The sequence below is a fragment of the Ovis aries genome, chromosome 22 (genome assembly GCF_016772045.2).
Source record: "Ovis aries strain OAR_USU_Benz2616 breed Rambouillet chromosome 22, ARS-UI_Ramb_v3.0, whole genome shotgun sequence".
Classification (NCBI taxonomy): domain Eukaryota; kingdom Metazoa; phylum Chordata; class Mammalia; order Artiodactyla; family Bovidae; genus Ovis; species Ovis aries.
Genome location: NC_056075.1, coordinates 8,185,206 through 8,329,384, shown reverse-complemented (window position 1 = coordinate 8,329,384; position 144,179 = coordinate 8,185,206). Strand labels below are relative to the sequence as shown.

At 39.4% G+C, this 144,179-nt stretch overlaps 1 protein-coding gene across 4 annotated transcripts; it reads right to left on the bottom strand.

Annotated features, from left to right (window-relative positions):
* Nucleotides 1-28,554: 28,554 nt before the first annotated feature.
* A1CF (APOBEC1 complementation factor) lies at nucleotides 28,555-119,758 on the bottom strand. 4 transcript variants are annotated; one of them, XM_060404884.1, is made up of 13 exons: nucleotides 119,712-119,758; nucleotides 97,052-97,248; nucleotides 87,089-87,232; nucleotides 70,680-70,814; nucleotides 68,326-68,456; nucleotides 62,907-63,145; nucleotides 56,158-56,322; nucleotides 50,149-50,246; nucleotides 44,672-44,945; nucleotides 42,500-42,705; nucleotides 39,468-39,604; nucleotides 38,611-38,762; nucleotides 28,555-35,721 (listed from the first exon to the last, which is right to left on the bottom strand). In XM_060404884.1, the coding sequence occupies exons 3-13, from the start codon at nucleotides 87,185-87,187 to the stop codon at nucleotides 35,570-35,572; spliced, it is 1,788 nt and encodes a 595-aa protein (XP_060260867.1). In that variant the 5' UTR covers nucleotides 87,188-87,232; nucleotides 97,052-97,248; nucleotides 119,712-119,758; the 3' UTR covers nucleotides 28,555-35,569. The 4 variants fall into 4 exon arrangements, with proteins under 4 accessions (XP_060260867.1, XP_060260868.1, XP_004020057.2 ...); XM_060404885.1 differs by having other exon boundaries at nucleotides 42,500-42,681; XM_004020008.5 differs by lacking the exon at nucleotides 97,052-97,248.
* Nucleotides 119,759-144,179: the final 24,421 nt, after the last annotated feature.

Below are 144,179 nucleotides of genomic sequence, written 5' to 3'. Positions count from 1 at the left end.
TGGAGTAGGAAATGGAAACCCTCTCCAGTGTTCTTGCCTGGAAATTTCCATGGACAGAGGAGACTTTTGGGATACATTTCATGGGGCCATGAAGAGTCAGACGTGACTGAGTGACTGAGTTTCCCTTGATTTTCTCTCTCTTGTTTTATTTATCAATCTAAAAGCTAAACACATCAAAAATTTTTAAATGTATTGAAAAACCACACCCTAGTAAGAATCAAATAGCAACAGCTATTAAATGTTATTGCCTGATACTGTTTTGCTGAAATCAAATGCCGCTCGTAATGTGGTGATGGTTCTGGCTGGTTTGTATGGGCTCTTTTGAGCCTTTCTGTGTCTGCTGTAGTGAACAGTGATGACTTCTAATCATCACCCTTCTCTGTTTGTTCTATGGCAAAGTTTGTATTTGAGTAAATGCTGTGGCATCAGTTGGTCTTCACATGGCACAAAGCACCAATCACATTTAAGCTCATCTTCTTCTCTTAGTATCTGGTGACAAAGTAATGCCATTGTAGTAATATTTCAAGGAGTAGCGTGAACTATAGATTATAAGATGAACCTGTGAGCTACATGGTTTGGGTTTTAATCTCAAGGTCATTAGGTATCAGCTGTGCATTTGGGGGCAAGTTAGTAGGGGTTTTATGCTTTTTCTTCATCTCTAATAAGAGTGAATACTTTATCTCATGGCTGTTGTGAGGATGAATGAGGTATGTATGTTAAACACTTACCAGAGTGCCTCCCATATAGCAAGCACTCAATATAGTCCTTTGAGGCTTGTGTAAATATTGTAAGGCTTGGCTTGGCATCAAAATGTGAAATATAAAATTCTTAAAGGTAATTATCGAACTCCTGGAAAGACCTCAGTTTGAAAGATACTGACCTATGGTAAAAACAGACAAAATAGCCATTTGGCTCATTTTTCTCCCTACAGCCTAATATGAGCTTTTAGGATTGCGGCTTCTACTCTTTCAAGGTTCACAGTGTATTTAGGATACTAAAAGCAATACATGTGAAGTGATTAAAAAGTAATTACTGTATAGATAAAGAGCAAATTTCAGGGTGAAAAAAAATACAAGTTCTTGTATTTATTCCAAGAGATTAGACAATCCTTCGTACTTTGGTAAAGGAGTGCAATTTATTTTTTGCTACTGACAAGAATGTTAAGCCATAATAATAACACTTGTTGGGTAGAACACTGAGTTGAGTGAGAACTTCTGTGACACATTGTAGAGCAGTAAAGGGCATTTAACTTTCTGCAGGCAGGAGGTATTCACAACATTCAGCCAATGCCAAAGAAATACATCGTCAGTAGAACCTGGAAGGACTTAGCTTTGGGGTTGTATAAGCACACAGTCGTTATCTTGGGCTCCAAAATCACTGCAGATGGTGACTGCAGCCATGAAATTAAAAGATGCTTGCTCCTTGAAAGAAAATCTATGACCAACCTAGATAGCATATTAAAAAGCAGAAATATTACTTTGCTGACAAGGGTCCATCTAGTCAAAGCTATGGTTTTTCCAATAGTCATGTATGGATGTGAGAACTGGATCATAAAGAAAGCTGAGCACTGAAGAATTGATGCTTTTGAACTGTGGTGTTGGAGAAGACTCTTGAGAGTCCTTTGGACTGGAGGGAGATCAAACCAGTCCATCCTAAAGCAAATCAGTCCTGAATATTCATTGGAAGGACTGACGCTGAAGCTCCAATACTTTGGCCACGTGATGCAAAGAACTGAGTTCTTGGAAAAGACCCTGATGCTGGGAAAGATTGAAGGCAGGAGGAGAAGAGGACGACAGAGGATGAGATGGTTGGATGTCATCACTGACTCGATGGACATGAGTTTGAGCAAGCTCTGGGAGTTGGTGATGGACAGGGAAGCCTGGTGTGCTGCAGTCCATGGGGTTGCAGAGTCGGACACGACTGAGGGACTGAACTGAACTGAACTGAAGCACACAGTCAAGGCAGTAAATGTTTCTACACAGATAACAATAGACTGCTCAGGGTGACCAGTTAGAATATAAAAACAATAAGTATTTTTACCTGGAGCCCAAACAACTGTGCGCATTGAACACACTGGCAGAGAGTTCAGCCCTGCAGTGCCTCATGACCCGCAGTATGAGGCTCACCACTGCCCTCAGTGGTTCTCAGCCCTGTGGCTTTCACCATTGCTTTGAGGTTCTCAACCTTTTCCGTACATCAGAAATACCCAAGGAATACTTTCAAAATATACTGATGCCTTGAACCCACTGCTGACATTTTCCTTTTATTGTGGGGATAAGAGTCCCAGAGTCAGTGGGCTTTTAAATATCCGCCAGAGTCAATTCCTGGTGGTCTATTGGCTAAGACTCTGTGCTCCCAGTGGAGGGGGCCAGGGTTTCATCTCTGGTCAGGAAACTAGATCCCACATGCCACAACTAAAGATCCTGTATGAAAATCCAGTACCACCAAATAAATTAAATAAACAAATCTTAGAATCTCCCAGGTACTTTGAATGGGTAGCCAGAATTGAGATGCACTGTTAAAGATACAGGACTGTTACTACGTTGTAAGAATAAAGGAGCAATGGACTCAAGGGAGCTTGTGTCAGTGGTAACAAGCAATATCTTGCAATTCACCTTATTTACACTTCTTCCAATACAATCCCATCTTTTAGTAATGGGGCACAATTTTAATTTTAATTTTATCCTTGAAGCTATCCAGGGGATCTGGAACTCCTCCTAGAAGCTAGAAGTGTCCACTAATGAATTTCTGATAGACCCTAGAAAACTCTGGAGAATTCAAGAGAGCACATATTGGCTGAGCTCCTAGGAACAAGGCATTGTACCAAGTATGGCGATTAGGAAAAAAGCCACCTGAATAAGATGCTGGGGAGAAAGGATATTGATTACAGTATAGTTTTTAATTTTGAAAAATTGCAAAATAACCTGTCTTTCAACAGAATAAATGGATTACTAACCTATGGTATTCCATACAAGGAGATGCTATAAAAATGTTAACATGTGTGAATGAGGGTGGCCTGTCTCAAGTTAATTTATCAAGATATGAGGAAAAATATGGTAAGTTGCAGATCATATGTACTAAATACCATTTAGATAGTTCTAGAATGTGCAAAAGAACAGTGTATACTATTTTTGGATATATACAATGTGATAAATGAGAAAAAATAAGAGAAAAAAATTGGAATGATACTTCTGTGTGTAAGCTCTGAAAGCAGAGGGTTTTATTTCATTTATTGATGTTCTTTCATTTCTAGACCAGGGCTTGGCATTTAGTAGTGCTTGAAAATTTTTTGTTGACTAGAACAGTGGGCAAAGGGGAGGGAAATGAAGTCAGGAATGAATTTACAAGGTCTTCAGCTATAAATGGTACTTTTCTTTCTTAGAAGACATTCTACGAATAATAGCAAAACACAAATATTTGATAGAGCTTAAAGGTGGATACATGGGTGTCCATTATGTTATTTTTAAAAATTTTTAAAAATATGCTTAAAATACTGCATTGATAATTTTGAAAATACCACAGATGCAGAACAGACAGGGATGAATATAATTGATGAGAATGGGGTGAGGGGGCTTCCCTGGTGGTCCAATGGCTAAGAATTCGCCTGCCTAGACAGAGGACACAGGTTCAGTCCCTGCTCCAGGAAGATACCTCATGCCGCGGATCCACTAAGCCCATGTCACAGCTACTGAGCCAGGGCTCTAGAGCCCTCAAGCCTCAGCTACTGAAGTGCGCATGCCTGGAGCCCGTCTGTGCTCAGCAGCAAGAGAAGCCGCCACAATGAGGAGCCTGCGCACCACAACTAGCAAGTAGCCCCTGCTCTCTGCAACTAGAGAAAGAGCGTGTGGCAGCAACAAAAATCCAGCACAGCCAAAAATAAACAAATGGATAAATCTAAAAAAAAAAAAAAAAAAAAAAAAAAACTGGAGTGAAAAAAAGTGGGAGTTGAAAATGATTGGGATTTCAAATCTGGGTGACTGCAGAGTAGCAATGCCTCTCAGTTGCCATTGCTAAATGGAATGAAACAGAGGATGAAAGCACCACTTTGGGATGTATAATCCTTAAAATTCAGGCTGCATTTCATCTAGAGATGCCCCCAGACCTCCTGGAAATGTTCATTCTGATACTATCAGTTTTGAGAAGAAAAGTACCAGGATGTCATTTAAGGGCTACATACTCAGCTTTTCCTGATGTACTTTCAGAGCAACACAATTAGAAGTTGAAAACTGTGGAAAGTTAGTGAAAAGCAGTATTAATAAAGGGACCTGCCATTGGGCTCAAAATTAATACCTGATCACCTTAAGTGCCAAGGGATTAAAAGCCTTGGCATATGGAGGTGGTGAACTCTGGGGAAAGAGCGACTAGAAGGCAACAGAAAAGAATTTTGTTGGATCAAGATAAAATTGGCCTGCCAGGCTGGTTGCGCAAACAATACTAGGCCCCCACAGGCAGCTTTTGGGTTTAACTTCTCCCTATTTTTGCCCACCTCATTCTCTCCAAGTGCGTAATTGGTTCGTGTGAGAACAGAAAGACCCCTAGTACTTAAATTATCTGGACTTGGTTCTTAGGACTTATACTTAAATAGCCTGGCTCTTAGCAGGAGAAAATGAAGACTGGGTGGAATGAAAACTCTTCAGTGAGAGTCAAAAGGCCTGGATTCTTGTCCTGGTCCTGTCATAAACCAGCTGGTAAGTTTCGGATAAGTTTCTTTGTGGCTCACCAAGCATTTGGTCCTTGAAGTCTCTGAACTCTATGGCTGGTATTATAAGTAGATTTCGTCTTTAGTGCTCTTGTAGACTGAAAGTAGCTACTTGGAGAAGTGTACAGAAGAGAATTGAGAGGTGGTGTGTGGGTCCAGTGGGAAATTATGATCTCATTGATTTGCACTCTCTAACATGTGTGGGGGCTAGATTGTGTGTGCTTGTGTTCAGTCATGTTTGACTCTTTGGACACCATGGACTGTCTCCTGTCTCCACCAGGCTCCTCTGTCCATATAGGATTCTCCAGGCAAGAGGAGATTCACCAGGCTTCCTGGTGGCACCTAGGAAGCCCCAGGGTGTAGATTAGTGATCAAATAATGGTCTTTGCTCTTCCTAATCTACAGAATTCTATAAATGAACCTTTTCAGGGAGAACATATGTGTGTATGTATATATATCTATATCTATATAGTTTCCAGAAGGGGAAGAAAAACATTTCTTATCCAATTTCAACCTTCTTCCCCTCCAGCAAAATACACCGCTGATTGATAATAGCCTCTCCTAGAGAGAGGAAGGGTGCATCTACATTTACTCTGTGGGATTTTTCTCTATGTTAAATCTACAGTGCCATCTACTGAAACAGGTAGGGAATAACATAAAGACTGTTAAAGCATTTTACAGTCAAAGGATAGGATGGCCGGATGGCATCACCGATGCAATTGACATGAACTTGGGCAAACTTAGGGAGATGGTGACGGACAGGGAGACCTGGTGTGCTGCAGTCCGTGGGGTTGCAAAGAGTCAGACATGACTGGGCAACTGAACAACAAAAAAGCATTGCAAATGACAATGAAAGGAAACCTGCTTTTCATTTAAGACCATATATTTTAATCTTATAATTTAGCTGCAATTTCATTATAATATTTTGACAGGAGAACACTTTTGAAAAACTCACAGCATTTTTAAATCCATGTAGACAATCATTAGTATGTTGTTGATACATGTTGAATCACCTGTTTCCTTTTCTTGAATTAGTTTTTAAAATCATAGAGTCGAAGATTAAAAACTCAAAACCCCGAAGTATATTTCTAATGTCTTTGTGGCCACAGTAAGGTTTGTTTGAGTCTACTAGGTTTTGCTCCAAATTAGTATTGGCAGAACTGTCTACGCTAGTGTCATGAAAACAGTTTCATGATCCAGTAAATTTGGGAACTACTGTATGCTCAACCCCAATCTCACAGATTCACAAGATACATTATAATCATAGAGGTTTTCAGACACTCTGAAGGCCAAAAATTTATTTAACCTAATTCAGTGCTTCCTAAAATTAGTTGAAGCATTTCAAATATTAGACTTCACTAGTGGCTCAGTGGTAAAGAATTCTGCCAATGCAGGAGTTGAGTTCAGTTCAGTTCAGTTCAGTCGTTCAGTCGTGACCGACTCTTTGCAACCCCATGAATTACAGCACGCCAGGCCTCCCTGTCTATCACCAACTCCCGGAGTTCACTCAGACTCGCGTTCATCGAGTCAGTGATGCCATCCAGCCATCTCATCCTCTGTCATCCCCTTCTCCTCCTGCCCCCAATCCCTCCCAGTGTCAGAGTCTTTTCCAATGAGTCAACTCTTTGCATGAGGTGGCCAAAGTACTGGAGTTTCAGCTTTAGCATCATTCCTTCCTAAGAAATCCTGGGGCTGATCTCCTTCAGAATGGACTGGTCAGATCTCCTTGCAGTCCAAGGGACTCTCAAGAGTCTTCTCCAACACCACACTTCAAAAGCATCAATTCTTCGGTGCTCAGCCTTCTTCACAGTCCAACTCTCACATCCATACTTGACCACAGGAAAAACCACAGCCTTGCCTAGATGGACCTTAGTTGGCAAAGCAGTCTCTGCTTTTGAATATGCTATCTAGGTTGGCCATAACTTTTCTTCCAAGGAGTAAGCGTCTTTTAATTTCATGGCTGCAGTCACCATCTGCAGTGATTCTAGAGCCCCCAAAAATAAAGTCTGACACTGTTTCCACTGTTTCCCCAGCTATTTCCCATGAAGTGATGGGACCAGATGCCATGATCTTCGTTTTCTGAATGTTGAGCTTTAAGCCAACCTTTTCACTCTCCTCTTTCACTTTCATCAAGTGGCTTTTGAGTTCCTCTTCACTTTCTGCCATAAGGGTGGTGTCATCTCCATATCTGAGGTTATTAATATTTCTCCCGGCAATCTTGATTCCAGCTTGTATTTCTTCCAGCCCAGCATTTCTCATGATGTACTCTGCATAGAAGTTAAATAAGCAGGGTGACAGTATACAGCCTTGACACACTCCTTTTCCTATCTGGAACCAGTCTGTTGTTCCATGTCCAGTTCTAACTGTTGCTTCCTGACCTGCGTAAAGATTTCTCAAGAGGCAGGTCAGGTGGTCTGTATTCCCATCTCTCTCAGAATTTTCCACAGTTGATTGTGATCCACACAGTCAAAGGCTTTGGCATAGTCAATAAAGCAGAAAGAGATGTTTTTCTGGAACTCTCTTGCTTTTTCCATGATCCAGCAGATGTTGGCAATTTGATCTCCGGTTCCTGTGCCCCAGTGCAGGAGACTTGGGTTTAATCCCAGATTGGGAAGATCCCCTGGAGAAGGAAAACGGCACCCCACTCCAGTATTCTTGCCTGGGAAATCTCATGGACAGAGGAGCTTGGGAGGCCACAGTCTATGGGATCACAAAAGAGTCTGACATGATTTAGTAACTAGATGGCAATGATTTCAAATATTGGTCTTTCGTATGCCAGACACGGTGTTGGGTACTTCACATATGTTAACTGATTTATGCTTCATTACAGTCATTTGATTCTAAATCGTTGAAATGGTTTGTGGAGCAAACCAAACGAAACGTGTGGAGCAGATGATTAGAACGTGGCAGTGTTAGACCTGAAACCCAGGCCTGCCTGCTTCCTCAGAAGCTGCTGTTTCTAACTGTATCACAGGATCTCTCAACAAGGCCTTTCAGGTACCAAACAGCTGAGGACAGAATCTTCTGCTTGACAAGGGGGTGGGAGTCACAGGAGCCCTGCTTTCAGTTGGCTTTTCCCTGGGGTGGAGACTCTTTCAACCTGCTATTGTAGAAGCAGCTGATTCTCTTCTCCAGGAGGTAAGAGACCCTGGCCTGCTGAGCTAGCTGGTCTTTGTGTGTTACCCCTCAGAACCTTCACCGTCTGCTTCCACAGCTGCCCTTATTTGGAGAATACCCAGGGAGGAACAGTGTCCCTAGGGGATTCTTAATTTGCATGAGATGTTTTGCCTCTAGTCTCTTTCCACGTCTGTACTAGGCACTGGTTTTGTTAGCTGTGAAAGCAGAGTTTCTAGTCTAATTCTCTGAGATTCAAAGTCACTTCCCTGAAGAGATCATGGCTTTTGTACCTTTCTAGTAAAGAACAGCTATTAAAGAACAGATAACTTCAGAAGGTCACTTGTCAAGAAGCTATTTTTAGGGAGACTATTTTGGATACTTTTGGTAGGAAAGTTGGGTGAGAGCAGGCCTTTAGGACAGAGGACAGGAAAAGATGGGCTCTTTAAAACCCGGCTGAAACTCTTGCTTTCTGTGTGATTCTCTCGGTTTCCTCAGGTGTTGAAAGGAAGTGAATGTACCTAGTACTTGAGGCTGAATTCAGTACCAGATGAGATCCTGAAGATCTGCATTCTCACACTCCAAGCTGTTATAAGTCTATAAAATCCAGCAAAGACAACGTGGAAAACAGTTGCCAAGGTTTATTAATACGGCGAAGGAAACTTGCGTGTCTGACCCATGATGTAGAAACTATTTGGGATTCCCTCACCTCTTCAAATGGTAGATTTAAAGGAAAGTGAATTTTAACAGTTTGATCTGGAGAGAGGCAGCCAAGATGGTGAAATAGGAAGACCCTGAACTCGTCTCCTCCCATGGGTGCACCAAAATTACAAATACTTGCCGAGCAACCATCTATGAGGATGACCTGAAGACTAGCAGAAAAGACTTTTCCACAACTAGACACACAGAACGGAATCACAATGAGACAGGTAGGAGGGATGGAGACACGGTATGGTCAGGACACTCCCCAGGGTTGCTGCCCCACAGACAGAGGAGTGTGACAATTGTGGAAGTCCTCCTCCTCAAGGAATGAGGGGTCCAAGTCCCCCGTCAGACTCCGCACCCTGGGAGTCCTGCACCGGGAAGGCAAGTTCCTAGGATGTCTGGATTTGAAACAAACATCAGGGCTTATGTTTGGGAGAGCCAGAGAGTTATAGGAAATAGACTCTACTCTTAGAGGGTACGAGCGAAATCTCAAACTCTTGAAGTCCAGGTAGAGAGGTAGTAGATTGAAAGAAACCTGGGTCAGACCCATTTGCTGATCCAGGAGGCAACAGGGACTGCCCCTGGGGATGGAGATGCTAGTGGCAGGCCTATTTGGAAGCTCATTCTACCATAATAACATTGATTCTGGCAAGCAGTATTTTAGAATTCTCTCTTTAGACTATTAACCCTAGAAGTCCAGTCCCAGCTTCCAGAAGACTGACGTCAGTTCCTTGTCTCCCCATGCCCGGGTCATACAGCCAACCATGCAGGAAACCTACCTTTATTTCCAGCAGTCCTGCAGCCACTGCGCAAGGCTCAGCCATGCAACCAACCAGACTGGAAGCCATCCTTGCCTTGCACACCCAGAGGAGTCAGCCCACTGCAACAGAAAGGCTCACGCAGCCCACATAGAGGGCACACCTACAGCAATCAGCTCTGGTGGCCATAGCGGACAAAGCTACTGAGCCACATAGGACATCTATATGAGGCCACTTGTCCCAAACTGGGAAATATAACCAGCCTATTACCTAACACAGAGACACAGAATTGGGCAAAATGAGGACATAGAGAAATATATTTCCGATAAAGGAATAAGACATAATCTCAGACAAAGAACTAAAAAGTAGAGCTATTCTATCCAATAAAGAGTTAAAGGTTGTGATCATAAAGATGCTAACTGACGCAGTAGAAAAATAGATGAACACTGAGAATCTCAACAAGAAGATGCTATAAAGAACCAAAGTAGAGGGTTCCCTGGTGCCTCAGATGGTAAAGAATCTCATCTACCTGCAATGTGGGAGACCCAGGTTCAGTCTCTGAGTTGGGAAGATACCCTGGAGAAGGGAATGGGTACCCAGCCCAGTATTTTTGCCTGGAGGATTCCGAGCACAGAAGAGTCTGGCGGGCTTAAGTCCACGGAGTCACAAAGAGTCACACGTGACTGACGAACAGTAAACAGAGCAGAAGAATATAATGACTGAAATAAAAATTACGGTAGAAGGAATCAACGATAGACTAGATGATAAAGAGGCATGGGCCAGTGAACTGGAAGGCAGAGCTGGGGGAATCATCCAAGCCAAAAAGGAAAAAAGAACTTTAAAAAATTACTATAGTCTGAGACTGCTTGGACAACATTGAGTGTACTAACATTGGCATTTTAGGAATCCCAGAAAGAGAAGAGAGTAAGTGGTATTTCTTCTTATTTGAAGAAATAATAGCAGAAAATTTCCCTAATCTGGGAAAAGAAATAGACATCCAGGTCCAGGAAATACAGACAGTCCCAAACAAGATGAAGCCAAAGAAGTCCACATCAAGACACATTATAATTTTAAAAATTAATTAATTAACTTTATTTGGAGTATAATTACTTTATAATATTGTGATGGTTTTTGCCATCAGTTCAGTTCAGTCTCTCAGTCATGTCTGACTCTTTGTGACCCCATGAACTGTAGTACACCAGGCCTCCCTGTCCATCACCAACTGTCCCTGTCCAAACCGTGGGTTTGAAGTCCACCCAAACCCATGTCCATTAAGTCAGTGATGCCATCCAACCATTTCATCCTCTGTTGTCCCCTTCTCCTCCTGCCCTCAATCTTTCCCAGCATCAGGGTCTTTTCAAATGAGTCAGCTCTTCGCATAAGGTGGCCAAAGTATTGGAGTTTCAGCTTCATCAGTCCTACCAATGAAAACCCAGGACTGATCTCCCTTAGGATGGACTGGTTGGATCTCTTTGCAATCCACGTGAAGTGAAAGTGAAGTCACTCAGCCATGTCCGACTCTTAGCAACCCCATGGACTGCAGCCCACCAGGCTCCTCTGTACATGGGATTTTCCAGGCAAGAGTAGTGGAGTGGGGTGCCATTGCCTTCAATCAGCCATGTGTCCCCCCCATCCTGAAACCTCCCACTCCCCTCCCCGCCCTATCTCTCTAGGTTGTCCCAGAGCACCAGTTTTGGGTACCCCGCTTCACGCATCGAATTTGCACTGGTCATCTGTTTCATATATGGTAATGTACATGTTTCAATGCGATGCTCTCAAATCATCCCACCCTCAGTTTCTCCCACTGAGTCCAAAAGTCTGTTCTTTACATCTGTGTCTCTCTTGCTGCCTTATATGTAAGACTGTCAGTACCGTCTTTTTAAATTCCATATATATGCGATAATATATGGTATTTGTCTTTCTCTTTCTGACTTACTTCACTCTGTATAAAATGGCAAAAGTTAGAGATAAACAGAGAATCTTAAAAGCAGCAAGAGGAAAGCAACTAGTTACACACAAGGGAAGTCCCGTAAGTCGTGTGTGACTCTTTGCAACCCCGTGGACTTAAGCCTGCCAGACTTTTGCTGACTTTTCAGCAGAAGCATTGCAGGCCAAAAGGGAGTGGCATGATATATTCAAGGTGATGAAATGAGAAAAACCTATAATCAAGAATATTTAGCAAGACTATCATTCAGAGACAAGATAAAGAATTCAGACAAGCAAAAGCTAAAAGAGTTCAGAACCACTAAACAAGCTTTACAAGAAATGCTAACATGACTTCTCTAAGTGGAAAAGAAAAGGCCACAACTAGAAATATAAAAATTAGGAAAGGAAAAATCTCACTGGTAAAGCAAACATATGCTGAAGATAGCGGATCAACCACTTATGAAGATAGCAGGATGTTAAAAAGACACAAGTAGCAAAATCATCTGTATCTATAATAAGTAGTTAACAGATATACAAAGCAAAAGAATGTAATATATGTAATAGAAAATGTGGTTGAGGAAGGAATTAAAATGCAGGGTAGCTAGAGTGCATATGAATTAGATAAGTTTAAAATAGTTATATGTAGGTTGTTACATATGGACCTCATGGTAACCACAAACCAAAAACTCATAATAGATACACAAATGAAAAAGAGAAAGGAATCCAAACATAACACTAAAGATAGTCATCAAATCCTAAGGGAAAGGAGTAAAAGAAGAAAGAACAACCAAGAACTATAAAAACAACCAGAAAACAAGCTACAAAATGGCAATGTGTTTAAAACTCCGGAGATTCAAGGTCAAACCTGCCAGAGGTCTAGTTGCCTGAGAAATCCAGGTGTCTGTGGTGAGAGAAAAGTGACCCTTGCAGCTCAGCTCATCTGCAAAACTACTCTTGGTTCTGGGGAAATCATTTAAACATCACAACCTGTGCTTGATGGGGAAGGAGTTCAGTCTGTTAGGGGGTTGCTGTGCATCTTCTTCTTGGAGAGATGAGAGCAGCTGCAAGGGCGGGGTTAAGGAATGTCTCAAAGTGTGGGGGTCCTCAGCTTGGCTTCTAGCCTAGCTTCCTGCAGAGCAACTCTTTGTCCTTGGAGGAGGGGAGCTGTAACACAAGATTTAATCTAACAGAGTGGTTGTGTTAGCTTGGAGTGGATGAGAAGCAGCTACCAGGTATTTTGCCTTTACAAGAGCCCAGTTATAAGCCCAGAGCTGATTCTTAATTTGCAGTTCTTATTAGTGAAAGATGGAGGCAGGATGGTCAGATGCTTTACCACTGATTTTTAAGATAGAGGAAAGGCCTTGAGCCAAAGAATGCTGGCAGCTTCTAGAAGCTGGAGAAGATAAGGAAACACATTTCCCTTTGGTTTCCGGAAGGAATACAGTCTTGCCAACACCTTGATTTTAGCTGGTGAGATCCATCTTGAACATCTGATTATACTGATAAAATACTAAATTTGAGTTTGTTTTAAGCTATTAAATTATAGAAGCGCTAGGAAACAAAACTGATATCCTGAGTTTGGCCCTTCTCTAGGGATTTTTCTCAAAATGTTACATTTTATGTTTCAAAAATGCTTTTGAATCAGTTCTTTCTTTTTTAAAAAATATGTACTTGGCTGTGCTGGGTATTAGTTGTGGCTTGCAAAAGCTTGGTTGTAGCATGTGGGATCTAGTTTCCTGACCAGGTATGAAACCTGGGGCCCCCTGCCTTGGGAACATGGAGTGTTAGCCATTGGACCATCAAGAAGTCCTCAGTTAATTCTTTCTTATCCACTCTCACACTTTTGCCCCTGGGTCAAGCACACTTACAATCGAACCCCAGGGTCTGCTTGTACCTACGAGATGATTCTTGCTATCCATTCTGGGGATATACTTTCTTTTCTCTCTTATTGAGCCCAGCATGGTCCAAACTGAATTATGCTGGATTTAACCCTATCTATCATCCTGGCAGTTAGGAGAGGAGGTGGGAGCATCACTTTGGGAGTTACCTGTTGGAGTAGGAAGGAGCAGCCTTGGTAGTGTCTTCTCACACAGGAGAAGTACTAGTTCTTATTATGGATGGCAAACTGGAAACTCTTGGGGGAAGGTCTATGGAGTGAAATCCTTGAGGGAATCCACTCAGATGTCTCCATCCCACGTTTCTAGGGTCCCGTGCTTTCCCAACCAGAGCCCTGGCTTTAGCTTAACTGACATATTTTGGCTGAGTCTTGAAATGTGAGTACTATAAATCCAAGGACAGCACTGCAAGAGTCAGACAAGTTACATACTGTGCACAGTAGACAATCAGTATGAATGAAACAAAGAGGAATCGAGTGCACACCCTCCGATACTTCCGAGAGTAATATGTGGACTTGAATAAAAGATGAGAACAGGTGCTAGAGCCACCGATGATGTTTTGTTTCTTACTGAAATATCTTTGGAGTTCTGCAACACTGTTAACTTCTAAACATGCTCTTCAGCTGTGTTTGCTTTTCTCCTGCAAGAAATCAGCTTCCAAAGAGGCCCTCTGCTTCTCTCAGTCAGCCAGCAACCACCACACCTGTTTCACATTACTCCTCTGTGACGCACTAGAACAACTTGGTAACTAACTCAAGAGATGAATTCTCCTGTCTTTGTAGGAATCATTCCCCAATATCTTTCAAATACCTGAGTCATTGTACGGCCAAGAGCGTTTCCTTCCCACAGAGCGTTTTCCAGATCAGCACCGGTGAAATCTTCAGCAGCTGGACTGCCCCCTGTGCCAGGGACTGTCTGTGCCCTGCAGTCTCTTCAGAATGGACTCATCCCTGGCATTCGGTTAGTGAGTGAGCCAGTCCCGACCCTGTAATACTGCCTGTTTTTCTTGGACCACTTCTGGTATCACCTGTGTCATCCAGGAAGCAGATGCCAAGATGAGATCACACATCCAAGAGATTTATTGGGGAAAATACGCATTTAGGGAAGGGAACAGAAGCAGGTTAGAAAGCCTATAGGCTGTGGTGCAGACCTGGCATTTGTAAGAGGAGAGAGGGAGGGAAGGAATGATTGCATAGGAAACTCCCCAGACCACAGTGCAGTCCCGGGAAAGTCTTGGTTAGGCTGATAGGGAATCTCTGAGCAAAGTCTGATTGATAGAGGAATCCTGTGCTGGGCGATGATGGCCCAGTTCTAATATCTCTGCTGTGCTCATTGTCTGGGAGCAGCCTGGGGTAAGTGCAGCCTTGCCATGAATGACGTGGTAGATCCAACCATGCTTCCTGTTCTCTTAAAGAAGGTCTGAGTGGTGGCCTTCCATGGCTATGACAGTGCTCAGGGTTTGAAATTTGTTTGTGCCACTTATTTGCTCTTTGGTTATTCATTTCTCTGCTGCTGCTGCTAAGTCGCTTCAGTCGTGTCCAACTCTGTGCGACCCAATAGACAGCAGCCCACCAGGCTCCCCCGTCCCTGGGATTCTCCAGGCAAGAACACTGGAGTGGGTTGCCATTTCCTTCTCCAATGCAGGAAAATGAAAAGTGAAAGTGAAGTCGCTCAGTCGTGTCCGACTCTTAGCGACCCCATGGACTGCAGCCTTCCAGGCTCCTCTGTCCACGGGATTTTCCAGGCAAGAGTACTGGAGTGGGGTGCCATTGCCTTCTCTGATTCATTTCTCTAAGCCCTAGTTATCACGTCTAAAGTTGTGAGGTTTATAGTAAACACAGGCAAGCTGTGAGGTTTAAAGGCTTAATACATATGAAATGCATAGAAGACAGATTTTCACATGGAATCATCAATGATAGGAGACAAAATAGAACTGGTGACTCTGGAACCTATTCTCTTCTTTGAGTCTACTTATTGCTCTTGTGAATATTGTAGGCTGTCCACTCTATTCTTCTTTAGTTATTTTACAAATACTAAAAGTATCCTAGGCACAATATAGAATGTTGCTGACTCTTGTAGTACTATTTTAGGATTTGTGCAGCTCAGGCGTGAATTCTCTGAAATCCTCATCAACTTGAACTGTGTGGCTTCCACACAGGGTCCCTTTCTAGTTCTTACCTAGATTCTTTCCTCCTGTGGTGTTTATACCCTGGAGAAGGAAATGACAAACCCACTCCACTACTCTTGCCTGGAGAATCCCATGGAGGGAAGGGCCTGGTAGGCTACAGTCCATGGGGTCGCAAAGAGTCGGACACGACTGGTGGTGTTTATATGGTAGAGAAGAATCTCATTTGTGCACATCAACATCTCAAGTAGTTTTTCCCAGGAATTTGAAGTTTAAAGCTGTTCCTATCTCCTCATACTGTGCAACACCAAATTAGTTCACGTATATTTTCTTTCTTTCTTTCTTTGGCTGAGCCAGGTCTTCAGTCTTTAGTTGCAGCATGAGGCCTCTTTGTTGCAGCGTGCAAGATCTAGGTCCATGACCAGGGATCGAACCCAGGCCCCATGCATTGGAAGTTCAGAGTCTCAGCCAGTGGGCCATCAGGGAAACCCTATTCCTCAAATGTTTATTGAGTATAGTCAGTGGTCAGGCATGAAGATGAAATATTAGTAAGATGACTGAAATACTCAGAAACTTTAGTCTCCAGGCAAAGATAGATAAGGACGCTACTCTGAATTTAACGTGAAAAGCCCAATTAGAAGAAAAGCCATGAAAAAGACAAAAAGATATAGTGAAATGATTCCCAGGAGCCTTCAAGGAAAAGATGGCAGCAGGGACAAATCCAGAATCATATGTAGAGAATGTCAGGAGATTTTGCCTGACTGCAGTTCAAGCATCTCAGAAGACTTTATAGCAATATCACATTCTTCTTCATATGTTTCTTCCAAAGCCCTTTTGCAGATAGTATCTTGAGAACAGTGCTGGGGATACTATAGCTTACAATGAGTATGCAAAGTGACTCTGATAAGAGTTTAGGGCCCTGTGTATATATGTATGTAATGTGATTTAGCAATATAAGTAATACGTGCTTTCCATGTTTGCTGGTGATACCTACAGTGGTTCCTTGAGCACCATTTTAGCTCTAAAGTATTAGCTAGTCAACCTGCTGTTGGGCTTCCTAGCAGCAGTAAAGAATCTGCCTGCTAATGCAGGAGACTTGGGTTCAATCCCTGGGTCAGGAAGATCCCCTGGAGAAGGAAATGGCAACCCATTCCAGTATTCTTGCTGGGAATTCCCATGGACAGAGGAGCTTGGAGGGCTATAGTCCATGGGGTCGCAAAAGAGTCAGACACGACTTAGTGACTAACTACAATCGCAACCTGCTATCACTTTTGCAGAGGTGGAGCAAGAATCCCTGGTTAACAGGAAATGAATAAGAGCAGTCTTATATCCAAAGCCAACATGGAGCAGCAGTTGTGAAATTATTACTCCAATAGATGAATAATAAAATCCCTGGAAAGAACCAATTTTTGTGCTAGAAATACCCTTTTCACCTCTGGCCCAACACAGTGTAATCCTTCAATTAAACTATAAAAAAGCAGCCTGTGTGGGGCATTTCTTCCCATCAGAGGAAATTTTAGGTGGACGTAATTTTTTCCTTTTTGGCCACGCTGTAGGGCTTGCAGGAAACCAGGGGTTGAACCCACATCCTTGGCAGTGAAAACACCAAGTCCTAACCACTGGTCCACTAGGGGAGTCCCTAGATACGCATTTCTTTGGAGAAAGGAACACATGAGGACAGGACTCTGAGCAAAATTACTGAATTCATGTGGGATTATTTTCATTCTCCTAGATGACCAGATTTTTCTTGACTTAAATTACAGGTGTTAAAAGATAGATCGAAGCATATTAAAACTTTTCAGAGTTTATTTGAGCAAAAGTCAATTGGAATTGGGCAGCACCAGATTGGAAGTGGGCTCTGGGTCCACAGGAACCAAGAGAAAGACATATATAGAAAGTGCCAAAGCAAATTATTTGATTGACTACCTCTTGGCTAGGATCAGTTATCTGTAGATTTCTACTTCATATCTAGACATTTACAGGCTTAGTTATGTCTCTTTATGTAGGCCCTCATAGCATTAGAGCCACCTCAGTCCAATGGCCTCCTTGTTTAACAGAAATAAATTTTACTTCCAAGGATTTTCCTATTGGAGATTTTGAATTTGAGAGGCAGCAGTTTTCAGGAAAGAAACAGTTTTATACTGATCATGGTCTGGATTGCCTGTGGAACCTGAAGAACCAACTCATTGGAAAAGACCCTGATGCTGGGAAAAATTGAAGGCAGGAGGAGAAGGGACAGCAGAGGATGAGATGGTTGGATTACATCCCCAACTCAATGGGTGTGAGTTTGTGCAAACTCTGGGGGATGGTGAAGGACAGGGAAGCCTGGTGTGCTGCAGTCCATGGGGTCATAGAGAGTAGGACGTGACTTAGCTACTGAACAACACAGAGCGTTGTAATATGCAAATGAAATAGTTTAAGTAAACTCATTTAGTAAATAATCTAAGTAAAAAGATGCTCCAGAAGTGCTAGCTCTGTTCCATTTGATAACATATATGGCAAAACTTGGCCAACTGGAAACTAGCTTTCCAGAAAACTCCATTAAACACAACCTTTCATCTGCATTTCACAAAAGAAAAGCTGGTATATGGTGTAAATATTAGTTTATAATCTTCAAACCCAACTTCATACATTCTAAACTTGTATAGTTACCAAGAGAAAGAGAAAGGGAGAGAGGGAGAAAGAGAAAGAAAGGAAGAGAGCAAGAGAAAGAGAATTTTTGTTTACCATGGAACCTTTAGCACTTAGAATTACCTGGCACATGGTAGGCACTCAATAAATATCTGTTGAATGAATAAGGACCCAGAAATCCTTAAGGAGCTTCTTTCTTTTTTGAACTTTTTACTTTGTATTGCTGTATGGCTGATTAATAATATTGTGATAGGTTCAGGTGAATGTGAAGAGACTCAGCCAAATGTATGTATGTATCCAATCTCCCCAAACCCCTCTGCAGTCCAGGCTGCCATATCACATTGAGCAGAGTTCTGTGTGTTATGCAATAGGTCCTTGTTGGTTATCCATTTTAGATACATCAGTATGTACATGACCATCCCAAACTCCCTCACTATCCCTTCCTCCCAGCAATCATAAGTTTGTTTCCTAAGAAAGAGCATTCTTTATTAGGAGTTCAATGATGCTCTAAGTCAGAAAAGGAGATAAACTATTTTACCGAGGTCTTCAGTGAAAAATGTTGCAAGTGAAATACTTAACTGGAGATTTCTCTGAGTTTCTCTGAAATGTTCTGTTTAATCAGCAACTTATAAGTATTCAAAAATTCATTAGTATTTATTTTTTGGTTACTATATGCAAAACAGCAAGATATAGAGTCACTTTTTTCAAGGAACTCAGATTCTAATAGGAAGATAGGGAACGTCAGGCCTAATTGAAAGAATGAAGAAGCATGAACTGAAATTGAAGCTGTGCTGCAGTAGAATAAGGAATTCCCTCTCAGGGAGGGGCGCAGGGAATTCTGTGAAGGGGAAATTTTACTGTATTTGAGTCAAACCCTAAAGTGGGAGTTGATTCGTTACAAGTGGGAGGGACTAAACTGATAAAGAAGACTAGAAGGGAGATGGTTATGAGGGGAGAAATTCCAGGCATAAGACAAGACATGGCTGGTAAAGAAGCAGAGAAAGCTTTTCCTGGGGATTTTGAAGGGACAGGTCCCAGAGAAGACACAATATGTGAGAACAGTAGAGAGGACAGGTGATAAGTTTTACCACGTTTACTGCAGAGTTTGTACTTGAATGCCCTTCAGAGTCACTTGGAAAATATAAAGAGTAAAATTCCTTATAAATTATTTCCTGAATGTGAGTCTGAGACCGATTTGAAAGAGACTAGATTTTTATCTGGGAAAAATAGGCAAGGGGTATTAAAACATAGTTCCTTATATGGGAATGGCGCCCCCATCGTTGTAGCCTAAACCAAAGACTAATGGCAGAAGAATTTCTGGCCAGACGATGGATGTCATCTGACTACTCCTGCAGGCTGCTCTCAAGGGTTTAGAATGTGGCAAACTAAAGCCAGTCTTCGAGATAAGCTATTTAACTGCAGAGAAATGTCCACTCTCATTATTTTGGATGTTAAATCTTCCTCAATTAGATTACATATTTCCTTACTTGATTAAACTTAGAACTCTAAGAATAATTTAATTGCTTTAATGACTCAGGGGTCATCATTGTGGACATTAACTATTATGCCAGGTTGTACGGAGTGAGACCTTTGGAACTTAGAGTGTGTCAGACTTCTTGCCTCCGTATCCACGGTACTACCATCACATTCAAGTTATTTGTTTTTTTTTTTATTTTTAAATTATTGTTCACTCCTTTCTCTCCTTTCTGCTGCCTATGGTTGGTATGAAGCAGAAGTTCATTTCTAACCTTCCAGTGCTCAGAGTGGGAGCTTTTCTCTGAAACAAAGCAAAGGGTCTTTGTATTTCAGGGGCCCTGGTGGAGATAAAAGATGTTTCAGTTTAGTGGAGTTTATAATGAAAATATTAATTGGTGGGTCTTCTGTAAGACTTGAGTTTTAGCCTCAGCCTTTTCCCTCGTTGCGATTAACTGTTTGGCATCACTTAACCTTCCTCAGACTAATTTCTACATTAAAAATAGAAATTTGAAGACATGTACCCCAGAAGGATGGATGCAGCATGGATTCAGGAGTCAGACAGTATTTGCAATTTCTTTTTTCCTTTTTCCCCCTGCATTGTATTTTTAAATTGGTGGGTAATTGCTTTACAATGTCACGTTGGTGTCTGCCATCAACAATGTGAATCAGCCATAAGTATACACGTGTCTCCTCTCTCTCCAGCTTCCGTCCCAGCCCCCACCCCATCCCAGCCCTGTATTTACGATTTCTTCCATGCAAGCTTCACAAGTTACTTGGATAAGTTAGCTCATCTCTATGCCTCCTTCTGTTCCCTTTTCCATTTTGGTGGATGATCATAGTTTTTTCATTGTGGAGTGTGGGTAGGCTAAATGGGGAAAGTTCTCACAGTGCCTACAACCCAGGAGGGAATACTTGTTAGTTCCAGTTCCCTTTCTTCCACTGGAATCTTTTCAGCAAAACTGAGTGCCTGAAAGATCAGAATTCCCCAAGCTATTGAAAGTCTCTAAGTGTCATTAGCAAATGGGCCACTGGATGTCACACTTGATCTAAGCTGGTGCACCTGCCTTGTCCAGTACACTCGGGCTCCGGACAGTCTTGGGCTTCTAGCGCTCAAGTGGACCTTAGTGACTTTGAATCAGAGTTTGAGCTGGAGTTTGAAAACTGAAATTTGTTTTGCGTGTGTTCCGTTTTGTTCCGTTTTAATGGAACATAAATGCACCCAGGCAGAGGGTGCCCTATTCTAATCTGTAGAGCCCTACTTGGGCCTTTCATTCATCTGGGTTACCCACCTGGTTCCTCGAGGCAATGGGGTGGAGAGCACCTGATCTCATTTTACAGAGGAGGAGACTGACCACCCAGACACCTTATATGGTTTGACTGAGGACATGGGTTGAATTGGTGGTAAATCAGGCCACTTGCCTCCCTGATGTTTAGCCAGGTACCCTAGATTCCATCAAGATTATGCACCTTTAGAAACTTTCCACTGTGCAAAAGCAGCTGAGAGGGCTCATTATCTGACTCTCTCTCCTAAGCTCTGTTCAACCACAAGCCTCAGAATATTTTGACTTTCACCGCAGCACTAGATGGGCAGTTTTATCTCATGAATGTTTTATCTCATGAACTTGGTTGGGGGGTTGGGACTGTGTTTGGACATTGGAACATGTTTCCCAAAGCACTTAGCAGAGAGACATTAGGCTAACAATAAAGTCCACAACCTCTAACAGGAAATCAGTAAGACAAGCCAAGGGTCATGATTTATACTGACTCTTATCAGAAAAAACATGCCAACAGAGCTCACTCTGAGTATTAATAAGTTATAATGTAACCATACACAACTTCACAGGAGTTTAAATTTTCATGACTACCAGACAGAGGATAAACACTAATATTGCTCACACTCTACCCACCATGTTTGGAAAAACCAGATCAGAGAGGGTAATTATCTCTCAAATTTAGATTTCCCTGGTTGTGTTCTCTTTAGAAGAGAAGAAGGTTCTTTCTGGGACAGGGTTGGCAGAATCATAGGCCTATAGGAATTAACAAGATAAGAGTAAATCAGGCTTCCATTGAGAACATTTTACTGCCTAGGTCGGGGGTCCCCAGCCTCTGGGATCTAGTGCCTGATGATCTTAGGTGGAACTGATGTAATAATAACAGAAATAAAGTGCACAATAAATGTAATGTGCTTGAATCATCCTGACACCATCCTCCTGCCATCCTCTGGTCCATGGAACAGTTGTCTTCCATGAAACTAGTCCCCAGTGGCAAAAATGCTGGGAACCACTGGCTTAGGGCACTTGTTGGGATATTCTGCACAATTTGGGAAGGCTGTGATCCCTTCCCTGGCAGCGAGGAGTGTGGAGAGTGAAGCAAGCCTATCTCTTTAGTTGATAAGGATTCTGAAGGTTCTAAAAGGGAGCTTGCTGGCAGTCTCTTTAAAGTCTAATTTGAAGAACTCTTATGTCAGTGATCAGAAATGGTAGCGTAGTCTGTTAAAAGAGGAACAAATGTTAAAGAGCATGAAGTCTAACAATTTTCACATCGCACAGTCAAAGATAGGGGTCCAGAGGAGAGAGGCCCTGGGTTCCACAGCAATTTAGCCGAGCCCATACTTTTTCCTTTTGTCAATACTTTCTTGCACCCATATCATCAGAATTCTCATCTCTTGATTTCTCGAATTACCCTGATACTTTTACTATTCCATACTCATTTTTAAATATTGAAGTCTTACTGACATAAGACCTATACAAATATACATAATAAACTATACAAAATAAAACTATACAATTTGGCAACTTACTCCAGGATTCTTGCCTGGAGAATCCCATGGACAGAGAAGAGTGGTGGGCTACAGTTCATAGGGTCACAAAGAGTCAGGCAGGACTGACTGAGGATGCAGGCCTGACATTTACATACTCACTAAAGCTGTCATTGCTGTCTGGATGATGAGCGTATTCACCACACTCCAAAGTTTCCGGCTGCTGCCTGGTAATCCATCCTTCCTTCTCTCCCCACCCCCCACCCCAGGCAAACACTGACATGTTTTCTCTCACTATAGGAGAGTGTGCATCTTCTAGAATTTTATATACGTGAATCTCTCTTGTCTGAGTTCTTTCACTTAGCATACTTACTTTGAGCTTTAGTCATGTTGTAGTGTGTATCAGTTGTTCATTCTACTTATTGCTGAGCAGCAGACATTACTTTGCCAACAAAGGTCCGTCTAGTCAAGGCTATGGTTTTTCCAGTGGTCATGTATGGATGTGAGAGTTGGACTATAAAGAAAGCTGAGCGCCAAAGAATTGCTGCTTTTGAACTGTGGTGTTGGAGAAGACACTTGAGAGTCCCTTGGGCTGTAAGGAGATCCAGCCAGTCCATCCTAAAGGAGATCAGTCCTGGGTGTTCATTGGAAGGACTGATTTTGAAGCTGAAACTCCAATACTTTGGCCACTTGATGCAAAGAGCTGACTCATTTGAAAAGACTCCGATGCTGGGAAAGATTGAAGGTGGGAGGAGAAGGGGACGACAGAGGATGAGATGGTTGGATAGCATCATCGACTCAATGGACTTGGGTTTGGATGGACTCCGGGAGTTGGTGATGGACAGGGAGGCCTGGTGTGCTGTGGTTCATGGGGTCGCAAAGAGTTGGACACGACTGAGTGACTGAACTGAACATTCATCTGCTGATGGACCTCTGGACTTTTTCCAGTTGTTGCAAATAAAGCTTCTATGAATGTTCATGTACAGGTCTTTGTATGTGCATGCCTGGATGTGTGCTCAGTTGCTTCAATCATGTCCGACTCTGGGAAACCCTATTGACTGTAGCCTGCCAGGCTCCTCTGTCCAGGCAAGAATACTGGAATGGGTTACCGTGCCCTACTACAGGGAATCTTCCTGATCCAGGGGTTGAACCCACATCATGTCTCCTGCATTGGCAGGCAGGTTCTTTGCCACTAGCACCATCTGGGAAGCCCTGGTCTTTGCATGCATCCAAGGAGATGGCAACCCACTCCAGCATTCTTGCCTGGAGAATTCCAGGGATGGGGGAGCCCGGTGGGCTGCCGTCTATGGGGTCGCACAGAGTCGGACACGACTGAGGTGACTTAGCAGCAGCATACTTTTGACTGAGCGACTGAACTGAACTGATACTTTTGATTGGATCAAGACTCAGTAAAAGAATGGCTAGATAATAGAATAGGTATGTATTTAACTTTTTTAGATGAAGCTTAACTGAGTTACATTTGATCTATAACACATAGTACATATTTAAATTACACAATTTGATGTTTTGACACATTTATACACCTGTGAAAACATTACCATATTCATAATAGTAAACATATTCATCAGAAATATTTCCTCAGGATCCTTAACTGCCACTCTGCCCTTCTCAGCCTCAAGCTCAGGCAACCACTGTTTTTCCTCAGTATAGATTAGCTTGTGTTTTCTAGAATTTTAGAAAATGTAGTCATACAGTATGAGTTATTTGATGTTTATTTTCTTTCACCCAGCATAGTTATTTTAGAAGTCATCCATGCTGCAGAATATCAATACTTCATTTCCTTATTTTAAAGAGTAGTATTCCATTATATGGGTGTATTTTTATTTATTACAGATAAAGCTGGTGGGAACAGTCATGTATAAACTAATACTTTGGCCACAACTCATTGGAAAAGACCCTGATGCTGGGAAAGATTGAAGGCAAAGGGAGAAGGGGGCCGCAGAGGATGAGATGATTACAGAGCATCACTGACTCATTTGATACGAGTTTGAGCAAACTCTGAGAGATTGTGAAAGACAGAGAAGCCTGGTGTACTGCAGTCCATGGGGTCACAAAGAGTCAGACATGACTTAGTGACTGAACAACAAAATTCTTAGATTTTTCTTGGGCTGGATCATATAGTGCATGTACATTTAACTTTCTAAGGAGGAGTTTTCCAGAGCGATTGTATCATTTTACCTTCCAAACAGTAGTGTGTAAGGGTTCTGGTTCTTCCACATTCTTGCCAGTGTTTGGTAGGTCTATCTCTTTAAGTTTTGGTTACTCTCATAAATGTATAGGGACATTTTCTATGGTGTTAATTTGCATTTCCCTTAGGACTAATAATGTTGAACATCTTTTTATGTATTTGACACTTCACTAAAATGTCCAGCCACATTCTTTGAACATTTTTTTATTAGGCTGTTTGTTTTCTTCGTGTTAAGTTTTGAGAGTTCTTTAGATAGACTGTGGTGTTGGAGAAGACTCTTGAGAGTCCCTTGGACTGCAAGGCGATCCAACCAGTCCATCCTAAAGGAAATCAGTCCTGAATATTCATTGGAAGGACTGCTGCTGAAGCTGAAATGCTAATATTTTGGTCACCTAATGCGAAGAACTAACTCATTTGAAAAGTCCCTGATGCTGGGAAAGATTGAAGGCAGGAGGAGAAGGGGACGACAGAGGATGAGATGGTTGGACGGCATCGCTGACTCAATGGACATGAGTTTGAGTAAACTCCAGGAGTTGGTGGTGGACAGGGAGGCCTGGCATGTTGCAGTCCATGGGGTCACAAAGAGTCGGATATGACTGAGCAACTGACTTTACAGTCTGGATACACGTCCTTAATAAGATACATGCTTTGCAAAGATTTGTTCATTGTCTGTGTCTTGTTTCATTCTCTATTGAACGCCAGAAGTTCTAAATTTTGATGAAGCTCAATTTATCAGTTTGTCTTGTATAGGCGATGTTTTTGATATTATATCTAAATAATCTTTGTCTGAGGGTCACAAATTTTTCTCTTATTTTTTTATCCTATAAGTTTTATGTTAGGTTTTAAATTTTGTTCTATCATCCAATTGGAGTTAGTAGTTATGTTCAGTGTGAGGTAGGGATCAAAATTTGCTGATTTACATATAAACATCCGATTGTTCCATCACAGGTTGTTGAAAAGAGTAGCCCTTATTCACTGACCTGACTTTGAAATTCTGTCAAAAATCAGTTGTGTGTGTGTGTGTGTGTGTGTATTTAAACTGTTTCACTCCATTGATCTATTTCACTATTCTGATGCCAGGACCACAAGAGCTGGGTTCCTTTAGCTTTATAATAAGTCTAGAAGTCAGGTAGGGTAAGACCTCAGGCTTCTTTGTTTTCAAAGTTGTGTTAGCATATTGCATTTGCATTCTATATAAATTTTGGAATCATCTTGTCAATATCTAAAACATCTTCTGGGATTGAGATTTTGATTGGGATTGCACTGAAACTATAGACCATTTTGGGGGGAATTGACATTTTTAGGAACATTGAGTCTTCTGACTCATGAACATGGTGTATCTATCTACTCATTTAGACTTTCTTTAGCTTTTTTTACTTTGTTTAATCTCAGAAGTGTTCTGTAGGTTTCACTGTATAGGCCTCACATCTTTTGCCAAATTTAAGTCTTTGTATTTCACATCTTTTGATGATGTTGCAAATTGTATTTCTTCTTAAATTTCAACTTTGAATTCTTTGTTGCTAGTACACAGAAATATAATTGATTTTTGTATTGATCTTATATCCTGCAACCTTGCTAACTAAATTATTAGTTCTAGTAGCTTTTTTTAGAGTCCTTCAGATTTTCGGTATAGAGTATCATGTTGTCTCTGAATAAAGACAGTGTTACTTCTCCCTTTTCCATCTAGATTTTTAAATTTTCCTTTTCTTATTGCACTGGCAAGAACCTCCAGCACACTGCTGAATAGAAGTGGTAGAATCGGCCATCAGTGTTCCTGCCCTGCTGTTACAGCCTTTCTCCTTTGAGAAGTCCCTGCTGAGGCTGGGGGCATGGGTGTCTATTCAAGCCTGCCTGAACTTGCTCTGCAGCCATTCTTCTCCAAGATCTTATTACCATCTGGTGGGTGCGGCTTGGATGCAGAAGCCAAGTTCCCCATATTCTTGGCTTTTCAGATCTCACTGTCCTCTCTCTCCCCATCCCCATCCTCTTTCTTCTCTATGACAGTCTGTCTATACTATGATTCACTGTCTCCTACGCTTTCACTCCCTGTAAATTCTTTGAATGGATAAAGCTTTTGGAAACACAGTCAGATATCCTTCCATGGACTCTCCAGTGTTTGGCCACATACCTTTACTGAAGCAAATGGGCCTGCTGCGAAAGGGGGACAATACGGTGAGAGCCAAGTGAGTTCATGTCGTCCCTTCTTTTCCTTCTCTCTTTCCCTTTGTCTCTGTCTCTATACCTCCATCTCTTTCTCCCTTTCTGCTTTCCTCCATCTTTCACTCTCTCCCTTCATCCATCCCTCCCTTCCTTTCTTCTTTCTATTCAACCAGCAATTCTGAGCACCTCCTGTCAGGTACAGCCAACCTCCTTAGCTTCAATCCTCTGCAGTAGTGGGCACATGCTCCTGCATATGGGCAACAGCGAAGTAATTCACAAACGCAAAAACGGAGTTGGGTTCTCTGATTTTGCTAACAGCTTCAGTGCCTCTCAGATAATAAGCGCAATTTACATTCACTCTAACTTGATAACTTTTCTTATTATCTATTTCTTCCCAATGAATTATCCTGAAGCTTGGCAACTTAGACTTAAAACCTCCTATAAGTGATCCAGGGATCCAGGTGCAGTTTAGCTGGGTCCTGTGCTTCAGAACCTCTCATGATCTGCCATTAACCTTGTTAGCCTGGGCTATGGTCCTGTCAAGGCTCTGCTGGGGAAGAATCTGCTTCTGAGTCCAGTCATGCGGTTCTTTGCCTGATTCAGTTCCTCACAGGCTATTCCTTGCCATATGGTCCTTTCCATAGCACAGCTCACAAAAGGGCAGTTGGCTTCAGCAGAATGAGCAAACAAGATGAACTAGCAAGATGCCAGTGAATGGAAATTGTAATCTTTTATAACCTTATCTCAAAAGTGATATTCTATATTCTCTTCATTAGAAGTGAGCCACTTGGTCCACGTTGCATTCAAGGAGAAGAGATTATTTAATGGTATAAATACCAGGAGGTGAGATCAGTGGAACCATCCCTACCATAACCATACTTTGAATGGGTGCCAATATCTAAAGAATTGAGGTAAACTGGCAGTTTCCTTTATTTGGGGAAGGGGAAGGAGCCAAGGTTTATATGCATCTCCCCTGTGTCAAGCCCAGTGTTGAATGAGCTGATGTGCCTTCCTTATTTCACTCCCACTTCTTTCCTGTGATATATTTGTGGCAGATGTATTGAGGCTTTCCCTCGATATTCATTCTTCCGTTCTTTCCTGGTGTTGTTCCGTCGCTAAATCATGTCCAACTCTTTGCAACCCCATGGACTGCAAAATTTCTGATGGTTGCCCAGGTGAAGACTACACTTCCCACTCATTTTCTGCAGCTAGGGGTGGCCGTGGGCCTAAGTTCCAGCGGATGGGTTGGAAGCTGAAGTGTTGTGTGGCAGCTTCCAATAACCCCCTTGTGGGACAGCTAGTAGGTATCCCTTCCTCTGCTTTGTCCTTCCTCCGTCCTCCTATTTGGAATGCCTAAGTGCCATAATTTTAGGTCACGAGATTGACACCTTGCAGGGAAAACAGCTAGCAGAGAGACCTCCTGTTCATGACATTGCGAAGCACAATATCAGCATTGTATTGCCTTTTGGGACTTTAGGGGAGGGACAGTGAATTGCTATCTTATTTAAGCTGCTGTTTTGGGTGCTGTCAAAATGTCTGGTTTTGGTTTAGCGCAGGGTTGGCAAACTTTTTGTAAAGAGCCAGATAGTAGTCTTTAGTCTGTGTGGGCCACCTATGGTCCTTGTCACAAATTCTTCCTTTCTTTTTTTCAAAACAAATTTTTAAAATGTAAAAATAGTTCAGTCCTTGAAACAACAGCAACCATCCATAGCTCAAGGTCCAACAAAGCACAGGCAGCTGGATTTGGTCTCCAGGGATGGTGTGCTGACCTCTCTGCTCTTGTCTTTTAAGGGAACAGTAGGAACCCCAGGGTAAATGTTGACTTTAGGGTCCACTTACCTTTCTGGAGCCATGTTTTCTCATTATTTTTTGTTTCTGAGTATTCTTGTTTTCTTTATTGATTGGAAAATAATGCATTCAATCATTAAAAGTTACATTTACTCTCAGAAGTTGCACCAGAGGAAACTTTTATAAAAGATGTGGATGCAAAGAAGTCACCAAAGGAAATATTGCAACTATGGATCATTAATATTTAGGTATTTACTCAAAGAGGGAAAATTTTAATTTTCAGGAAAGGAAAATGAATCAGCAACACATGTTGACACTTTTAAAAATTTTATAATGGTACTTGAAAATTCAATTAAAATCATTTTACCATCCTGGAATTACATTAATCATTACAATATCACATTATTGATTATCTTATGAGCTTTATGCTTCTATAGTGCACATTATGTCTTCCAAACCAATGATTACTTTCCCGATGAACGAATGTTGTAATTTTACTCAGTATATTTAGATAGATCACAGAGTTTTATAAAACATTGTACGCAAAGTACAAAAATAAGTGCCTCATGCACACTCTTTAATACTGTTTTCGTTTCTTTCTTTGGTACCTCAGCTAACTAACTTCACATAAATAATGTCAATAATAACAAGAAGGAAAAGAAGCAAGAAATTGCTTAACATCTAGAAACTAGAGATGCATTTTGCAGACAGCATGCTTTTTATCAAGAGTAGAGATAATATCTGGCTATACTGTAGTCAGAAAAGTAGGGGAAAAAAAAGAACTCATGAAGAAATAGGGATAAAATGCCAATAATTACATCACATCTTTAAACCACTGATAATAACAAATTGATTTAAACAGACTGATCTTCAGCCTAGGAGCTCAAATCTCTCTTATGAATTATTGCAGAAAATGCAAAGTTTTAAAATTTACGTTTGGAAAAAGTATGTATACTTCATTGTAAATCATCTACTGGAAAGAAATAAAAGGTATAGACAAGGATTGTTAAACTTTGTTAAATTTTATAAACACAGGTATACTTAGAAAATAGAAATCGTTAATAACCAAAATGTTCTCAAGTAAATAAAAAGCATGGATCCCTGCTCATTAAGATCATAAGTCAATAAGTGAATTTGTCAACTCCATGTTTTAAAGCTCCCCTGGATCTCTAACTATATTTTTTCTTCTTTTAAAATTTTTGGATAGTCTGTTATGTTTCTCCTGGGGAAAATATTTGAAAACTAATTTTTACTTACTTGTCTTTAAAAAGGCCTACTGTACCTACCTAGTGTTTGGCTGGAAATAAAGTTTAGAGCAGAGTTGATTTATTCTGGGGATTCTGACTAAATGATAAAACCTACCAGCTGATGCACTTAAATATGTGCAATTATATTAATTTTTAAAAACTGCATAATGGATCACTAGACTGTGTACCCCACTGAGGGAAAAAACTTCTTAAAAAATTTGTATTCACAGTTTCTGGCATAAGAGTAAGTGCATAGTAAAACAGACTGATCATACATTCTATGAATATTTTTGTGGGCTAATAGCAATAGAGATTAATAACACTCAGTAAAGAGAATAAAGGAAGAGTGAAAAACTTTCCTTTTTAACAGGAATTTCTATCTATTAATATTATTTTCCATTGCAAATAATAAAATCTTTATATGGGATTATATGAGGATGAGGGGTGAAGAATAGTTGATGAATAACCATAATGGTGAATTAAATGCAAGGGAGTTAGTGTTTGAGCAAATCTGTAAGACACAGAAGGAGGGGAAAAGGCAACATGCCTCTTACTGTGAAGCTTTATATAGGAAATCCTTTCTGTTTGAGGTGCAGGTAACTTGGTTCAAGAAAGAAAGAAACCAGCAAGTGCTCGAAGACCTTGCAAATGCCCTCCAGATTTTGACAGACCAACCACATGCCTCTAAGGGCTATTTTTCATCTTTTCTGCTGCACTCTTTGGCCAAGTGGCTGCGAGCTCAGTGAATGACAGGCACCCAGGGGCAGTGGGAAGAAAGCAAGGGCCAGAATGGGGTCATAGAGACTCAGCTAGACAGACAGTGGATCGAGGGTAACGCTGGAGGAGAAGACGATGCATTCTTATGTTCACATGCTCCTACCCCAGTCAGCAAGAAGTGGTCAGGTCTCTTAGTTTAAGCTATATCTACGCTGGAGACAATAAAGCCACACTGACAGCATCAAGAAAACAAAAAGAGCCGCAAAGATGGAGTCACTGTATAATTTGTTGTCTAAACTGAGACATGTTTGAGAGTAAGGGGGACAATTGTTTGTTTTAATTGTTGATAGTTAATATTTATAATGGGACAACAGATGTAAGCCTACACTGTCCTGGCAAACCAGGATGTACAGTCACTCCAGAGAGATGCTATTAAACAATGAGTGGCGGGGATGCTCGCTGTCTCTAAGAAATTCCTGCTGGCAGCTTACTTTCTTTAAAGAGCTATTTCTTGCTATTTCTCCTCCCTTTTAGGCAAAGTAACATATGTGAAGAGAGAGTGGAGGCATCTTCTTTTCTTGGTTTCTCCCTCAAAATAGGAGAGATGTCCATAAGAGAGAGGTAGATACGGAAGTATTCTATATTTTATTCCAGGCATTTTTGAATGAACGCAGCCTTCTGGTTTCATATTGTTTTTTTCTTTTTACTTCCAAGATTGGTTATGAACTTCTCTTCACTACTAGCTAAAGTATAAGGTATTGTTTTATCTTTCCTACAAAACTGAGGGCAATGGGGCATGTGTAAAGCCTGCTATCTTCCATAAATGAGTCTCTGTGTTCAAGGTATACATTGCTGTCCCTATTATACCTGTTCATTCTATATTCTGTATAACATTGGAAGAAAAAGCTGGCTTTTAAAATGTTGGCATTTGCGGGGCAATAGAATATTCTATACCCATTTTTTATTGAGTAAAAAAAATGTTAATGTTTTACCCCATAAGTAAAGAGATAGGTATGGGGGGAGTCAGAAAAAAAAATCTTATTTTCCTAGTAGTTTCACTAATTATAGCAGGATACATTTGGCTTTGTTCTAATGTTGGCAAATACAAATATATAGCCTGGTGAATACTTGACATGTTTTATGACTATGTCCTCATTTAACTGAGAGTATTTTCAAGATATTGCTAGAATGAAGTGAAATATCAACATCAGATTTGACAAATTAACAAAACCAGTAGACAGCTGTTGCTTGTCAGGTAGGAACGTCAATTGTCTTCTCTTTCAATAAATATATTAAAATTCCTAAGTTGTGCTATTAATATTTTCTCTTAAAAGTGTTTATCACTAAAGTTCACTTATGGTATCGTATTTGAAACTTAGTTTGTCTCTAATAGATGTCTTTACAATATTTAAAAATGTATCTACAAAATATGAAAAGTAAGGATTCTCTAGTTTAAACTGCAGCTTTGTTTTTGCCTCCTGGAAACATCTATATGAGTTCAAGGGTGAAGGGGATACATGACTATGGACTTGTATTGTTCCCTTTTAGTTGTAAGTTCCTTTTGGGAAATCTGGGATAGGGCTGGAGTTGTACAATAATAACAAACTTTATCAAACTTTGTAGCTTTGAATACAAGACAATTTACTGACAAATCCTAGCTTTCTGTATTGACCCTTATTCTGCCAAGGCACCCTGGAAAATCTCCCTATCCCCATGAATTCAAATTGTGACCCAGTTGCCCGAGAAAGAACTATAAAATAGTCATTTAAAAATGCAGTGAAAAAGAACATAAGTTAAAAATTAACATCGAGGTAATATTTCTGAAAAGCTAATCTATATGACTGGAAGAATATTTTGTTTTATATTTTAAAAAAACTTTTAACTTTAAGACTGAAAGTAATTTCCTGCATATCTGTTACCAATACATAGCTATAATTTAATTTCCATCCACCATTAAGAAGTTAAATATCTGTGGTTTGGAAATATGTTCTCATTTGTTAGATATTTCTTGAAGTTTATGTTTTCTTAACATGAGGTAGCTTCCTAGCAGCGTTTTGGGTGCTGTCACCCGAATACAGTGTGGTTTGGCATGATACTAGCTTTGAGCAGGGTTGGCTGGGTATGGATAGTCATCTAGGAAAATTATATTTTGTGGCAGTTAAGGGCAGTTCTAGCTATATTCATGGGGTGGGAGAGAAATTCAACAATTTAAGAAAAGGAGCATTTTTACAGAGAAAAAAATTGACATCTAATCTCACTGCTATTGCATCTCCTCCTAAGAACTATAGGACTGATTTTAATTCTCACTAAGCTATTAATACCTAAATTTAGAAACCCAGTTCTAACTTACTAGATGTTTCTAGGTTATTGGCTTGGGTATTTTGTTTTTATCACTTGGTAGGTTGATTTTAAATTTTTCTATGGAGATTTTTTTTCTACTAAGCAATAAATTAAGAAATAGGAAAATATCAATACACAAAGAATGATAGGTGTTAGATAAGCGCTAATTTCTGAAGTCCAAAAACATGAACATGTGAAAAGAAACTGTGGTTCTACATTTGCTTTTATATTTAAATCTCAAGTTTTAAAGTTTCAAATTCATCACAGTGGGACTTATTCTACATTATTTAATTTGGGCAAAGGAAATGAAAACATATGGTATGGTGAACACACTGAAATTTTCATGATTTATGTTCTAAATGGGATTCCCTAAATTTTACTAGAATAAAGTTTTAGCAAAAAAATAAAACTATATCTACTCACTTGAATAAAACTAGCACTCAGGAAGTAAATGTCATGAATGCTTGTTTGCCTTTGAGCAAGAATGAGCTGATATTCCAGTGGAAATTTTCTTTACACTTTGGTATTATTGTATATTTATGTTTCTGCTCTTAACCTTTAAAAAAGTGATTATGGTTTTATTTGGAATAATAATTTTTTTCTCATAAAGAGATTCTTATATTAACTAATTGTTCTTTTTGATTACGTTTTAAACTACTCTGGATTGGACCTTCTATTGTACATATACTAGCCATGCAGAGTGACTTTTTTTCTGTTTATTTTCAATGATTTTAAAGAGCATTAAAACTTTTGTCCTTGGAATTTGAAATGCTTCTTTGGACTGAGTAGAAATTTGCCTGCCTTCACTGTAATTATTCTCCTTGAGTATGAAAGCAGGTCCATGGGGGAGTATAAATTTAAACCTAAGAATTGCTTAAGGAAATATTTTTCACTTTCTTCTGTTTAGAATTGGTTTGGCCCAAGAGTGAGTTTGAAGCCAGTATGAATTACAGTCACATCTATACTTCTCATGAGATGAATATATTTAAAACTAAGATCTGGCTATTTGTTTTCATTTATTAGGCTTTTTTTTTTTCATGCATCTTTCTACTTAATAAAAGTGAAATTTAAAACAAAATTTTTTTTTAAACAGAGTGGAAATACAAAGAATACAGCAGTTCCCAAATTTAGCTGCATACTTGAATCACCTAAGGATCTTAAAAAAAAAAAAAAACAAAACAAACTACTGATGTCAGGCTCTGATCCCAGGACATTCTGATGTAATTGGTATGAGGTGTGACCTTGGCTTTGGTGGGCTAAAAAGCTCTCCAGGTGTTTCTAATGTGCATTCAAGTCTGGGAAACACTGTCCTTGGAAATAAGAAAAGTAAAACAGAAAATTGAAAGCACCAGGCCTTTCAGTGTTTCAGCTGTAGCCTTGAAGCCTTCGATACCTGATTGGAGTTAACAGAACTGAAAGGTTACAAGGACTCGTAATTGTTGTTGGAATTTACCTGATTTTGACTGGAATCTGGACCGATCATTTGGATCATAGCATTCCATTCAAGAGTTAACACATTTTTCTGCACTTTGGTGTTTATGTTTGCCCTTTAGTCTTGCAGAATTTTACAAAGGCCAAGGGATTTTTGAAATGGAAATTGAGTACTGAATGTCTTTCACCACTAATGAGACTGCAGTGGTTCATAATAGGTATTCTGTGTGTGGACTTTGCTTATGTTTGTTTTGAACAAAAAGCCATCATTTACAAGTACAAAAAGAAAGCAGCGCCTTCTACTCCCGTCTCCATCCCAGTTTCTGTAGCACTCTCACCTCGAATGTTCTAGAGAAGAGGCCTCAAACTCTGGAGATTTTGATAAATAGCACCTTTGCTGAATATCTGAAGACTCAGCTTCTAATATTCAGTGATGGACATGAGGTTCTCCTGTGATAATTTTCAAGACCAAAGGACTCAGATATGGTAAACTGGTCTGATACTTACTGAAAGTAAAAGGAAGAAAAGGCAGTGGATTTCTCAGCAGATTTAGTACAGGTGGGTTAGAGAGTCCATGGCTGAACGTAAGATGATATAACTGTCTCTGAATGCTGGATGGTGGGCTAGGTACTGCAAAAACATCAAAGAAATATGAGTAAATCTTCGCTCCCCTCTTAGTTTGAAGTGACTTTTCAGCCAATGTGAATAGGGAAAAGTATCATAAATGGTATTCTGTAGATTTGATTTAATTTTTACAATATTGGAGATGAGCAAAATGAGACTGAGAGGAAAATAAATCACTATGAACAAGTCAGGATGTTTAAAATGAGAAAAAGTCATTTCATGTTGGTACGACAATTATCTTCTGGGGATCCTTGGGATTGGTAGGAGTTCTAGGGAAAAAGAGGTGTGGGCTAATGAGTTAACAAACGAAGGGCCTGGATTTGTTTTAACAATAGCTATGACAGATCACATCAATTACCAAGTCCCCAGGGGATGCAGGGGATGAGAAGATCCTGACCCACAACAAAATGACTGGATGGAATTTTTCAGACTGACATGATGCTGATGCCCTTAAACCTTGGACAATCTCTCACAAGCTTCAGCCTATGAACATGCCCCCATGCAGTGGGCAATGGGAAATGGACTTGGAAACACATCTCCTACCTTCCCGCTGTCTTTTGTGACTGTGTATTAAAGCTGTAAGCCAGGGCCTAAGACTGGAACTACTTGGCTCCTTTGGTTATTACTGGTTGCCCAAGTCTGTTTAGCTCCTGAATTCTTGCTGGCTAAAAGGTCTCTCTCTACTTTGTCAAGGTTTGTAAACATGCTTCCCAAACCCTCAGGAACCCTGAAAGAAAAACTTTTGGGGACAATAACTCTCTAGCTATCTGTTTAGATAAATGGCTCCTTAACATTGCATTTAGTTAGGAATAAAGTCCTCTTAGCATAATTTTACAATAGTATAAGCTGTACAGTCTCAGGACAGGCATCACTTGGGACAAGTATTGTGATCATTGGGAGACTGAGTTAGAGGTTTATTTCTTCTGGACTGAGTTTGTGTGTTTTATTCTTAAGACAAAGATGTCTTCAGAAGGTTCCGTATCCATCCCCTCGGGCAGTCACTGCAAAAGTGGGGTAGACCTCGTATGCTGCATACGCTGCTAAGTCTTGTCCCAGGGTCACCGCTTGCTTGAGCTGGGCTGCAGACACAGACGCAGTGGGACTGGGGACAGCGTAGCCTGGAGGAGGAGGCAGAGAAAACTTCATGAAGGGGGTTTAGATTTGCTTCCTTTTAGCTTGTTGTCTTCTTTCTGAAAGATGACAATTTAGCATGGTTGCTTAAAGCCCCAAATTAATATGTACATTTTAAGAGGTGCCCTCTGAAGACATAATATCTGGACTCATGCATTAGGGAACAGTGTTTCTCAGAATAGGGTCAACCACCTATGTCAGAATCATTTCACTTTTAGAAAAATAGAAACATTGCTGGTAGATCCCAAGAAACAGACACTTCACAGGATGCTGAGTTGAGAAAAGCTTGAGGTTCAGAACTTTTTCAGAGGGTCTCAAAACTTATAAAGGAGGGTTGGCAATTGATGGGTTGGCAAGGCATGGAGGGTGGGCTCTGTGGGTCCGGTACTGCTGCACCCCCACCTCACCTAAACAGAATATTAAAAACCATTGCTGTACTCAGGATTGTAAGGACTGCGCAGACCGGTAGGATAAATATTTAACATGTTAGCACATTTCTAGGTAGCAGCATAAAAGCAAATACCTAGTGTGGCCATATTTTGACCTAACTGGACAGGGCCAAAAATACCTAACCCCCCGATCAGTCTGTCTTTGGTGTATGTGGAGGCCTTGATGCTCATCCTGTCAGAGAACCAAGGGATTTGAGTAATAAGGACAAAATCATGTACTTTCATATTAGTGTTTTTCTAGCTGATCAATATTCCCTTTTGAAGAAAAGAGTATAATAGCTGTTATCTACAAGCAATATTTCCCTGTTAATGTTTCAGATAAAAACCTGGTTCTCTCTGAGATGATCCCCAAATTGTGAAAGGTAACAAGAAAAAGGGAAAAGTATGCTTAAGCAACGAATGGGGAACTGATTTTTTTATTTTTTAAAAAGCCCATTGGTTTCTGTGTTGTGGAAGTCTGCCCAACCCCAGACACATTGATTTCTTTCCGGTGGCTTCTCGGGAAGTGGTGGCAGGAAGCTGGCTGGACTAGTTTTTAAAAAATTGAATCCGCTCCTTGGCTCGCGCCCTTGGGGCAGTAATGCTGACTCATGCACGAGTGGGGTTAGGTACATTTTCCACGGATATAAGAAATGTGTTAAGAATTACTTTCATAACTTTGGAAACAGTATTTCTAAAGTAAGTAAAATCTGTGTGTGTGTGTGTGCGCACGTGCATGGGGCATAGATTTTATCTTCAGGGATTTTGAGTCTTCTTTTTCAGTTTGGCTAATTTCTAAAGCGCAAGAGTATTTGTGTTCCAAAGAGAATCTTCCCTTGGAGCCTGTTATTCTTTACTTGACTTCATAGTGAGTTATAAAAGATCATCTCAAATTCTTCAGCATTCCCAAGATGATTCTCCTGCTCTAAATAATTTTTTATTTCTTGTAGGGGCACATAAAAGTGAGGATAAGATAAAACGTTTTTGAGTAAGAAGCAAATCCTTTCCAGTGTGAAAGCAAACTTTAAAATTCTTCTGGCAGGGGCTCATTTATTTTTACAGTACGTGAATTAGATGTCTTTGGGGTACAGCTCACTGTAAGGCAGGGGTTTAACTTGCTGCAGGAACTGAGAAGCCTGACACAAGTCCCCAGAAGATGGATGAGTCAACACCCTGTTGTAGGGAGAGTGAGCACAAAGCTTATGGCCCCAGCACAACCCAAGAGGGACCTGGCCCTTGGCAGTGGCTGCCGTTGGCTTGGAAACCTTGAAGGCATGCATCACACATCTTCTCCACATTCTACAGAACAAAGCTGGAATTGAGATCATACTCGTGTGTGGAGTGTGATTAGTTTTAGCTTCACTTGCCAGAATGGAAGACATATTGGCAAGTTTTGAGAAATAAAAGGAAATGAGAGCAGGCTCTCATTTGCTATGGATGTGAGGAATATGGCAGTTCTCGAACCCACATGTGATCCGTATAGAAGTTAATCAGTTGATAGGAATGTCCTATTTCTAGGTCTAGTCTGATTTGGGTTTATGGGAAGTATGCCAACAGTGACAAGCCGGAATGATAGATTGCTTTGAAAGATACAAACTTTTATTATTAAGAGTGTAGTTGCTCAGACTAACTGCTGAAGGAAAATTTCCAAAAGACATTTCTTGTCTGGTCCTCTCTAGAGGATTCATTTTAATTATTAGCATTTGTTGTGGGTACATAATAAATGGGGGAAAGTCTTTTAAATGTGACCCTGAAGGCATGTTGATCTACAGATAGGCTTTGCTTTAAGTGATCAGCCCCAGACCTAAATTATACAACAGATAAAATGAGCCTGATTAGCCCCTTATTGAAAGGGTCTCTCTCTTTTCTCTCCCTCTCACATACAGAATTTACTTCAAATAATTTTTAAAAACTGCTCCACACATTTCTTTCAGAAAGCAAATTAATAGTAGGATTGAGTAGAACTGAAGATTAGAACTGGGGAGGGAGTCCAAGGATTGCTTCAAAGCTGATTGACCTTGACCAATGGCTTAATCTTTCCAGTACTTGGTTTGTTCATCTGTACAATGGGCATGATGGTAGAGTCTGTCTCTTGTGGTGCCCTGAGCATTGCTGAGATAGGTGAGTGCCTGGCACATAGTTAGAGTTCAAATAAATATCAGCTATTCATAGGCAGTTCTGAACTCTCTTACTAAAAGTAAAAACCAAAACAAAACCTGAGGCAGAGTGACTGCTTCATTCTCAATCACATAGATGCTCATAGCTGAGCTAAGACTAGGTGCCCCTACCCCTGCCGCCCAACTCTATTCTCTCGCCCATACATTAATGGGTCACTACTCAGATTTAGAGTAGATTTGTTCACAGACAACTCTGTGAGTCCATGGTACCCAAGAGGGTTTCCCAAACACTCTCTGTAGGGTGTCATTTCTGGCGCTATTTTTTCCAAACCTGGAAACGCAGTAGCAGCAGCGGCGGCAGCAGCGGCGGTCTGGGCGTCGGCTCCATCAGTGGGGATGCCCAGGGCCTGCAGGGTGTACTCGGCCGCGTATGTCTTTGCTTCATCCACATAGGCACTTAGCTTCGGAGGTGTGAAAGGATGGCTGGAAAGCAGAGTCAGTCAGGGTGCACATTTTATTAACAAATGTGTGCTGCTGAGACAGATGAAAAGCTAAGGCGCTGTATGCTTTTTAAGATGATCGGATAACGGAATTTTGTGTGGGTACTTATCTTTCTTTTTGCTTTTAAACCTTTTAAATATCTATGCATGTCGGAATATTTGTGAACTTATTTAGAACATGGGTGGGATGACACTCCTGGAACGTACTTGCAACTCATTATAAACCTTTTCTAATATATATGTGAAACATGACGGTTCCTAAAATGTGTAGAAATAGGTAAAATTCTGAAGGTAATAACGTCTAACAGAGAGGTTATGTCTTTCGTCCAAGATTTAAATGGCAGAGGATGGTGTTATTAGGTATAAAACGGTAATTTCATATAGTTCAACCCAAATACTACACAGATAAAAACATGGGCTATAGTTTTCATTTCTATTACACTTCATATCTGCAGTTTTCCATTGGTTGATGAGAGTACCCAGTCTTCATTGTCTCTGAAATTTAGCGGCTTTGAGATGCTAGTCTCATAGCTGGCACAAATATCCCAAATACACATCTCAACGTATGCTTTGAATAAAATGGGTCGGTAGTAAGCTTGAATATTTATCTTCTTTAGACAGTGATAAACATACACTACATTTACAAGAGACTCTTATTCTAAAATCTAAATGATGAGAAGTTACGCACATGGCAGGATTCTGGCTGGCCAGGGCAGGAATGGTTATTTTGTATAAGAAGAGTTGTCTTTGATCTTGTCCGATGGCAGAATGAAGTTGATACACAGGTTGTCCCCAGTTATTTTTCTGACAAATTTCTTCCAGTATCTACAAGAGCGGGAAAATAAAAGTGACTTTTCTTTCAAATGTCACATTTGCATTATTTCTCCAGCTTTCAGGTTTTTAAATGGAATCTTCAGAGTTTAAGCAAATATAAGAAGATATAAAATGCCACATGGTTTAATGACTCATAAAATTTAAGATGAACTCAATTTGAACTCCATTTAAAATGTTATGTCTATTAATTCATAAAAATCATTTTCACACCATTTATTCTAATATGCTTTTAGTTTAGTCCATTAGCTCTAACTTTTTACCAATACTTTACTTTTACGATTTGTTTGATATACTCTTTTTTTTAAATTGCTATTCCAGCACCGTGTAGCTGGATTTACTCATCATTACTGTGAATCCTTCTGTTTATAGTGGGTTAGAGAAAATAACCTAAGGATTCATTCCTATTTCATGGCATTTGTCGAGGGTTTTAACTTTACATTTTCACAAAAGAAGAGTTAAAAGGTTTGATGGACATGAATAGATGGGTGTTGATAGTTGCCATGTTTTTGTCTGGCAAAACACCACTTCTGGCTATTTTTACAGTGATCCGATTTTTAGAAGCTGCCTTCTGTCGTTACTCCAAACCAAATCTTTCCTAACGGCACATATTTTCTTCATCCTGAAACCATTTTTTGTTGGCCCACAAGCCTTGATGCTCCCACTGGGCAGCAGATTCAGTACACTGTGCAACATAAGGCATAAATCTGAAAAAATAACTCCCGGGGTAGAACTGTTCCCTAGACTGAGTCCATGGATCTTATCTCATTCGTGCAAACGCTCGTTCAGCAGCAATGGCACAGTTTCTTGTTTATTAAACCTGTAGGTTGTTTCTATTTCCTCTACCAACTTTTGCTTTTTAGCACTCTTAGCTTGGTAGCATCTTTTTTCATCTGTAAAGTGTTCTCTACGGTTCCAGGGCAATAGTCAGTTACTTGAGCGAGTAGATATCTCGCCTGCTTGTTCATGCCCGTTGTGCAGACACGTGTAAAGGATTTTAACTCCAACTCCTGACTTGCGGGGCAGCCCTAGTACCTCTGCTCCTCCTGTTGGAAGTTCATAACCCCTCCAAGAATTTGTCAAGGCTCCATCTAGGCTGGTTGGTGGTGGCCTGACCCTTAATTTCTAAGCCATAGTTGCAGAAATTCAGAGAGATTAATTTTTAAAACTTTCATTAGTTCATAGAGATGGTTACTGATGGTTCTATAAAGCATGTCCAATTTCTCACCTGGGTTAATATAAAAGCAGAGGTCATTACACACTCTATAGTAGCTCCTAGAACTATTACGTAGAATTTATGACAATGATGGGGCTTCCTGAGTAGTGCTAGTGGTAAAGAACCCGCTTGCCAAGCAGAAGACATATGAGACATGGGTTCAGTTTCTGGGTCAGGAAGATCCCCCGAAGGAGGGCATGGCAACACATTCTAGTATTCTTGCCTGGAGAATCCCATGAACAGTGGAGCCGAGAGGGCTACCATCCATGGTGTCACAAAAAGTCGGACATGATTGAAGTGACTTGGCGTGCAGCATGCACATAACAATGACTCTTTTTTTTCCCTTAAAATGTTTCTGGATACCCCAGTACTTTAATTAGATTGCTTATTTTAGGTTTTAACGCAAGATATATTGGATGACTAGCTTTTGTGTTTTCTGACCAAAGCTCCATCGTTGTACTTAACTAGATTTTATTGTAGTTATTTATGTGTCAGGATCCTCTCATTGGATTGCCATATGATTTTTGATGGCAAGAATTATGTTATATTTGCTTTTCCATCTTTAGCTCCTAGCGTAATACTTGCTGCATAATGCTGGTCCCCCAAATGGTTTTAAACAGACACATTAATACTGTTTACTACTCTAATTGGCATCCTTAAAAAAAAAAATTACCTGGGGAGGGTTGCAGAAACTATAGATGAGCTCCTTTATATGTATAAGAAAGCTATTAATCCTACCAAAAATAATCAACCAAAAAAAAAAAAAAGAAACCATTCAACATGAGCTTTTAGAAAATCAAGTTTTCTACTCAGTTGTAATCATAAGGCTACTTCCATAAATTTGGGGCTTATACCTTTGGGGTGGGAGTCAGAAAGATTCCTTTAGGATGTGTAAACTGTCAACTCGATATTGATTATTCAGCCAAAGTATCTTTGCAGAGTCCAACACATAATGCACATCCAGAGGGAACAGTCTGAGGGTTAACACAGATCCTGTTTTGTTTTATTTTTAACCCTGTGATTCAGTTTCCATACTGGAATAACTTTTATAGCTTTAAATTTTCCAATAATAAAAATCATACCCTCATGCAGGAATATGGAAACTTAGAACTGTGAAATGAACGCAAAAAAATTTACTGTAAAGCCACTGCCCAGATATAATCACTGTAGAAGACTTGATTTGATATGACTGATGGTGTATCATAGTTAATATGAGTAATGATACACCGCAGATTGCACGGTGTTTTTACTTTAATAGTGTTTCCAAGAAAAAATGTTCTAATGAATCTATTCATTCCCTGTTGTGAGTGCTCTTCATTTGCTAACCAACCTTGCTTTATTTTGTTTTCTTTTAAAGTACTGGTTGATAATTCTTAGTAGTCCTCAGGATTTTTGCATTTCAGTGGATGATTATTTAAGATGTCAAATTTTATAATTAAGAAAAACGAAAAAGAAAGAGTCTGAAGTAGACCAATGGTATTCAGTGCCCACTGTTGTCTCACAATATGTTATGTTGATTGGTCACTTTATCTATGTAATAAAACAAATGAAAACAAAGCAAGACTACAGCCCCAAGTAGGGATCAAGTCAAACCCATTGATGAATGGTGAATGAAGGTCTTTGATCCAATTTACACAAACTATCCAAGCTGCCTCTGGAATAACATTACATACCTGGGGAGCAAGTTTAATTCCTTGGGGCTTTAAAGTGGCAGGATTCATTGGGGTGAGCTCCATCCCAGGTAAAAGGTCATAGAGTCTGTCTTCTCTCTTGTCTCCTTTGACCTGGTATCCCCGGCCCAGGCCTGTGTAAGCCAAATAGCCACGGCCGCCCAGTCCTCTCACTCCCGCAGCCCCTACAGGTACATTCATGTAAATTTCTAGGAATGTAAGAAGGCATTAAACTGAATCAAACCACCAGAAAATCACCCTGAATCTTACTGTAATGGAAAAGTTAGCCCAAGTCACATTGATTATTGCCCTGAAGATGGATAGAAAACTCCAGCATTCTAATGTAATGAAACTCAACATAATACAGCATTTACCATAGGCATCTATTTTTTTTTAAACTGTACATAAAAGAAAGCAATACTATCAAAGCTATAGATAAGTACACATGCCACTTTAAAACTTGGGTATAGAGAAAATTTTTGCAATTTCTCTCTTCAGTTAATTTGCGTTGACATTTTTTTTTGTAGACTAGTAAATGTTGGGAGGTATATCTTTTCACATTTTACAGTGTAATATGACCACATGTGTTAAATTAAGTCTTGCCTTTTTGTCTTTGACCAGCAAATTAGAAATGAATTCTAGTTTCCCTAATGTTAACATTCCTGATGATCTGTTGGAAAACCAATGTTTAGAAAATGTGTTTTAAAATACACCATTTTCTTATATTCTATTAATGTGAGGCTTAAATTTCCGTTGAGTTTCATTAATAGATTACTTTTGATTTTTTGTTTTGCCACATTGCTGCTTTGATTTCCTATTAGTGCTGTAAAGAGATAAAAAGTTGATTACCCTTCATCCATGAATATCATTCATTGATTTCTTTCTTGTTATAAGACAGGTATTTTTCCCCTTGGAGTACAGTTTGTTTTTTTCCTACATTACAACTGGTTGACAACTTATACTTATTGGAGGGATTGTTTAATGATGTGATTTTAGATGATAAATGTACAATGGTTTAATGACATAATTTGTCATCAAACATATAAATAGATTGTCCTGAATGGATTTCCTTCAGGAAAAGGTTCCTAAAGGTTTCTTTTATATTACAACTTTGGGTGAAGTGACTGTATTATGAGTATGGAACTTTCAAGGCAGTTGAAGCTAGAACTCCTAGGATGGCCAATTCAGTTCTCCTGAAAAATAGTAAAACACAGTAAGATAATTGTTTCCGCAGTAATCTGGATAGGCCCCTTGCTTCTAGTCAAACCCAAGAATAGATTTAAGTATACAGTTTGTCGTTGAATTGCCCAGACTGTTGTCATATTTGGAAGACAGAATTGAGATTCTGTTGGCATTGATTCCTAGCAGAACCATTCTGAAGGATCCCATTAGGCAAAATCAAGACAGTTTCTTGAAAAAGTGCTTTCCTTATCTTTGACATTTTTTGAAATAACTGAGGTCATAGAACTGCTTGAACATTTGGAATTCTCATAGGATTCAGTAGGAAAGATTTGTTTGGCAATGAGATTGAGAGTTGTTTATTTATTTATTTTTTCTATTTGGACTTTTACTATTTAGTTCCCCGTATCCTGGAGGAACAAGTTGATTTCCCTAGTAATGTGGCTTTTTGGAAGGCATGTACATATTTCTCAGGGGAGGTCAGATGAGAGCATCTCATGCATCTGTTAGAATATATTTATGATAATTTGTGATTTATATATGGACATGATGGCACTGAGTCACCATCCAATACACATGTCTTGACATTTGAGGTAGTTGGTTTCCACTGAACCATACTGCTCCCATTTGAAAGTTTTGTAATGAGTCACATATGTTTGTAATATGGTAGTACAATGATAAGGAAGAAACTAGTAATTGTGGATTTGAATTTTAGTGTGTGTATATTTTATGGGCCTATGCAGAGATCAAATGCATACCTTAAATTCATTTACACTGTATTCTGACCAAGTTTTTCAATAACCAGTTGTAATGTGAAAAAAGATTCCTATGAAAGGACAAATATTAATGTAATATTTGATTTTCAATGAGCAATTTTCCAGTTCTCTTCTCCCAGTAGACTCATCCAATTAGACATAACTTAGACACAAGTCTATTGCAATACACATAGTTTGAAATTGCAGAGCTTCATCCAAGACAAGAGCTGGTTAATGTTACCTCTAACAGAAGGGGCCCGGATAATGGCCCTGCTGCCAAGATGTCCTTTGGTGGCTGGGAAATGAAGGCTGGGAATCGCTGTGTAGGCCTGGGGGGCATAGAAGACAGGGGCTCCAAGGTAGGTGGTGGTGGGGTCGTAAATGTGGCCCAAAGAGTAGGTGTACTCTCCCTGCAACATGGCGCCCCTTCCGCCTGTTCCTCGGGTGTACCGAACATAACTGTCCTTGTCCACTGGTTTGGCTAGGGTCACTTCAATGGGCGACCCGTCCAGCACCTGTTGTAGACAGTAAGGAAAAAGCATGTGAGAAGATATGAAGACAGCCAGGTGTGGCTGAGTCCTAGTAACACGTCTCCTTCTAAGGGTTAGTCTATTTGCTGCCGTGTTTACTATTTCACTTATCTGTTTGAATGGAAAATGTTGCCTGTCATGTCAGTAAACAAAGGCTGTTGCAACCAACAAGCCATCACATTACAGCTGCCCCCAGTGGTGACCTCGAAGGATGGGAAAGAACAGGACACTGGCCCTAGATAGCTGAGGTGCATATCACAGGAATGATTTCAAAGAGCCCAGACTCTTGCATCTTCCCATATACCGAAAAGTGCTAAATTCCTTAACTTGAGATATCAGGTTTTCTTTACCAGTTATCTCTTGTTCTAACTATCTGATCTTTGTCGCAAAACCCCTATATATCTGGCTCTTCTCTTACCTCTTCAGAGTAGTCCTTTATAACTATTGAGAGGCTGTCTCCCAGGCTTCAAGTCCTCAGAATGTCCTCAGAATGAAACAGTTCTCAACTTTTAGGTTGTGTAGTTTTTCCAGTCAACGTATGCATCATCTTTTCTTAGGTTCTTGTTTTGTGCGCCAGTTGGGTTTTCCCTGAATGGTTTGTTGGTAAATTGCATATAATCTGTCAACAGGCCAATAATTGGCCACTGCCTATTGACATATTAGTTATAAATCTATTAACTGAATACAGTCGCTGAGACAGAATTATATAATATCTTTATGGGATGTATTTTAAAATACATACTTATATAATTACATAATTCTAAGAGATTTTAGGTTAATTATGGGTGGAATATAATCTCCAGTACCTAGCACAACGCAACGAAGATGAAAGATCAATAAAAGATCTTATCAATTGTTCACACTTTGTTATGGGCAGCCTGCTGCTGCTGCTGCTAAGTCACTTCAGTCGTGTCCGACTCTGTGCAACCCCATAGACGGCAGCCCACCAGGCTCCCCCATCCCTGGGATTCTCCAGGCAAGAACGCTGGAGGTGGGTTGCCATTTCCTTCTCCAATGCATGAAAGTGAAAAGTGAGAATGAAGTCGCCGAGTCGTATCCGACTCTAAGCGACCCCATGGACTGCAGCCTACCAGGCTCCTCCATCCATGGGATTTTCCAGGCAGGAGTACTGGAGTGGGGTGCCATTGCCTAGTCAGGCCTTTCCAGTTGCCAGCCAGCTAAGTGTCTTACTCTTTGGAGCTACATAATAGCTGAGTTTTTACTGGAAAAGAAGAGAGGCTTAAAAGTAGGACCCTACTTAAGGAAGTGAAATCATTGAGGGTTCTGCATTTGTCTTCTAGAGATACTTCCTTAAGAAGCAAACTTTTGATCTGCTAAACAAACAGGAATAGCAGGTCAGGACTAATGTTTCTCAAGTCAGGTGCTACTTAAAACTTGCCTTCAAAAATTTTTGAAGTGGTTCTTTTCTGATACAAGTTTTTTTACATTTTGCAAACAGATCTGGATATTGAAAATAATGGCCATGTGTGGTTCTACAAGTGTGATTTGCTTTTTTATGTGTTGTTTGCATACGTAAGAGACAAAGATGGCTCTCAACAATTACTTGATACATTGATATATTTACTATCAAAGAGACAAGGTGTTTTGAGGAGGCATTTGTAGCTTCTTTCAAATAAGAATATAATTTAATAAAGAAAAGAAATATTAAGTGTTCTTGCAAATATTCCCTTTCACAGCAGCTGATGGTTTCATGGGTGATTCAGTGGCTCCTGGATCACTGATATCTGCTGGACAAAATTCATACTTTATGATCATCCTGATCATTTGGGCTCAGCCTTTTGTTCCTAGTTACATGTATATACCCTACTTTTTAGTATCAGGAATCAGTATCAAATATCTTAGGTCAAACACACACACACAGAGAATTCAGCTCATATTCTACCATATTATATTGATGTTGATATAATTAGAAGAAACAGACTTAGAGTATTAAAGAAATACCTTGGATGTAATTCTTTGTCTTTGTTCCTATCTTAAGAAAGATAAGATATCTAAATAGGTCTGTACTTACAGGAACTTCTATATCAAGAGATGTTTTTAGTGAAATGATTCCTTACTGAAAAGTTGGATTTCTTACTGAAATATGCCTCTGCTCCTTTACAGTGTTCTAAACATCACTGACTCAATGGGCGCGAGTCTGAGTGAACTCTGGGAGTTGGTGATGGACAGGGAGGCCTGGCGTGCTGCGATTCATGGGGTCGCAAAGAGTCAAACATGACTGAGTGAACTGAACTGAACTGAAACCAACTATTGCATTTTACTTATTTTGTTTAGGTGTTTCCAGGTCTAGAACAATATCATATTAACCTGTATAGGCCCCGAGCCCAGCGAGATTTCTTTCTCATTGTGGACATTCACAGGTATTTGTAGAATAAGTGAATAGTCACGTGCAAAGCTCAGTTCATCACCTTTCTGTCCAAATAGGTTCCCCGCCTGACTTCCCTAACATCATTATCCTGGTTCTCTATATTGAAAACCTAAAATGGCTCATCCTTCTTTCCCACTGCTCTATCCAATCAGTTCCTGGATCCTTTGAATTCACCCTGCATAGTTCTGTGTAGAGCTTTCTCCTTCTTTCCATTCTCGCCCTCATTCAAGCCCTTATTTCTTCCCATTTGAGTGACTTTAATAGTTACTTAACTAGTTCCAATTCATCTCTCTCCCTAGTCTATGAAACTTCAGTTCTTAATAGGTTGATTTCCCTAAACTGTTAATGGGATCATTACTTCACTGCACAAAAAACTTCAGAGCCTCACCTTGTCTAATAGATTAAATATAAATATCTGTATGGATACTTAAAAACTTTCATAGTTCTAGGCAAACTTACTTTTGCTTTTCCCATATCACATTACAGTTAAGTATTATTATAATATTTAATATATGTATTTAATAATAAGATTGAATATGTATTTAACTATATAATACATGTATACGTTGTTATAAAAATATCTAGCCATGGGTTTCCCTGAGAGCTCAGTCGGTGAAGAATCTGCCTGCAGTGCAGGAGACTCAGGTTCGATCCCTGGATCAAGAAGATCCCCTAGAGAAGGAAATGTCAACCCACTCCAGTATTCTTGCCTGGAAAGTCCTATGGACAGAGGAGCCTGGCAGGCTACAGTCCATGGGATAGCAAGAGTCGGACACAACTTAGTGTCTAAACCACTATAAATATGCCAGCTGTAAAAACTGGAAACAGTTTGGATACTTTTTCACTGTGATGATTCCAATGCAATTATTTAGCATTTAATTTACGATGGTCCCTTCTTTGCAAGCATCATGTGTCCTCAGAAATGTTTTCAAAGTGAGAAACTCACATTTTTTCAAAGAAATATTACTATGACACTAAATGTAATTATCAATGAAGAAGAAATAATATTTTGCTTCCTAGATATATTTAAATATGCATTAATATTTTGCTTTCAAGTTTTCTTTTTGTATTTTGGAGTCAGTAGTCTGCAGCCCCCACAGCAGGATGCACACACTCTGTAGACCAGGAATAGCTCATAAACCCCATTGTGTCTGAAGGCCTTGTGCGGAGACCCTCTATTTGCCCTGCAGATCCACTCCCCATTGGCTGCCAGCCTCCAAGCTCCCACAGGGAGTTCTGCATGGCTCCCCTTCAGGGCTCCTGGGCCTTCCAGATTATGATTGAATTAAGTCAATGGGGACGTCTGGCCAGAGGTTGGTGGGAGAGAGAGCAGCAAGTGTGAGCTATTTCTTCTCTTGGCTCCCTCTCTACGAGGTGACCTTGGCCTGAATATGTCCATTGGCCAAAGTTCATTACTTTTCTGAACAAGATCTGCTCTTTACACTCCTCTCTCCTTTAGGTTTCCTGTTACTTCTCTAGTCCTTTGTCTCCTTGGCTCCAGGACTGCATGAGCCCCAGGCTCCTGCACAATCTCTTTTAATTCTCCTGCCCCAGGCTCATATCTTTATAGTTAGTCCCTTTGCCAACTGTCTCCTATTAGGATTGACCAGTGCAAAGCCTGGCAGGTGAAACAATCCTATGCTCATTCGATTCATAGCAAGGCAATCCATCTTTACGCTTCTCCAATTATACTTTGCTCTTTACAAATTCTATGCCTCTGTCTGAAATTACTTCACCTTTGCTCTGATGTTGGGAGGGATTGGGGGCAGGAGGAGAAGGGGACGACAGAGGATGAGATGGCTGGATGGCATCACTGACTCGATGGACGTGAGTCTGAGTGAATTCCGGGAGATGGTGATGGACAGGGAGGCCTGGCGTGCTGAGATTCATGGGGTCGCAGAGTCCGACACGACTGAGCGACTGAACTGAACTGAACTGAACTGAACTGAACTGAACTTACCATGTTTTGTGTTTTTTTCCTTTTGGAATTCTTCCCAAGTGTCAGGGCTTCTCTTAAATATTATCTTTTCACGTCTATGAAGATTTTCTGATTCTTAATAACCCACTCCTCTTTGAACATTGTCACCACTTATCCATTTTTTTTAAAAAACAAAATTTATCTGACTGGCCTTTGCAAAGGTATGTGAGTACTTGTCTTAATCCTCAGTTGACTTTTAGCCCTTTGATAAGCATCTTTGGTTTGATCCTTTAAGTATTCCAAATAATACTTAGCATGATAAATGGTTTACAGAAGATTTTCAATATTATGGGATTAATAAGTAAATATTATACTGGTTTCTATATATAAATCATAAGTTAGAATATAATATCACTAGTTGTTTTCCCCAGAGCTTACTCTTGGCAATGTGAAGAGATTCTAAGCTTTCCAGACTTGGAATATCAAACTATAAGGGCAGAATGATAACCTTGACATCTTGTCAGATCATCAGTCTCCAAAATACTGTACTACAAAGGTCATCATTTCTTTGAAATAATGAGAGAAAACTGAAATTGGGAAAATCACCTTGGGATACTCCATTCCAACTCTCTATTTCTAAAAAAATTGAGGACCAGTGACTTGTCCAAATCAGCCAAAATTAGAGATAGAATTGGACGTATAAGCCACATCTCGGTTGAATTTTCTATCACCCTTTTGTTCATCTTAGATGGATTAAGGCAGCCATGTCAGAGATGGAGGAAGCCTGAGTGGGATGGGCTTGTAGGTCTGTTCTCCTGAATAAAACCTCCACAACAAACTTCGGTGGAATCTGTACATAGTTTTTCTTTGTCCTACATTACCTTCCCATTTAAAGCTTTCATAGCCTCCACTGCATCTTCTCGGTTAGTGAAGTGCACAAAAGCATAGTCTCGGATTTTCTTCACCCTTTCCACAGCACCTGGAAGCAGAGTGAAAGGAGCTCCATAGCAAGCCTGAGATAGCTGAACATGGTGTACTGAAACATTTAGCTTGCAAGAATCTTTTTTAATCTTTTATTTTGGAGATTCAGTATTGAAAGAGCCCGTTGAGAATATTTCCTGTGTTCAGGTTTAAAATTCTGCACATTCAACAAAAGATTTTGTTTGTAATTCTTTAATAACACTTATGTTCTGCCTTATTATTTATATATTTATTTATGGATTTGTTTTTCCACTTCCTAGATTATTATCTTTGAGGATAGAAGGGTATCTTTCTCAGTATATTATATAAAGGATATTAATGTATACATGGTAAAATATTTGATGAGTTGAACTCAATTACTGGTCATCTTATATATTTAGGTAATTACCTTTTTAAATTTTGTGGCTCTTTCCTCAGAAAGACATCTTGACTCCTTTGATTTGTACAATAAAATTTTAGAGTTAGAAGAGACTTAGCAATAATTTAAATTTTAATTCATTTAACCTTTATTTGTTTTCAACTTAAAGATTCTGAATCTAAATCTCTGACAAAGTAAGTGAAATTTATGAACTCACATAGCTAGGAACTAGAACTCAGATCTCTCATCTGCTTATCTCATTTGATCAAAACAAACAAACAAAAATTCTGAAAGTACCTCTGAGAACCAAGATAGTTTCTTACCATGCTGGCTTAAAATATCAAAGGTTGGAAGCAATGTACATATCCACTAATGTACAGAATGTGCATAATGAAGCATAATGTACATATCCACTAATCCTACTAGAGGAATCTCTTTAATAGAAGTATTCACACATGTGCAAAAGGATCATGTGTAAGAATATTAATAACACTAGTCAGTTGAAATAGCAAAATAAAACAACTTAATGTCCTTTTTCATGAGAGTGATTAAATCTGGTACACTTGTATTAAATAATACTAAGAAGTCTTTAAAGAGAACAAATAGGCTCTTCATGTATACTTACATGGAAACCTTCAGGACCTGTTGTTAAATCTAAAAAGTTACAATATAGTAAGTGTAATATTATAGCATTTATATTTATAAAATCCCAACCCACATATATATTGCACAAAAATATAAATATACACACAGAAAGAGAACTGAAACGATCAAGATTGAATTGTTAATAGGGGTTAGTTCAGCAGAAGATCCTGATGCAGGGAAAGACTGAAGGCAAAAGGAGAAGAGGGCAGCAGAGAATGAAACGGTTGCAAAGCATCACCAACTCAGAGGACATGAACTTGGACAAACTGCGGGAGATGGTGAGGGACAGAAAGGCCTGGAGTGCTGCAGTCCACGGGATTGCAAAGAATCAGACACACTTAGTGACAGAACGACAGCAGGAATGGGGAAAAAAGTTGGGGAGAATAAAGGGGACTTTCATATTTTAATTTGCATTCTGTGGTGTTTTTACAAACATTTGCAATATTGATATATATTCTTTGTGTAATAAAAAAATAACAAATCAACCCAACCTATTACTATGTAGAGGGATTGTTGTACATGTTGATGGGCATGTGTAAAAATAAAGTTCTACCAAGATGGTTGAACTTTAGATTTTACATTTGATTATTAAAATGTCCTTGCTTACTCAATTTTAAAAATAGAACTTTTGCCTAAAGATAAAAACTTGTTTAATATTAACCTGTTAGTTTACCACGCAAATTATCCTTTTTCAGTTAGTCACCTGGGTATATTTTTGAGTACTCAGGTTTTCTTCCATCCTTAGTTTCCAGGGCCAACCGAGGATGGGACCCTATGCCAGGGAGGACCAGAAAAGGATATGTCTTTTCCTTTTTCCCTCTCACTGTCAACGTTCAGTTATCTCCCCTCTTAGATTCAAGGTCATGAAGACAATTTGAGTTTCTGCTCCGCCACATGTTTCAATGGCTATAATCTGTCTTCCTTTGGAATAATGATAGGGTGCTAATGTAAAAATAATTTAAAAACATTGCGATGCTTCTTTTTCCCCTCAGTATTTGCTTCTTTACTTCTTATGATAGTGGTTGTACAGAACGAAATTATATGGCGAAGTTGAGAAAATAAAGGTATTTGAGACCATGAACCATGCAGACATGTAATTAACTGCATTGCAAACGTGGTCTCTGTATTCCTTCAGTATCAGGTTAGAGTAATTATTGTGACTTAACCTCATGCTTTTCTTGGGTATTAACAGGTAAAAGATGGGCCAGTCTTCCCGGTCTTCGCCCCATTCACTCTGCAGTGCCATCTTCCAGCTAGTCTGTTAGCTCCCAGAGGCAGCTACAACATTTCCATTTCCACTGGAAAAGGGCCCTGGTATTGTCCTTACCTAGTTCTTGCATAGTATTTTGTGCACAGGGGCTATTCAATGAATATTCCTGGAATGAGCAAGTATTTTAGTCAATTTATATTCTGTTATCATTCACATTAGTTAGGTGGCATTTCAGATGATAATAGATTTTGGTGTACTCAAATTCTACTTGCAGATATTGAAATCAGCTTGGGTTTTTTGAACAAAAATGTTTAGCCACACATGCTTTTAGAAATCATGGAATGCATGTAAGAATTAAAGATTTTAAAATTTAAAAAATAAAAAACTGAAAAAAAAAATAGAAATCATGGTATGTGAAAATGTAACCTCATTAAAAATGCAGATAGATTAGAAAGTGAGAGTTTTTAAAATCCTAAATGGTGTTTACCATGTGGCTTATTTTAATATGTTTCTTCTTGTTTATTGATCAATCATCATTTTGCAGAGGGTGAGGCAATAAAATATCAATGGTCCTCCGTAAGACTCTAAAACAGGGAATCAGAAAACAGTGACTCTGTTCACTATCAACTTGTCAGCAGCAGTTGAATTACCGGAAGACAAACACATGTGCAGTCCCAAGGGGAGACTTTCAGAAGGTCATGTTTCCCAAAGTATGGTCCTTAGACCAGCAGTATCAGCTTCCTCAGAACTTAATGGAAATGCGCATGCCTGGGACCCATCCCAGACCTATTGTTGTTCAGTCGCTCAGTCCTGTCCTGCTCTTTGCAACCCCATGGACTGCAGGCTTCCCTGGCCTTCACTGTCTCCTGGAGTTTGCTCAGGTTCATATCCACTGAGTCAGTGATGCTACTGAAGATGAAATTCAGGTGGGCAGGGCCAGTAATCTTTTAACAAGCCCTTCAGGTGATTCTGAAGGTAAACTGTTTTAAGAAAATCAGATTTTATAAAATGATTATAATTGGAATTTCAGCAGATACTCTTCAGCAGATACTCAGGCTACACTGAGGAAGAATATACATTTTCTGGCTCTAGTTTTTTTTTTTTTTTTAATTATCATTATTTCTCTGAATAGCAATATAATATTTTCAGTTTAATAAGGGTTAAAATAATATATTGATAATTATTTGCGAGAATACTCAGGGTCCTTTGAGGGATCCAACTTTCAATAGAATTTTTTTAAAGTTATTTTTTTGTTTCTCAAATTTTTCTAGGTTAAGTATAAACTTATCATTTCCACTGGAAAAGAAACTGGTTAGCTCTTTTTTCCCCCAATACAGCAGATGTCTGCTAGTCAACAACCCTCTGCAATTCATTTTTCCTTTTTTTTTTTTCTTTTTTGCAGAGTGCCAAGAAGCAGCAGCCACATATCCTTATGGAGTCCTAAGAGTTGTGCCACCAGCCTCAGAGAGAGAGAAACAGACCTGGCGTTTATTACTTTCACTGCAATTAAAAGGGCCTAGACACTTGTCTCTCTTCAACATGCAGACTAGAAAGCTGATAGCCAGTGACTATGAAAGGAAGCAGCCTTTTAGTAGTTTCTCATTCCAGCCTTTCTGCACCCCCTCCATCCCAGAGAGTAATGTTTTAATTACACAAAATAAGTGTTATTCATTATGGGAAGGAAGAAAGTCAGTGCTAAGTCACGGTGAAACAATGTTTATACAGGCATGTATCAGTTTCTATGCTCACAGTTGCATCAACTTCCAGATCTCCAGTTACCTGTCACTTCTCCTAAACGACCTAACCCCAGGAGTTAGGTTGCCGTTGCTGTTAAACTCCTTCCACACACACACTTCCTACCTGTTCTTTCTTCCCACCGTGGGGCACCGAGGAGCTACTGAAAAAATGACAGGTGAGTAATGAGTGGGTGAATGGAATATGTGTAGGTCAGGGGGTGCTTGAGTTGTTAAGAACAAGCTCTTAACCAGACCTGGATTTAAGTCCGGACCCTGCCACTTTCTGGTTGTATGACCCTGGACAAGCAACTTATCTGCTCTGGGTCCTGGAAAATAATGGAAGCAGTAAGGTACCCTACATCACAGAGTTGTTGAATATACCATTTTACTCAAGTAGCAAGGAAGGCAGAGCTCCTGAAGTGTGGAAAAAGACAAGTCTCTGGTGAATCTTCAAAAAGGGAGAAGAGGGATCCTTACTAATTACCTTTAGAATAAATCATCAATTGATGCTATTACACTTGAGAGAGCAGTCAGAGTTGGAAACAGGCAACATCACTATGTGAAGTGGATATTCTCTGGCAGTTTTAAGGTGATGGTGTCATGGCCCATGCTTATCAACAACTTGGAAAGTTCTCATTTTTGGAAAGATGTCACCAGAGTGATAAACTTAGACTAACATGTTCTAAGGCATGCGAATCCCACAAGATGGTCTGCCAAAAATGGGATCCATGGCCCTCAAATTGAGAAGCGAATCATTCTGCTGCTGCTGCTGCTGCTAAGTCGCTTCAGTCATGTCCGACTCTGTGCGACCCCATAGCCAGCAGCTCACCAGGCTCCCCCGTCCCTGGGATTCTCCAGGCAAGAACACTGGAGTGGCTTGCCATTTCCTTCTCCAATGCATGAAAGTGAAAAGTGAAAGTGAAGTCGCTCAGTCATGTCTGACCCTCAGCGACCCCATGGACTGCAGCCTTCCAGGCTCCTCCGTCCCAGCTCCTCTTTTGGAGGCTTTCAAAGCAAATTAGAAGGTTAAGAACTATGATAAGTCCCACAGACAAACAAATTTTTAATTTTACTGAATTTGGTGTTAGCAAACTTATTTGACCATGGATCTCTTTTAAGAGCAACATCTACTATAGTTTATAGAATTAGTGTTCTGCAGAACTGGCTTTGAGAAATACTTGTTTGGACATCATTTCTTAAAATGCTTTACCTGTCTCAGTGTTGCCATTCCTCTATGAGGAAAAAGAGATAGGGAGTCAATCTCATGGCTTAAAACTGACAATGAAAAATACTGACAAAATGAAGAGTAATAAATTCTCCTCCGCCATCCTTTTTCTTTTCTAGTCACTCAAATTAGTGTTCTAGGACAAACTGTTACTTCCTTTCCTATGCATCTAAAGTCATAAGCATATTCCATTAGACCAGTGGTTCTCAACTGGGGGCAATTTGCTCTCCCAGGCACAAAAAATTCTAGAGACATTTTTGGTGATGAAAACTACAAAACATTACATTCTGGAATGCACAGGACAGACCCCCACAGCCAAGAATTATTGGCCCAAAATGTCACAAATACTGAGGTTTAGAAACCTGCACCAGATCTTTAGTTATGGCCACGCATTCATTACCACAGTAAATATTTAGTGAACATCAACTAAGTCCCAGGAGCAGAAATAGGAGCTGAGGAGACATCAGAAAAAGAGCTCATGGAATTTATAGTTCAGTGAAGGAGACATGTATTAAGTAATCACACAGAAACATGTAACATTATAATATTGATAAATGTTGTAGAACCTTACATCCACATTTTCTAATCCAAAGGTAGAAATATGGTTTTAATAGTCTGTATTTGATTATGAGAATGATAAGTGAAAGCTATCTTATTTAAAGTTACGGGAAGTCAGCTCAAGCGTAAGTGTTTTAAATATATTTTGAACCAGTGATCTTGTCTGGTATGTCCTACCTGGTTTAATGTTATTGAATTCTTTCTCAATCATCTCTTCTGAGGTAGACAGCATTAGGTTTCTTACGTACAGGATTTTCACTGAGGACATTGTGTCTTCATCAACTTCTACTTCTGGTTCTGCCCAGTCTACTGCAATAGGATGTCCCCATAACTGAATTCTTCCTGTTGACAAAGATCAGATATGATTAATTATATAGAAATTAGGACATCATCGCAGTTCCTACTAAAATGGCCTTTTAAATTGAACCTTGAGATGTTGATTGAGCAAGAACACTAATATTAAAAAAGGTGATGGTTGGTCTTGAAAGGTATTTCAAATAAGAGCTAGTTAGAAGCAAGTTCCGGGCTTCCCAGGTGGCGCTAGTGGTAAAGAAACCCACCTGCAGGAGACATGGGATATGGGTTCAGTCCCTGGGTCAAGAAGATATCCTGGAGGAGGAAATGGCAAGCCACTCCCATATTCTTGCCTGGAAAAACCCCATGCACAGGAGAGCCTGGCAGGTTACAGTCCAGAAGGTCACAAAGAGTTGGACACAACTTAGCAACTGAGCACGCACGCACAGAAATGAGTTCTGAATGACAAGCGGCTTATTATAATGGTTGGGTATAAAGGGAGCTCGAACATGACTTGCAGTGGAACAGGAAGGAGGCAGCAGATGTCATGTCTGGACCTTAGAACAGTTCTCTCAGGGTGAAGGTAGTCACTGAAGACGGCAAAAAGGGGAGAAAGGGAAAGAATGAGTTTAGGGCTCAGACATAGTCTGGCTTCATGAAGCATTAGAAAGGTCACTAGAATCTTCGTGATCAAGTACCACCAGAAAACTGTCCAAAAAAATGGTGCGTGTGAAAGCTGTGTAGGGCTCAGGCACATTCTCTGTCCCTTGGAGCTCTGCTCAACAGGATTCTCTCCTAGTTCTCTGCCAGAATATAGAAAGAGTTATCATGTTTCCAAATCAAGATAAAGAGCCTCGGTAGAGTCTATGATGGGAAACTGAACTCATCTTAAAAAGGTAGCTGTTATCTTACATATATTTTTGTGTCTCTATAATTGTAATTAATTGAGTCTCTTGCACTCTACTGTATGTTTCCCATATTCTGCCTCAAAGTGACTTCTCATAGTAACTCTGTGGGGAGGGGTATGACTTTCTCAGTTTTACAGAAAAGGAAATGAACTTTTGAGAGGATAGGTTGCCTAGATCCACTTTACTTCTCCACTGCTCCCTTTTGCTTTTTATTACTCCATCTTGTACCCCCTATACAGTGAAGATCCACGTTGAAGTGATAAGAGGAGGGTGAGGGTCAACTCAGTTTCTAAGTTTGACTGGAAGTATGTTTATTTTTTATTAGTTTTGGAACAAGTTATATCCTGGAAGCAATAAAAAGTGTGAGAAAATAAGATCAGAAATCCTCAGTATTGGTAAGAGTTTAGTAGTTTAAGTATTGCATGTTCGAGGCAATTCTTGTCCATCAAAATGTATCTTTTTATCCTTTAAAAAGCAGTCAATGAAAGCACCTGTGGCATTGACATTCTAATATCCAAACAAAAGACAGACGCAGCCTGATGAGTCAGCGGATCCTGGGGAGGCTGTTTCCTACTCTTCCAGTCCTTCCTTGCATCCTAGAGGACAGTTTTGTCCATCCCTCTTTCCCCCCTCCCTTCCAATCCCCTTCTATACCTCCCTCCCTTTTCATACCATTCCCTTCCTTTTCTCTGCTTTACATAGACTGTGCTAAAGGTCTTACCCCAAGATCCCTAAGGCTCCCAAGTGACTCTGGTTTCTGTAGCTCAGTGGTTCTTAGTCTTGACCCCACAGTAGAAGAGCTTAAAAAAACATGGGTTCTACTGAATCTGCTGGACCGAGCTCCTTTCTACCTGCAGGGATAGACTCTTCAATTTTCAGAATTTTTTGAATCAACTGATGTCACCTTGGTAGCTTGAAATGAGCCACAGTGGGAGTGTTACACTAAGGAAATCCCAAAATGCTACAACCAAGGCGTTTGGTTTTCCCCTAGAAATTGCCTCATCTCTGATCCCGGGATCCTTCTTCCAAATTCTGAGCTAAGTGGCCTAGTCTTCAGGATTTTGGAAAGCATCTCAGTTAATTCATCCAAGATTGAGAACACTATTCTAGCTCATTGACTTTTGCCAACCAAGACTGAGACCACATTAAGTCATTCACAAGCCTGAAGATGTGGAAAAGGTTAAAATGGATAGAAGTGAGAGGGGATGCAGGAAACAGCGATTTCCATAAACATCCCTGTGAAAGTCAGTGTTGGAAAGTGATTTGCGAATGTGAGCTTTGAAGTCAGACAGGTTCCGTAATCAGATCAGTGATCTTGGCTAGGAAACAACCCTTCTAGCTTCACTTTCCTCTTCTGTAAAATTGGGATAATAAAAACACCTACTCATTAGGGTTGTTGTGAAGACAAAGAAGATGACGCATGGAAGGGAGAATTTTCACTTTTAAATGATAATTCAATAATGTACTTTCCTCTGGCTACTTTTTGGTCAATTTTGGAGATGTATAGTTTATAAAGGATATGCGTTCTTTCAGTCTAATGTAAATGGTGTCAAATTACAAATGATTTTTTTTAAGAGTCTCCCTTGTCCTTTAGAAGAAAACAATGTACATTGTAGATACTTAATAAATGTTTCTATCCTGAGTCATTCCCCGGGTTTTCCTATATCTCCCATGCGATTAAATGGCTGATATCATTAGACTTCCCTGGTGGCTCAGACGGTAAAGCATCTGTCTACAATGTGAGAGACCTGGGTTCGATCCCTGGGTTGGGAAGATTCCCTGGAGAAGGAAATGGCAACACACTCCCAGTACTCTTGCCTTGAAAATCCCATGGAGGGAGGAGCTTGGTGCAGGCTACCATCCATGGAGTCGCAGAGAGTCGGGCACGACTGAGCAACTTCAGTTTCACTTAGTTGATGGATATAGCGGTGGATCACAGAATTTGGCACCACAATAGAATTAACCTTGAAAACTTATAAATATCAGTGCCTCAATGCTACTCTCTGCTTCCAGAGAATCTCTGATTAGTGATTGATTTGGATACTGGCATTGTTTAAACACCTCCTCAAGGATTTCCCTGGTGACTCAGTGGTAAAGAACTCACCAACCAAAGCAGGGGCACGGGTTTGATCCCTGGTCCAGGAAGATCCCACATACCACAGAACTAACCCTGTGTGCCACAGCTACTGACTGGCCCAGCACTCAAGAGCCTGTGTTTTGCAGCTACTCAAGCCTGCATGCCTGGAGCCCATGCTCTGCAACAGGAGAAACTACCGCAATGAGAAGCCCAGGCATCGCAACTGGAGAGCAGATCCTGCTCGCCGCCACTGGAGAAGGCCATCATGCAGCAGTGAAAACCCAGCACAGTCATAAATAAAATACAGAAGTCTTAAAGCCTTGGGTGATTCACATTTGTAGCCCACCATGGACAATCCTTGATTTAAATGACCAAATCTCAAGCTTGAGGTCTCAGGGGCAATTGCATCCTGGCAACTTGTTATAAATGCAAATGATCAGACCCCACACCAAACCTGGGGTCACAAAGAGTCTGACACAACTTAGCAACTAAACAACAACAACAAACCACACCAGGCCTACTGAATCGGGAGCTCTGTGGGGAGCGGGGGGCCTCCAGCACTGTCCTTTAGTAAGCCCTCCAAGTGATTCTGATGGAGACTAACATGGAAAAAGCACTCTTGGAACTCTTTTTCAGAGCGTCCTTAGAATGCTTCGATAAACTCTGTGCTGGATGCATCATCTTTTGCTCCATATATGCCTCAGCAAAGATGCACTGTCAGGAGAGAGTTGCTACTGTTGATAAGGTAGGTGGGGGAGAGGGAGACTCAATACATCACTTCAGACCAGAGTTTTCTCTGTGTCTCAAGTCTGGATCAATTAAGAAGGAAAAGCTTCTTGTGGTCCTTGCTTATCACATTTCTGAAAGATCTCCTTATCCTTTCAAACCAGGCTCTCCAGAGGATTGCCCATTACTGAAATCCTGTTTTGTCATTTAACTGGTGAGGTCCAAATGGGTAATAGGTTTTACTCTCAGGCTTTTGTAGAAATAAAATAGTTTGCTCTGACTGGCTTATTTGCTGCATCTTGTTAGTCTGAGGCACTCTGACTTAAATCCAACCTGACTGAAACTCCAACAGCTGAGGCCAATTAAAGGGTCAGGCAAGGAGGGCAGCCTCAGATAATGAGGAAATGAGGAACACCTGGAGAGAGGGGCTGCCTCCATGTTGCTGCTTCCTGGCCAGAGACTCCTAGGGAAGGGTCAGGATCTTGCGTGGAAGCTGAACAGAGTGCTCGAGAATTCTTGCAGCCTAGGTGCTCAGCCCTGACCCGACCAGAAGGCTCAACTCAGGTAAAGACAGAGGCTTTTTGTGTGACTCAGTGTGCTGTTTTCTTTGAAGAAAGGAAGCTGGTGGGAAGTTTTAATTCCCCAGGAACTCTGGTTGACTTCTGAAAACCCTTTCTCCTATTTGGATTCTCTTTCACTGCCATTCTCCCGCTACCCCTCCCAAATGATTGTATGTATCTGCACAGGTAATAAAGAGGAAAATAATTAGTGTGGGCTGAAACAGTATAAGGCTGGTTTCTTCACAAAGTGATGGCTAAGCTGGGCCTTAGAATCAGTGAGTCAGGAGAGGGGAAAGCGTAACTCTTTCTAGTAGGAGATACAGCATTGGGAATAAAGGATATGAAATGAGCAGGTGTTGTCTAGGACATTGAGTTTGTCCTGAGAGAAAGGAGGGTTGTTTTTTTTTTTTTTTTTTAATCAGAAAACAATGTACAACGTATATTTGAAAAGAACTGGAACCCTGAGTGAAAGGCCTTGAATGACAGGCTCAGAGGTTTATGGTCTATCTCATATGCAGCAACAAGACAGTTCAAATAATATTTTTAAATAATTTTTAACTAATAGTATTTTAAACTAATTTTTTCACTGAGTGAAAACATTCAGCCTCTTAACATTCACTGAGTGAGTGACAACATTCAGCCTCTTAACAAAGAGAGGCTGAATTTCTGCTCTGTAAAAGAACCTGTAGAAAGGATGATGGGATATTTTAGGAACACTACTCTGGTGGTAAAGTTCAGGATGGAGTCACTTGAAGGTGTGACCCATTGAAGAGAAAGCAGAGCTGAGAGAGTAATTAGAAGACCTTGATAAAAAAAAAATCCAAGGTTGGGCATATATGTGTTAAGCCTACAATGATGGCCCAAGAACACGATGGAAATGAGGGGCTTTTCGATAGAATTGTTAGTGTTGAAGAGGACCAGTTAATTCTGGTCACTGAGAGGCTAGGTAAGAAGTGTGAGGAGTTTTAGTGATTCTATGCCCCTATGAGTCAGGCACCTTGACCAGTGGGTAGTGAATTTATGTTCACTTCTTTTCTTTTGACTATTCACTTTTTAATGGACGCCTCCATGTTGAACCTATTCACCTCTCAGGACAAAACATTTTTACTGTTAAATTTTAAATTTTGATTTCATCTTCCCTCATCTTTGTAAAATTTCCCTTTCCTATGTTTTCTAATACTAATGTTCAGTCACCCAGTTGTGTCCAACTGTTTGCGACCCCATGGACTGCATGTACAGATTTTATGAATATTACTTTAGATATAAAAATATCCACCTCAATAGGCTCAGCAATTTTGGGGGCTAGCTCATATTTTTCACTTTAAGCTGCCTTCATAGTATTAAAAAATATTCCTCAAGATCAGAAGCCATATTTCAATTTTGAAAAATTTTAGAGGGCTAATCCTGTTAGTATTTTTTAAGAATGTGTATAGGGCAGCATACATCTAGGTATTGTTGCTGTTTTGCTTTGTTTCAAATTAAGGTAGGTCTTCCACAGTGCTTAAGAGAGACATTAATTCCATTGTGTTCAATCAGTTATTCTTGAAATCCTTATCATTTTAATGTTAATTCATTTCAATACCTTTGTGTAAGTTTTGGCAAATATTTTAAAATAAGCACAAGACTTTCAATAATTTTTCCTAAGTTGATCTGACTGAGACAGTGTCTTGGTGGAACTTTCTAAACCTAGGAATTTATGGTTGTTGCCCAGACAGGACCTACCTTGTGTTCATAGCACCTAACTAAGGTGTCCTTTTGTGGAAAGCTATTATTTCTAATTTCTGAAAATACAAATTATTAGACACTTAGTTCAGTTCAGCTGCTCAGTTGTGTCCAACTCTTTGCGACCGCATGGACTGCAGCATGCCAGGCCTCCCTGTCCATCACCAACTCCAGCAGTTTACTCAAGCTCATGTCCATTGAGTTGGTGATGCTACTAGGGAGTTATAATAAAAGTATGCCACCTAATTGTCATTGGGATAATGTTTCACTTGCATATTTATTATTTCTTCATTATGATGAATAATGTACCTTATTTCTAATAAGTCTGATAATGAAAATGATACATAAAGCGTTGGTTGATAAATTTAAGGAGATTCTTCAGTTTAAAGATTCAGTACGGGGTTGCTATAGGTGTATTGGATTTAAGGCACAGAGTGAATAGTTTCCAGAACCTAATCTGTGAAAACTCTAGGGAACAGAATTAACTGAGAATAGAAAGACAGAGAGTTTAAAATGTTGCATAATGAGAGATAAAGAGCAAAGAAACAGCCTGCAGGGTTTTGCTTCCTTTGCTAAGGAGCACAGCAGCCTGAAGCAGGCAGGAGGGAGTGGCGCCGCCTCTCTGAGGATGGTCCTAACCTGGGAGAAGCTTCCTCCGAGCCATGGCAGCTGCGCGGTGATTCTCATACTCCACGAAGGCAAAGCCACGGTTTTTGGTTTTATCTGCAGCACTTGGGTAGACGATGACATCCACGACTCCTTCGGTGACCTTTTTCATCTCTGATAAGATTTCTTCTCTCTTTTTGGTTTTTGGGATTCCCCCGACAAATAATCGGCAGTTGTCCACACTGGCACAAACCCCTAAGAGACGCCCATTTCTGCCAAAAGAGCAGGTGTTTTGATTGGTGAGAATCCTTGTGTGGTTAAGGTTTAAGACAGAAGTTGAGCATGTCTGGCCTTGAAACTTTTATGGTCTGTGGATGGGTGATGTTTGGCTACCTTTAGGGTTTAGATTGCTTTTGGGAAATTCTGCTTTAAAAAAAATTATTTTTTAATTGGAGTACAATTGCTTTATAATATTGTGTTAGTTTCTGCTGTACAACAAATCAAATTAGGTATATGTATACACATATCCCCTCCCTCTTGCGCCTTCCGCACACCCTTCCATGCCCCCCTTCTAGGTCATCACAGAGCCTGGAGCTGAGCTCCCTGTTCTGTATAGCAGCTTCCCATTGCTATCTTGAAAACAAACTGAAGCTTAGTACCTGCTGTCTTTAGACTCATTGTTAATTCCCTAGCTATTGCCAATCCTTAACCCTCCCAAATATTAATATATCACCAATCCTGAGGCCTTTACACCTGGCCTAACCTACACATGTAACTTGCCTGGCTTCCCTGAAGGTATCTGAGGTTGCAACCCCTGGTGCTTCCTTTCTTTTCCAACCAAATAGAAGCTATTCTGACATCTCTATTCAAGATAGGCCATATACAGAACTGATTTTCACTTATTATCTTATTTGACTGACACAAGGAGAATGTGAGATGGGCAAAAGAGGTATTGTTTCCATTTTTCAGTTGAAGAACTTGAGACTCCAAGAAATGAAATGACTTGCTTACAACTTTGCAGGTTTTAAGATATAAAATTGGCCTTTGGGCTCAATTCAATCTCCGTTTCTCACACTGTACATGTTGCTTATTAGCAAGTTGATGGGTACGTTTGCCAAGATGAGATCGGTTCAACTTTTCCAGGAGCATTTGGCAAAATGCATAAAAAGGATCTTCACTGTGGGAAACCTTTGGCCATATAATGGCCCTCTGGGGTGAGTATCCTTAGAAACAGAGATGAGTACTAGAATTTTGTGTAGTTATTCACTGTTACTATTTAAAATCTCTCCCAAATTGGAAATGAGCACAACATTCCATCATAGAGAGCTGGTTTAATGTATCTCAGCTGAGATGACACTGATTCTAGGGCTGGATATGTCCTCATTGTATACTGTGGTGTGTTTGCCCTCCCTAGTTTTCACCCACTCAGTGCCAGCAGCCACCCATTAGGTCATCCAGGAAAGCCTCCTCACCATCTCATGTCCCTCAGGGGAGACAATACTGCTCCTCGCTGAGATGCACTGGTAAATAAAAGATGAGCATTCGTAACATAGAATGCCCTGTAGTCAATAGACACAGTAATATAGGAGAGGATTTGATAGTTGAAAACACCAGTTCAGTCTGTGCTGTTGGCTTAAAAAAAAGAAGACTGTAAAATGAGTATATGAGAAAGCCACTTTGATTAAAACTGTATAGAAAGTCTAGAAAGACTATAAAAATTCAACATAGGGCAATGAAGAATGGTTGAAACTTTTGTTACTTTTTTTTTTTTTTGGCTGTTTTTGTGTGTTGTGTATTAGGCTATGTGACTTTTGTAATAACACAAAGTTATTAAAAATGGGTAAATTTCCCTTAATAGAAACTACTCATTCATTAGGAATAAAAAGTGCTTAAGGGGGAGATTGCTCTCAATTCTTGCTTCTAGTGGTTCTCAGTTGTGTGGCAGATGTTTGACCAGGGTCTATGCTTTGCTGAAGAATCAATAACTGCATATCAGACCTGTGACAGGTCTGTCTCTATTTGGTGAACATTGTCCTAGGAATGTGGTTTTTCTGGAGGGGTGAAAGGGTTGATAAAATGAACTTTCAGTTTTTTTTTTTTAAACAACTTAAACCTTTTGCTTCAAGATATTATTTATTTAGAAAATAGATTATTGATCATTAAGGGGCTTGTCTTATCAGTTACCAGTAGGGGGAGCCTGGAGTCTCCATATCCTGTTTTCAGAGCTGTGTCGTTTCTCAGGCAAACCACTCCAGTACTCTTGCCTGGAAAATCCCATGAACAGAGGAGCCTGCTGGGCTGCAGTCCATGGGGTCACAAAGAGTCCAGCATGACTGAGCGACTAACACTTTCACTTTTCCAAAAATTGGAGATGAAAAACTATGTCTCAAAAGCTGAGGGCATGACTTTAATGTCGCCAGAAGCCAGGCATTTAGAAGATACTCAGTGGCTATTTGATGAGGGGGAGGATGACATGACAATTGTGAGCCTTTTCCAGATAAGAACCTTATCTGTCTACTGAGAGAGAGTGGCCTTTATCCTACTCATTAAAGTCTCTCTGTGCCTTCACCTTGCTTCTGGCATCCAACCTGAACTTCGGAATTTTGGCCACCACTTTTCTCTTTCCAAATACTTCGTCATATTTCTCCTCTTCCTTCTCACCCTCCTCCTGTCATCACCAAACCATCAGCAGACATTTATAGAGCAGCTGACATGTCAGGCGCTGACTTTCCCATGCATTATCTCTCTTTTATTTATTATGCCCCCCATGAGGTACAGGTACTTTTATTTCTATTTTAAAGATGAAGACATTGAAATTCACAGAGGAGAGTGTTATTTTTCAGTGGATTGTGTTTATTGTTCATACCCTATCTATTTTCAAAAAGTATTGATAGGCTTTAGTGTGTAACAGCGGAGAAGGCAATGCCTGGAAAATCCCATGGACGGAGGAGCCTGGTGGGCTGCAGTCCATGGGGTCGCTAAGAGTCGGACACGACTGAGCGACTTCACTTCCACTTTTCACTTTCATGCATTGGAGAAGGAGATGGCAGCCCACTCCAGTGTTCTTGCCTGGAGAATCCCAGGGACCGGGGAGCCCGGTGGGCTGCTGTCTGTGGGGTCGCACAGAGTCAGACACGACTGAAGTAATTTAGCAGCAGCAGCAGCAGCAGCAGTGTATAACAGTATGCTAAGAAGATCCAGCAAACACCACTGATTCCCTATAGAGCCAATTCTATATCCATCTCAATTTAAAAGCTCTTTTGGCAATAATCCTTACCACCAAGATATCCAGATACCATGAGAGATCAAGGAATGGAGAATCCTCTAATTCCTGAGAACATATAACTGATATTAAAAGCTATACTAGGATATAGCTTTTTATAGCCCTTTCTGAAACAATTTGGTAGGTGTTATTTCATGTGATGGATGCCCAGAATAACTCGGTGTGATCATATGATAGTATAACAATGATGCCGAAAGAGGTCAAAGGATTTGCTCCGAAGAATCTGGACTAGACCTCAGATCTCCTGATTCTCATCCCCCCAAATTCTGCACATAGCAGAACTCTTTTGGATGCGTAGAGCCATATGTTGGGGGAGCCTCCTTTATGTTTTTTCTAAGACTGTGTTCTAGAATCCAACCTTGAGACTGAATGGCTAGACTACTAGCAGTTGCCAAGTCCAGTCAATGTCCTTGTGGCCAAGGGGTTTAAGGAAAATGATCCAGTAGTTGACTGACTTACAGAATTACAGGGATAATGTGGAACTTATTTGGGGCCTATAGGAAGTGAGAGGAAAATAATGGTAGGAAATCTACTGTCTTTGTACTCATCAAATTTCGGCTTCCATCACTTTTAAGGTGTGACTCTGTTACAGGAGGGAATGTCTTCCTTCCTTCCTGTGAAAAACAGCAGCTCAGAATTAATGTTGCTAATATGTGACTTCTATCATTTATTGGCCTGTTCTGAATACTGGGCTAAACATTGGAAAATCTGGATAACTTCCCCATAATAAATCTATGAAATAGTATGATTATTATTCCCACTTTGTAGATGAGGAAACTGAGGCTCAGAGAGGTCAAGTCACCTTTTGACACTCAGCTGAAACCTGTCTGACCCTAAGCTATTCCTTTTTCACTTGGTACACTAATCTTTGCTCTGGGTGACCCTGGGCTTCCTTAAGAAAGGGATTATGGCAGTTCCCTTTGGAACTCAAACATTTTCATGAAGTTTAGTCCCATTGCCAATTTATTGATTGACACGCCTTATGGTCAGGTGTGTCCACCTGGAACCTTCTGCTAATTTCATGTCTTCAAATATTACCTTTATTTGGCTGATCCCCAGGTTTATACTCCAATCGCGACCATTCTCCTGACTCCAGTATCACACAGTCATCTCCTTATATCTCCCCTGGGACATGTAATGTTCATCTCAGGTGTTGCCTGTCCACCACATAGCACTTCATGTTTTCCTGCTCTTCTCCCAGCCTGTTCCATCTCAATGACACTATCACATCCACAGAGACTTGAACCAAAATCCAATTTTCTTCTAAATCCAACACTTAGCCAGTCTTGTCTATTCAACCTCCAAACTATCCCCCACATCTGACTTTTTACCACCTACACCACTAACCAACCCCTTTGTCTAAACACCACCATTTTCTGCCTAGTTCTAGACACAGTGGCAGCCTTGGAACTGATTTTCCCTCTTTTAATCCTTACCCTGGCACTTAATAGCTAGAGGAATATTTTTTTAAAGTATGACTCTAGTTGAACTCTTCTGTGATTTCCCCTTTTATTAGACTAAAATCCAGATTCTTAAAGATGAAATATGACTCTCCAACTAACTGTATTGTCCTCAACCCTCCTCTCCTTACTCTGTTCCGAACATTGGCTTTTTTTCTGTTCTCTAAAACATCACGCTTACTGTCATTTTGAGACCTTTTTCACTTGTTCGTTCTTTCTCTGCAAAGATCTTCCTCTAGGTCTGACTATCGTGGTGGATTCTTTTCATTCAAGTCTCAGATTAAATTTTGCTTCCCAGAAGAGTATTTTCTTAAATACATCAAGTTAGAACAGCAACCTCTTCATACAGCTTTATCCCATTTCCTGGTTTTATTTTATCAAACTCTTTTGAATACATCCAATTGCTTACTATGACTGGAGAAAAGTGTTGCTTGATACTTCTAATGGTTTGAACAGTGGCCAGCATGCATTTATGAAATAGATAAATGAATGAATTTTGTTTCTTTGAATAGTTTACAGAACTTAGTCTGGCACCTTACATAGTGTTGACTAAAAAAATGTTTCATTAAATTGATTTCCAAGGAAAAGAACTAACATTTTTTCCCTGATTTTGGCTATCTTTTGCATATACTAAAATATAGATAGACTTGATAGAAGAATAGATAAAGGTACATTGATTCACTTTTAATCTAGAAGAGATAGATCTTACCTGATTTCATAATTATTAAGTTGCTTGATTGCATTCTTGGCTTCCTGTTTATTTGAGAATGTTACAAATGCGTAGCCTCTATTGTTGCCATTAAAATCCATCATCATTCTCATTTCGTAAATTTTACCAATCTACAAGTAATGAAGAGAGAGAATTCATATTTAAACACACATACACAACCCACTCCAGTATTCTTGCCTGGAGAATCCCATAGACAGAGGAGCCTGGCAGGCTACCGTCTATGGGGTCACAACAGAGTCAGACACAGCCTAGCAACTGAACAACAGCTTATGGAAACAACAAGAGCTGGACCCGACTTAGTGCACCGTCTCTCACACAGACACACACTGTTTTGTGAAGTCTGCCTCTACCACGTTTGGTGTTTGCGTCTCACGTGAACGGTTCACATGTTTTCATGCTGGGTTCAAATTTGTCTGCTGACTCCTTGGCAAAGTCAAGATAATAAAGAAAATGTGTGCAAGCGGCATTTCAGCCTGAGATGCCAGAATATAGACATATTTTTGACAGAGCAAGTGACCTTTCATCACACAATTATCTGGGGATTTATACACCATTTTAGGGACCAGAAAACACATCTGTCATCAGAAGTAAAATTTTTCGATAGATTTGTCCTTATTCTCTACATCGACCTCTGAGGTCTCCATAGTTTTATCTTTACTTGGTTGTACTCTACCCTTCGTGTCTAAAAACCAAAACTAGGAACACTCCGGAGAAGGCAATGGCAGCCCACTCCAGTGCTCTTGCCTGGAAAATCCCATGGGCGGAGGAGCCTGTTGGGCTGCAGCCCATTGGGTCGCTAAGAGTCGGACATGACTGAGTGACTTGACTTTCACCTTTCACTTTCATGCATTGGAGAAGGAAATGGCAGCCCACTCCAGTGTTTTTGCCTGGAGAATCCCAGGGACGGGGGAGCCTGGTGGGCTGCCATCTATGGGGTCGCACAGAGTCGGACACGACTGAAGCGACTTAGCAGCAGCAGCAGGAACACTCGTGTGGAACACTGCAAAACTGCCTTATTTGCTATCTTTCCCCCATCATGATACAAAGGTGAACAGAGCAGGTGCATTTCAGAGGAGGGTCTGGGAAGCCCTGTTTTCTCCATCTGCAGGCGGAAGGCAAATACTAGTGTTAGTGCAACTGGTCTGGGGCCAGACCTGCATGGCCACAGGGCGCTCCCTCTGTCCCTCAGTGCAGCTCCTGCGTCGCCTCTATCCTACTCTCTCCTGCTTCTCCAACTATTCTTCATAATCCAGACAGGGCCGTTCATTATTGCTGGCTGCTGTAAGAAGGATGGCTGACACAGATGTGAGGGACACGTGTGAGAAGAGGCATTATTCAGCAGATGTTGTTATTGCAATGGTGGCTTGCCCTCAGCTCAGCCCCACCCCATGCCACCCCAGGTATTCGGTGATGGACACCTGTTTCTCCTGGGCTCATTAGAAAAAAATCCGAGCATGTTTCATCTCTGCATTTCAGGTGGCTTTGGCACTAATTTTCACATTCATTATATAAGATTCTAACAGGATGAAGTCCTCATAATTTGTTCTTGTGCCAATTAATGTTGTTTGTATAAAATTAAAAGTAGTTCTGAAACAGGCTGAATTGCACACATACAAACACACACATAGCTGATTTTGGCATTAGGAAAAGAAATAGCTAAACTCTCATTTTCACTAAATTTTCTAGGAATGTGATTGTTTGAAACACCCACTTGGTAAATTATCAAGAATGTCAATTTTGCATTTTCGATTTAGCTTTGGGTTCAGTAGCAAAATGTAATTTAGAGTTAAAACTGAGGAAATTTATTCCTCAATTATGTAATAACTTTGAAAAACCATGTTATTAATCTTGCTCATCACATTCAAATTTTTAGAAAGAAATTTTTTCTTTCTGGATCAATATATACAGGTGCCTAGTTGAGCAGTGACAAATATAGACTTTTTTTTTAATGTGACAGTCTCACACTTTATAAAACCATAGTAACATTTCATGTTGAAGCAATATCTTATTTTAGACAGGTTGCTGGAGTGTTATTCTAGACTGACAGGTATGTTGAGTTTGCAGTAAGATGGCTTTGCCAGTGGAGATGGGGGATTGAAATACAGATTTAAAAGTCATCAGCAATGGTAGTTTCAGCTGTGAGTAATAGAACAGAGAGAATTCAAGGCATTGATAATTAGAGGCAAATCACTAAATAGCTAGGAAGGTTTTAACTTTGTCCATGATTGAGGAGTGGCAATTGGAAAAGAAACTGTCACTGACCAAGAAAAATGAGGGTGAAGAGAATATATCTTTTTCCTTAAAAGATTTTAGAAAATCATCTTCAGACTCACTTTTTCACACAGTGGGATAAGCTCATCTTCAAAAAGGTCTCGGGGGAGTTTTCCAATAAAAATTTCACAGCCCCTTTCTGGGGGTGCAGCATCCCAACCAGGCGGGGGACCACCGTATTTTCTTTGTCCATTTTCCTGCGAATTCCGTGTGGAGTATAGGAGGGAGAAGAAAGCAATACAATCTTTAGCTTGAGTTCCTCGCGCATTTTCAAAATCATTTCTTAATAAGGAAGATGCTTATTGACAAGTAATAGTAGTAGACTGGTCAGATAAAAATTGAAGTCTCTTCAATGTGGATTTTAACACCATGTTCTTTGCTTCAGGGACTTGCTTCAGATAAGCACAGTGAAAACTTATAAAGTGCTGGACAAATATAAGGGGTCATTATTATTTTTTGATTGTCATTCAAACTTACCAGTGCCTGATCATCAAGAAATCTGACCCTAATTTGAATCTGGGGTTCTGATTTAATGTTGAAGACTATGAGGGTTCTGGACCTGGACTATCTGGCTCTGGGATCCACTAGCTGTGGGACTTTGGACAACTGTCTTGACTTCTCAGATCCTGAGTGTGTTTCATCTGCAAAGTGGAGACATAATCAGCTTTTGATTAAAGGAGATAATGCATCAGATGTGCATGGCACAGGTCTTGGCATGTGATATATATTCAATAGTTACTAATCCTCTTCTTGCCTGCCTAGACTGAGGTGGTTTCATAAGAAAGGCAATGTGAACCCCTACTTAGAAACATCATGAAGGTTAGCATTGGAACTGGCTAATTTGGGGGGGGTCTGTCTTTGAAGTTGACAAGACTGGTGAGAGGTGTTCACTGATGTTGGATCTTTGTGGGGAACCAATGCAGTTCTTAGCCCAGATATAATTAGCTTCTATTTTTTCCTTTGTCATAAAAAGACCTTTGGTAAATTCAGTGTCTGTTTTTTTTAATTGGAATATAATTGCTTTACAAAGATGTGTTAGTTTCTGCTGTACAGCAGTGTGAATCAGCTGCATAATGTCCTTTTCAGGCAGGAGTAACGCAGGGTTTTCTGCCAGCGCTGTCTTTACTTTCCTGAAAGTTAATGACCTAAAAATAACTTCAGGGGCCCCAAAGTGAAAGATAGGCCTAATCCACCACTACTGAGCTGACAGTTCATCTGCTAGAGAGGGATAAATTTCCTTTTCACTTGGGCATAGCCAGAGCTCTTTGTTATTATACTTTATTGTGAGTTTTGGAAAAAGGAAAATGTAAGGAACCAAACGTCCATATTCATTACTAACTTCTACCATGATTACTTAAAAATTTTTTATACCATAAAATGATACATGATGTTGGAAAAAACATGGTAATGTATAAAGTAAAACAGAAAAATTTCTCAGCGTGTCACCCTATCTGTTTGTAGAAGCAGTTGTTGCTAAGTTTGTCTGCCTTTCCAAATACTTTTCTTTGTATATTTCTAAAAGACACATTTTAGTTGTTTAAGGACATTGTTTTACATGGTGGTAGTTTGTTAAAAATCAAAGTAAAGCAGTTTCTAGTTTCACTGTTAAATCTTTGAGAATACTAACTTGAGACTTTCTCAATTATTTTATAATTAATAATACAAAAGCTTTTTGGATTACGGTATTTAGTGTCTTTAATTGTAATCATGTTTAAAATTCCTAATAATTTAATCATGTTGTTTTAAATTAAAAAGATGTCATATGGGTGTTCTACCTTGCCTTGATTACTTTTTGCTTCAAACAAGTAGGTGTTTCTCATTTTACTAAACATGCAAATATTTGCCTCAAGAGTTCTTGTTTTTTTTTTTTTTCCTTCCCCTGTATTCTTTTAGGATTATTCATTAACAAAGCTTTCACTGAGAAATCTGAGAAATGAAATGTATTATACTTATAGGAAAAAATTTAAGAATTCAATGAGCTATGTCTCAACCAAGAATTTCCTAAAAAATGAATTTGATTTTTTTGGAGACATATTTAAGATTTTATTTACTTAACAAATATCTGTATAGTGCTTACTACATACCAGTCTCTCTTCTAATTCTCAAACAGTATTATAGGTTATGGACTATGACTATCCTGATTTTACAGAAGACACTGAAGCCCACAAAAGATTAAATAATTTGCCAAGATCCTGTGGTTGGGAAGTGGGGAAGTCAGAATTTAAAGCCAGGCAGTCTGGTGTCAGAATCTATCAGCTTAATTTCTACTATATTTTGCTTTGATATATGAAAACCTAGTCACTTATAACAGATTATACATTCAGTTACTTATTTATGAAAAAAATTGTCATGCCATTAAATTGAAGACTTTGTTGCTTTTAAAATCATTCCAACTTCCAATCATTTTATTACACAAATTTTGGAAAGAACATATCTCACACCTACTTTCTACAGAGAGAAATATTTCTATTGCCCATTCTATAGCCCACCTCCTAGGACTGACTTTTACCATTGAATTGATGTAGATCCCTCTGAGGCCATTTTTATTTATCTTAAGTATCTGGAGATATACTTCCCAGTGGATTATTGGAATAAATTTAGTATAAATTTGGCAATGTTTATATCTTCAACCTAAGGGAAACAAAGTTTCATTGCATAAGAGTGAAGCGGCTATTCCAGAATTTCTCATTTGACAAGTTTTGATAGCTTGAAAATAAATAGGCAACCAGCAGATTGACCTTTAGAATTTCCTCCTCAAGTTTCTTGCTATTGCTAAGAATGTCACCAAACTGTTTTGTGCTTATCATATATTTAGAACTCATGTGATTATGAGCCAAAATGATTGATTAGGAGAGATTATTAATTCTTTTGTTTCTGTAACACCAAGAGTATTTGGGGGAATCACCAGGAATCTGACTGGTGCAGAGATGCCATGAAATTCAGACACTGGGGGAGATTTGTTCTATGAACAACCCACTGGGCTCAGAATGCACCAGTTAGTGGAGGTCCAGGCCAGTTTAAGACAGGCTCTGGGCATTAGTCATGGGGTTAGAATAGCTGTCCATTACTTGGACAGTTGGAAGCTGAATTGCTGGTATTTTAGGCACCATGTTTATAGTTGAGGAGTTTAAAATAGATAAAGCACAGTTAGAGCTGCTCCTCCCTCTCCTGGCTGATGTCCTTCTTATGGGGTGCATTCTTCCAGCAGCATACATGTATAAGTAGTTAAAGATAAAAAATATAGGTTTTTGTTTTCTATGAGAGAATGTTCATTAAATTCTGGGATCTTTTATTTTTCCATTCAAAGATGTGAATGTCACGTATAAATAGGTGAAAATCTTCAACTATATAAATTTCAATATTAAAGAGCTAATTCTAACTATAAATCCAGTGGTTTTAATTTAGATACTGAATACTGAGCTTACCCATAACTCAGTTATATGTTAAGAGTATTTGGTAGTCCCTTCTGCCACAGATATTTTAAGCCCTTTCATGAAGGAACCACAGAGTCTTTAAGAAATTTTATATACCGTCTTCTTCACCTTGGTTAAAACCACCCAACCTTTAATACATGATTCTGAGCAATAAATCTTAGCGTGAAGGACAAGCAGATTGAGTTAATTTGGGCCACCTGGCATCTGATCTTTGACTACATCTGAGAAATCTGGGCAAAACTACCTTTTTCCTGTAAGAGTTAAAAATGCCCAGATACTTGCTTTTCTAATGTCCCTTGTAGCTGGGATAGTTCTGGTTATAATAAAGTTAAGTTGGGTTCTGGTGCAGAAACTGTGATGGTGCTAACATTAGCATTGACAGTGGATATGTCTTATTACCATTCCAGATTTGTGTGTGGTTCTGGGTTTCATTTCTAAGAGTTTACCCTTTTTGAAATTATTTTGTTTTAATAATATTATTTATTTTTTAAATTGAAACAGTTGATTTCTGATGTTGCATTATTAATAGTTTCAGGTGTATAGCAAAGTGATTCCATTATATGTGTATATATATTTCTATGTATATTTTTGTAAAAGCTTACATCATTTTTACTCTTGAACCTAGTTCTTTGGATCCAAAATTTCTAGAAACTAGTAAACTTTTAATAAACTGCTTTTCTGCTTAATCGTCCAGGGTTTACCTCTAATATTTACCCATAATAGTAACAGCAACTGAAAAAACAGCAGCTAACCCTGAGTCAGGATCTGTGCAAAAGCTTTCCATGTATTAATTAATTTAACCTTCTCAACAAACGTATTAGAATATTATTATTACTTTCATTTGTGGGTAACAAATTCAAGGCACAGAATGTGTCCAAAGACATACAAACAGTAAGTGACAGGACAAAATTTGAGTCCTGAGTCCATACTTGTCATTTTAGCATTATTTTTCTTTTTTTTTAAAATATAAATTTATTTATTTTAATTGGAGGCTAATTACTTTACCATATTGTATTGGTTTTGCCATACCTCGACATGAATCCACCACAGGTATACGAATATTTTTCTTTTTTAAAAATGTTAACCTAATATGTTCATTTTACCGAGGAGGAAGCTGAATCCAGAGATATGTGACTTCCATAAGGTTGCATTGGTTTAATTTATTGCAGCAAATATAGACTAAAAGTTCTCCGGTTCTCAATCTGGTGGACTTGGCATATGAACTGTTTAAAGTCCGTGATGGCCTTTCTTCCCAGGCTTAGCAGTCTCACAGTTTTGCGTGTTGTGTGCCGCCCTCACTCTCTTGTTCAGCCTCATCAAACATGGATAGCAGATGGTTGGTTGTCTTGCTAAATGAACCCATTCATAAACTAGAAGGACATTAATTAACGGACTCTCATTCAGTCTGTTTCCCTGAGTAGTAATTTCAACTCCTTTAACTGGTTCTTCGGAAATTTTATATTCCAAATCTGTCATCATCTTTGCGGTTCCCTCCCTTTGGTCCTTTGTTTTTTCTTGCCAAGAGGGAAGAAACTGTGGATGTTTCCTTACTAGACTGCTTTCAGATGTTCTCCAACACACTTTCCAATTGACCACGTTTGTATCTATTTCTATTTCCGTTCTCTTAAGTGCTAGACAATCTCCCCGAGTTTGGTGGCGTTTCTAGCCTTCACAAGCATGCCAGTCACCAGTGTCATACCAAGAACCACGGTTCTCTGGCTAAACTCCTGCGGTCTGTCCTCATGGTTGACGCCTACACACGGAGAACAGCTGCAGGGGCTGTGTCTCTGGGAGTTCATACCTTACTACCGTGTTTTCCTAGTTGCTGATTTGTGAAACTGAATAAAGGTCTTTACTAGACCTTATCGTCATTACCTTCCACCTGTAAAACACCTATACCTCAACATGTGATAGGGTTCAAGGCAAATCTTAGGGGCCTTAAATAAGAGGTACCAAAAGAATCACCTTAGTTGTGATTTTCCCTTTGATCTGCTAATGCTATTATTTTTGTGGGGGACAACAGACAGTGCTATAAGGAATGTTTATTTTGTTAATTCTGTATGAAAGCTAACAGTCTGTTTTGTGTATTATTTGTTTACCCACACATTTTAAGATCAGTGACTTCAAATTGGTAAAATCTACTTTAGGCTGAGAATTTTTCCAAGGCAGAATTTATCTAACTTATATATGTTGGAAGTTGGCATTACCCTTGTTAGGTACTTTTTTTTTTTAACAATCTTTGCAAGGCATATACAATATGAATGCCAGATATTTTTCTTAAGATAGAAAAATAACGATTGTAGTATAAAACTGAATAAGTGGGATGTTGGAATTTGTAGAAACATGATACTATAGTTAGTAACAAACAGGAAAAGCCAGAGCATGACTATAATACATGAATATAAATTTAGTTTATTATCATACAGCCCAGAGTTTCTCAAAATATCATATGTGAGGTGATATTAGGTAGTTTATAGACAATGTTTTATTTTAATAGTTATGTTTTATTTTAATAGTTATGCATTTATTTATTGCATATTAGGAATGTAAGACTTTTCCCATTTATATGTTAGGAAAAGTCTACTTTTAATACGAAACAGTATTTCTGTTCAAATTTTTAAATAAATTTCTAAATATGATTGTTGGTGGTATGTGTTTATGGCAAAAATCACATAGATGCAAATAGATTTTGGCTTTTGAAAATGTATCTCTTTGTTTCAGTCTTCAAAGGGCTCTCACATTTGATCTTTGAAAAATGTATGGTTTGTCCACAGAAGCAACTGTTAGCAAATTATGAATCATGTTCTTGATGTATCGTTTTGGAAGAGTGACTGTTGAAATCCTATCACCTAGGAAGAGTTCTGATTTCGAGTTGTTAGTTGTCTTATGAAGGCAGAACTAATTTGTTATCAAATGATGACTTTAATGATATCTTCTAATATTTCCCCTTTATTTTTAAGGTTTATGTGTGACAGCCACCCTTTAGGATTTCAGTATCTCAGTAGTGGAAGTATTTAAAAGCAAACAGGTTTTTAAAAATAACTTCTGTTTTGTAAAGCTTCCTAGACATTTTTGGCTACTTCATGTGAACATGAAGTTCAAGAATATCCTTATGCGAGTTTAGAAATCAAGAAAATATATTTTTTGGAGTGTGTATGTGTGTTTCTGCATAAGAGAACACGTGAGATGCCAATTCACTTCCAAGACAGTCTATTTACATTTGCCCCGAGGTTCACTAATGTGGACTGCAAAGCATATATTATCATGAGATCAGGATTTACTGTGTTCATGTTCACTTCCGGCTCTGGGTATGTGTCTTGTCTCACTCCTCCAACCTGCAGGAAACTATAAATTATATCTATGAAATAGCTAGATGAAAGCTTTGGTGATTCCTTTATCTGTTTTGGGCTTTTATCATTTTGGAATGTGTAATTTATTCCATAGGCCCATCCAACATTTTATTATAGATACAGTTCGCCCTTTTGCATTGACTGATAGTAGCCGGAGATCTGGTTAAATGACATAAAGATATTCACATGCAGATTTGACCTAAAAAAGATTTGTTTGAGGTTAATTGTTCTATCCTTTTCTAGTTCAACATGTGCCGAGGAGAATTCCGAGCGCACTTGTTCTCTTAGCATGTGAGAAGTCTTGTATAGCAATTATTCTTCTTACCACACCCAGAAGAATTTTTGACAAGCTAAGGGACTCAGCAAGGCACTAAATCTTTCCTCAGGAAATTCTTCATTTAAAAGGAAAAAAGATTAATGAGGTGATTGCAGAGGTCTTGGGAGGGTGTTAGGATGCTTGTGAAATGGAGTCTGACTTTTGCCATATTTAAGTGTGGAAACATATTCATAGAATGTGTTTTGAGTTAATTAATAGGATCCTTAAAGGAAATATAGGGATTTTTAAAATCCAATTGCATATCCACTTGACACTTCCTCCATTAATTATTCAGTACTTAATGACTTTCTTTGCATTGATTCACTGTCTTAAACTTATGCAAAAAAGAAAGTATCATTCTCTTAAGTGGAGTATAATTTCCCACAAATGGAAGGTCGTTATTTAAACAATACAAAAGAAGGAAACTGTGATTAAATTCTAGCCAGACATTGTTATCTACTAAAAACCAATCCCTAGTCCTGTTCTCTGCTTTAAAAGATTAGCAGGGGAAGGAGAGGTGTTTAAGATGTACCTCTAAAAACTTTCCTCATCCGAAAACTTAAAAGAGAATTGAAAGGGGAATAATTCTCTCAGGATGAAATTCAAAGTTGTTGAATGCTCTGCCAAAGTATCGTTCAACATCACTTCAGGTCTCTGCCCTGCATCTCTGGAACAATGTTCAAAAAAAGGATCACAGCTACTGAAATCCCACCCAGCTTCATGATTGTATGCTTTTGTGATCTCACTTTTGTCTCTTTAGCTTATGTTAGAGAGTTCTCTTTGCATGTCATCATAAGATTTTAGGTGAAGATTAAGAGCCACTTATTTTTTGTTGCTGATTGATACTAAACCAACAGGTAACAGTTTTAAAAGTCCTGAAGTTACCTGCAAACAAAGTCTAAACTGCCATCAATGCTTCTGTGTGAGTCATGAAGTTTACACCATTTTTTAAGCCAACAAAACAGAATCCGTCATGTCCTTCTATTTTAAGGGAAAGCACTATAGTTCATATTTTGCAAATATTTTGAACCTTATATGGAAGACCTCATATATAACCCACTCCCTATTAGGCGAGTGGAGAAGAAATACATTGCTGTTTGAAAATAGCTCCTGGAATGCGTTTCTATTCCTTGGGATGCTGAAGTTCCCATCTCACATCAGGTACATGCACTCTCCACAAAAGGATTCACAGAGCTGCTCCTTCATTTGGAGTCTTCCACACCAGGCTATGGCATTGCTGGCTAGTAAAAGCGAAGCTTCTTAGGAGCTTGAAAATGAAGTTAGCCTATGGGTGGCTAGAGTGGTGACCTTAAGGAATCATGCCTGTGATGATCTGATGGTACCATCCTGTTCCCCTGTTTAGTGCCACTTATTTAAGGAATTAGCATTCATGCACTTGAGGCATGACATAAGTCCTTGAATAATGGGGACCGAAGCAGGTGGTAAGAACAGGCAACAAAAGCAAAAGGAGGGCCAAGAGCTATATTTTGTCATGGAGTCAAACTTATTTCTGTCCCTAGGATTTTTGTGTGGTGGTTGGAAAAGAATGTCAGTACCACAGAGTTTTTCCATCTGCTTCTCGCTGATCTAGTCTAGTTGAAGCCAGTTGTAAACTCTGGGATCCCAAGTTACTTGTTTTTATGGCATTGTTTGTAGAAAAAGTTGCCATTTCAAAAGTACCCGAGGAAAGTTACTAAAGCACATTATACCAAACCAAAGAGATAGGGGAGTTAATTTGAGGCACATAAGCAGAGAACGGCTTTCTAATCAGATTAATGTTGATCTGGTGCCATCTTTTGTACCTTTTGGCTTGTAGATATTTACTTAGGAATTGAACAAATTAGAAAATTAAAATATATAGTTGCAATGAAACTCCAAATAAGAGAACACACATGGAAAGGAAAGTTTGAGAAATGGGAATTAAAGTCTGTATTTTGTCCTTCAGTCATGTCCGACTCAGTTATGTCCGACTCTTTGCGACCCCATGGACTGTAGAGGGGGAGCCTGGTGGGCTGCCATCTATGGGGTCACACAGAGTTGGACATGACTGAAGTGACTTAGCAGCAGTAGCAGCAGCATTTAACATGCTACGCTGGTTTTTTATTTCTTGCTTATTTTCTGTCTTCCTTTGAGTAATTTTCATGAAGGTAGGCACCACGTCTCTATTTGTGGAGTAAATAAATAAGCGAAAGAATGGGAATTCTAACATGTATACTATCATGTAAGAATTGAATCGCCAGTCCATGTCTGACATAGGGTGCAGCATGCTTGGGGCTGGTGCATGGGGATGACCCAGAGAGATGTTGTGGGGAGGGAGGTGGGAGGGGGGGTCATGTTTGGGAACGCATGTAAGAATTAAAGATTTTAAAATTAAAAAAAAAAAAAAAGAATGAGGGTCTAGGCTTGAATTGGTGGGAAGGACAAGGAGGGATGCTCCTACTTCCTTTAAGGAATCTTAAACCCTCATCTATGTTATAGGGCATTTTCTTTAAGAACTGTGAATTAGAGAGCAGACTTGTGGTTGCCAAGGGGAAGGGGGAACAGGGGAGGATTGGACTGGGAGTTTGGGCTTAGCAGATGCAAACTATATATATACTTGTATATAGTGGATAAACAAGGTCCTATAGTATAGCACAGGGAAGTATATTCAATATTCTGTAGTAAACCATAATGGAAAAGTGTATGAAAAAAGAATATATATAAGTACACACACACACACATATATATATATACACATACACACACACATATGTATAACTGAATCACTTTGCTGTACACCAGAAATTAACATGGCACTGTAAATCAACTGTACTTCAATATTTTAAAAACCTATGGTTTAACTTACAGAGTACTAAATTAAGGATAAGAGTTGGGAGTCAGCAAACTTTTTCTGTAAAAGGCCAGATAGTTGATATTTTATGATTTTTAAAAAAAACAACCTTCTAATATTATGAGAACCACTCATGTCCTTAAATCATTGCAAAAACAGGCTGTGGCCACATTTGAGTCACGGATCAGTTTGATGACCTCTGGCTTATGTCTGTACTGAACTGTATAACTCTGGAGCTTGTTTTCCAACAGTGAAATGGAAGTCTTGGATTATAGCAGTATTGAATATGCGTACAGCAAACATATAAAGAATTAGAAAGAATCGCCTAGTGAACCCAAGCATGTATCACCCAGCTTCAGTAATGACGTTTTCTTCATGAAATTTTCCCAGGTTTTCTATTCCTAACTGAATGCTTCTTAGAAATATTTTCTACTTTATGAGTTTTTCTCCTTGAAATAAAAATAATCCATATTCATTATAAAGAGTTTGGAAAATAAGAACACAAGTAAAAAAAAGCTATCCTCATCAGAGATTACCTTTTATTATCTTCTAATATTTCTGTGTGTGAATAATTTCTTAAAATATGATCTATAAGCTGATACATACAGGTTTGCTTTCTTATTTTTAACCTAATTTAAAAATTTGGACATTTTCCCATGTCTTTCTTGGAAATCACAGTTTTATATGACCATATAATTTGGAAATATAAGGGTGACGTATTTTATATGACCAGTAATATTTTATGATGATATGTCCAATATTTTTAAGCATTATAAATTCCACTATGATGAACATCCTTATGTCTAAATATTAGTCCTTATTCCTTAGATCAAAGACTATGGTCAATTTTAAGGCTCGAAACAGAAATGTTATACCCATTCAATGCAGTCTTATGTTGTCCTTTTAAATTCTAGATAAATTAATTTTCATTGCAGTTACTTGATATGCATTTTAGGTCAGCTGCTGTAATTTATACTTCTGTAATCTCAAGGACTAATACTAACACATTGTGTTTCATAATAAGGATTAGGGGGGAAAAGCAAAGAAAATTTTGTTAAAAACAACCACTGCATTGGACAAACAGTAGGACTGGCATGCCACATAAGTGTTTGTGTTGTAATAATTTTTAGAAAATAGATGATCCATAGGGTAATTAGACAAAGTACTAACACACACCATATTTTAAACCACCTGAAAATGCTGTATAACCATTGGGTCATCTTTTTTTTTTTTTTTTTTTTTTTTTTAACGAGTGATCTTCATTAACTGTACGTGTAGACTCCCTTGTAGATCTGATGTAAACTGACTTCACATTGGGTAGAAAGTTGTCTGAAAATATCCACCTATGGAAATTTATTTTTCTAGTTTTAGGGAGAAAATTCTGGATGAGAGGAGCATCAGATGTCACAGGGTTGATGACTCACACTAGTAATACATTCTGGAGGAAAGGCTCATCACGATGTTATTTTTTTTCCCCTGTGTGTCTCAAATATATGGTAGTTTTGGAGGATCTGGGAAGTACAGTTGAGAGTGGAAAAGTGAAAAAAAAAAACTCCATATCTAATTTCATTGCCTAGAGACAGATTTCATTTATAAGTTAACATTGCAGCACACATATGAAATCTCTCTATGTGGCCTAATGCGACTAAGTTGAAAGTTTAGCTTGTCAACATTACACAATTTTTATAATAATATTTATTGAACCTCTATTGATTAAAATTCTTTTATCATCTAAAGAAATTTGATAAAAATTTTAGTTATCAATTCTAAAGATATCCAATTATTATTTAAAAAGAATATCACAAGGCGTATTTTCAGATCCTCATGAGCACGTTTTATTGCATCAGTTTGGATATGAGACTGAGTCATGTTATTAAGTAACCTGCAAAATTCTATTTTTAGCAGCTCTATTTGTCCTGCTAGTGATAAGAGTGCACAGATTAGTCACACTCTCCTTCTGGAACTCTTGTTTTGCAAGTATTCAGCATTCAGTATCAGAGACTGCAAAGATAACAGCTGAAGCAAATCCTTCAAACCCTAACTTAGTGAATACTGTAATATTTTAAAATATCATTATATAGGTACAACTCCCTGAAGTGTATTAATATACTTATTAATGGCTGCACTTTTGTACTGGGGCTTTTTAAAAAGTACATCTGATGTTCTTTTATTTGATGATGATGCTAATGTTTTCCCTAATCCGGTGTAGGAAGACTGAAAGGCTGGGAAGGCTGAAGGATTTTCCCTGAACTGCAGAGTTCGAAGCTATGTTTCAGTACATGCTGGTTTCCTTTTCCAATGAAACAAGTTTGCTGACCAATAACTAGACTGAGCATATGCTAGAATAACAAAACCTTGACTAAGAGCGGAGTAGGTCCTAGCCAGTCTTCTGGGAAGTTAAGGCCGAGGGCTGTTAAGGGACTTGAGGTTGGGGTTAACATGTACACACTAGTATATATAAAATAAGTAAACAACAAGGACCTATTATATATATAGCACAGGGAGCTATACTCAATATACTGTAGCAACCTACAAATATATATACTTACATGTATTTTTATATATAAATCTTAATCACTTTGCGGTATATTTGAAAGTAATACAACATTGTAAAGCAACTATACTTCAGTTTAATAAAGGAACTAAAAGAGAAAAAAATGATTATTCTTGTGTGTGGTAGAGACTGGGTTAAATAACAGGTCTCTGATTTGAAGTCCTGGGTGACTTTCTACGCTTTGCAGTCAAAATCAGAAAGGATTTTCCAAATCATTCAAAATGATTGAACTGAATCATGTGCATATTTACATCTTGATTAGAGGCTTTTTATGTACATAGCAAAGGTTTCAGAACTTTAGGTTTCTACATCACTAGACAATTTCTGATCCAGTAGTCATTCTGGGGCTTCCCTGGTGGCTCAGATGGTAAAGCGTCTGCCTGCAATGCGGGAGACCCAGGTTCGATTCCTGGGTCCAGGAAGATCCCCTGGAGAAGGAAATGGCAATCCACTCCAGCACTCTTGCCTGGAAAATCCCACGGACGAAGGAGCCTGATAGGTTACAGTCCACGGGGTCGCAAAGAGTCGGACACGACTGAGCGACTTCACTTTTACTTTCAGTCTTTCTGCTAATAAATGATTACTTCAAGCAAATCATGTTACAAAGTTTAAGCTCAACAAAGTGCTTTTAGCATGCTTTGGCATGCTAATCTCTCAAATAGCAATCTTAAAGATAGCATTATGATAGCACTTAGTTCTGTAAATCTTGCTGGAAATTTTGGCCAATTGAAGTGGATTTATGGCCCATAAATCTTGGGCAAACTATGGAACTCCTTGAGCTTTGTTTTCCTTATCTGGAAATTGGAGATGATCATAGTAACTACCTCACAGTGTTGTGGTTAGGACTAAACAATTAATAGACATAAAGCAGTTGGAATATAAGTGCCCAATAACTGTTTACTGTTTTATAATTGCTATTAACTTGTGATCTAAATCCTTATTATTAATATTTTCTAAATGTAATTGATTATGTAAGACCAAAGTGCTAGGCAAGTAGGCCATATATTTTTAGGTGTATTTTATTTGAAAACATTTTATATAATAAGGGTAAAATAGCCCTATTATTTTTTCCTTTTTAATGAAAATGTTCTTAAATTATTAGGTTTATGAAAAGGTCTCCATTGCTATTTGAGCCTTTTAAAAATGTATTGTTATTTGCAAGCTTTTTATATTGCTTTAATATGCTAAAGTTTTCAATTCTGCAGAATTTCCTACCTGATTACTTAGTGACTTTTTACGTTTCATTTGTAACAGGAGTTAAAGATGGAATGCAATTCTTCTGGCCTGTGATGTGGATATGAAACTTACTGGACCAGCAAGCAGGACAAGGAGGTAGGGAGACACTGTTTAACAACTTTAACTGAACACCTCCTACCCCTCCCCATCTGTGAGTTTAGAAAAAATATTGAAGAGTTTAAGAGGAATTTTGGAATTGATTCAAAGATCTCTGGAGCCCATTGCTAGTGTGTTGTGAATCCTAGTTCCCCCTAAGTGGGAGGAATTTTGAGGTGCTTCTCAGCTCACCTAAGGCAGAGGAGGGGAGTAAGGAAAAAGCTCGTGCAGCTTGCTATGCACTCCCTGCAGTTGGGAACACCCAAGGACAGTAAGTCTAACTCACCCCTGGAGTATCTCAGCAATAGGCTGGCCGTTTGCTTTGATGCTGGTGAGAAGAACTGGTTGCTTCATCTCACCTGCACTTGCAGGTTTTACTGGGTCAGAATGTGAGTTTCCAGGGGTCTAGAGTTGGGCCACATGTAGGAATTAGGGTTGAAGTTCCATCTCCTCCAAGAGGGATGCTAGGAGTGTTAAAAAGAGCTCTGTCGAAGGAGGCTGGGTCTCAGGGAAGTAGCCTCTAGCTAGAGGGACCCCGGCAGTGGAATTCAGGGTGTCTCTGATGACTCTAGAGAGTACCCTAGGAGCTTTACACACCTGCCAGGCCCAGAGACCAATGCCAAAAGCAGTCAGGCGAAGACTTTCCTGTCCCCTCTCCTTTACTCTCATCCCTTTCTTCCGTTTCAGCTGAGTCAGGAATTCTAGTTAGTAAACTGGTGTAGGGAACTGTGCTTCTGAGAGCATACATAAAGAGAAAAAAATAGAAGTTGCCTTCTACCCCGATATGTGTGGGAAAGGGAAATAGCTTTCACTTTGAATGAAGTTAAGGTTTTATTCTACTGGACTAGACATATTCATTATTTAGCGGCTAATCTTTTATTAGCTGAAAGTTACCAGAAAGGTCATGAGACTCGCCCTGAATTTCATCTAGGGGAAATGAAAGAATCAGCGCCCAGAGTAAAGTTAAATGGACAATTTATATTGTTTTACGGTAATTTTCATAAACTTCTGCTTGTTGAGGGTAATTATATATTCACAGTGAAGACCTTGATATTAGAAATAGTGTCACACTAGAAATGTCTATATATATTTTCATCATTATATTTTAGATCATTAGAGGTTTGTTTCCACAAGGAGAGTACCCTTATGTATGAATATTGACAAACTGCTTTTCAAAAGGGTTTAAGTGCTTTTCACTCTCACTGTTCTTATATGAGTGTTTCAGATACAAAGAAGTTAAAAAGATAAACTGATTTTAAAATTATTGATTTTATAACATTTATGAGACTGCTGTTTACAAAAGAAAAAGAACATTGTTTTCAGCTAACCATACCTAAGCAAATGTAAAAAATTATTCTAAATATTTCTGGTTTATAGACTGTAAATGCCATTGCATTTTCTCTGTGGCTTATGAAAACCCCTTTATGTAGGAAAAGACGGCATAAAAAATTTCAGTCAGACATTAATTTTGAAGCACGTTAAATTTGGAGATAAAGGCATTTAGATTATTAATGAACCTAAAATAGACTTTTATTAAGTATTAAAAACTAATAATGCATTAGTATGCCCCTTGGCTTAAATTCTTAGGAGTCTTCTGGGATATAATACTTTCTGAAATCTTAAAAAAGACTAAATAAATACTCTTCATTAAGATGAAAAATTAAAAATAACTGAGCATTATCTCTAACAAAGTGTGCCATGACTCATGATTATTATGAAGTATGCCACATTTAGTTTTCAATTGATCTGACAAAGGAACTTGCAATAAAGGATACTACTATATATTTTATTGTTATCCACCTATGACTTTCATTTTCATAATAGCACAAAGTTTTGGTTAAGTCAGGAAAGTATGTAGGAAAAAGATAACAGCTGAGAATTAAAATATTAACAATTTGTTTTACTGTAAAAAGAGCAACATTAAAAAAAGATCAGCATTATTTCTTCAGATAAGATAATTTATATGTATAATACTAGTTTGCTTTTCAATGTATCATAAACTCTCTAACAGGGGTTATCATGAAGACAACAATATGCAGATAATTCTGAACAACTAGTGACTATGAATAGTTAGTTTTAGGATATTTTTTCTCCTTTCTTTTTCAAAAATGCTGGATAGGGAGAGAAATTATTATATATCCTAAACGGCTTGAGTAGCTATTTTGAGAAAACATCCTGAAATAGCTACGCTGACCAAATGGTCAGTTCTTGGATCCTTCATCTACAAGTTGTCATACATCCATAGTCAGAAATTTCTCTGGAAACCAAAGCAAGTCTCTGGATAGTTTGTTTTCTGCTGATTTCTTGAAACACCAACTTGGTTCTACTTCACTGACTCCTCTCAGTGGTGAATTCCAGATGACTTTTCTTATTCTAAATTGGCCTGTCAGAACTGTGATATTCTTCGTGACTGTGAACACTAGTTCAGCTTCCAAATGACAAGGCAAAATTGAGTTGATAACCCAGAGTAGAGAGAATACCACTTGTAAGGTCCCCTGCAAGACCGAAAGGATCCTACTTCCTCTGCCCCAGGAAAGGAGTGTCCCTCATAAGTTACACAACTGACCAGTCACATTTTACATGCTAGGATCACCGATATTCCCGCCACTCTGAGTTCAGTGGTGAGTCTCAGCAGATGGCTCGAGAAGTTCCTACCTGGACCAAGCTATATCCTGTGCGCTGGACCAGTGCGCGGAGAGCTGCTTCCTTCTGGGTTCCGCTCAATCCATCCCCGGATTTGTGATTTGATTCCATTGAGAGTGATTATCAGCAAAAAATCAGGTTAATTAGGGTTGCTCACTGAAACCAAATTTAAGATAAATTAAGTAAATTACTATTACCTAGTCCAAATGTGTCCCTTTCATGAAGGACATCTTCAGGAAACATTCTCTATAAATGAGTCACTAAGGTTAGAGTAACTAACAGTCACCCACAAACCAGACCAGTTAAATGTCCTCATTAAAAAGAGCTTTTTAAAAATGTTCAATTTTAGCTGAAATTTAGAAGTAAAAACTGAATAATATCTCTTTTTACACTTAGACGACAGACCAGTATTTCTCAATCCAGTTATCCCAGAATGTCACCAAATGCTCGAAAACAGATTCGTTCTTACCAATTAAAAGAATACGTAGAATGGTCCTTGCAAATGTGGGGGAAGAGCACTGTTACTAAATCAAATCAACTAGAATATGGTATGAAGAGCCTTACCTAGGACATTTACCAACTTATTCTTCAAAGACAAATTTCTAGACCACAGTGTGCTGGTACCAGATATAGAAAAGTCATGCAAACTACTCTGTAATAAAAGTGTCAATGGGGTTTAGCAGAACAAGGACAATGGATCCTTTGAGTGGTGCTGGAAGTGCCGACTGGCACCTGGATCACATGCAACAGGGACCACTCAGGAAAGGACGTGAGGCCTTTGTAAAATCTAAGAAATTACAAAAATTTGCATATGTCCGTGTTGATCTATGCGGGCTACCCAGGGGGCTCAATGGTAAAGAACTTGCTTGCCAATGCAGGAGACACGGGTTCGATCCCTGGGTCGGAAAGGTTCCTTGGAGAAGGACATGGCAGCCTACTCCAGTATTCTTGCCTGGGGAGTCCCCTGGACAGAGGGGCTTGGTGGGCTACAGTCCATAGGATTGTGAAGATATGGACACGACTGAGTGAGCACGCATGCTGACCTATGTAGCTACCAATAGGAAACTTCAGCATTTCATTATCTGCACTCTCTATTTGGGAACATTATTTGAGCCCCATTCCCAATTTGATGGTTGCTCAAATCTACAGATTCCCAGGGCAAGGACACATCCATGGTGAAGGTCCCAGTTCACGGTGGGGAGAGGCCCTGGAGGTTTTCATGTTCAGAGAGGAATGAGCGGGAGCGACTCAGTGGAGCTCCTGTGCTGGGTTTTCACTCGGCCTGATGTGCTCTGCCAACCAGGACAGAGGAAGCTTGTTTTACACTGATCTGAATCACATGCAAATATTGTGCATTTCACTACAGGCCCTCCAGAAACCTCTCTGTCCTGTGCACTGGGGTTTCCTATACTACTGTGGTTTTCATTTAAAGATTCAGAGTAAACGTACCATTAACAACACAGGGAATGGGTAAAAAATTAGGTGACAGAAGTGAAGCTGAGACAATCATTTGAGTAAAATGCAGCTTCAAAGTATTCTGTTATTAAAAGTAATACAAATGCTCCCAAATTAATAGACAAACATCTTCTAGAACGTAATATTTTTCATATAATTTAGAAAACTCAATCAAGATTCCAGCGAGAATACTTCATTAGCTGTTAAAGGGATAGAACAGTTTCTTATTCTGTATACAAGCATGGCCATTCTTGCCCAGAATTTTCTCATAATTCTTGCCTGCTTCTGACCCAGATCGATTCAGTGGTCAATCACTCATTCTCTCCAGAAGCAATTAGCTAGTGTTGTCTGCATGCCAGTTTCATTTTCTGCCCAGCTTTATGGCACTGCGTTCTTTGGACAGGTGACTAAGTTTCTGTGTTCCTTACTTTACAAAAGGCAGAGCTTTGTTTGTTTCCATTTTAATTTTGTATCTTGGCTAAGACAAACTGGAATGTATTTTCTGATAGTGGTGGTTATATATATATATATATATATATATAGATGCAGCAATTCAGAATGACGTGTAGCTTTACTGATACATTTATAGTATAAATAATCTCTATGCATACTACAAAGTAGGCATAAAATGAGACCTATATTTAGTTTATAATTCTAAACTGCTGGTGAAATAGTTATAGAAGTTTCTATGAAACAATATAAATCATTTTAAAAAATAAAACTACAAAGGCATTTTATATATTTTTTAAAAAGGAATTTTGTGCCTTTGGCAGCAACACAGATGAACCTAGAAATTATCATACTAAGTGAAGTAAGCCAGACAAAGACAAATATCATATGTTATCATTTATATGTGGAATCTAAAAGGATACAAATGAACGTATATTCAAAACAGAATAAATTTAGATTAAAAAAAAAAAGAAATAGACGCACAGATGTAGAAAACAAACTTATGGTTACCAAAGGGGAAAAGAGGGGAGAGGGATAAATCAGAAGTTTGGGATTAACATACACACATTACCGAATGTAAAATAGATAACCAACAAGAACCTACTCTATAGGAAAGAGAACTGTACTCAATATTTAGTAAAAACTTTTAAGGGAAAAAATCTGAAAAGAATATATATATTCTGTGTATATTCAGTCATATGTGTGTGTGTGTCTAAACTGAATCACTGTGATGCATACCTGAAACCAATTCAGCATTGTAAATCAACTATGCCTCAAAACCTTATGTTAAGTTCCCCCAAAAGGGATTTTGAAGATTCAGAAAGAAAAAGCTAGTAGTTAAGACTATTTCTAACTTGTTTACTTTTCTCAAATGTTACTAAAATTGCCTTTTCATCCAGATATTCTCAAATGATCCTACAGTGCTAGATTTAACCCATCTGAGCAAAGAGGTCATGGATGGACTGGGGTCTGATGAGGTTAGTCTTGTGTGTGTTACAGATGTTAGAAGGCAAAGTCTGTTGTCTTCTAGCCAAGCTGTAAGTTTGCTTTTTGCTGAACTTCATCTTCTCCATCAGGAAATAACAATTTGTGGTGAAATGACAAGTTTTATTTGCAAAACTTACCTTTAGTTTTGGTCAATTATTAGTAAAGGTGATTAAACATTTGACATCAGAATGGCCTTTTGATCACATACAGGTTCACTCCGATATTATTGAGAAAATCTGTAGAATATCTCAACATAGTATCAAGTCTTTGGAAATTAGGACATGAAAATAAAATTCAAAATTTGGACCAGAGACACTTGATCTTCAACGTTTATTCCTCAAAAACAATCCTCTTTCAACACTGACCTAATCTAAGTGGTGAACTCAAATCCAAGATAAATATATTCTTAAGCAAGTCAAACTTTTGTTAAAAAAATGTGGTCAATTTGAGAAAAAGGCTTTGCAATACATTTTCTAACGCACAGAGTCGGACACGACTGAAGTGACTTAGCAGCAGCAGCAACACGCCTTATAAATACATCAGATCTGAGCTTCTGAATTTTGAAAGAGTAATTTCCAGTATAATTTATTGAGGCAATCAAATTCAAAACCTATACATAGCAGACATTCAGAGCTAAACGAAAAGCACTCGTAAACACTTATCAGTTATCCATTCAAAAGTTGTATACTGGGTACATGCATGTATGCCAAGTCGGTTCTATCATGTCTGACACTTTGTGATCCTATGGACTCTAACCCATCAGGCTCCTCTGTACCTACCGTCATCCAAGAATTTTTGAGACACTAGGGATAAAGCAGAGAGCAAAGCAAATCCCTCTCGCCCCCAAATCTCATGAAGTTTTATGTGGGTGTGATAGACAATAGTAGGCAGGATGAATAGGCAAAATATGCACTCTGCTTATATTCATTTCAGAGAAGAAAAAAAGAACCGAGAAGGAATGTGAAGTATATGCATTGGGAAGGGCATGGAATTTTAGATGGTGTTATCCTGATACAGCAAATTTGGGAAGGGACCTGGCTGAAGTGAGGGAGGTATTTGGGAGAGAGCATTCCAAGAAGAGGGCTTGGCAGGTTTGAGGGCCCTGAGGTGCGAGCTTGTTGATGAAACAGTGGAGGCCTAGGTGGAGAGGGTGCAGCTGAGTGAACTAGTAGAGAAATGGGATCTGGTATCAGAGAGATGATGGTGGGCCAGGTTGTGAAGGATCTTGCAATTCATAGAAAGGGCCTTGGCTCTTGCCTCAAGATGTGATGTTACTCATGTTTAATGGAATAATTCTAACCATCAAGAACACGTTGATTTGCATTTCTCTAATCATGAGCAATGTTGAGTATCAAATGTTGCCATCTGTATATCTTCTTTGGAGAAGTGTCTATTTAGGTCTTCTGCCCAGTTTTTGATTGGGTGTTTTGTATACAGTGAGCTGCATGAACTGCTTCTATATTTTGCAGATTAATCCTTTGTCAATTTCTTTGGAAGGAGTGATGCTAAAGCTGAAACTCCAGTACTTTGGCCACCTCATGCGAAGAGTTGACTCATTGGAAAAGCCTTTGACGCTGGGAGGGATTGGGGGCAGGAGGAGAAGGGGGAGAAAGAGGATGAGATGGCTGGATGGCATCACTGACTCGATGGACGTGAATCTGAGTGAACTCCGGGAGTTGGTGATGGACAGGGAGGCCTGGCGTGCTGCGATCCATGGGGTCACAAAGAGTCGGACACGACTGAGCAACTGAACTGAGCTGAACTGAAAGAGGCTCAAGAGGAAAAGGATATATGTATTCACATAGCTTATTCACTTTGTCGTATAGCAGAAACTAGCACAGTATTGTAAAGCAATTATACTCCAATTATATTAAAAAAAAAAAAAAGGTAAGAAAATACATTGAAGGGAGTCAGACAGGCCGAGGTGAGGGTGAGGCAAGGGAGGCAAGGCAAACAATCCGGTTCTGTTTTCATTTAAAATCTGCCATTTTGTTCACCATGAATTCTTTTCATTGATTTTGATTTTTTAAAAAAAACATTCCATTAATTTATCATTTGTGTAAACTACTGAGTTTTATGATGCCTCTGACAGTTTGCATTTAAGACAGGGCCTTGCTTCCCTTGCTCTGGTTGGAAAGGTTGAGAGGAGAAGCAAGGAGACCAGTTAGAAACACCGGGACAGCCAGGTAAGAGAGAGCAGCGGCTTGTGGTAGAATGGTGCTAGTGGGTGGGGTGAAAAGCGATCAGATTTTGGAATATATCTTACAGATGAGTTGTATGCACTGGGAGAGAGAAAAACAAGAGATTGGGGATGATCCTGTTCTTTGGCCTGGGCAGCTAGAGAAATGGAGTTGCCATTTTACTGAGATGAGGAACAAGGAGTTTGTGAAAAAAGAGCAGAACTCAGTTGGAGGCACATTGATTTCAAGATGCCCATTGGGTAGCCACGTGAATGCACAGTTCAATGCAGTTAGATATATGAGTCAGAATGTTATAGGAGGTTTATAGACAGAAGATACCAATTCGGCTACAATCTGCCTAGAGATGATGCCTAAGCTGTGAAATTGTATGAGATCAGTAGGGACCGGGTGTTAGAAAACAGATCAAAAGACTAGTCTCTGGGGTACTCCAACTTTTGGAAGCCAGGGATCAAAGAGGAATCAGCAAAGGGGAATGAGATGAAATAGTCAGACAGGTAAGAGGTGAACCAGGTGAGAGAGGGGGAATTGGAAGCCAAGGAGGAAACAAAAAGGATTTTGAGATCAAGAGCCGGGTCAGGTGTGCCAAGACCTGCTAAGGCAAGTAAGATGAAGCCTGAATAGGGATGCAGAGCCTGGAGCTAGACCTCCTGGATTCCATTCTGTGCCCTGGAAAATTTCCTTAACCTCTTGGTCACTCAGAATCTTCCACTGAGGGAGCAATGGTCTTTCTCTGGGGATTATTGGGTGAGTATTACATGAGTAAATATTTTGGGAGGGCTTCGGAAGAGTTCCTGGAATGTAGTAAGTGCTGGATTCGTGTTGGGCACAGATAAGTAAAAATAGAAAAGGAAAAAAAGAAGAGGCAATCACCCCAACTTCTCAGAGATTGTACAGTAAGAAATTCCAGAGGTTCGTGGGACAGTTGGTTGCCTAGATGAGAACAGACAAGAAAGGGGCAAAGAAAAGGAAGTTGGATAGAGGGAGAGCTTATGGGAAATATTAGGAAAGGATAAAGGAAAGAATCATGGACTCCCCTCCCCCCAGCATCAGTTTGCTTATCTGTGAATCAGGATAAAAGGCAGGTTGTGACATTGCTGTTGTGGAAATGGAATGAGAAAACATCTGCGGCGTGCGGAGTTGGGCCCAGCCCTCTAGGTATGCCCGCCTGCCTTTCTGTCTCTGCTATTCCTCATGTTGGAGGGGAGAAGCAGAGGGGGAAACAGCAAAGAGACTGCTGGAAGCTCCTTCTCAACATGGCGGCGCTTCCTTCTCCTCCTTCCTAATTGATTATGAAAATGAGGTATGAAAAACCAGAGGTCTCCTCCAGCTCTGCCAGCTTTCATTAATCTGCCCTCAAGCCTCCCCATCCTGTTTTTTCTTAGCAAAGGAAGACTTTGCCCAAGCGTATGCTCACCACCAAACCTGCTGCATAAATATACTGCCCTCTCGTGTTCTTCCATTCAGTGGAAACTGAGTCTCAGTTTCCTAACATTTAAAGTTTAGGATAGTATTAGTTCCTACTTCACAGGGTTGTTTTTAAGGATTAAGTATTTTAAATATATTCATATTTTAAATGGCTATGGACATTTAAAAACTGCCCAGAAAGTGTTTGCTATATTATTATTTAATTGTGATTATAATTAATCTCTAATTCCAAGGGGTAGAGTTGCAAAACCACTTGCTGGGAGGATAAAGTCCCAAGTCCTTAGGATGATACATCATATATTCAGGACCAGTTCCCAGATTCCCCTTCCAGTGTGACTCAGAGACGCTGCTGCTGGGAATTTCCGTGTTTTCTTATATTGATTCTTCTGAGCTCTCTGTTTCCAATGCTCTTTCTTTCTCTTCCCTTCTCTTCCCTACCATTCCTTTCTCGCATTTCACCTGACTGCATCCGCCCTGTTCATCCTTCCAGACCTACTGAAATATCGTCTGCTCTGTGACGACTTCTTTGATCCTCTCTATTGATAATGTTAGATGCCACATCCTTAATTCTCATGAAAGCTGGTACCTGCCTCGGTTGTTGGAGATAGTACTATAACTATTTGCTTACTTAACTAAATTGTGAATGTCCTGAACATAAGGAGTATGTTGTATTCGTCTTTGCCCAGAAGGTTTAGCCTGACTTTATGCTTAGTGCTTAGTAAATACCTGTGGAACAAATGAAGGACTTTGCATGAGCACTTTATAAACTGTCGTGACTTGCACTGATCAGAAGTAAAATGAGTCGCATCTAATTCCCTAATACTTATTATTATGCTTGTTCCAGTCACTTCCTGAAAGTTCTATCCTAGAATGAATTTGCTTTATGTAGGAATTGGTTTGCAGGTTTCTCTGCATTTATGAATGAGTCATCATATCTGGGAGAATACAGTTTTATAAAATTAGAAAGATGGTAACAATAACCCTGTATGCGAGACAGCAAAAGAGACACAGACGTATAGAACAGTCTTTTGGACTCTGTGGGAGAGGGAGAGGGTGGGATGATTTAGGAGAATGGTACTGAAACATGTATAATATCATATATGAAACGAATCGCCAGTCCAGGTTCAATGCAGGATACAGGATGCTTGGGGCTGGTGCACTGGGATGACCCAGAGAGATGGTATAGGGAGGGAAGAGGGAGGCTGGTTCAGGGTGGGGAACACACGTACACCCGTGGTGGATTCATGTTGATATATGGCAAAACCAATACAATATTGTAAAGTAATTAGCCTCCAATTAAAATAAATAAATTTATATTAAAATTTTTTGAGTACAAAGTGATTGAAAAAAAAGAACATATGTTTGGATTTGATTTTCTTCTCAAGGCATTTCTGGTTTTATATTTGCAATGTTAGTGCCTATTTGAAAAACATAAAGTGAACCCGGAAGCTATTGCGGGATCAAGATTTCTGCCTGCCTGAAAGTCACAGTTGGATTGGAATGAGCAATCACCTCCTCACTTGGCTGAAGCTGATTGATAGAAATTTCCAGAGTTCACTATTGGACAGGATCAGAGCTGCTGTTCCTGACCTTTGACCCTGATGGCCTCCAAAGCCAGTAGGTCCTGGCTCAGGGAAGGTAGCAGGGAACAGAGGTGAGAAGGAAGCTGGAAGAAAGAAGCAGGTAGGAGGGGAAGATCATGACTTTTCCAAATCTAGAGCTGTCAGAAATACACTGTATGATGCTCTGTTTTCCCCTTGTATGCTGCTTCTAAATTAGAACCCTAACCTGTAAAGAAAAGGATACATAAAAGTTGAACATAAAAATTGGGCTCACATAGAGAACCTAGTTGTTGAAGGAAAAATATGAGAATCTGAGGGGAATTTAGGTGATATTTGTATCTAGATTTGCCTGAAGTTATAACAATATGGGAAGATCTTAATGCCCTGGTGGCTACTAGGGAAACAGAGAAAGTGGGAAAATAAGCTATTCGTTTGTTTGCTTTTAAAGTCCCTCAAAACAGTAAACTGAGCAAGGCACGAGACAAAGTAAGAGGAGTGTACGATGGAAAAGCCCGCTTACAGGACGAAGAAAGAACGGCTTAGCAAGAGCTGAGATAGCAGCTGTGAATGAGAGGCAGAGGGGAGCGAAACACAGGGGAAGGGCAAAGACAGAACCGAAGTTAGAAGATTTCTTGGTGACAAACTAAATGAAGTAATTATCCTCAACTTTAACCAAGAGGCCAACAAACACTTGATTATCTATTGCAAACGTGTAATGCCAGGCACTGGGCTAGACGATTTAGAGTAGTTTTGTTCATTTATTTCTATCCATTTGTTTTGTGTTTTGCTTTTTTTCTGAAGAGAATGGATAGGAATAGTGTTAAGCTGTTCTCTGTGACTGAGGACGCATGGGATCCTGCACTAGCGCTGTGCCATGTGCTTGTCAAGTTGACGGGAGCTTCAGTTGCTGTTGGGACCTCTCCAAACCAAATCCAGTCTTTCCCCAAAGTCTTATTGTTGCATGACGTAGGCCTTGTGGCTCAGATGGTAAAGAATCTGCCTGCAATGGGGAGAAAAGGGTTCGATCCCTGGATTGGGAAGATCCACTGGAGAAGGAAATGGCAACCCACTCTAGGACTGTAGCCTGGAAAGTCTCATGGACAGAGGAGCCTGGTGGGCTATAGTCCATGGGGTTACAAAGAGTCTGACATGACTGAGCTACTAATGCACCAGGTTGGATATAACTCTTAGGCAACATGCAAATTGTACAAGTGATTTTATCATGAATTTCAGCCTTCTAATATGCCCTGGGAATCTTACACAGAAGTTTCAAATTGTATTGAAATGGTTTGTGAAGGATTTATGACCAAAGTTTACATATTTGCCTAATGAGATTCAGTAAAAATTACTCTGTATTACTTGATAAAATAATTTAAATTAACTCTAAAAGTCTCTTTGGAAAAGTGTTTACAATTAGTCTCAAGCTCATTTTGGAAGTGAATTAATGTGATAGCTCCTTATTTGGCCATGAATCATGAACGGTAACAAAATTAATGCAGAGTATGCATACATAAAATTCCAGAGTGTAGCCACAACAACATCTCACAAAATCCTATTACTTGGCGTATTATTTTTTAAAAATGACATATATAAACAAAAAAATCAAATTAACCAGAATACCTTCTATTTTTTTCAAGCATTAGTAATGAATTATGCATTAAGTTGGGCATGGTCAGTTTGAGCTTAGGCAAAGCTTAACATAAAATAATAAACTTGTTCATAGTAGTTATATTAATTTTACTGGTAAATACTGACAAAATCCTCCTTTTAGAGTAGCCTGCACATTTTTAGAGAAAGACAGTTTGCATTTAAATTTCAGTTCTGCCACCATGATTTTCATTCTTCTGAGACATTATTTCCTATTTTAAGAAAAGAATAGGAACATAGATACTTACATGTTTTTCTTTCCTTTGTTTTTTTAAACACAGGATTAAATAAATCAGATCATGGACATGAGAGCATCTTACGATGCGCCTGGCATACAGAAGGCACTTAATAAGCATTCCTTATTTGTTCCTTATCTGCTGATTTGGCTGGCCTTTTAGCCACCATGGTCTGTGGCTCTCTGAATGGTTATTCTCCTTTCTAGAAACTGAGGGGAAGAGAAGCGCAGTTTTGAATGTACTATATTATCTTGATTTCTTTCTTACTGCTTTCTTTCTTCTTCTTCTTAATAGTCTAGGTACTTGCCTTCATGTATCAGTAGGAAACATCTTCAGTGTCCTCAGTGTTTGTGTGCTTGTGTGTGTATGTATGTGTGATGTCTTATAGAGCACATTCATTTTTTAATAAAAATTAGAAACAATCTAAATATCCAATGATAAAGAAATATGTTAATAAGCAGCGGTACAGCATAGCTAATAAAATTGATGTTCTAGTAGAACACATCATTTAAGCAGATATTTATAAAATATAATAAAGTAAAAAAAAATAGCAGGTTATAAAACTCCATATAGGCTGATTTCATTTGTGCTAATTTTTGTATTGTAATCATCAGACTGACTATAAAAGGCTAACTGATTATATCTGGGTGGTTAATTAAAAATTATTTCTCATTCTTGCTTATTTAACTATCTTAGCTATCTATAACATATAGTTCTTACTTTAATTTTAAAAAGTTAAATTATATTAATAAATGAATGTCAATATAAGCAAATCATCAAAAAACAAATCATCAAAAACTATGAGATATGGTCAAGATTTTGTTCTGAGGAAGCTGTTTATTTTCAGCATTTTTCTAAGTGATAATAATTTCACTAAAGAGGCTAGGAAAAGAGCAACATAGACTGAAAGAAATCTGAAGGAATTAAACATTAAATTAATAAAACAAAAATTTGTAAATAAATACATGTAAGAGCTGATTGAAGAGATGGTAAATTAGCACATCTCTGACAATCTTGACAAGATGAAGAAAACTGTTTTAAAAACAAGGAAAAAAATGAATATAACCACAGATCAAGAGACTTTTAAAGAGAATGTTTTTATCAATAAATTGAAAAATGCAGTAGTCAATTACCTGGGAAACTGTGAATTTTTAAAACTGCCTCAAGGGTAAGTTAAAAATTTGAATATACCAATGACTGTAAACTGTCATTGAAAAAAACTGTCATTGAAAAAAAAGATTGTATTCTTCCCAAATAACACAGATCCAAGTGGCTTTATCAGGCAGGTTTTATAAACTTCGTATGTGTCTGTGCATCCTCATTCGTGTCCGACTCTGCGACACCATGGACTGTAACCCACCAGGCTCCTCTATTCAAGGAATTTCCTAGGCAAGAATACTGGAGTGGGTTGCCATTTCCTACCGCAGGGGATCTTCCCAACCCAGGGATCAGACCTATGTCTCTCATATCTCCTGCATTGGCAGGTGGATTCTTTACCACTGTGCCACCTGCTTTAAACTTTAAGTTTTCTGAAATGAGTTTTACAGACTCATTTAGGAAATATATATTATTATAGAAAGATTTTGAAGCATAGAGTAATAACAGAAAACATGTGAAATTTGACAGATTTAGCATATCTCTTATGCAAAGCCAAATATGTCACAAAACAGAAAACTATAGACCAATATCACAAGTATAGATGTGAACTGCATACAGCAAATTATCAAAAGATTAATATACAATAAACATGGGTTTATTACAAGACTACAAGATTATTCAGCATCAGGGATTCTATTAGTTTAACTCATTTCATTGATTCAAAGAAGAAAAAATATGAACGTCCCAGTAAATGTAAATTCAAAACACACTATTGGTTCAAAAAAAGGAAAAAAACTCTTAGTTAGTAATAGAATAGTAATTCTTAAATTAATAGAGTATCTATCAGAGACATTCAGCAAACACTATACTAAATAGTGAAATACTATAATAATTCATTCTCAGTGAAAAGAAGTGAATCAACTATATAAAACTATTAGAACTAATAAAGAATACTACAAAGCAGTTATAAAAATGTTTCATACTTAAGCAGAGAGAAACAAATGAGTATCTAAAAAATATGAATAAAAAATTTTAAATAACAGTAAACAATGTGAAATATCCAAAATCCATATGAAGAAAACATGGAATTCTACTGAAAGATCTAAAAGCCTTGGTAAATGGAGGTCTTATTATAAAGATTAATTCTTCTAAAAGTAAACCAGTGTACTACCAATTTAAATTCCAATAAATTATTTTGAAATTTGACAAACTGACTCTAAGTTCATCTGGCAAGGAAAATGGCAACATATATCACAGTGTGTATTGAAAGTGTAAAGTTACTTGGAGCTAGCCCAATCAGAAGTTAAAACAGGCAATGGTGATCATCTGGTAATGCATAGAAATATTGAATTACTGTGTTTTGTACATAGAATTAACATAGTGTTATAGATCAATTATACTTCAAAAAATAATTAAAATAGGCACAGGAATAAACAAATAGATTAATGGCATGTTAAAAAAAAAAAAAACTAGCCCCATAGTTACGTTTGTATTGGAACTGCCAATAGGTGCAATCATAGGGAGATCATAGACAATTTGAGACAAAGATGAAGTTGGCATACCATCTCAAAGCATATACCTGGATTCTAAGTGGAAAAGAAATAACCTTTATAAACACTGTATAACTGCTAGAAGAAAGTATGGGAGAACATTTTTATAATCTTGCAATGTGGAAAGTCTTCCTAACTAAGCATATTGATAGCCAGAAATGAAAACACTAATACATGTGAGTAAGTAAAAATTACTAATATCTGTAATGGCAAAATAAAGCTAAGAAGCCACAATCTAGAAGAAAATGATTGCTACTTACATAATATAAAGAAAATTCATATCTGTAATATACAGAGTACTTAAAACCTCGATTTCCCCCTCCTCTTTCTCCTCTTGCCTTCTGGTGCTCTGATATCAAGTCTGGAAAATCAGCCTCTGGTCCCCTAGATATGCCATTGCCCCACTGCAGGACCTCTGGTTTGCTGGCAGCTGTGTCTTAGAAAAAGCTATCTTCAGCAAGGCAGAAGCAGTTGCTACTCCATGTTTAAGATAAGGAGGGGTGACCTTGTCCAAGGTAAGGAACAGCGGCTATGCTTTGCTGGAGAAGCCATGAAGAGATAACCCACGTCAAAGGTAAGAGAAACCCAATGAGATGGAAGGTGTTGCGAGAGGGCATCAGAGGGCAGAAAAACTGAAACCATCATCACAGAAAACTAGCCAATCTGATCACACGGACCACAGCCTTGTCTAACTCACTGAGACTAAGCCATGCTGTGTGGGGCCACCCAAGATGGGCGGGTCATGGTGGAGAGGTCTGACAGAATGTGGTCCACTGGAGAAGGGAATGGCAAACCACTTCAGTATTCTTGCCTTGAGAACCCCATGAACAGTATGAAAAGGCAAAATGATAGGATACTGAAAGAGAATCTCCCCCAGGTGGGGAGGTGCCCAACATGCTACTGGAGATCAGTGGACAAATAACTCCAGAAAGAATGAAGGGATGAAGCCAAAGCAAAAACAATACCCATTGTAGATGTGGCTGGTGATAGAAGCAAGATCCAATGCTGTAAAGAGCAATATTGCATAGGAACCTGGAATGTCAGGTCCATGAATCAAGGCAAATTGGAAGTGGTCAAACAAGAGATGGCAAGGGTGAATGTCGACATTCTAGGCATCAGTGAACTAAAATGGACTGGAATGGGTGAATTTAACTCAGATGACCATTATATCTACTACTGCAGGCAGGAATCCCTCAGAAGAAATGGAGTAGTCATCATGGTCAACAAAAATTTCGAAATGCAGTACTTGGATGCAATCTCAAAAATGACAGAATAATCTCTGTTTGTTTCCAAGGTAAACCATTCAATATCATGGTGATCCCAGCCTATACCCCTACCAGTAAGGCTGAAGAAGCTGAAGTTGATGGGTTCTATGAAGACCTACAAGAACTTTTAGAATTAACACCCAAAAAAGATGTCTTTTTCATTATAGGGGACTGGAATGCAAAAGTAGGAAGTCAAGAAACACCTGGAGCAACAGGCAAATTTGGCCTTGGAATACGGAATGAAGCAGGGCAAAGGCTAATAGAATTTTGCCAAGAGAAGGCACTGGTCATAGCAAACACCCTCTTCCAACAACACAAGAGAAGACTCTACACATGGACATCACCAGATGGTCAACACCAAAATCAGATTGATTATATTCTTTGCAGCCAAAGATGGAGAAGCTCTATACAGTCAGCAAAAACAAAACCAGAAGCTGACTGTGGCTCAGATCATGAGCGCCTTATTGCCAAATTCAGACTTAAATTGAAGAAGGTAGGGAAAACCACTAGACCATTCAGGTATGACCTAAATCAAATCCCTTATGATTACACAGTGGAAGTGAGAAATAGATTTAAGGGACTTGATCTGATAGACAGAGTACCTGATGAACTATGGATGGAGGTTCATGACATTGTACAGGAGACAGGGATCAAGACCATCCCCACGGAAAAGAAATGCAAAAGAGCAAAATGGCTGTCTGAGGAGGACTTACAAATAGCTGAAAAAAAGAAGAGAAGTGAAAAGCAAAGGAGAAAAGGAAAGATATTCCCATTTGAATGCAGATTTCCCAAGAATAGCAAGGAGAAATAAGAAAGCCTTCCTCAGCTATCAATGCAAAGAAATGGAGGAAAACAACAGAATGGGGAAGACTAGAGATCTCTTCAAGAAAATTAGAGATACCAAGGGAAGATTTCATGCAAAGATGGGCTCGATAAAGGACAGAAATGGTATGGACCTAACAGAAGCAGAAGATATTAGGAAGAGGTGGCAAGAATACACGGAAGAACTGTACAAAAAAGATCTTCATGACCCAGATAATCACGATGGTGTGGTCACTCACCTAGAGCCAGATATCCTGGAATGTGAAGTCAAGTGGGCCTTAGAAAGCATCACTATAAACAAAGCTAGTGGAGGTGATGGAATTCCAGTTGAGCTATTTCAAATCCTGAAAGATGATGCTGTGAAAGTGCTGCACTCAGTATGCCAGCAAATTTGGAAAACTCAGCAGTGGCCACAGGACTGGAAAAGGTCCATTTTCATTCCAATCCCAAAGAAAGGCAATGCCAAAGAATGCTCAAACTACCGCACAATTGCACTCATCTCACATGCTAGTAAAGTAATGCTCAAAATTTTCCAAGCCAGGCTTCAGCAGTACGTGAACCGTGAACTTCCAGATGTTCAAGCTGGTTTCAGAAAAGGCAGAGGAACCAGAGATCAAATTGCCAACATCTGCTGGATCATGGAAAAAGGAGGAGAGTTCTAGAAAAACATCTATTTCTGCTTTACTGGCTATGCCAAAGCCTTTGACTCTGGATCACAACAAACTGTGGAAAATTCTGAAAGAGATGGGAATACCAGACCACCTGACCTGCCTCTTGAGAAACCTATATGCAGGTCAGGAAGCAACAGAACTGGACATGAAACAACAGACTGGTTCCAAATAGGAAAAGGAGTACGTCAAGGTTGTGTATTGTCCCCCTGCTTATTTAACTTATATGCAGAGTACATCATGAGAAATGCTGGACTGGAAGAAGCACCAGCTGGAATCAAGATTGCCAGGAGAAATATCAATAACCTCAGATATGCAGATGACACCACCCTTACGGCAGAAAGTGAAGTGGAACTAAAAAGCCTCTTGATGAAAGTGAAAGAGGAGAGTGAAAAAGTTGGCTTAAAGCCCAACATTCAGAAAACGAAGATCATGGCATCTGGTCCCATCACTTCATGGGAAGTAGATGGGGAAACAGTGGAACAGTGTCAGACTTTATTTTGGGGGGCTCCAAAATCACTGCAGATGGTGATTGTAGCCATGAAATTAAAAGACACTTACTCCTTGGAAGGAAAGTTATGACCAACATAGATAGCATATTAAAAAGCAAAAATATTAGTTTGCCAACAAAGGTCTGTCTAGTCAAGGCTATGGTTTTTCCAGTGGTCATGTATGGATGTGAGAGTTGCACTGTGAAGAAAGCTGAGTGCCAAAAATTGATGCTTTTTGAACTGTGGTGTTGGAGAAGACTCTTGAGAGTCCCTTGGACTGCAAGGAGATCCAACCAGTCCATCCTAAAGATCAGTCCTGGGTGTTCATTGGAAGGACTGATGCTGAAGCTGAAACTCCAGTACTTTGACCACCTCATGCGAAGAGTTGACTCACTGGAAAAAACCCTGATGCTGGGAGGGATTGGGAGCAGGAGAAGAAGGGGACGACAGAGGATTAGATGGCTGGATGGCATCACCAACTCGATGTACATGAGTTTGGGTAAACTCCGGCAGTTGGTGATGGACAGGGAGGCCTGGCGTGCTGCGATTCATGGGGTCACAAAGAGTCAGACACGACTGTGACTGAACTGACTTAAAATCAATAGTAAAGAGACACAAATAAGTGGGCAAAGAGCAAAGGACACAAGCAGTCAATTCACAGAAAAAAGTAGTTTATAAATTTAATTAAATGTTATTTACGTTTAATGACAGAAAAGACAAATCAAATGAAGATAATTGGTTCTGCCTTTTGTGGCATTTAGTCTTTAAGTCATGTCCAACTCTTTGTGACCCTGTGGATTGTACCCCACTAGGCTCCTCTATCCATGGGATTTCCCAGGCAAGAATACTGGAGTGGGTTGCCATTTCAATCTCCAGAGGATCTTCCCAACCCAGGGATCGAACCTGGGTCTCCTGCATTGCAGGTAAAGAATCCTGCAAAGGCGGATTCTTTACCACTGAGCCACCAGGAAATCCTTTTTGCCTTTTATGGGGCAGAATTTAAAATTTCAAATAATACAAATAATAATATACATAGCTGACATTAACTGAACAATTACTATTGGCTATGTTCTAAAAGTTTAATATATAATTTAGTTCAGTTCAGTCGCTCAGTCATGTCCGACTCTTTGCGACCCTATGAATCACAGCACACCAGGCCTCCCTGTCCATCACCAACTCCCGGAGTTCACTCAAACTCGCGTCCATCGAGTCAGTGTTGCCCTCCAGCCATCTCATCCTCTGTTGTCCCCTTCTTCTCCTGCCCCCAATCCCTCCCAGCATCCATATTAAAACTCAGTGGGGTAGGTATTATTCCTATGATATAGGTAATAAACCAAGTAAGGTTAATGAGCCCAAGGTTACTTGGTAATAAGTGGAAGAACTATGACCTGAATCTGTGCTTCCCTGGTGACTTGGATGGTAAAGAATTCACCTACAATGTGGGAAACCTGAGTTCAGTCCCTGGGGTGGGAAGATCCCCTGGAGGAGGGCATGGAAACCCACTCCAGTAGCCTTGCCTGGAGAATCACCATGAACAGAGGAGCTGGCGAGCCACAGTTCGTGAGGTTGCAAAGAGTCTGACATGACTGAGGGACTAAGCCCAGCTATGACTTGAATCTAAGTAGCCTGGGCCTAGCATCTGTGCTCTTAATTACTAAATTTGAGTTCTCACCTACTTTGGCCACATGGTATGAAGAATTGACTCATTGGGAAAGACCCCGATGCTGGGAAAAATTGAGGGCTAGAGGATAAGGGGACGACAGAGGATGAGATGATTGGATGGTGTCATTGGCTCAGTGAACATGACTTTAAGCAAACTCCAGGAGGACAGGCTTGCCTGGCGTGCTGCAGTCCATGGGGTTGCAGAGTCAGACATGATTTAGTAACTAAACATCAGCAACATCTCAGAAATATTAGGCAAGTTGTGACAGGGAGAAGAGTGAGATTATATCTCCTAGCCTCCCTTAGAGTGTGAAAACCATGATACCATGATATAACTGATGAAGCTGGTACTGTGAGTCTATGTTCTCTTCCACGGGGACAACGTTATGGATCATTTAAAGCAATAAGGTAAGTTAGTCTCTTTGCTTGAATGAAATGAGCTATTGTTCTAATTTTTAAACAGTGCTGTGGATGGGCAGTCTGATGGTTCAGGTGGCTGCATGTAGAAGCTAACACCTGCTGGACATAATCCAGAATGGATACATGGTCCTTACCAGCCCTCTGTTACGTTCTTGGTCATACGTCACTCAAACATCACTCTTTGACAAAGTGTGGAGTCTTCACAGGTGACCAAGTCATGTATCATTTGACAGGATCTGACTGAAATTTCATGTTCATTTCTATTCCTGTATTTAAACTAAAGCATTATTTGTTTCTCGTTTTATCTTTAGCTCTTTTGGATTGTAGAAAGTCAGAGAGGAGGGTGTCAGCTATGGACCAGGTATCTGAGGCAGTCGTGCAGCAGTGGGTAACCGAAGCCACAGGTACTTCTAATGGGCACCAAACACAACTGTTTCGGTAACAGGGTCTTCTCTCTTTCTCTTTCTGTCTCCCTCCTCCTCCCTCCTTTCCTTCCTCCTTTAAACATCCACTTAACTACTGTTTTCCTTCTCCTTTCTCTTACTGCCTTCCACTCTTTAATCCTGTACTTTATTCTCTCTCCTGCTCCTTTGGTGCCAATGGCTAAAGAAGTTGCTGATTCCATCCAGAAGGTATACCATATTCTCAAGACAAGTTACTAACGGTTATAGAGAAGCAATGCTGACAGACGCCATTTCTAAATAAATGGCTATTTTTGCAAAGATGTATAGGACCAGCTGATACTTTGATTACTGTTTGTTGATGTTTAAATCCATACACCATCCTACTTGGAGTCATTCCGAGTCCTAAATAGAGTGACTTGAAATAGCAAATCCTAAGATACCAGGAAAATTACACTACAGTAAAAATATCTATAGAGAAAAATAAAACTGTACCAGGGAAAAAATACTGTTGGGGCTACCAACTAAGAATATATCAGAAAAAAAAAGCAGCAGAAATATAATAGACAAATGATTGGATTGCAGTTTGTGTACATTTCTTTGTGTATATACTTACACCTGGACTAAATTAGAGCATTATGAACATTGGGTGATGAGAAAGCATGTCTCTTCAACTTTTGTTTTAATAATTAAAAATCAGGAATCACACACAATCTCTTTTGGAAAGACAAGACTAGCCAAACTCTTGGGAAAGGTAAGCACATTCATCTGGTCCACAGGTCATTATTACTGCAAAGCAGTCCTGACATCTGGAAATCCTTCTTGTTTTGTTTGAGGAAAAAGTCATTTCAAATAGTCAACATTTTTATTTTCACTTTAAACGTCTGTTTAAAACTGCAAAATTTATGGTCCAGTAGAAACACCTGCTATTTAGCATATTCTCATTAAGTGGATATTACAGAGGTACATTTCATCTTCTTCAAAAGATATTTATCATTTATTTGCTTCAAATGCCCTTTAAACATCAATGAAGAGCCTTTAAATCCCTGGAATTTAGCTTGAAACTATAAATTATATGAGGAAGACAGGAGAGGAAGTGTTAACCTATACGTGTCTTATCAAATTAGGACTTTGAGATTTAACTGCAAATGTTCCGAATTTTAGCAGAAACTATGGAGAAAGAACAGATTCCCTACCTGGCCTCATGGCATATTCACCTGTATTTGGGAGTCATCCTTACCACCTCTAGAGGAATTATTATTCAACTGGTCTGGAATGGAACCCAGGATAGTCTAAAATGGTATGGTCTGAAGCCTGCTCAGGTGATAATATGCAACCAAGTTAAGAACTTCTGAATTAAACTCTAGTCTATACTTGTTAAATGTCAAACAAAATGCAATACAGAGAGTAATTTATTCCACCTGCCAAATCATTGGGATATACACATTTTAAAAAATTACTAAAAAATTCTATAAAAGAAAGGCAGAGACTAGTTTACAGGAGAAAGAAAATAATTCAAAATTGCCTTTAATGTCTGTCCTGTCTACATTCTCATTACTTTCAATGAGTAAATGTTTTTATAATTGCCATCATTTATAAATAATGCCCTTGAAATATCAAAAACCCCCACATTCTTCCCAGAGTCTGGCATAGGTGATTTGTATCCAAATCCATTTCCATGAGGACCAACCAATAAGATATTCGTATTACCACTGTATGAGTAAAACTCTGGGTCATGGCTCTATATATGGAGGGGAGGCAAAAGCTGTGAGGTAGAGAAAGGATAGGGGTTAGAAAGTCAGGATGGCTTTTAGAAGATAGAGGAGCAGTTGTAAAAAGTAGTTGAGTCAAGTGAACAGTGAAGCAACTTAGCAGGTCTATGAATCCCTGCAGGTGAAGTCCTTAAGGCCTCTTCACCCAGAACAGTCTCCAGGATAGGCTCCTCATGGAGTCTGCATCTTGATTTTTTTGTTGTTGTTGTTCACTATACATATGTATCCATACTTGTTGCTTTTCTTACTCCTATCGCTATTCTTCACCCTGTCTTCCATTACTAGACTTAGCCAAACTAGAAAGAAATTTCGCTGCTTACTACCCCTAGTTACTGTCTACCATTGCTAGATCAATCTTTCTAAAATATCCGTTGTAATGTTCTTCATTGGTCTCATCACTGACTATGAAGAAATAGTCCAGTCCCTTCTCCTGAAATCCAACATCCACCATGATCTGGTCCTCACTCTACTTTCCTATCTTTCAGTGCATATCTAGAGCTATTCTGTGCTCAAGCCCATCAGATCTCCCAGATACATCAGTGACTTCTTACTTCTTAGGTTTCTTTGTACTTGTTTCCCATTTTCCATGTGCCTGGAGGCCCCACCCTTACTTTCACACTTTCCCTGGCCGAGATGAATTTATGCCTGTACCGTCAGGTTGTGTGTGGCTGTACCTATATAAGAATGCACAACCGCACATGTGTGGCTATGAATATGTGTATATACACAGGAGTGAATAAACTGGTGACCAGTGTTGACAGCACAACATCACACAGAAAGTTTCCTTTCATAGCTGGTTCTGACACCACCACCCCCTTACAAATGCTCCAGCCTCTGCTTAACTTGTGTAAGAATATCAGAAACTCTGAACTAGAGATCCTTATGAGTGATCTGTACTTGACAACACTGAAGATTGATGATGAAGTTTTTTCCAAAAAAGACATTGAAAAAATTTAATGACAGACAGAAATTGTGCATGTATTGGAGGAGAGAGTGGGTAATAGAGAGGAAATGGGGATTCTTAAGACAGCATAGGCACTTTTATTCTCTTAGGGTTATCTTTTGATGGTTAATTTTATGTATCAACTTGACTGGGTCATAGAGTGCCCAGATATTTGGCCAAGCATTATTCTGGGCGTGTCTTTGAGGACGTTTCTGGATGAGACAGATGTTTGAATATGTAGACTGAGTTGAGCAGATTGCTCTTCTAATGTGGCTGGGCCTCACCTAATCAACTGAAGACCTGAATAGAATAAAGGCTAAATAAAGGGAATTCTGCCCAGCCTGAGTGCTTGAGTTGGGACAGCAGTCTTTCCCTGCATTCAAAGTTGAACTGAAACGTCGGCTTTTCTTGGGTCTCTAGGCCTCTGGCTTCCAGATAGAAATTACATGTTGGTTGTCCTGGATCTCCAGATTGCCAGCTTCAGACTTACGAGCCTCCATAATGAGATGAGCGAGTTCTTTATATAAACCTCTTTATCTATTGAAAGATAAACATATTTATATATATCTTATAGATACCAGAACATTGACAACACTAAAACCATGTGCATGTATGTATTAGCCAATTAGGATTCCAGTTGGAATATTGGTTCTGTTTCTCTGGAGAACTCTGGTTAACACATATACATACATGGTTTTGGTGGTGTTATTGTCCTGGTACATGTAACATCAGGGTAGCAGCCATCATCAGATGCCTATCATGTTACCCTCACTCAATAATAATGTTCAACTCTGATCCTATGCCTGACTTTCTCAAAGATCCCTGGGAAAGAGAACTGGCAGAGTTCAGAAATTCCAGAGTCACATACCCTAACAAGAGCAGAATCTCCTTGCAGTTTAGCTCAGTTGCTCAGTCATGTCCAACTCTTTGTGAGTCAAAGTCACTCTTTGAGACCCCGTGGACTGCAGCATGCCAAGCTTTCCTGTCCATCTCCAACTTCTGGGGCTTGCTCAAACTCATAGTCTTTGAGTTGGTGATGCCATCCAACCATCTCATCCTCTATCGTCCCCTTCTCTTCCTGCCTTCAATCTTTCCCAGCACCAGGGTCTTTTCCAATGAGTCAGATCTTCGCAACAGGTGACCAAAGTATTGGAGCTTCAGCTTCAACATTAGTCCTTCCAGTGAATATTCAGGACTGACTGATTTCCTTTAGGATTGACTGGTTGGATCTCCTTGCAATCCAAGCGACCCTCAAGAGTCTTCTCCAACACCACAGATCAAAAGCATCAATTCATACACCCAGGAATTGAACCCAGATCTCCTGCATTGCAGGCAAACTATTTACCAGCTGAGCTACCGGAGAAGCCCTGAATTTCCTTGCATGTATGTTTAATTTCTAAGTTGACTTAGAGATTGGTAAAGTGGCAATCAGCATACAATGTAGATAGCCCTCAGCTTAAAGGCAGATGCTTGCCCAGTAGTCCTGGGACCAATATTGCTGTGGCAGATTTCAGAGATCTGACCAGCTGGTGAGGTCTGGTGTTATCGTGTGTCTTTTTATTTTTGTTGAGATTGTCCTTTTGAACTCATTTGCTGCATCTGGTATCCTCCGACCAATTTGGAAAGAATAAGTTGAAAACTCAATTCTCAACCAAAGCTGCCAATCACTGACTAATGGGATACATTCAGTCCTGAAGAGAATCTTACAAAATCAGCTATCTAAAGCTCTGTACTACAGTGACCCTGAGGCAGTCTGACACTTGCCGTAAAGGACAACCTTATGTTTCCCTTTAAAAAGCAGCCAATACAGTACACTAACACATATATATGGAATTTAGAAAGATGGTAATGATGACCCTGTATGCGAAACAGCAAAAGAGACACAGATGTATAGAACAGACTTTTGGACTCTCTGGGAGAGGGAGAGGGTGGGATGATTTGGGAGAATGGCATTGAAACATGTATAATATCATGTAAGAAACGAATCGCCAGTCTAGATTCGATACAGGATGCAGGATGCTTGCAGCTGGTGCACTGGGATGACCCAGAGAGATGGTATGGAGAGAGATGGGAGAGGGGTTCAGGATTGGGAACTCATGTACACCCGTGGCGGATTCATGTCAATGTATGGCAAAACCAATACAGCATTGTAAAGTAAAATTTTTTAAAAAAATAAAAAATAAATAAAAAGCAGCTTATATAAATTCTGATTTTATTCTAACTTACATGTATTGGTGTAAAATTCCCTCATTAAATTGTTGTCTCCTTATTTCTAATCAGCCATCATGCTCCGATATTTAGCTTTCTTTTGAATTCCCACTGCCATTAATTTTCATTTTTGCAACCCTTATCTAATATCTAGATCACTGTTAAAATTCAACCTCTAGTTTTTCTAACTTTAATGCCATCTGTATAACACTGGTTAATTTTCTTAAATATTTTTTTTAATATTGCTCTTCTATTAACATAATTCCTATGACCTCATTAACTATCAATTAATGCCAATTTTTCTATATTGTTACCTATCAAACATCTCTAATATTTCGTATTAAGTTGTACTCCATATTAATTTCCAGCATATACCTTCCCTCACTCAGGCCAATTGAAGGATGGCTAGGAGTTACGTGAAGGGAGAAGAGGAGAAAGGAACTGTAGGGGACAGGACATAAGTGAAATAATATGGATGGTTGAGAAGTTGAGTATGATTAGAATGTTGAGTACAATTTGGGGCGGGTTTTCTTGCGGTGTGTCTTTGAGGATGTTTCTGGATGATATGAATGCTTGAATCTGTAGACTGAGTAAAGCAGATTGCTCTTCCTAATGTGAGTATGCCTCATCTAATCACCTGAGGGCCTGAATAGAATAGGGGAAGGGAATGAGAGTGGCAGATGAGGCTGGTAAGGCAGGCAAGAATTGAATCAATATATCTATTGGCATAATAGAGCATTCTTGTTGTAGTATGAAGTCACTGAGATCACCCTGGAAGAATTCTAGGGCCCTGTGTACTTTAGAAAGAGAACTCTTGAGTTTTCTTGCACACATGGATGCCTTGTTGCTCAGTCGTGTCCAACTCTTTGTGACCCCATGGACTGTGGCCTGGCAGGCTCCTCTGTCCATGGAATTTTCCAGGCAAGAATACTGGAGTTGGTTGCCATTTTCTACTCTAGGGGATCTTCCTAAGTGAGTAAAGTGAAGTCACTCAGTCGTGTCCGACTCTTTGTGACGCCGTGGACTGTAGCCTACCGGTCTCCTCCATCTATGGGATTCTCCAGGCAAGAATACTGGAGTGGGTTGCCATTTCCTTCTCTAGGGGATCTTCCCGACCCAGGGATCAGACTCGGGTCTCCTGCATTACAGGCAGATGCTTTAACCCCTGAGCCACCAGGGAAGCTAACCCAGGGATCAAACCCACATCGACTGTGTCTCCTGCATGGCAGGGAGATTCTTTACCCACTGAACCATCAGGGAAGCCTGATGCATTATCTTGAGGATAGTTTCAAGGCAGAAAGACTAGTTTAGAGACAGATGGGGAAAAGGGGGCAGAACTATAGTTGAGGAATAAATGTAGCATGAAGAGAAGGAGGGCCCTAAACTCCCCAAGGATATACACTCATCTTCTTAGCCTTCAGCCTCATTCTTGGTTGTCACTTCATACATATTTGCTGAACCGAATGGAAATTTTATATAACCTCTCTGACTATTCCAGACTTTGTGCTCTTTAACTTTCTTGTTTCACCACATGATATTGGAATATACAATATTTGGCTCTGTGTTGTTCATTATTGGTTCATAAGTCTAAGGGTGTCACAGTCATGAACAAAAACCTATGGGATCACAAGTTCATACTGGCTTAGGTTCAGATGTTGAGTTCCATCCCTTAAGAACTTTGCAAACTTGGTTTAAGTTATTTAACCAAGTCCCAGCTTATTAATTTCAAAATGGGGCATGATGATGCCTGCCTTGTGGGGTTGTTATAGTGACCCAAAGTACTGGATGAGCGCACAGCCTGGTACATGGCGCTCACTAGTGTTTTCCTTTACCTCTTCTAACCTCTTATCCTTCTTCCCCAACTAGGTGGCTGTTTTATTCAATAAACAGTATTATGCAACTGTTATGCATATATATAACACTTTTAGGTTTGGAAATTAAATAGGATACTTTTCTTGCCTTTCAGAAACTCCTGATTTTGTAAATAATACTCATTTCAAACAAAGTAAGAGGCCTTGAAGAAGGGAGTGATTAATTATCCTAGAGCTACTGTGGGAGCTTTGGAGAATCCTTCATGGGTTCCTTGATTTTAGGGACAAATGTACAATATATCTTTGTATCCAACACAACATCTAGAAGAATGGTGAACTCAACAAAGTCTCAGTAAATCAATTCCCAGTGGGTACGTTAACATTGGAATCTCCCTGGTGCCCTTTCATCTTGCCACTTCCCTTAAAATGAACACCGACACCAACCCCTTCCGTGGCAGTGCCGATGCCCCAAAGCTCCTCCACACACAATTCCTCTTCAGGTGTCTGTTATCATGCCTGTGCAGGGGAATGATTTGGGGGCAGTTTATATTAGCTCATGCTTGCTTTTTTGCTGTGCTAATGACCATCATTCAGCAATCTGCACCTTTAAAAGTGCCTTTGAATATTTTGATAATTGTTGTATTAATTATGAAAATAATAGAACCTGAGAGGTTTGTTCTCTGGGGTGATTTCAGATCAGATTTTTAGGCTTCTGCCCTTGGTAATTACCCAGGTCCCTTTAAATCACTCTATCCTGACTTTATTAGGAGGCCCTGCCTGTGATAGAGAACGTCTCTGCCTTGGAAAAGATACCACAGAGTCAGGGAGAAAATCGCTCCCCATTTACAGAGCAAGCCAGTCGTGAGGATAGATAATTTCTAAGCCACTGACTTCCATGCTAAAACAGTTTCTACATGTTGACTTCATAGCCTGTCTCTCTCCTAACCATTTTCTTAGTAAAGCATTGTGTAATCAACACAGAAATGAGATGAGAATTACCGCTGTAATAGCTGAGGCTTGTGTACACTTACTTGGCATTGTTCTGAGAGCTTCATGTGTAATTTCTGATCCATTCTCTAAGCAACTCTGATTTTACAGCAGAGGAAACAAGCACAGAGAAATTACCTTGCTAAGTCACAAGGATAGTAAGTGGTGGAGCTAGGATTAGAGCCCAGGCCTTCTGGGTCCAGAGCCCTCTGCTTTAACATTGGAATCATCTTCCTCTTAGCCATGCCAACACCATGAATCAGCTTTCTTGTTTTCATCAGAATTGTGGGAATACTTTGAAATCTTGAATTACTATTATTGGAAGTGTTAAACTGAGTTATTATTATAGTAAATATTTGATTTTATGGCTTATTTTGAAAGGCAAATAAAAATGAGAATTTGTAGACACTATAAGATTTTCTCTTATCTTTATTTTCCTCTGGGACCACATAATGACATTCTCTGATTGATTTCAATGTAAGTAAATGCACTTGTATTAAATAACTGTTTTGAAATGAGGGAGAGATGGAGGAATTAGTATCTGGTAGGCATGATGCTCAAATTACTTTAATAATAAATCAAACTTGTTTAATAAGTAAATTCTTTCTCAAAAATCAAACACCATTCAAATCCCTTGTCCTCTGATTAGCCATGACATTTCCACCCTGAGCCATATCTCCTCAACATCTTCTCTTCCCCACCATTGAAACTGACTTGTCCTAAGTCCTCTTTCCATAAGACTTTACCAGGCTGTTGATTATGCTGGGTGATTTTAGTCTTCCCTGGTGGCTCAGATTAGGTAAGGAATCTGCCTCCAGTACAGGAGACCCACATTCAATCCCTGGAAGATCTTCTGGAGAAGGGAATGGCTACTCACTCCAGTATTCTTCCCTGGAGAATCCCATGGACAGAGGAGCCTGGTGGGCTACAGTCTATGGGGTTGCAAAGAGTCGGACGTGACTGAGCGACTAACACTTTACCAGGCTGGTGACTATGCTCGATGGTTTTAGGCTACAGTGTTCCTGAATGTTAACACCTCAAAGTGCCCTGATCACTCTCACTCTATATCCCAACTAATTTGTATCTTAAAAAGGAACTTCTGAAAACATACTCTTTTTAAGCTAAATGAAAAACTCTCTTGAGGCTGGTGGAACTGCTATTTGGGTGCATCTGGGTCTCCATTTAAAGCTCCAAATTAGGTCAGTTTAAATATGGGATTCCCTTAGCATTCATAGACCCAATTATCCTTTCCCTGGGGAGAAGGGTGTGCCTGCTAGGTGGGAGGTGCTATGTCCTCTTCAGACACTAAGAGAATTCTAGTGTAAGGCAGCCAAGTCCTTCAGGACAATTACTGTATATTTCTAGAGATATCGCCACTGTATTCCTGGCCCGTGCCTGCACGTATTTCCACTGTGATCTGGGCCTTGCTGTCTCTTCATTCACAAGATGGGTCTCCTTTGACTGAGTCTCTGCTGTGTCATCTGTGAATCTGAGCAGAGTGGGGAGAGGAAGACTCTGAATGGAGGGAATATTTCTCATAATGGTGAAGTCCTATTACTCTTTCTCGAAGAATGTGTATAGAGAATCCGGCTGAATTAGAAATGCTATCCAGCGGGTGGTGGTCCAGTGGAAAGGACCTGCCTGAGGACGGGAGTCCTGCATATGGGTTCTCTCTCACTCTAATAAAAAGTGTCTTTTATCCTTGGGACACTCACTTAGCTTTTTCTCTGTTAAATAAAGGACCTCAAAGTTTTCTTCTAACTCCAAGACTCGAGGCTTCTCAGTGTTCCATTTTTACTCTTTTTATATGATCTCTGTGCCAGACTGCTGGAGTTCACTCCTGTTTCTACCACTGATTAACTGGGTGGTCTTGGGCAAGGTTTTCCTTGTCTCTGAGGCCTCCCCTCTTGTTTGAAAACGAGGTGTTGCATTGGTACCCATTCCAGAGGATTCCAGAGGGTTAAACGAGTTCATCTGTGTGTTTGGCATATGGCATAAGCTATGTCAGGATATAAGAACTGTTATTAATATCATTGCTCTCATCCTTGTTATCATGGGGTGTCAAATGGTTGGTAGTAAACGCCTAAACTGTGAGGCAGCGTTAGGGTTCTTCAGGACAGAAGGCTGAAAAGCGGATTCATGAACTGAGCCTTTGTATGTGCCAACACAGTCTTCTCCTCTATGGTATCAGATTCTGCTTTCTGGCTTCCACTGCAAGTAAGCAGAGGTTTTAGGCTAACAAGTCACTTCACTTCATGCAGAAGGCCCCAGCTGAGCGCTAAATAGAAACCTAAGCGACAAGTTGGATAGAAGTATACTAAAGGTGAGTTAATAGGAATGAAAATCGGTTGCATGTATACCTAATACCCTGACAGTGCCCTGGCAGTTTTTCAGGAGGTGTTACAGACTTGTCCCTTTGCTTCCCTCACTATGTTCGTTGCGGCATCTGCACTGGTTTAAATCTTTTCAGGATTGTTTTCTTCTGGGACCTGCATGGAACTGATTCTCCCCTCACCTTCCATGGGGTTCCTTATGCCTTCTCTTCACAGTTTCATCAAACTTCTTAATTCATTCATAGACGAATCAGTTAATGCCCAGGACAGTAGGTGAAGGCTCCCAACATAGTCTGCATTTTTGCTACATAAACAGAGCTGGGGTTATAAACTCTAGGTGAGAGATCATTCAATGATGAATAATGACAATAACCTTGAAGAAACTAAGATTACTAAGTTGACTGTGAAGACAGTTTCTTTAAAAAATCTAAATTCTTCTGTATTCAATGCTAGAATAGTCTATAAAAATAAGGTATCATAGTTGTTAATTTTGCTATGTATCAGTAAACCTCATATTCTTAAGTCAATTCAGCATTCCAAAAAATGGCGGCTTTTTAACTGCTGTAGGAATAAAAGGCATTATTATGTCATTGAAGGAAGAAATATTTTTTATAGAATTGCAAACCAGTTTGCTCACTTAGTCATTCTATGTGACCAAATTGCCATATGCTGATTCTCCTTAGCCATATTATTGACTGGAGCAGAACCTGTATATAATCTTGCAAACTAGAGGGAGTTATCTTAATTATTCTTCTTACTTTCCTCTTAATATTAGCAGGGGTGAATCTGGAAAATACTTTCCATATGATTGTTAACACCTACAAATATAAAATTCCACATATATATCCAAATAAGGAAAAAAAACAAGCTTAGTTTATACATCTTTAAAAGAAAATAAAATTAGCGAGCTTAAGAAACGAGCATATTTTAGTCAAGACAACCATTTTTCTAAAGGGAAATATTTTAATTTTGGATTTGGATCCATCAAAACCACTCACCACAAAATGTCAATCTTTAAATTAAAAATGTAAAATAGTTTTTAAAGCTGACCACCTAGTTGGATAAGGTTTAATGGGATAAAATGAAAAACTGCTGATTGAATCAGCAGTAAATATTTGTTAATTACTGCCTGGGTTTCACCTTATCAGGCCAAGGAGCAGATGGGCCTTAGATTTCTGTATAGAAGGTCACTGCAGCCCTGCTGCTCCTTTTCCAGGTGCTTCCCTGGGGGAGTTTGGACTGTGAGGAAAGCACTTTAGAGGAGCCTGGTTACTGTTTCCATGAATAAGATAAAATGGTGTTTATCCTCTGTGGATCAATACCATCTTGTTTGAACTTATTGAGTCATTTAGAGACACAGAAGGTAATGAAAACCATTGTGCAACAGTACCCAGCGGAGTACCCAGTGTCCTGAGGGATGACAATATTTTAAAAGACAGTTATCAAAACAGATTTGTGACATCAACTGGCTGTATGATGAAACGAACGCACGCTGTGACAGGGTGTCCTGTGGGTTTCAGCAGAAAAGCCTTTGGGTTCTTAACTAAGAGTCTTCTTGAGAAACATTCTCTACAATAAAAATGATCTAGGATGCTTATTTTTTGGAATAAAAGAAAATGATAAATTCTCTTATTTTCTGAACAAATAGGAGTTCCCTTTGTGACTCATCAAAACTTCATTTTTTATGTACAGAGTTTGATTCAAACAATATTAGCCTTGTTTTGACAAAGAGGAGCTAATGGGGAAGTTTGGAAAGTTTTAAGAAACTCTGGAAAGCTTTAGGAAACTATTGGAGGTTTGTACTGATAGGGAAATGGACAGGGAAGAGAGTTTTGCTGAATTTTTGAATTCACATTGCTGAGGACTATGCTTAATTAGTTTTGCTTTATTGTCTCCTGTGATCTTTATTAAATTCTGCAGGACAGATTTAACCCCCATTTTATATTTGAAGGGGCTTCCCTGGTGGCTCAGACGGTAAAAAATCCATCTGCAATATGGGAGACCTGGGTTCAATCCCTGGGTTGGGAAGATCCCCTGGAGAAGGGAATGGCAACCCACTCCAGTATTCTTGCCTAGAGAATTCCATGGACAGAGGGGCCTGGCAGCCTACAGTCCATGGGGTGGCAAAGTGTCAGACATGACTGAGCAACTTTCACTTCACTTTTACATTTGAAGAATCCTAGATTCAGAGTTGAATATCATGCCTAAGGTCACAAACCTAAGGAATTTGGGAACAGGAATTCCAGCCCATTCAGTAACTTATTCATGCCTCAGTTGTAAAATGTTATAATAGTATCTAACATATATGGCTATTCTAAGAGTAGCTTGAGGTAAATGCATGAAAAGTACTTAGACATGCACTTGGCCATATGCTTAATAAATGTCTGTTAGCGTTATTATTTGGAGAAGGCAATGGCACCCTACTCCAGCACTCTTGCCTGGAAAATGCCATGGATGGAGGAGCCTGGTGGGCCGCAGTCCATGGGGTCGCTAAGAGTCAGACACAACTGAGCGACTTCACTTTCACTTTTCACTTTCATGCATTGGAGAAGGAAATGGCAACCCACTCCAGTGTTCTTGCCTGGAGAATCCCAGGGACAGGAGAGCCTGGTGGGCTGCCATCTATGGGGTCGCACAGAGTTGGACACGACTGAAGCGACTTAGCAGCAGCAGCAGCAGCAGCAGCAGCGTTATTATTACTCATGTAGTAACAAGACCTGCTTTAATTGTCTGCCATTTCCTCAACTTACTTAACAACACAGTCTCCCTTTGGAAACCACATGTATTAACATCCACTGAATACAGTGTAGGGAAGGTTACATTTGAAATGACAGAAAACCAACTTGGTATTAGCCCAGGTGAACATAATAACTAAATATTCAGTGTTTTTATATCCACTATGGAACTTTAGGTTTATCCATAATAACTAATTTCTTTTTTCTTTTTTTTGGACAACCATCTTTCCCCTTCCCTTACATTTGATAAATAATAAACTGAAACAGTAAAGTGTGAGAATTTTCTCAAATGTAGAGTATCCATACTATTCCAGAAAATATGGTCCTTAAAAACGAACCTGTAAGTCATATGTTTATTACCTATATTTAACAGAGGAAGGCTTCAGTGCTTTAAAATCAGTGATCTCACTTGTATTTCTTAACCTATGCCCTATTGTATGCATCTTAGCACGTATAATAAAGAATTTTTCAGGCCAGACCACCACATCTTTGATGTTGCTAAATTATAGCAAGAGTTGAATTTGCCAACACACGTTTTACAAAACACTAATCCTGCCCAATGCAAACTAATGCTCTGTTAGCCATCTTCTTGAAGACACACAGTGCACAGCTGAACAGTCCAAAAAACTTATTTGACTTGGAACACACTTCTTTACCATTCTCCCTGGAACTTACTCTGGCAATTATAGAACAAAACTATTTCAATTAGAATATTTAAGAGATTTCTGGGAGGAATGAGATATTCCTGGTAAGTGCCCTGATTGATTTCCTTTTTTAGATAGAAGACCATCATAGTCTGATTGTGAATCATCTTTTCGGAGTGAACAGAATGATCATGTGAAATATATCCACTGCAGCACAGCTGCCCAAACCATCCTGAAAGGAAACGATCTAAGAATTAAGCCATCTGAAGGTAGAGGTTTAATACACTCAAGACCAAAAATTTTCCATGACTGTTTTTGTTTCGTTTTCTTGTGGTTTTGTTGGTGGTGCAGGATAAAGGAGGAAAGGGAGGGAGATAAATGAATATGTGAAATCTAAAGTATGATAGAAATCATGACCCCCACAGAGAATGCAGAATCTGTCAGTGATGTCAATACCATCTCTCTTGTTAATTACACTTTTATGCTTCCCCAGATCCGAGGACCAGAACAGACAGTCAACCACAACTCTCCCGGCTGTCTGGCTATTGCTAAATACATTTCTCAGAAACATTAGCCTGACTCTTGAACCTGGTGTGATAAATCTACATTATTTTTCTACCCTCAGAAATTGATTAAATCAAAGGACAAAAGCCGGCTGTTGTCTCATTTTGAGATTATATGATCATTCTAATATTTTCTTTTGTTTTCAGATGGCTTTATCAGTATAAAAGCAAACTAGAAATATCCCTGAATTCAGCTGTCTTGTGGAAGTGCGTAAAAGCTGTTTCGCTGCGTTCCCACTGATCCACACAGCACAGTTTCACAGAGTTGAAATAGAAAAATCGAAACACATGGACCATACCTGAGTGATTTCAGAGATCCCCACCCGGAAAAGGCTTCCTTGATTATGGCGAATTCAACGTGTCACGCTTGTTATGCTCTAATCATCATATCAAACTCCAAAGGTTCAGTGGTTTTAGGTTTGGTTTACAATTCCTGGGAGTTAAACTTTAACTCACCCTGTCTCTTGCATCCATGCAGCCCTTTGACCAGATAATTGGGTCACTACAACCCAAGCATAATCTACAAAATTACTGTTGTCATTTGTTTACCATATTAAAATGAATTTTGTATTAAAAATCATTGAGGTGAATATTATTTTGATGTGTTTTAAGTGACATATATTTTAAAAAGTAGAACACTGCGATTTGGATAACTAAGCTTTCCTTTATATTAGGTCCCTTGTTTTCTGCTATGCCAAAATGATATTAAGCCTATGGTAATTTAAGAGAATGTTTCACACTCCTTATATCATTGTATTACATGGAATAAAGTGTGGAGTTTTAGGTCAAGTATGCGGATAAATGCAGACTTAGAAAAATAGAACACATAAGGTATTTACATAACCAAATAAATAGTGTCAGATCATGTTGGGGAAAGCAGGCTTCTTTTTATATAAGCTGCTCATTCAGATTTTAAGAGAACCATATAATCAGCCATGTACTGAGGTTATATGAGAGCCGAGGCTGTTCATTGCTTGCAATCTCAGTGGCAACTGTGTTTATTAAAGAATAAGTGAAGTGAAGTGAAGTGAAGTCGCTCAGTCGTGTCTGACTCTTTGCGACCCCCACGGACCGTAACTTACCAGGCTTCTCCATCCATGGGATTTTCCAGGCAAGGGTACTGGAGGGGGTCTTCCTGACCCAGGAATCAAACCCAGGTCTCCTGCATTGCAGGCAGACGCTTTACCTTCTGAGCCACCAGGGAAATGTATTTCCAAATATATAAACCCAACATTCTCAATTCTCTGATAAAAGCTCCAGTCTATACAGGAAATTTCTAAGAGTCATAAAGCCCACTGGGGGGGGGGGAACCCTTCTAATATTGAGTAAATTGTAAGGGTTTATAAACCACAGGCCCTAACACTAAAAATAGAGGACATGCTTAGCTTCAGTTCTAATAAGAGGAGTCTGCTTTTCTAGGAACCAACTACTAACAGAAGTCCTTGCTCATTCTGTGTTTTAGTTTATTTCACAGTCAATCGTTCCATAATATGGGCATAGAGGAAGATAAATTGCTTGCTGGCATCTGGTAATATAAAGCCTACTGTTGGAATGCTAGTTCTGCCCACAGTTTTCAGCTCTCAAACACAAGCAAGTCTAGATATTCCTAAACTTTTCCCGGAGCAATGCCTGACAAAGTTCAGCAAACACACGCCCGGACCTGTTGCTTTGCCTTGGATTGTGACTGGAATGAATCCTGAGGGAGGCATCAGGCCCCTCCCAGCTGACAGCTCTCTAAGTGTTGCATCTCTCTACAGCCTCCTCGGGAGTGGATGCCCCTCACCAGGCAGTTTTTTTGGTTTTCCTAGTGAAGGCTCAGTCTGGGTGTGTATGATTTCCCATTGTGTGGGGAATTCTTACCCTGAATTCACCTGGTGCTGCAGAGAACTGTCGATACTGTGAGAGGTCGGCCTGGGAGGATTTTGTTGGTTGCTTGGTATGGTTGGTGCCTGGATGGTGAGGAGTGGAGATGATGAAAAGAAAGCCAGGGGTTTGAGGTATCTCATGTAGTAGCAAAATATGACAGTAAAAGAAGGCATTATATTAACTAATTATTTAAAAATGTATCAGTTTCCTATTTGAGGGGTCCTGGCATTCTCTGTGGCCTTGGGACAAAGAAAAACCAACTGATCAGAATGAGATCAAATAGATGACCTTGATCTCATCTGTCTAATCAAGGGAAATGAAGTTCCTTGAATGGCAAGGCTTGCTTTCACTATGTAAAAATAAACCTAGGTTAGCTCTCCTGGGGCCTCCTTATCCTAGGAGAGATAAAGCAATGATCAAAATGTTACACAAGGTAAACAAACAAATTCAGTTTAAATAGTGACTGGTAAATATTTTTCATTTATTTATTCTTCAATTACCTAAAGACCTACAATTTGCCAAGCATAGATGGACATTTATTTAGTTTCACACATTTTATTGAAAGTACAATTTTCAGAATACCATGAAACTGCTATAAACGGGCCTGTATGAGCACAATGATACTAGGTAATTGATTTCCATGGCTAGCGTAGGACTCATTGACTAAGGTGTCTGAGTTTTTGTTTTTTTACATTTAAACTTGTAAATTTGAAAAAATTAACTTCCTTTCCAGCCTTAGTAGAATATAAAATACTAATGATAATAATGATAAGGCTAATTATTCTTAAGACATATCGTACCATCTTTACTTTATTCTTAAGACATATCATACCATCTTTACTTTTTATGATCCATATATGTATTTTTTTATGTATTAAGCATAGAATGTTGGTCTTTTTCTGTTTTATCCAAGGTAGTCCCAGTAGATTAGATGAGTAATTTTTTAAAATGAGGGTTGAATTTACTAGTAGACTGGAAAATCAGGATACTGAGTCGTATACAACATATTCAAGCCAGAATATAATAGAAAATACAAAGTGAATTGCTTCTTAGAAAAGGTATGTAGTGATCCTGAGACTTTTGTTTCAGTTATATATATGTGCACGTGCTGTTTTTGATATAATTTTATTTTTTGTATTGTGAGGCACAGTTTGAAAAGCCTGCAGAATGCTGTGTCAGTCTTTAGGTATTCAGGGGTTAACAAATCAGATACAGGGTATATGCACTGAGCAAATTTTCCCCCCACTGACTGACTGAGGTATAAGTATCATGAAAGAGAAGTACAGGATGCTCAACAGAACAAAACACAGGGATCTGCAATGATACCCGAAACAAACACATTCCTAGAAAAAGAGATCATTTGTGGTTACCAGAGGCAGGCATGCGGAAATTGGATAAAGGCAGTCAAAAGGTGCAAGCTTTCAGTTATAAAAGTATGAGGGATGTAATGTGCAACATGATAAATACAATTAACACTACTGTGTGTTACATATGGATGTTGTTAAGAGGGTGAACCCTAAGAGTTGTCATCACAAGAAAATTTTCCATTCAATTTTGTACTTATATGAGATGATGGATATTCATTGATATCGCTTGTTAATAATTATTTTAAAAAGAAACAGAAGCAACACCACCAACACAGAAACCTAGCCTAGCGTGGGAGTGGGTGAGGGTAAGGAAACCCTTTCAGAACAGCAACTATTTAAACTTATACAGAGTGAAGTAAGCCAGAAAGAAAGACACCAATACAGTATACTGACACATATATACGGAATTTAGAAAGATGGTAATGATGACCCTGTATGCGAGACAGCAAAAGAGACACAGATGTATAGAACGGACTTTTAGACTCTGAGGGAGAGGGAGAGGGTGGGATGATTTGGGAGAATGGCATTGAAACATGTAGACTATCATGTAAGAAACGAAGTGTCAGTCTAGATTCGATACAGGATACAGGATGCTTGGGGCTGGTGCACGGGGCTGATCCAGAGAGATGATATGGGGTGGGACGTGGGCGGGGGGGATTCAGGATTGGGAGCTTGTATACACCCATGGTGGATTCATGTCAATGTATGGCAAAACCCATACAGTATTGTAAAGTAAAATAAAGTAAAAATAAATAAAAATAAATAAATAAAAATAAAAAATAAACTGAGACCCAAGGCATGTGTCAGTGAAGGATGGGCATTCTAGTATGGAGAAATAGCACGTGCTAATGCCCGGAGGGTGGCACATTCAAATAACTGGTAGAAAGCCAGTTGTGAGGGGTGAGAGGGAGGCAGTGGGGGAAAGTGGCCGCTAAAGGGCTATGTATGTGGTGTTACAGATTTCCAGCAAGGGAAAGTCACTGAAGAATTCTAAGATGAATCACATTCTGTATTTGTATATATTTGGGGTATAGAGTTGAGAAAAAAATTGTCATGAGATGATACTGTCTACCTATGTCTTTTTTATTAAAAAAAATTGAGGTTTAATTGATATGTTCCTGCTGTTCAGTCGCTAAGTCCCATCTGATTCTTTGCAACCCCATGGACCACAGCACGCCCAGCTCCGTTCTCCTCCATGATCTCCCAGAGCTTACTCAAATTCATGTCTATTGAGTCGGTGGTCTCCTTTTGCCTTCAATCTCCCCCAGCCTTAGGGTCTTTTCCAATGAGTCAGGTCATATATAACTGATACATGATATTATATTAGTTTATCCTTTTTAAAATCAAAATATGCTTCTCTTAGAATTGTTTGATTCATGTATGTATTTAATAAGAGTTAGTCATTTGGATTTGAGGGAGGAAAAGCATCTAATAGACTTCATGGTGGTAAAGGTTAGGACAGTGGCACTGGAGCAAGAAAGAATGGAATGAGAGTAAAAACTTTGCTAAGTGAGCTGTAGCCCTCAGGTCCATAGAACTGCTCATTAAATAGGAGCTGTCGTCCATCATTTGCTTGTGGATTTTGAAATAATCTTTCCTTTAATATCAGATGACTTTGTCACCTAACAGAGCTGGTATACTTACGCAAAATTTGCTGATAATTGCTGACTTAGGTAAAACAAACGTTTTAAAAAATTTAAGATACAATTCAAAGCCAAAGGTTACCAAGTGTAAGAAGCTTTCGTCCCAGTCATAATCTTCCCTCTCCTACCTTAATAAAAATGTTCTCCATTTCTTAGGAATGCAAAATTTATCTTGGATGTCTGATAGGTTGGTGGAGTTACTTAATTCCCTGGAAGGGAGCATGCTAGATAACGTAAGAGCCATGTTGGGCACGTTACCTAGGGCCCAAGCCTAATTGTCTTTTCTTGTCTATGATGTAGAAAGAGCTTTGAGCATGGAGCTGGTGCCTGAGGAATCCAGGCCTGATGCTGTCACTCATGAGCTACTTGACCCTGAGCAGGTTCCTGCCCCTTGTCTGAGCCTGCGTCCCTGCCTTTAATGAGGCAGACCTCTACCTCCCTTATCTACCTCACTGATTATTGAGAGGGTCAAAGTATATGTGAAAATGCTTTAAAAATAGAAGAGTACAGAGTAGCATGATTGCAGAGCAGATGAAATTACACTCTCGAGGTTATGTCAGTGCAGCTTCTTGTTTCAATCTGTGAAATACATGGTCTTCCAGGATTTTAAGCCTGCTCTTTTAGAGATTTAGAACATGTCAGGCCTAGAAGCCTGATGCTATTATTAAGGCATGCATGACTTTAGAAGACAGTAGAATTTGATTCAGTGGGTTAGAACCCATCTGTTCTTTAAATGCCATATTCCAGGATTTTAGACTTTTGACAAGTTATTGGTTTTGTAACTAGAGCCATCTAGTGTTGAACGGATTAAAACACACACTTGCACATACATGCACACGTGCATGCGCATGGGCACACACACACACACACACAAACACACACCCTTCTTTGGTTGGTGCTTGAGGAAATTGCATTAGGTTCTCCTGACATATCTGAATGGTATTTTCAGTATCACATAATTGCAGGATTAAATGAAGTCTTGAGAATTTATCTGAAGTGTAGACTAATCTAAAAATCATATCAGCCAACGGGAAGCCACACTGGCCCTGTCCTTTAAGCATGAATGGCGTACCTTCTGTTTTATAATCCATGGTCCTTTTGATTAGCATTCATATATTGAAACAAATGTTTTTGAAATTTTAGTTTGCAAAAATCATATTGCTTTTTAAAAGCAATGTTACTTAGTTCAACCCCAAAGCAAAAGCAAATATTATTTTTTTAAATAAAAGAACAATTTTAGAAAAGGAAATCCAGTTGGCAACTTGGTGTTTTCCTTTCTTGATATTAGAAATTTCTGCTCATTAGATTTTAATCTGTTTAATGTCCTGTGTTCAATTTTCTTTAGGGAAAATAATTCCCACAGAAAAATCTCCACTAAGCTCTTAGATAACTTCTAGAGAGGAAGTTATTATACAGTCTCTCTTAATGATTATAATATTACCCATTTTCTTGAGTTAATTTTACTAAGTTTAAAAAAAAGATCATTTTGAAAGGTAGGAGATATTCTGGGGGAAGCAAAGTTAAAACACATATATACACATACACATCCCAGACAGGATGATTATGGCATAATCACATTCTCCCTCATTTTCATTCAGCGTGCCACTTGATGTGACTAACTGGTATACTGAATACTTCAGGTTCACAAAGTATCTGAGAAATATTATGGCAATTTGGACAGCATCTTGAATTTTTTTCCTGTAAAACTAGATTTGGCTGATTTAGCAAATCTAGGTTTTCTACATCCAAGCAGGAAAACATTAAGTATTAGTTGCTCAGTCATATCTGACTCTTTGTGATCCCATGGACTGTGGCCCACCAGGCTCCTCTGTCCATGAATACTCCAGGCAAAAATACTGGAGTGGATAGATATTCCCTTCTCCAGGGGATCTTCACAACCCAGGAATCAAACCTGGGTTTCCTGCATTACAGGCAGATTCTTTACCATCTGAGCTACCAGGGGAGGTGGCTCAGATAGAAAACAGTATTGGATATAAAGAGGGGACTTTTTTCTGATTTTCTTAAATACTAGAATAACTTTGGGGTTAAGGATAGCAGAAATGGAATACTAAAATGTTAATTATTTTCATTAATCATTTTCAAATGGTAAAAGGAAGCTGAAATTAATGTTGAGATGGTTAGGAAGAGAACATTAATTTTTCAAACATAACCGAAGCTGCTGTTTAATGGGCCTGATTCCTAATTTGTGTTCATTGTGGTTTATACAAAATGAAAACTTACATTTCAAATGCACTTTGTATTTCCAAAGCACTTCTAATGGATCTTCACCACAACCATATTGGATTAGGACTTGGTAGAGTTTAATGTTTAACAGCATGATGTTAGCAGTCCATTCTCTTGGGTTATAATCTCAGCTAACCACTCAGTATCTGCCTCCCCTCAGACAAGTCTTTAATCTCTGAGTCTCTATTTTCACATCTGGAGATGGAATCATGGTAACACCTGCCTCAGACTTCCTATGAAACTCAAAGGAGAGAAGGTGTGGAAAGAGCTTAGTCCGATGCCAAATGCATAGCGAATATTTGTCTATTAATTGTATATTGGTTTTAAAAGGAACTTTGAGCGTTAGCTGTCCTTCCATCATCCCCAGTGAACAGAAAACTGCAACTCCGTGTGGTCTCAAATGTACTGCTCTGAAAATTGTTTCCAGTCAGATGCTCCAAGATCATTCACATGGTTTGGTGAACAGCATGGATCTACAGTGTAGAATAAACAGTTTGCATGTGTTTTGAGAATCACAGATCATTGTAGGAATTAAGATGTCATATGCATTACTGCTGCTGCTAAGTCGCTTCAGTCGTGTCCGACTCTGTGCAACTCCATAGATGGCAGCCCACCAGGGTCTGCTGTCCCTGGGATTCTCCAGGCAAGAACACTGGAATGGGTTGCCATTTCCTTCTCCAATGCATGAAACTGAAAAGTGAAAGGGAAGTTGTTCAGTCATGTCCAACTCTTCGCAACCCCATGGACTGCAGCCTACCAGGCTCCTCCATCCATGGGATTTTCCAGGCAAGAGTCCTGGAGTGGGGCGCCATTGCCTTCTCTGGTCATATGCATTAAGATGTATGTTTTTCTTCATAGAAACTCTAGGAATTGATGAAGGCAAGAAGGCAATTTCCTCTGTTTTGAGGAAGAGAAGATGAACTAATAAAAGGCTAAATGTTTTAACAAAGTGATATTATACCAGGAAATAGTATAAAGATGAAGCAAAGCATACAGTCTTTTGCCATTTACTCACCAAGTGGCCTTAGAAAGTTTCCTAATGTTTCTGAATATCAATTTTTCCTCATCTGTAAAATGGAACTGGTCATCTCTAATTTATAAAATTCTGTGGACAGAGGAGCCTGACTGGCTACAGTCCATGGGGTCACAAAGAGTCAAACACAACTGAGCAACTCAACCACAATAACCAAAGAGTTAAATGAGCTTTGTGTCTGCACCACGCCTGGCAAACGGTAAGTCCTGTCTTATCTCCAGGTCTCTTGCTACCACACTGGAATCCATCCAGATTAGCGTTCTTACCCTGCTTCTTCACTAACAAATCAGAATTTCTATTTGGACTGCTTGAGAAGCCTTCTGTTTCCTGAATCTAAGGATCTAAGTCTTTGATTGCTTGCTCTTGTTCATTGTTTCTTTAAATGTTGCTCCTGAACCGATTCTCTCTCATCTTTCCATGCATGTAGATATTAGAAGTTCTATTTGTTTTTTTTAACAGAACTGTGCATTATTGTTTATCTTTCTTTGTTTTCAGTTCCATCTTTTATTTTGTGTATCATGATAAACATTTATTTGTTGTCTGTATATGATTATGCTATCATAAAGTGATGCATTTCCAATTCTGCTATTTTTGAGACTCTCTTTTAAAACGTCTTATTGATGTATGGCAAAACCAATACAATATTGTAAAGTAATTAACCTCCAATTAAAATAAATAAATTTATATTTAAAAAATAAATTAATTAAAAATTTTTAATAAATAAAATGTCTTATGTTCTTGTAGTTTTGTCTTTTTTAGACTGTTATATTTAACACATAGAGGTTGTATTTCATATGTGCTTTTATAAGTAGGAATCATGGACCACCTAGATTTACTAACTGGGTTGTGTCCCTCCAGAGAGGTTCTGTGTTTGTATCCTCTGGGGACACTGTTCTACATTCATTTTTTAGCTTGGTATTTATGATATTATGCAATGTATTTATACACATACATCATATATGTGTGTGTGTATACCTTAAAACTTGTATACGGATATACTAGGTTATACATATTAGAAGCAATTTTATCTTATTTAGATCTAAGATTGACACAGACAAATTCCACTTTAATTTTCCTTTCCCAGTAGGCAGATATTTTCCAGTCTGCATTTCATTTTGGATGGGGCAGTTACATTCAAAAGTCCTGGCTTTATGAAGGCACTTAATACCAATTCTAATACCATGCTTATTTCTGGTCCAAGGTCCCCACCTGGTTACAAAGATCCACTTCACTTGGTTGCTAATGATTAGCTTCTGTCAATTTTTTTCTTATTGTCTTTATGCATTTATATGAGTATGTTATATTCTATCCACATTTCTAGGTCTTTTAGTGGAAATTATACATATTTGAATTAGGTTTTGGATTCATATAATAGGAGACTCAAAATAGCAGTGACTTACATAGAAATTTATTTATGTTAAGTCAGTCCACAAGGAGGCAGTAAAAGCTGGCTGGGTGGATATAAGCTTTTTTCAGAGACATGGTCTCCTTTCTGTTGTCAGCTATGTTATGACCCTCATCTTCATACACCAGAATCCTTATTAAGTTGGCCATCACTTCTAAGATCCAGGCGGCAGGGTACAGAAAGGGGTTTGGAAGTCATATGCTTTCTCTTTAGTGAAACTTTCCCCAAAATCCCACTCAACACTTCAGCTTACATCTCACTGGCCAAACTTTGGTCATAACGGGCTCATTTAGATCCTAGTTGGAGGAATTATTCTTTTAAGGCTGCCCCAAATAAGTACTCTTGCTTGGAAAATCCCATGGACGGAGGAGCCTGGTAGGCTGCAGTCCATGGGGTCGCTGAGTCGGACACGACTGAGCGACTTTACTTTCACTTTTCACTTTCATGCATTGGAGAAGGAAATGGCACCCCACTCCAGTGTTCTTGCCTGGAGAATCGCAGGGACAGGGAGCCTGGTGGGCTGCCGTCTATGGGGTCGCACAGAGTCCGTCGGACGTGACTGAAGCGACTTAGCAGCAGCAGCAGGAGCTTTTTTGATGATAAATTTAATGTGTCAACGTGGCTGGTGTATAGTACCCAGATACTTGATGAAATGTTATTCTAGATGTTTCTGTGGAGGTATTCTTTAGATGAGATTAACATTCAAATTGATAGACTTTGAATAAAGCAGATTATCTCCCATAATGTGGGTAAGCCTAATTCAATCAGTTGAAGCTTTAAGAGGAAATGACCTTCCTCAGGGTAGATGGAATTCTGTCAGCAGACTGGCTTTGGGCTTGAAATGTGACTATTCCCTGAGTCTCCAGCCTGCTGGCTGACTGTGCAGGTTTTGGACTACCAAACTTCTAGGATTGAATTGCATGAACTAATTCCTTAAACTCTACTTGTCTCTCTGGTCTCTATCTCTGAATAGATACACACACACACACACACACACACACACACACACACACACACACTCAAATACTTGCTAGAGGCAAGCTACTATAAAACCTACATTAGAAATTTGATAATTATCAAAAAGTGATGATAAAATCAGAAATGAACAGACAAAGTCAGTAAACATTTATGTGTGTTAGTTGCTCAGTCCTGTCTGACTCTTTGCGACCCCAAGGACTGTAGCCTGCCAGGCTATTCTGTCCATGGAATTCTCCAGGCAAGAATACTGGGGTGAGTTGCCGTTCCCTTCTCCAAAGGATCTTCCCAATCCAGGGATCAAACCTGGGTCTCCTGCATTGCAGGCAGATTCTTTACTGTTTGAGCCACCAGAGAAGCCCCAGTAAGCATTTGGGGAAAGGCAAATCTGTGAAACATAAGTAACAAATTCAGAACATAGGATGTCCAAGAATTATTATCCTCGGATATTTAATAGGAATTGGTATTTATTTTAAAAAGAATTTGTTATTATTTAGTTGCTAAGTCGTGTCCAAATCTTTTGTGACCCCATGGACTCTAGCCTGCCGGGCTCCTCTGTCCATGGGATTTTCCAGGCAAGAATACTGAAGTGGGTTGCTATGCCCCACTCCAAGGGATCTTCCTGACCCACGGATCAATCCCACATCTCCTGCATTGGCAGATAATTCTTTACCACTAAGCCGCCAGAGAAGCCCCCACAACAAAAATGAAAAGAATAGGCTACTATCAAGAAGAAATCTTGGGCAAGTGAAAATACTTCATCATTTGAATTTCAGCAGTAAGAGTATATTTAGGTATAATTTTTAATACTAATTATTTTAAAAGTGGAATATGTATAGTGCTGTTGTAAAGAGTGTGCTAAATTGGTTAGTAAAGAGACACTTACTTTGTAAAACTGTATTTGATACGTTGGAATGAAGCTGAGTCAAGAAAAGAGAAGACAGAGAGGGTTCGCTTTAAATTTTGTTCCCGTCATAGGAATGGCAGTTACGCTATAAAGAAGGCTTTGGAGAGAGGAGGTTTCTTCACCACCTGGTTTATCATTCATACCTTTAAGCACTGCCTTCCCTTCTTCTTCTTTTTTTTTTCTTAATAATTAAGGGAATCGAGTCCCATAAAGAAGTGAGCTGTGCAAGGCTGACAAAAGGTTTAGTTTAGTGGAGACCATCAAGTTCTAGGATAAGCAACTCCAAAACTTGAATTCCAACTTTAAAACTTGGTTCTAGGTTTGAATTGGGAGGTTGAGACTAGAATTCTCTGGATGATATGGCTGCGTAGTAATTTCTGGTGACATGGTACAATGATGAAGCATTTAGGCTCTCAAGCTGGATTTCCTGCTTATTTACAATGTAGCTTCCCCACTCACTACTTGTGAAATCTTGGTGAAATTATTGGAAATTTTGGTACTTGAATTCATTCCCTCTAACATGAAGTATTTTGAGGATTAATATATTTGTGTGATATGATAATTACGTAAAGCATGTAACTCATTGCCTGGCATAGTTTAAGGATTCAATGGATGTTAGCTATAGATTCTTGAAGTAAAACTAAGTTCCCATGATATGAAGAGGTCACTATACAGAAAGATATCTCAATAATCAAGGAAGGGAAGACTTCCTTTCCATTGTTATTTGACAGAAATATGCAAGAGAGGGTAGGAGGGCTCACAGTATATCCAGTCTTGGTCAAAATGTGAGTCAAAGTGTGTGCTTGGTGTTCAGGGAAGCGCTGTAATGCCTGAATCCTGGAGTGAGAGTATTGGAGAGGAAGACATAAAACACATCCCAGGTTGTGTTTGTTTTGGCCAACTCAAATATTCCTGGATTCTGTTGCTGGAAATATTTTGACCTGGCCACACAAATTACTTCTACCCCATTAACTTCACTCAGCGGAGCACTGCTCAAAAGAGAACAACCAAACTTGACAAGATCACCCAGTTCTGTTCACTCAGTTGGAAATGAGCTCCATGTTAATGGCAGTGGATCACTTTGCTGCAAAGGGACATTCACCAAAAACACCAATTAAAGGCACATTTAATTCAACAAGACCTACTTTGCTGAGATCTTTTGAGTTCAAACATCTGACTACTGACTTTATGCCAGAGGAGTTGTTGTTGTTGTGTTTTTTTTCCCCCATTTTTAATAGGGAAGTAGATTGACATTTTCACCATTTTGTGATTTTTACATTCCCATATAACTGTGACCAGGATAGGCCTTTTAAAATTACTCATCTCATTAAGGCTATGGTCTCCGCGTTATAAATACAAAATGAGCAATTATTTTGAGTGGCTTCCCAGGTGACAATAGTGGTAAAGAATATGCCTGCCAACGCAGGAGATGTAAGAGACATGGATTCGATCCCTGAGTCAGGAAGATCCAAACAGAGAGCCAGAAATAGTCCAGTTTAATGAGTCTGAGCTCTGGCCAATCTGGTTGAATGCTTTCTGAGCCTTAGTTTTCCCCATCTATAAAATGGGAGTTTTCAAACTTCAGAAGTCTATGAAGAGTAGGTGAAATTGGTTCTATTTAAAGAGTTTGCTATGTGCTGAGCACACAAGCATCTGATACATGTTAGTTTCCTTCTTAGACTGATAGAAGTATGGCAGCATCTTGGAGTCTCAGATGAAACTGTCATACTTAGGGATCTTGTCCCCTCTCCCAGGCAATGGCCCTTAGGTTGCATAACTCAAATCAGTGACTCCAACAGAGTAGATTTCTGACTTAGGAGGCAGAGCTCTTTTTTTTAAAATCTAGCAAAATTTATCAGAATAAAAAAATAGCTACTGCTAAATGTGTCCAAACTCAGCTCTTCCAGTACTGCCTCAAGAAAACTGTTGTACACACATATATAAATCCAGAAGCTGGACGTTAAATCTAGCAATTGCTTACTCTACAGGTTCCATATGCTTCTATTTAGGAGCATGTCTGAAAGTTTTTGAAAATATGTTTATTAAAGTTTACAACAGCACATTATAGACTTTTTAAACATTTCTTTAAAATAAACTTTACTTTTAGAACAGTTATAAACTTACAGAAAAATTGTGAAGCTGCTGCTTAGTTCCTTTATATCCGGCAGCCAGCTTTCCCTTTTATGAACATCGTGTATAGGCATAGTACATGCGCTACAATTAATAACCCAGTGTTGACATGCTATTTCTAACTAAAGTGCATACGTTATTCAGATTTCCTTAAATTTTACCTGATATACTCTCCCCATTACAGGTTCTCATGCAAGATATAGTGCATTGAGTCATTGCATCTCCTTAAATTCTTCTTGGCAGTGAGAGTTTCTCAGACTTTCCTTGTTTTGGATGACCTTGACCATCTTCAGGCATACTGATGAAGTGCTTTGTAGGGTATCCTTTAATTGGTTTTTATCTGATGTCTTTGTCATGATTAGACTAGAGTTATAGATTTTCCGGAAGATCACAGGGGTGAAGTGCTATTTTAATCACATCATATCAGGGTTACACACTATCAGCATCATTCACGACTATTGATGTTGACCTAGATCCCCTGGCTGAAGTAGCATTTGTCAGGTTTCTCTGCTGCAAAGTTGCTTTTTATCTTCCCCTCTCCATACTGTACTCTTTGGAAAAGAGTCACAATGCACAGGTCTGTGCTTTTAAGGAATAGGGAGCTATGTTCCCTCTCCTTTAGAGTATAGTATCTACCTACATAATCTATCTGAAATTATTCTGCATAGGAGATTTGGCTCTTCTCCCCTATTTATCTATTTATTTATTTATTTATTTATATCTAATCCTAATGGAATCATATAATTAATTATATCATTTAATTTCAATCACTTAATTTTTATGACAGATAGTTGATTTTCAATGTTGTGTTAATTTCAAGTGTACAGCAAAATGATTGTTATCCCTGTGCTATACAGACCTTGTTGTTTATCTGTTTTAAATATAGTGGTTGCTGCTGCTGCTGCTGCTGCCAAGTCGCTTCACTTGTGTCCGACTCTGTGCAACCCCATGGACGGCAGCCCAGTTAGTAAATGTTAATTCCAAACTCCTAATTCATTCTCCCCTTCCCCCTTTGGTAGCCATGATTGTATTTGCTTGTCTATGAGTCTATTTCTGTTTTGTAAATAAGTTCATTTGTATCACTTTTTTGGATTTTACATATGAGCTGTATCATGTGATATTTGTCTTTTCTGACTTATCTCGATTAGTATGATAATCTCTGCTGCTGCTGCTGCTACTGCTAAGTCGCTTTAGTTGTGTCTGACTCTGTGAGACCCCATGGATGGCAGCCCACCAGGCTCCCCCATCCCTGGGATTCTCTAGGCAAGAACACTGGAGTGGGTTGCCATTTCCTTCTCCAATGCAGGAAAATGAAAAGTGAAAGTGAAGTCACTCAGTCGTGTCCGACTCTTAGCGACCCCATGGACTGCAGCCTACCAGGCTCCTCCGTCCATGGGATTTTCCAGGCAAGAGTACTGGAGTGGGGTGCCATTGCCTTCTCCGATGATAATCTCTAGGTCTGTCTGTATAACCACAAATGGCATTATTTCATTCTTTTCCATGGCCAAGTAATATTCTATAGTATATATTAATATGCATATACACCAAAAGGCAAAATGGTTGTCTGAGAAGGCCTGACAAATAGCTGTGAATAGAAGGGAAATGGAAGGCAAAGGAGAGAAAGAAAGATATACCCATCTGAATGCAGAGTTCCAAAAGAATAGCAAGGAGAGATAAGAAAGCCTTCTTCAGTGATTAATGCAAAGAGATAGAGGAAAACAATAGAATGGGAAAGACTAGAGATCTCTTCAAGAAAATTAGAGACACCAAGGGAACATTTCATGGAAAGATGGGCTCAATAAAGGACAGAAATGGTATGGACCTAACAGAAGCAGAAGATATTAAGAAGAATTGGCAAAAAAAAAAAAAAACACAGAAGAACTGTACAAAAAAGATCTTCATGACCCAGATAATCACAATGGTGTGACCACTCACCTAGAGCCTGGAATGTGAAGTCAAGTGGGCCTTAGGAAGCATCACTACAAACAAAGCTAGTGGAGGTGATGGAATTCCAGTTGAGCTATTTCAAATCCTTAAATATGATGTTGTTACAGGGCTGTACTCAATATGCCAGCAAATATGGAAAACTCAACACTGGCCATGGGACTGAAAAAGGTCAGTTTTCATTCCAATCCCAAAGAAAAGCAATGCTAATGAATGCTCAAACTACCACACAATTGCACTCATCTCACACGCTAGTAAAGTAATGCTCAAAAATCTCCAAGCCTGGCTTCAACAGTACATGAGCCGTGAATTTCCAGATGTTCAAGCTGGATTTAGAAAAGGCAGAGGAACCAGAGATCAAATTGCTAACAGCCGTTGGCTCATTAAAAAAGCAAGAAAATTCCATAAAAACATCTCTTTCTGCTTTATTGACTATGCCAAATCCTTTGACTGTGTGGATCACAACAAACTGTGGAAAATTCTGAAAGAGATGGGAATACCAGACCACCTAACCTGCCTCTTGAGAAACCTGTATTCAGGTCAGGAAGCTACCGTTAGAACTGGACATGGAACAACAGACTGGTTCCAAGTAGGAAAAGGAGTATGTCAAGGCTGTATATTGTCACCCTGCTTATTTAACTTCTATGCAGAGTACATCATGAGAAATGCTGGGCTGGAAGAAGAACGGGCTGGAAGAAGAACAAGCTGGAATCAAGATTGCTGGGAGAAATACCAATAACCTCCGATATGCAGATGACACCTCCCTTATGGCAGAAAGTGAAGAAGAACTAAAGAGCCTCTTGATGAAAGTGAAAGAGGAGAGTGAAAAAGTTGGTTTAAAGCTCAACATTCAAAAAACGAAGATCTGGTCCGATCACTTCATGGCAAATAGATGGGAAAACTGTGGAAACAGTGACAGACTGTATGTTTTGGGGCTTGAAAATTACTGCAGATGATGACTGCAGCCATGAAATAAAAAGACACTTACTCCTTGGAAGAAATGTTACAACCAACTTAGACAGCATATTAAAAAGCAGAGACATTACTTTGCCAACAAAGGTCCATCTAGGCAAAGCTATGGTTTTTCCAGTGGTCATGTATGGATGTGAGAGTTGGACTGTAAAGAAAGCTGAGTGCCAATGAATTGATACTTTTAAACTGTGGTGTTGGAGAAGACTCTTGAGAGTCCCTTGGACTGCAAGGAGATCCAACCAGTCCATCCTAAAGGAAATCAGTCCTGAATATTCATTGGAAGGACTGATGCTGAAACTGAAACTCAATCCTTTGGTACCTGATGCAAAGAACTGACTCATTTGAATAGTCCCTGATGCTGGCAAAGATTGAAGGTGGGAGGAGAAGGGATGACAGAGGATGAGACGGTTGGATGGCATCACTGATTCAGTGGACATGAGTTTGAGTATACTTTGGGAGTTGGAGATGGACAGGGAGGCCTGGCGTGCTGCAGTCCATGGGGTCACAGAGTTGGACAGGATTGAGTGACTGAACTGAACCATATACACTAAATCTTTACACATTCATCTGTTAATGGACACTTGAGTTTGTTTCCACGTCTTAGCATTGTATGTAGTGCTGCTAGGAACACTGGGGTGCATGGATCTTTCTGAAGTAGTTTTCATCATTTCTGGATATATGTCTAGGAGTGGGATTGCTGGACCATATGGTAGCTCTTTTTTTTTAGTTTTTTTTTAAGCAACCTCCACACTGTTTTCTGCAGTGGATACACCAATTTGCATTCCCACCCACAGTATAAGAGGGTTTCATGGATATTTTGGAGGTTACTTATTTTATACTTTGAATTATAATCTAATGTTACTCTTTTTTCTTGCTCAAATTGCTTCCGTTTTGATCACTGGGAGCGCTTTCAGTTAGCTTCTCTTTCTAGGTGTACTTTTCACAGTTGTGATTTTACAAATATATTTTTATGATTCATTGATTTAATACAGTTCCTCACAAAAAAATGTGTACTTTATGAGGATAAGTTTGTGTCTTACTGAGTTTGGTTCTTTACCTCTGTGTCCTTAATATTTAGTAGTGTGACTGGAATAGCGTAAGTGCTCAATGAATACTGAAGGGCTAAATACAAGAATGAATGAGTAAGTCAATGTGTTAGACACTGTAAAAGGCGTATCACATATATCATTTGTAAACTTCAAAATAATTCTTAAGAGGAAGCATTATTATTCCCTATTTTATGGATGGAGGAACTAAATTCAGAGAAGTTAAGTAACTTGACCAAAGACACACAGCTGGTAGCCAAGAACTGGAACCCAAGATTGCCTGATTGATGTGCATGGCAGTCCTGAATGTTGCAGTTGAGAAATATATTAAAATCTTAAAAAGTCTAATTATAAAGTTATATGTGTCTATAGTTGCCCTCTCATTATTTATCTCCTTACCACTCTCTTTATTCATACTTAAAACCAGATATTATCTATTGTCATAAACAGGACCCCCCAAAATGAGTATAATTTTCAAAAAAATTTAAATTTTGCTAGTCCTTCACTCAGTGCATAAATTACTTAACTCTCAACCAACTCTTACATATCCTGGTTTGCAGGAGAAATTCCAAAATTTGAGTAGCTATGTATTTAAATCAACATATGTTTTCCCAATATACTGATGAGAGTCAAATAGAGCATCCTTCTGATCTTCATAGAAAGGCTCAGAAGGACCCCTGGCTTTATTTTGCCACCTTAGTGGCCAAAATTAGTGGCAATGGGCAGTGAGTGGGAGGCAGATAGTCTTAGGGGATGGAAGGGCTGGGTTTGATGCATGCCTCTGCTGCTTCCCAATGGGAGACAAGTTCTGAAGAACTTTCAAGCCTCAGCGTTCTTGCCTATAAAATGGTGTTAATCCAAGTGCCCATTTTACAAGTGAAGATGAAATGGGGGCCTTGTGTATTAAGTACATAATATAGTGCCTATAACATACAAAGTACTCAGTGCATGGTGCTGTTGTTTTTATTTTTGTTATCATTGTTATTTCCTTCTCTGGAGGTTAAAAATATTGGAGTGTTGTTTAAGTGATTTGTTTTAATGGAGCACTGATATGAAATACAGGAAGACTCAAACTGAGAACCCATAAACTACATGTGACTAATTTTTGAGGATATTCAGTTTCAAGATGAGGCTCTACTTTTCTGGCAAAAAATATTATTAACTTGAATACATTTACTCTTAAATTATAATCTAATTTATAAAGGTATCTCCATGGCTCTGCTCAACTGTCTCATAATCTTCGATAAACATGCCCCACACAATTTTTAATGACCCTGAACACAGACTATCACTTATTCCACTAACTTAGAATCTTGTCATCCTCTCAACCAGTGGTAGCAAATCTCCCTTTTTATTGTGACAGTGAAGTGAAGTGAAGTCGCTCAGTTGTGTCCGACTCTTTGCGACCCCATGGACTGCAGCCCACCAGGCTCCTCTGTCCATGGGGTTTTCCAGGCAATAGTCCTGGAGTGGATTGCCGTTTCCTTCTCCAGGGGATCTTCCCAACCCAGGGATCGAACCCGGGTCTCCTGCATTGTAGACAGATGCTTTACCGTCTGTGACAAGTAATACTTAATTCAACTCAGGCAGATTGGGTGTCCTGGACAATGAATTATAATGTGAATGTTAACACCTATTGCCAGCCTGTTTCCATGCCCTGTAAGAATTGCTTTCTAGGGACTTCTCTGGCGATCCAGTAGTTAGAACTCACTCTGAGTTCTCACTGCCAAGGGCCTGGGTTCAATCCCTGGTTAAGGAACTCAAATCCCCCTAGTCACTTGGGCACAGCCAAAACAACGACAAAAGAATTGCTTTCAAACACTGTGTAAAGTTTCACCAATGACTCACCATTCAACCTGCAAATCACTGCTGCCTTAGAGAATCCTTCAGCACAGACCCTGCTGTTGGCCCCGCGTCTCCAGTTGTTTACTGTGATTCTAAAGGAGTAGTTAGTAGTCACGGTAGTGGAGAGTTGGGTAACCTCTCAGCAGGCATGTTCTCATACCAACGGTTAGGTTCCAAATGTCCGTATGGACATTTACAGGCATCTGTGGGCTTCCTCAGTGGCTCAGCATCTAAAGAACCCGTTGCAATGCAGGAGATGTGGGCTTGATCCCTGGGTCAGGAAGACCCTCTGGAGGAAGGCATGGCAACCCACTCCAGGATTCTTGCCAGGAAAATCCCGTGGACAGAGGAGCCTGGTGGGCTATGGTCATGGGGTTGGAAGCGACAGAACACCAGCACCCCGTTCTGTATTCAGTGATCCTAATATGCACAATTTCCATATATTAATCTCAGTGTGTCTGCAAATCACTGTTGGCCAGGAAGTGAGTATAATATCTTTGCCTCCATGTGCATATCAGTATTAGAATAGGTGTTCCGGGTTGAAAGGAAAATCTGAAGATGGTAGTGGACCATTCTTGTACAAGAGAAGAAAATGCATTGCCAGTACCTTAAATGGCATAGAGAAGTTCAGTGCACAGGATCCGAGGAGAGCCAGACTTAGTGTGAAGTTTTGAGATGATCTTAAAGTTGTTTGGTGTGCACCCTTTTTATTATGCATAATAAGGTGATATAATATAAATCTATGCCCAGGTAAGTCTAAAAGAGCTATTTCAGAAACTAAGTTTTTAAAAAAAGAAAACCCTTGAATGTAAGAAAGCATTCTGTCTCAGGGACAGAGTTTTTTCTTAGTGGTGCAAGTCATAATGGCATGTCTTATGATGGATGGCTTATTAGATTTGATAAAATATGGCAGCCGGATGCCCTCACGTTTTAGGTTTGTTCTGGAACTTCTGGTTCCGTATTTCAGTTGACACTCTTGGTTTAATGTGTCAGCCCCTTGCAGTTAATTTGCTTCAGGACTCACATTCTTACATAGCAAAATCTAGACGGAAGAGAAAGATCTTCATGGGTTCATTTTTCAATTAACCTCTGTAGAGACAAGCTCTCCATTGCATGGCTTAAGTCTGATCTTCTAAGTCAATTATTGGCAAAGAGAAATTAGATTCTCATGATTAAGATTCAGGTCAGTTCAGTCACTCAGTTGTGTCCAACTCTTTGTGATCCCATGGACTGCAGCACACCAGGCCTCCTTGACCATCACCAACTCCCAGAGCTTACTCAAACTCATGTCCATTGAGTCGGTGATGCCATCCAACCATCTCATCCTCTGTTGTCCCCTTCTTCTCCCTCTTTCAATATTTCCCAGCATCAGTGTCTTTTCAAATGAGTCAGTTCTCTACATCAGGTGGCCAAAGTATTGGAGTTTCAGCTTCAGCATCAGTCCTTCCAATGAATATTCAGGACCAATTTCCTTTAGGATGGACTGGTTGGATCTCCTTGCAGTCCAAGAGACTCTCAAGAGTCTTCTCCAATACCACAGTTCAAAAGCATCAATTCTTTGGTGCTCAGCTGAACATGACTACTGGAAAAACCATAGCTTTGACTAGACAAAACTTTGTTGGCAAAGTAATGTCTCTGCTTTTGAATATGCTATCTAGGTTGCTCATAACTTTTTTTCTAAGGAGTAAGCGTCTTTTTATTTCATGGCTGTAGTCACCATCTATCATGATTTTGGAGCCCAAAAAAAATAAAGTCAGCCACTGTTTCCACTGTTTCCCCATCTATTTCCCATGAAGTGATGGGAACAGATGCCATGATCTTCGTTTTCTGAATGTTGAGCTTTAAGCCAACTTTTCCACTCTCCTCCTTTACTTTCATCAAGAGGCTTTTGAGTTCCTCTTCACTTTCTGCCATAAGGGTGGTGTCATCTGCATATCAGAGGTTATTGATGTTTCTCCCGGCAATCTTGATTCCAGCTTGTGTCTCTTCCAGCCCAGTGTTTCTCATGTTGTACTCTGCATAGAAGTTAAATAAGCAGGGTGACAATATACAGCCTTGACGTACTCCTTTTTCTATTTGGAACCAGTCTGTTGTTCCATGTCCAGTTCTAACTGCTGCTTCCTGACCTGCATACAAATTTCTCAAGAGGCAAGTCAGGTGGTCTAGTATTCCCATCTCTTTCAGAATTTTCCACAGTTCACTGTGATCCACACAGTCAAAGGCTTTGGCATAGTCAATAAAGCAGAAAGATGTTTTTCTGGAACTCTCTTGCTTTTTCAATGATCCAGTCGATGTTGGCAATTTGATGTCTGGTTCCTCTGCCTTTTCTAAAACCAGTTTGAACAATCCTTAAGATTAATCAGGGTCAAATTTGAAAACCACATGGGTTTGTGTATTCAACAGAAAGGTGGAGAGAATGTTGTGAGGCAGCCAGAAGGGTCCACTACAGTGCTTTTCTTTCTCTTTATTTCAAACTGTGTCAAGATACTTTTTTCCCTCCTAAGGCATACTTTCAAGGTTAATAATATTGTTGAAATAAATATCTCTTCCTATCCCAAGCATCAAGTTTTCTAAGAAATTCTTGTGTGAAGTAAAATCTATTTGCAGTATTTTAGCAGAGTACTGTGAAAATTGAATGCTGCTATTAGGGAGGGTATTTGACTAAAGTTAACTTGTGTGTCTATAACCTGAGTGAGAGGGCAGTTGTCATTTTATGGGTTAGAGGGAAACTGTAGGATCTCTTCTATGTACCTTAGGTGTGTGTTTTAATTTATTATCTATTTTACCTCTAGGAAAGCATTCAAGGAGATATTATTGGTGATTTGTAGTAACAGAGAAGCTGGTTTCTTTCTTCTTTTTTTCTTTTCAGAAAAGATGATGGATAAGATGGTCAATTTTTTATCCAGTAGGGAGGCAGTTGGACCTTCTAAGTTTGGTGTAAAATGTTTGATTGTTGTTCTTCCAATGTGGTATGAGAAGCAGCTGCTGCTGCTGCTGCTGCTGCTGCTAAGTCGCTTCAGTCGTGTCCAACTCTGTGCAACCCCATAGATGGCAGCCCACTGTGCTCCCCCGTCCCTGGGATTCTCCAGGCAAGAACACTGGAGTGGGTTGCCGTTTCCTTCTCCAATGCATGAAAGTGAAAAGTGAAAGTGAAGTCACTCAGTCGTGTCCGACCCTCAGTGACCCCATGGACTGCAGCCTTCCAGGCTCCTCCCTCCTCTGTCCGTGGGATTTTCCAGGCAAGAGTACTGGAGTGGGGTGCCATTGCCTTCTCCCAGGGTGGCTAAATACATCGGAAGTGGAGGCAGGATTAGAGTTTGAGAAATGTATCAAAACTTATCAGGGCGAGAAAACCTGGAACAGGAAACAGAAGGGTCAGAACACTTGAAAAAGTAAATGCAAAGTGCCATAGGTGGCCAGAAATGGGGTATGGATGAATCTCCCTGGGCTTTCTGTGAAGCTGTTAGTGCAGTAGTTTAAGACCATAGGTTCTGTTCTAGGTTAAATACTACTCTGTCTTTTACTAGCTGTGTGACTCTCAACTAATTGTGTAACCTCCAAAATCAATTTCCTTGTCTGTAAAATAAGAATAATGGGGGTGGGGTGGGAGGGAGACTCAAGAAAGAGGGGATATGGCTGATTCATGTTTTACGGCAGAAACCAACGCAATATTGTAAAGCAATTATCCTCCAATTAAAAAAAAACTTAAAAAAATAATACTAGCACCCATTTCATTCTTATTATACTGCGTTTATTTCCTTCTTAACCTATCCTGGTCATCAGCTATTTGATTTCATTTGTTGGTTGCATTTACTATCTTTCCTCCCAAAGATAAATTCTTTGGTGGTAGGAACTTTGTTTGACTCATTCACTGCTGAATTTCAAGTACCTTGCCCAGTGACAACATAAGAAAATAAGGAGGTGATTTAACAAATAGTGTCTTTGAATAGATAAGAGAGGATGCAATCAAGGAAACAAACTGAAAAGCTTTATGTAAGAATGGGATAGCTCAGTGCTTCTCCAAATTTAAAAAGCATCCAGATACCTTAGGGATCTTGATAAAAGTGTAGGTTCTAATTCAATAGGGTTAGTTGAGGCCGGAGAGTCTAAGTATACACCAAGCTCCTCCAGTAGCAAGGTCTAGGAAAATTACTGAGTCAGACACTGTAGGGATGGGAACAGGGACCTGTGTTTTTGCTAATTCTCCAAGTAATTATGATGCATATCAAAGTTGGAAAACTTCTGGGCTGAATGAAAGAAGAAAAGAGATTTTAGGAAGTGTGGAGGGACAGCTGAAATGGAATCGAGTGAATACCTAACGACAGTCAAAGAGGCCAAGATTAATGTACAACAATGCTTAAGTGGAGTTCTGGGATTCTCTAATCTAAGTTTCTATTATATTAAAAAAAAAAGATGCCTTCAGCACTGATTTCAAAACTGAGGAGTTACATATCCCATCCAAATTAGTGCCTACATATGCTGGTTACCTTAACTTGAATGCCTCTGAACTTCCTAGCAAACACTTCAGACTAATTGGAGGTTTCTCTTATACCTGGTGCTGTTTTGTAAAGAATGAGCTATGTTGAATAGACATAATTTGTCTCTTTGGCAAACTAATGAACCCCTTATTGACAATAAGGAGAAAGAAGTAGCCAGCATATGTTTTAGCTTAAATGAGCTTTTGATTCTTTTTCATATTTGCAAATTAAATTTGTTTGCAAGGCTATATTTAGACTGCAATATCAGTGGCTTTATTGCAATATTAAAGAAGGAGAAGAGAACTTATTAGATAATATTTTGTAGCCCTTGAGCCTTAGGCCACTGCTGTGTAACTATTTTTACCTGACTAATGATGGAAACTTAAAGGGGCATGGCTCAGACAGTAAGGGATCTGCCTGCAGTGCAGGAGATCCAGTTCAATCCCTGATCACTGTGTCAGGAAGATTGCCTGGAGAAGGGAATTGCAACCCACTCCAGGATTCTTGCCTGGAGAATTCCATGAACAGAGGAGCCTGGTGCGCTGTAGTCAATGGGATTGCAAAGAGTCAGACACACTTGAGCTATTCACACTTTTGCAATAATGAAAAGGAAAGCATAGTCATTAAATCTGCAAAGTTGGTGGACCTGGTATGTTAGGGATGAAATCTAAAAAAATCAAATTGTATTGAAGGTGGTTTATTGCTCACTCAATAAGTATTTTATTGTCTGATTATACATCCTTCATGTCTGAAAAGAACTTCCAGCAGAGTCAACAAATATTTGAGTGTCTGCTGTGTGGAGCAGCTATGCCATGTTCTGAGCAGAATAGAGACAGAGGACTTGAGTGCTGACTTCAGGGTGCCTACAGCCCCAGGAAGAAGACAAGACCAGTACCTGAATAACTAAAGCAA

Excerpts from the sequence above, each read along its gene's own strand:
- A1CF (XM_060404884.1), bottom strand. The coding sequence starts at position 87,187 with ATGGAATCAAATCACAAATCCGGGGATGGATTGAGCGGAACCCAGAAG. Across the intron at positions 50,247-56,157 it reads ATTCAATAACATTAAACCAG|GTGCTGTGGAAAGGGTGAAG; the intron begins GTAGGACATACC and ends CTCTGCTTCCAG. Across the intron at positions 35,722-38,610 it reads TGCTGCTACTGCGTTTCCAG|GCTACGCTGTCCCCAGTCCC; the intron begins GTTTGGAAAAAA and ends CTCCTCCTCCAG.